The sequence below is a fragment of the Macaca mulatta genome, chromosome 1, assembly GCF_049350105.2.
Source record: "Macaca mulatta isolate MMU2019108-1 chromosome 1, T2T-MMU8v2.0, whole genome shotgun sequence".
Taxonomy (NCBI): domain Eukaryota; kingdom Metazoa; phylum Chordata; class Mammalia; order Primates; family Cercopithecidae; genus Macaca; species Macaca mulatta.
Genome location: NC_133406.1, coordinates 205,761,630 through 205,896,218, shown reverse-complemented (window position 1 = coordinate 205,896,218; position 134,589 = coordinate 205,761,630). Strand labels below are relative to the sequence as shown.

Genomic DNA, 134,589 nt, shown 5'->3' with positions numbered 1-134,589 from the left:
GTATTTTTAGCAGAGACGGGGTTTTACCATGTTGGCCCGGCTGGTCTCAAACTCCGGACCTCGAGTGATCCACCCGCCTTAGCCTTCCAAAGTGCTGGGGTAACAGGTGTGAGCCACCATGCCCAGCTAATTTCTGTATTTTTACTAGCAATGGGGTTTCACCATGTTGGTCAGGCTGGTCTCAAACTTCTGACCTCAGGTGATCCACCCACCTCGGCCTCCCAACATGCTGGGATTACAGGCGTGAGCCACCGCATCCAGACTTACAGAATCCTTATGAGTAAATACTGAGTATTTAATGAGTAAATAAATGTAAAATGCTTAGAACAATGCCTGGCACATAGGAAACACTCAGTAAATGTTAGTCACTCTTGCCTATGGGGACAACAGAACTAAATATTTGAAATGAGAAGTGCTCTCAATATCGGGATATTTACAACTGCTTACTACAAACAGGTGTTAGGGAAAAAACCAGATGAACCCAGCCAGTAGCCTCTTTGAATTGAAGCAAAAAGAGTCTGTCTCTGGTCCCTGTGCTTTAGAGGGCCTTACATCACACACACACACACACACACACCACAATTTATTAAAGGACACATGGATATCTGTCTCTCTAAATCCAGAGCTGTTGAAATTGTATTTAATAATTATATCTTTAAAAGGCTTAAAAATAGCAACAATTGAGAGTATTAAATATAAACTTTGATATAAAACGTTGGCATGATATTCTTAAAAGAATAATGTTATGTTTTGATATTTAGCCAACAAAAGCACATTATTTCCAGGAAAGAAAAATATCTATTTTCTAGGTTCAGTAGAAAATATTTTGAAATTTGATGATAGAATGGACAAACATGTAAAATGGATAAAAAAGTAATGATAAACAATCACTGTCTGAGATGGCAAGTTCAAAATGAAATTAATAATTTAACGGGCAACATATTGAAAGAAGAAATAACAGTCAGCCCTCTGTATCCATGGTTCTGCGTCCAAGGATTGAACCAACCAGGGATTGAAAATATTCAGGAAAGAAATGAATGGTTGTGTCTGCACTGAACAAACACAGACTTTTTTCCTTGTCATTATTACTTAAACAATACAATATAACAATTATTGGCCGGGCGCGGTGGCTCAAGCCTGTAATCCCAGCACTTTGGGAGGCCGAGACCGGTGGATCACGAGGTCAGGAGATCGAGACCATCCTGGCTAACACGGTGAAACCCCGTCTCTACTAAAAAAAATACAAAAAACTAGCCGGGCGAGGTGGCGGGCGCCTGTTGTCCCAGCTACTCGGGAGGCTGAGGCAGGAGAATGCCGTAAACCCGGGAGGCGGAGCTTGCAGTGAGCTGAGATCTGGCCACTGCACTCCAGCCTGGGCGACAGAGCGAGACTCCATCTCAAAAAAAAAAAAACAAAAAAACCAAAAAAACAACAATTATTTATATAACATTTACCTTGCATTAGATATTATAAGTAATCTGGAGATGATTTAAAGTATACAGGAGGATGTGCCTAGGTTATATGCAAATACTATGCCATTTAATATCAGGGACTTTTGTATTTGCAGATTTTGATATCCAAGAAGGTTCTGGAACCAGCCTCCCATGGATACCAAGGAACTACTGCATACATAAAATTTCAAAATGTAACTATTACTCCATTCAACTAGATTGTGCAGGAACCAGAGTCATGTTGAACAACTAACTTTAATATATATAATGTGAACTACCAGAAGAAAATACGGAAGTCAAAAATAATTAGCACATCATTAGTTTTATGCTTGCTATAAGAAGTACAAGATTTTTTAAAATTGGGATGTAATTTATAGTGTAACAAAGTGCACAAATCTTGAGTGTACAGAGCCACTGTTACATATGTAATTTCCATCAGATAAAGATACAGAAATTTTCAGTACCCCATAATGTCTCCCTTATGCACTATACCAGCTAACACCTCTCAAGAAATATTATCACTGTTCTGAACTCTATTATCACACAATATTTTACCTGAACTTTACATAAAAAGAGAACCCAAAGAGTGTAATTTTTCATGTCTTTTTTTGCTCAACTTTATGTCTGTGAGGTTCACCCATGTTACTGCATCCAGTTAATTCTTTGTCATTGCTGTGTAGTATTCCAGATACAACTATATCATAATGTATTCATTCTACTGTTGAGTAACATTTGGTTCACTTCAAATTCGTGGCTATTACTATTAATGCTGCTATGAGTATACTATATACATGTCTTTTAGTGGACATATGCATTCATTTCTCTTGGGTATACACTCAGCCCAGGAGCTGAGTTGCCCAGTCATGCATTATATGTTTGCTTAGCTTTAGTAGATGCTGCCAAGTAGTTTTCTAAAATGTTGATGGAAATTTATACTCACATAAGCAATATATGAGACTCCTAGCTTCTCTGTATCTTCACCAACTCTTAGATTTGTCAGTCTATTCACTTTAGCCATTCTAAAATTAGATGGAGATGAGGTGGTACCTAATGGTAGTTTTAATTTGCCTGTACTTGATAGATAATGACATTGAACACTTTTAGAAATGTTGATTAGCCATTTGGATATCTTCTTTTGCGAAATGCCTATCCAAGTCTTTTGATCTTTTTGAAACTTATGTTGTCAGTCTTTTTAAAAAACTGCTCTGAAAGGTTTCATGATATAGTCCAGTTATGAGTTCTTTTTCCAAAATATGTATTGCAAACATTCTCTCCCAAGTTGCGGTTTGCCTTTATACTATCTTAAGTTTGTGATTTGTTGAGAAGATTTTTATTTTAATGAAGTCAATTACCAGTCTTTCTTTTAGTTTTTCTTATGTCCTGTTTAAGAAATCTTTGCCTGGCCAGGCACGGTGGCTTACGCCTGTAATCCCAGCACTTTGGGAGGCTGAGGCAGGCGTATCACCTGAGGTTGGGAGTTTGAGACCAACCTGACCAACATGGAGAAACCCTATCTCTACTAAAAAATACAAAATTAGCCGGGCATGGTGGTGCATGCCTGTAATCCCAGCTACTAGGGAGGCTGAGGTAGGAGAATCGCTTGAATCCGGGAGGCGGAGGTTGCAGTGAGCCAAGATGGAGCCATTGCCCTCTAGCCTGGGCAACAAGAGCAAAACTCCATCTCAAAAAAAAAAAAAGAAAAAAAAAAAAGAAATCTTTGCCTACCTAAAGGTTGTAAAGATATTCTTCCATGGTTTGTTTTGAAAGCTTTGTCCTTTTACACATACATCTATGCTCCATACCCAATTATATGGATGATGTAAGGTAGGGATATGGTTCATTTTTTTCTCTATCATGTATTTAAAAGATCTTCCTCCTCCCACTAAATTGCGGTGGGACCTTAGTAATAAATCAGAGGACAGTATATGTGGGGGTCTGTTTCTTCCTCTCTATTCTGTTCCATGGGCTATTTGTCTGTTATTGAATCAATTACACACTCTTGTTTTTGGGTTTTTTGTTTGTTTGTTTTTGTTTTTTTGAGATGAAGTCTTGCTCTTGTCAACCAGGCTGGAGTACAGTGGCACGATCTCAGCTCACTGCAACCTCTGCCTCCTGGGTTCAAGCGATTCTCCTGCCTCAGCCTTCCGAGCAGCTGGGATTACAGGCCCACACCACCAAGCCCTGCTAATTTTTGTATTGTTTTAGTAGAGATGGGGTTTCACCACGTTGACCTGATTGGTCTTGAACTCATGACCTTGTGATCCGCCCGCCTCGGCCTCCCAAAGTGCTGGGATTACAGGCATGAGCCACCGCGCCCAGCTTAATTACATACTCTTAAAGCAATACATGTCTTGACTTCCGCTTTGGGCAATGATGGAGTAATAGGGCCCATGCTTACCCTTCTACCCAAATAACTAGGAAACATGACAAAATAGAAGAAACTATTTTTTTCATACATCAGACAAATAGTACAAAACTGTGAACTTGAGAAAAGGAAAATAAGCATAGTAAGCCCTATGAATCCTAAACTTTCTACTTGAGGATACATTCTGGACCATGGTGCAGGATAACAGATCCCAGCAGAGTACGGAAGTCTTGTTTAGTTGAGGAGAACAGAAACTGTCTCTCATGGAGCCTACAGTAGTTGCAAGTAGCAGGGCAGAGTTATAAATAAGAAGAACTCTATAGAAAAGGAGCTTCTGAAATTTGTTTAGGGGTCCTCTTGAGTTTATGTCAAAGTCTAAGCCATGCATGAAAGGGTGAACACCACAAAGCTAGATAAAGAACATGTAGAGAGTTGTAAAGTGGAAATTTATCACAGCTCACACAAGGTTAGGAGACGTTCAAGCTCTGACCAGCCAGAGTGAAGAGTCTTCATTGAACACCCTTGGCATTTAGTAAAGAACAGAAGGGTAATATATTAGTAGTAGAGACAAATTATCTGTTTATCTGGCTGAGTACAGTGGCTCAAGCCTGTAATCCCAGCATTTGGGGAGGCCAAGATGGGTGGATCACTTGAGGCCAGGAGTTTGAGACCAGCCTGGCCAATACAACGAAAGCCCATCTCTACTAAAAATACAAAGCTTAGCTGGGTGTGGTGGTGCATACCTGTAGTCCCAGCTACTCAGAAGGCTGAGGCATGAGAATCACTTGAACCCGGGAGTCGGAGGTTGCAGTAAGCCAAGATGGTGCCACTGTGCTCCAGCCTGTCTGGGCAACAGAGGGAGACTAGGCCTCAAAACAAACAAACAAACAAAAATCTGCAGAGTAGAGACCATTCCGGACCATCTCTCATAAAACTTAAAAACAAGTCTCAATCCTCAATATCAAGAGGATCAATATGATCTTAAAGTAGCTTCACTGCCTCACAGGACAAAGCCCAAAATTCTTTAGAGAAAGACACTAAAATTCTGTAACATACATTTCACAATGCCCAATATCCAATCCAAAAATAACAGATACACCAAGAAACAGCAAAATGTGATCCATAAACAAAAGAAAAAATAGTCAATAAAAACAAACATCAGAAATGTGAAAGATTATGGAATTAGAAAACAAAATAGCTATCATAGATATATTTAATATATTCAGGAATTTGAAGAAAAATATGAATATAGTGAAAAGAGAAATGGAAGATTTAAAAATTACTAAGCCAGGCATGGTGACTCACACGTGTAATCCCAGCACTTTGGGAGGCCAAGGCAGGTGGATCACCTGAGGTCAGGAGTTCAAGACCAGGCTGGCCAACATGGTGAAACCCCGTCTCTACTAAAAATACAAAAATTAGCCAGGTGTGGTGGTGGGCACCTGTAATCCCAGCTACTTGGGAGGATGAGACAGGAGAATACTTGAACCTGGGAAGTGGAGTTTGCAGTGAGCTAGGATTACACCACTGTACTCCAGTCTGGGCAACAGAGTGAGACTCTTTTCAAAAATAAATAAATAAATAAATAAATAAATGGAACTTCTAGGTATGAAAAACACAACATGAAAAAAAAATCACTGGATGGAATTATTAGCAAATTAGAAATTGGAGAAAAAAATATCAGTGACACAATAACAACTATTCAAAATGAAGAACAGAGAGAGGAAAAAAAGGTGGGAAAAATAAACAGAGACTCAATGGAACAATTTCAAGTGGTTGAATATATTTGTAATTGGAGTCACAGAAAAACAGAAGGAGGAAGACAAAATACTATTTTAAGAAACAATCCAAAATTTGTCCAAATATGGTGAAACCTCTAAAGTCATTGATCCACAAAGCCCAAAGAACCCAGAGCAGCATAAACACCAAAAAAAGCACATAAAGGCATATCATACTAAAATTCCTAAAAAGTGGTGATAAAGGGAAAATATTAACAGCAACTAGGACAAAACACAAAATACGAATAAGAGAAACACAAATAAGGATGGAAGCAAATTTCTTTTTTTTTTTTTTTTTTTTTTTTTTTTTTTTTTTGAGACGGAGTCTCGCTCTGTCGCCCAGGCTGGAGTGCAGTGGCCGGATCTCAGCTCACTGCAAGCTCCGCCTCCCGGGTTCACACCATTCTCCTGCCTCAGCCTCCCGAGTAGCTGGGACTACAGGCGCCCACCACCTCGCCCGGCTAGTTTTTTGTATTTTTTTAGTAGAGACGGGGTTTCACCGTGTTAGCCAGGATGGTCTCGATCTCCCGACCTCGTGATCCGCCCGTCTCGGCCTCCCAAAGTGCTGGGATTACAGGCTTGAGCCACCGCGCCCGGCGAAGCAAATTTCTTATCAGAAACACAGCAAGTTCCAGAAGACAAAGAATAACATCTTGAAAGTACTGAACAGAAAACAAAAGCAAAAAAACTTCGTCAACCGAGAACTCTATATGCAGAGAAGATACTCTTCTAAAATGAAGAAAAATGAGCGAATTTATGGTATGTAAATTACACTTAGATAATGCTGTTTTGAAAATCAAGAAAAGCTAAAGTTTGTTTCAGACCAAAATAAACTGAGATAATTCACAGTCACCAGGCTTGCACTTGCAGAGATATTAAAGGAAATTCTTAAGGTAGAAGAAAAACGATCCTAGATGAAAACATGGATCTACACGAAGGAATAAAAAGTGCTGGAAACAGTGCCTATGAAAATATTTTTATTATTTTTTAAAGTCTGTAAACCGTAATTGACGGAGGGGACATGGGGAGTTATTGTTCAGCGGTGTAGAGTTTCAGTCACACACAATAGGGAGGTTCTGGGGATTTGCTGCACAACAAAGTGCATGTAGTTGAGAATATTGTAGTTCACACCTGGAAATTGTTGGGAGGGTGAATTGTATGCTATGTGGTTTTTTCCTGCTATGATAAAAAAAAAAAACATAACTGATGTTTAAAGAAAAGATAGTAATAATTTGTTATTGGAGTTTATAACATATGTAGAAAACAAATGCATGGCAACACTAGTACAAAGGATGGGAGGGAGGGCACAGAAGTATACTCTTGTGAAGTTCTCATATAATAGGTGAAATGTGAAGTAGAATAATATTATTTCAAAGTTAATAGAAATAAGTTACAATCCTAGAACAACCACTAAATAAACAAAACGAAGAATATAGCTAATAAGCCAGTAGTGAGTGCAGATTAACCTCCATCTCCTGGGTTCATGCGACTCTTATGTCTCAGCCTCTTGAGTAGCTGGGACTATAGGCAGGCACCACCACTCCCCGTTATTTATTTATTTTTATTTATTTATTGCATTTTTAGTAGAGATGAGGATTTGCCACATTGCCCAGGGTTGTCTTGAACTCCTGAACTCAGGCAATCTGCCCACCTCAGCCTCCCAAAGTGCCAGGATTACAGGCATGAGCCATATTTATTTATTTATTGGAGCTTTATCATCCAAGCTGAAGTGCAGTGGCACAATCATGGCTCACTGCAGCCTCAGCTTCCCGAGGCTCAAGTGATCCTCCCACCTCAGCCTCCCCTGTAGCTGGGACTATAGGCACATGCCACCACACTTAGCTAATTTTTGTATTTTTTTGTAGAGATGAGTTTTGCCATGTTGCTCAGCCTGGTCTTGAACCCCTGGCCTCAAGTGATCCTCCTACCCTGGTCTCCCAAAGTGCTGGGATTACAGATGTGAGCCACCAAGCCCAGCCAATTGTCCATGCCTGGCACAGTGGCTCATGCCTGTTAATTCCAACATTTTGGGAAGCCCAGGTGGGCAGATCACTTAAGGCTAGAAGTTTGGGACCAGCCTGGCCAACATGGCAAAACCCCGTCTCTGCTAAAAATACAAAAATTAGCCAGATATGGTGGTGGCACCTGTAGTCTCAGCTACTTGCGAGGCCGAGGCACAAGAATCGCTTGAACCTGGGAGGTGGAGGTTGCAGTGAGCCGAGATCGCACACTACACTCCAGAAAGCAAGATCCCGTCTCAAAATAAAAAAAAAAAAAAAAAAAAAGAGAGAGAGACAGGCTAAAAGTAAAAGGATTAAAAAGATACAGCATACAACAAAATAAAGTGAAGTGACTATATTAGTATCTACCAAAGTAGACTTCAGAACAAGGACTGTTACCAGTGATAAAGAGCTACATTTCATAATAGTAAGGAGTCGATTAAACAAGAGGGCATAATAACTCTAAATTCACATTCATCTAATAAAGGAGCTTTCAGCAGCATAAAGCAAAAACTGAGAGAAGAGAAAAACAATAGACATATCTGCAATTATAGTTAGAAATTTCAATACTCCTCTCTCAGTAATTGATACAACAAGGAGACAAAAATTAGTAAATACGTAGAAGACTTGAAAATTATCAACCAATCTGACCTAACTGACATTAATAGAACACTCTACCAACACAGAAGAATAAATATTTTTCTCAAGTGCACAGGGAACGTACAACAAAATAGATCATACGCTGAGCCACAAAATAAATCTCAATAAATTCAAAAGGATTTCAATCATACAGAATGTGTTCTCTGGCCATAACAAAATTACATTAAAAGTAAAAAACAGCCATATATGCAAATAACTCGTGTCTAGGAATTAACAAAGTTCTAAATAATTCATGGTCAAAGAAAATATCACAAGAGAAATTAGAAAATATTTAAAACTGAATAATAATGAAAGCACAATATATCAAAATGTATAAGGGCATGGCTAAAGTAGTGCTTAGCAAAGAATGTATACTTTTTTTTTTTTTTTTTTTTTAAAGACAGTCTTGCTCTGCTGCCCAGGCTGGAGTGCAATGGCGTGATCTCAGCTCACTGCAACCTCCACCTCCTGGATTCAAGCGATTCTCCTGCCTCAGTGCCTGGGATTACAGGTGTCTGCCACCACGCCTGGTTGATTTTTGTATTTTTAGTAGAGACAGGGTTTCATCATGCTGGCCAGGCTGGTATTGAACTCCCGACCTCAGGCGATCCACCTGCCTCGACTTCCCAAAGTGCTGGGATTACAGGTGTGAGCCATCGTGCCTGGCCAAGGTATACTTCTAAATGCTGACATTAGAAAAGAATAAAGGTCAAAAATCAATAAGACTCCACCTTCAGAAAAAAAAGAAGCATATATTAAACTCAAAGAGAGTTTCCTTCTACTTATTAGTAGAAAGAAACAAATAATGAAGATAAGAGCAAAATTTAAAAAGTAGAAAACAAATAATAGAAAAAATCGCTGGGCACGGTGGCACGTGCCTGTAATCCCAGCTACTTAGGAGGCTGAGGCAGGAGAATTGCTTGAACCCAGGAGGTGGAGGTTGCAGTGAGCCAAGGCCAGCCATTCCAGCCTGGGTGACAGAGCGAGACCATGTCTCAAAAAAAAAAAAAAAGGAAAAAGAAAAAAATCAATGAAACTTAAAGCTGTTATTTAAAAGGTCAATAAAATTTATAAACCTTTAATTTAAAAAAGACACGATTTATTGATGTCAGATATGAAAGTGGAAACATCATGATCCTACAGATATTAGAGTGATAACAAGATAATCTTATGGCAATTTTATCTAATAAATTCAATAATTTGGATGTAATTGACAAATTCAATGGAAGAGACAAACAGCTAATACTGACTGGAGAAAAAACAAAAAATTTCAATAGCTCTATATTCTTGAAGAAACTGGGCCAGGCACAGTGCCTCACACCTGTAATCCCAGCACTTTGGGAGGCTGAGGTGGGAGGATCACTTGAGTTTGAGACCAGCCTGGGCAACACAGGGAGACCTTATCACTACAAAAATAAAAATAAAAATAAAAAAACTAGCCAGGTGCAGTGACACATGCCTGTGGTCCCAGCTACTCAGAAGGCTGAGGTGGGAGCATCGCTTGAGCCTCGGGGGTCGAGGCTGCAATGAGCCATGATCACAACACTGCACTCCGGCTTGGGCAACAAAGTGAGATCCCATTTCAAAAAAAAATTGATTTTCTAATTAAAGCCTTCCCATAAAGAAACCTCTCAACCCAGATGAATTCTGGTGAATTCTATCATTGTTCCATCCAGCTGAACCCACAGCTAGACTTTCCCCAAAAGCGATGGCAGGGGAATTCCTTCAAGGGCCTACTCCAGAACTTCTGGATATGGGGATGGTTCAAATTCCAAAGAAAGAGGCACTAAACACCAGGGTGATCAGTCCAAAACATGTATTAGGGCAATTTATAGCCCGATGCAGCGATCATTGCATTGAATAGTGAGTGAAAGAGAGGTTCTGCCTAAGTATGTCTGCAAGGAGGGGATCAGCTTATGGAGTTGATATGAGGGTTTAAGGAATTTGGCTCAGAGTGAGAGCTACTTTTTTCTACATGTTTAGCAATGTGTATTTCAGGCAACAACCTAAACAATTTTATCAGTGTCTGGGAATATTCAAGGCCCAGGTTTGGGTTCAAGCCTGCGTGATAAAACATGCAGCTGGCCAGGGCAGAGAGCAGACAAGGCACTCTGTGTTTCTCCATCTGAACAAGAAAAAAAATGGGGAGAACTGAGAGATCCTAGAAACATCAAAGAAGAAATAATACCTTCTACACAAAACGTTTTCAGAAAATAGTTAAGAACACTTCCCAACTTGTGTATAAGATCAGCATTACCGTGTTACCAAGGTCATACAAAGATCTCTCAAGAACAGAAAATTATTGGTCAATATACCTCAAGAATATAAATACAAAAAGTCCACAACAAATATTAGCAAACTGAATTAAGCATGAAATTTAAACATATGTCTTGATATCTGGAAGTATAAGTATTCCAAATTAGTTCTACTGTCAAGACTGCCTTGGCTATTCTAGGTCCTTTATAGTTCTATATGGATTTTAGAATTGGCTTGTCAATTTCCACAAAAATAACCCTGTTTGGATTGTTACTGAGATTGTATTAAATCTATGGATCAATTTGAGGGGCACTGGCATTTTAAAAACATTGAGACTTCCAGTTCATAAGCATGGTATATCCCTTCATTTATATAAATCTTCTTTAAGAATATCTTAAACATTTTGTAGTTTGCAGTTTATAAGTCAAGAACATCTTTCATTGACTTTGTTCATAGGATTTGTGTGTGTGTTTGTCTGTGTATGAGTGCATACACTATAGCGACTGATATTATTTTATTTTGTTTCCTAACTGTATGCTTCAATGTAGATATACCATTGTTTTTGCACATTGATCTTATATATAGTGACCTTGGTAAATTCATTTTTATTTTCTAATAGTCAATTCTTTGGATTTGTACAGAATTATCTACAAATATTGATAGCTTTATTTCTTCCATTCCCATCTTTTTAATATTTATTTCTTTTTCTTTATTGCACCAAGCAACGAAACTAAACCTTCATAGGCACATAATAGTCAAACAGCTGAAATCCAAAGACAGTAGGAAATCTTAAAATCATACAGAAGAAAATACACATTTCAGTCAAAGGAGCAATAAAATTGATAAATATTTTTCCAAAGAAAGTATGCAAGCTAGAAGACAACATAATGACATCTTTAAAGTGTTGAGGGGGGAAGAAACTGGAAACCTAGAAAAAATTATTCAAAAATAAAGGTAAAAAGATCAAGTGAGATGGTTCATGCCTGTACTCCCAACACTCTGGGAGGCTGAGGCAGGAGGATTCCTTGAGGCCAGGAGTTCAAGATCAATCTGGGAAACATAACGAGACCTCATCTCTATAGAAAATTTAAAAATTAGCCAGGGAGATAACATATACCTATAGTCCCAGCTGTTCAGGAGGTTGAGGCAGGAGGATTGCTCCTGCCCAGGAGTTTGGGTGGGATTGGACAATGATCACACCACCGCACTCCAGCCTGGGTAACAGAGTAAGTGAGACTCTGTCTCTAAATAAATAAATAATTAAGGTGAAATAAAAAAATTTTCAGAGCTAGGCTGGCTGCAGTGGCTCATGCCTGTAATCCCAGCACTTTGGGAGGCCAAGGCGGGCAGATCACAAGGTCAGGAGTTTGAGACAAGCCTGGCCAATATGGTGAAACCCTGTCTCTACCAAAAATACAAAAATTAGCTGGGCATGATGGCATGCACCTGTAGTCCCAGCTACTTGGGAGGCTGAGGCAGAAGAATCGCTTGAACCTGGGAGGCAGAGGTCGTAGTGAGCCAAGATCGCGCCACTGCACTCCAGCCTGGGTGACAGGGCGAGACTCTATCTCAAAAAAAAAAATCAGAGCTGAGACTAGTCTTCATTAATTGATCTGTGATACAATAAAAACTAAGGTAGACAATAATAAATCAATATTGTAATCTCTAGGGTAAATATTGAAGGAATTATAAAAGAATGTATAACAAAAGAGTTAATAGAATTGAGAAAAATTTAAGAATATCTGATTAATTCAAAAGAAGACAAGAAAAATATATAAAAGAACAACAAAAAGGTGAGACGAAGAGAAAAAAAATAGCAAGATGGTAGATTTAAACCAAAGCATATTAGTAATTACACTAAATGTAAATGAACTGAACAATCAAATTAAGAGATAATGTTGGTCTCATTAGATAAAAAACACCAACTATTTGGTTTTTATGAGATTCACTTTACATAAAATGAGGCAGAAAGGTTGAAAATAAACCATGGAAAGGCTCTATATTATAAAGTATATTGCTTCCGGCAAGGGCTTTCATACTGCTTTTTCATAACGTAGCAGAAAATCAGAATGGGAAGCGAACACATGCACAAGAGACCAAACTCTGTGCACTCTGTAACCAGCCACTCTCGGTCAGGCGCGGTGGCTCACGCCTGTAATCCTAGCATTTTGGGAGGCCGAGGCAGGCAGATCACTTGAGGTCAGGAGTTCGAGACCAGCCTGGCCAACATGGTGAAACCCCAGTCTCTACTAAAAATACAAAAATTAGCCAGGCGTGGTGGCCCACACGTAATCCTTGCTACTCGGGAGGCAGAGGCAGGAGAATTGCTTGAACCAGGGAGGCAGAGGTTGCAGTGAGCTGAGATTGCACCACTGCAGTCCAGCCTGAGCGACAGAGACTCCATCTCAAAACAAAAACAACAAACAAGCCACTCTCACGGTAACGGATCCAGTCCTGAAAGAGCTGCTAATGCAGAGTCCCCAGGACCCAAACACCTCATAAAGTTCCCACAACTTCTCAACACTGTTACACTGGGAACTAGGTCTTCAATACATACATTTTGGGAGACAAGTCATATTAAACCATAGCAATGCCTTTCATCAGTTTTGAAAAGTTCTTGGCTTTCATTTATTTAAATATGCCCTCTGCCCCATCTCTCCTCTCTTCTGGCACTACATTTACAAGCATAATGGAATTTTGATTGATCCCACATGTCTTTTATGACCTAAACTTAAAATAATAATAATAATAATAATGCTTGGCTTGGCATGCTGGCTCATGCCTGTAATCCCAGCACTTTGGGAGGCCAAAGCAGGCGGATCACTTGAGGCCAGGGTTGGAGACCAGCCTGAACAACATGGCCAAACTCGTCTATACAAACAATTAGCCAGTATTGGGTATTAGGCTTAATACCTTAATGATGAAATAATCTGTACAACAAACTCCCGTGACATGAGTTTACCTACAGAACAAACCTTCATATGTGCCCCCAAACCTAAAATAAAAGTTAAAAAAATAAATTAGCTGGGCATGGTAGCTCACACCTGTAGTCTCGGCTGCTCAGGAGGCTGAAGTGGGAGGATCACCTGAGCCAGGAGGTCAAAGCTGCAGTGAACTGTGATCGCACCACTGCACTCCAGCTAGGGGACCAGAGTGAGACCCTGTCTCAATAAATAAATCAATACATATAAAATAAACAAACAAACAAATAAATGTATTCTTAATTTGCTTTACATTCTGTTTGGATATTTTCTAATGACCTGTCTTCAAGTTGGCTAATTTTATTACCTACATTGAGTCCTCTCTTAAATCCATTCAAGGAATTCTAAATTTCAGATAGTGTATTTTTTAGTTCTGAATGTCCATTTGGTCCTTTTTTTTTTTTTTTTTTTTTTTTGGAAGAAGGCGAAGCTCAGTCTTATTTTTTGTTTTTTCGGCAAATGGTGATACCTGGGGAGTTTAGACAAAGATGGGCTGTAGGCTTAGTTTGGAAGTCCAACTCTGACCAGTCATCACAATCCTTGCCAAGAAGTAGTGTTAGAAGGGGACCCTTCTAGCAAACAACATTCTCTGTTCCATTTGCAATGGAAATCTGTAAGCATTTATTTTAGCAGGGGGTATAAGCTGCTGTTCCCATTTGCTTAAGTTTGTCCCACCTTGTGATAACATCAGGCTTTTCGGAATGGCCATTCCCCTGAATTAGCCAGAGGAATCTATTTTTTCAGCACAGCCTCTTGTTTTAGTTAAAATTCACAATGCAGAAGATAAATTATAGCACAGAATCTCAAACGTCTCCACTTCTGACATTTGTGCTGCTAATTAGTTTCTGCTCATTGTTACATTCCATCTTCTCTGTTTTACTTTGGAAAAAAATACATAAATGTAAATACATTTTCACATATTCAGAGTTCCATTTCAATATTCAGAAGAAGTATAGTTTCAGTGTCTGTCCTGAGCATGTGACAAGTGTTTAGATGCCACATTTCATATTCAATCACATTGTGTTTTACTTCTACAGTACCATAGAAGCAAATCTGCTCAAACAAAGCCCAATTAAAAACAAAATCTTACTTGGGAGGCTGAGGTGGGAGGATTGCTTGAGCCCAGGAGATCGAGGCTGCAGTGAGCCATGATCACACCCACCACTGCATTCTGGCCTGGGCAACAGAGCGAGACAAAAAAAAAAAAAAAAAATCCAGCATGAAACTGGAGGTTAAAAAAAAAAAAATCAAAACAATGAGCATTTTATCTCCAAACATCAGTTCTATCCCATTTGTAAGAATTATCACTACTACCAATTGACCCCTGATATATCCAAGCACTATATGAAATGCCTTATGGATGCTGCCTCCTCCTTTACACCTGGGAAAAACCAAGCATGTGGAAGAGCAACACTTTGCTAAGAGTCTATAGTTGGAGCATGATGGAGCTGAGATTTTATCCTAGGTGTCTCTAACTCCAGATCCCATGCTTTTTCCCATCTGTATTCCAGGCTTTCATCATGCCTTAATTTCCAAGCAAAATTTGACAATCCAAGCAAAATGATTTTAATTAATTGGAATATTAGACTTTGCATTTTCTTTCAAACCAAAATGACACCTAATTTTTTCTCAGCTGACATTTTTACAAAGACAGTTTTCTCCTATGGTTTCCCCTTGTCTCTGAAAACTGCTGCTGTACTTAGAGTGTTCAAGGGTAATCTACCCCACCTCTAATTTCCTTTAATGCCCCAGGATAAAAGCCCTGACAGCTTACAGGATGTCAGGAGGTCCTGGACCACTCATCCTCCTGAATGGCTGAAGCCAATAAAATATGTGATAGTAGACTTTTCTTACTTTGTTTCCATCAGTGTTGAAATGCTAGTGATTCCTTCTTCCCAGATATCTCTGGTGAAATTTTACCATGTAACATAAATTATTAATGTTTATTGATAGATTTGCTTCTAGCAAGAGGTCGATTAATTTGTTGTACTTTATAGGGTTTGGACTGAGAGAAATTATACAATATTGAATTCTGCTTATTAGCTGTTATTCTATTGTAAAAGAATCCCACATCCTGTCAATGTTATCTTACCTATAGTTCTCAAATCAATAGTTTTATTCCTTTTTATGAATTCCAATTGTTAAAAAATATCCATTGTTCACTCATTTGTTGATATTTTCCTCTATTTTAAAACCACTTTAATTATCATTCTATCATTACATTATTATAATTATTTAATTATAATTTGTGGGTTTTTTTAATAGTTTGGGGTTTTTTTTTGTTTTGTTTTTTGTTTTTTTTTTTGAGACTGTCTCTCTCTATTGCCCAGGCTGGAGTGCCGTGGTGCAACCACAGCTCAAGTGATCTTCCTGAGTGGCTGGGACCACAGGCATGCACCACCACCACATCCAGCTAATTTTTAGACATTTTTCATAGAGACAGGGATCTCACCATATTGCCCAGGCTGGTCTCAAACTCCAGGGTTCAAGTGATTCTCCCACCTTGGCCTCCCAAAGTGCTGGGATTATATGTGTGAGCTACCACGCTCAGCCTATAATTATTTAATTACAGTTACTTAAAGTCCTTGTCTTATTACTTCAACATCTGGATCATTTATGAGTCTGTTTCTATTGTCTCTCTATTCTCTTGATTATCAGCCACATTTTCCTGCATCTTTGGATATCTAGTGACTTTCTATTTAAAAAGAGCTGCAGAGACCTGTATATGAAAGACCTGTAGAGGATCTGTATGGTATTTCCCACCAAGTTCCAGCTTTCCTCTGTTAGGCAAATAGAATGACAGACTGATCACCTCAATCCAATCAGGAGTTAACTGAGGTAGAGCTGGGCTGCAGTTTTAATATGATGCAGTCCATGGCTGGGCGCAGTGGCTCATGCCTGTAATCCCAACACTTTGGGAGGCTGAGGTGGGAGGATCTCTTGAAGCCAGGAGTTCGAGATCAGCCTGGCCAACATGGTGAAGCCCTGTCTCTACAAAAAATACAAAAATTAGCCAGGTGTGGTGGCGCATACCTGCAGTCCCAACTCGGGAGGCTGAGGCAGGAGAATTGCTTGAATTGCTTGAACCCAGGAGACGGAGGTTGCAGTGAGTCAAGATCACACCACTGCATTCCAGCCTGGGCAACAGAATGAGACTCTGTCTCAAAAAAATATAGATAGATAGATAGATAGATAGATAGATAGATAGATAGATAGATAGATGGATGCAGTCCACCTGCATTGCATTCCTGTTTTCATGTGAGGGTTTCCTAGGTTTTTGATTGAAAATCTTGTGGCTCTCTGTCTCCTCAACCCTGTTAGATCTACAGAAGATTCCCTTGGAAGGTTCTGAGCTTAGAACTTTAGCCTTTTTCCCAAGCTCCTCTTCACCCTCACAGCTATAAACTGGCTAATTTTTTGAGGGGGATACCATCATGTTTTTGTATCAGGCCTCATTCCTCTAGTTGGACTTTGTGTTCTAAGCATTTCAAGATTAGGGGGGATTTCACCCTGGCTTTTAGAAGCCCTCAACCTAGCTTTCCAGGCTTCCACACTCAGTCTCAGGACCTGGAAAATGTCATATGGCTATAACCAGCTGTGTTGTTGTTGTTGTTTGAGATGGATTTTTGCTCTTGTCTCCCAGGCTGGAGTACAATGGTGCGATCTGAGCTCACTGCAACCTCCACCTCCCAGGTTCAAGCAATTTTCCTGCTTCAGTCTCCCAAGTAGCTGGGATTACAGGCATGTGTCACTATGTCTGGCTAATTTTTGTATTTTTAGTAGAGATGGGGTTTCACCATGTTGGTTAGGCTAGTCTTGAACTCCTGACTTCAAGTGATCCACCTGCCTCGGCCTCTCAAAGTGCTGGAATTACAGGCATGAGCCACCATGCCAGCAAGCTGTGTTTTTTGAGACCCCAACTTTTCACAACAGCCCCACTTAACTACCAAAGGTCTTGCAATTGTAGAAGCCCTCTGTACGAATTAAGCCCAATACTCAGTTCATACACAGAACAAGCAAATGTTCCCAGGAAGAAAACATCCCATGACCATCAGCTCAACTCAGAAGGGATACTCCCTGTCTGAGTTCCAATTCTAGTCATTGTTGCTTCCACAGCTCTCCAGTATCTTAAAGATAGGATTTTTGTCATTTATTTGGCTTTTTCTCGTTATTGCAAACAAGAGTGCAGTGTTAGGGTGCTACCTCCTATACAAATCAGAATCTCAAAGTACAAGTTTGATTTGAAAGAGGAACTGAAAAACACACACACACACACACACACACACACACACACACACACACACACACACACAAAACCCAGCTTTCAATTGTCAGCAATGATTTAAAGGATTGCCAATGACAAGACTACAGTCATGATGCTAATATGACTAACAAAGAAAGGTATACAAGGCAAAATTTCGGCCAAAATTCTAGAAGTATTCTTTGGCCATGAACAGTTTCAACTGTGCTGATACCAATGACATTTTTGGGTGTAATTCAGATTTCACACAATATTTTCTGGATATACCCAAAGACGGAACATATTGATGAAACACATCAAATCTGACCTCTGAACTACTCTCAGATGCATTATGGCAATCCCAGCTAAACACTGCTAAATAAATTAAATTGAATTTATTTAAGATATGAGGTGTACTGAAAAAGTTAAATGAGACAACCAACATTCTCAGATAACAAATTATGGTCTTTGGTGGAAAAACATTAATTTTAGAGATGTATTATTGTTAGTTGATTTGCACTATTGTTTGCTATTTAAAATGTTGTAAAAGCTTATGTAAACAATTGACTAATGCTGTCATTTGGATGCTTGTCCCCTAAGCCTCCTGTTGAAATTTGATCCCCAGTGTTGGAGGTGGGGCCTAATGGAAGGTGTCTGGATCACGGGGGCAAATCCCTCATGAATGGCTTGGTGCTGTCCTTGCAATTATGAGTTCTCTGTTAGCTCCTGCAACTGCTCATTACAATGAGCCTGGCACCTCCCTGCTTCTCTCTTGCTTCTCCTCTCACCATGGGATATCTGCACAGCCAGCTCCCCTTCACCTGTGGCCATGAGTGGAAGCAGCCTGAGGCTTTCAGCAGATGCCCTATCTTGAACCTTCTAGGCAGCAGAATCACAACCCAGATAAGACTTTTTTCTTTGTAAATCACTCAGTCTCAGATATTCCTTTACAGCAACACAAACAGACTTAGACAACTAAGTTTAACCACTTTACTTTTAAAATTAAAAAATATTTCTGTAGGTATTAGAACATGGTTTTCCTAGTTTGGAAGAAAACTGCATATGAAATATACAACCAAAGTGAAATTTCAATGAAATATAAGACAATTAGGACAATGAAAGGAAAATATGTGCATGACAGTGACTAAGTTCACAGTCAAATAATCTCAAAACTAATTTCTACAGAGACTATTTTTTGACCGTTACAGATTGAGGTATTAATTGATTGAAGAGAAATTTGAACAAGTTTAACAACAAACTGTCATAATATAATAGTGAATTTCTGTTTTTTAAATAGACCATCATTGAAGATTTTGAAAAAAATAAGTTAAGAAATACTGTATGAATATAACTATGGCTTGAAGAAATAGTAAAAAAAAGAAAAACACATTATGAATGATAGTAATTTATATGATGAAATTAAAATATTTTATATTTTCTGTGATAATCATGTACCATACATGACCCAAACGCAATGTTTAAACACAATATGTAAAACTGAATGCAGTCATCTTTGATAATTTGCTTACTTTCAGTCCCGAAACCCACAGCTTCCCACATATTTTTCTATTTTGTCATTACAAAGGTAGATTTGTCAATGCAGAAGGATGAAATGCATTTTATTCAGCAATGTATGAGCTTGATTTATAATTTTTAAATATATAGACATAGACTATGTGGGCCACCATTCATACTCTTGCCACAGATGCTAGGGACCAACATGAGCCCAGCATCCCAACCACAAATACATTTCAGAACTAGGCTGGTGAGCACTAAGAATAAGGCGTGAGGAAGCCTGATTTAATGACAATAATTCCCCGTCAGGGCTAGGTGACTGGCATGTGCCACACCAAAGGCAAGAAAGGGCGGGCCCAAGAGAGGCCTAGGAATGGTTGATCAAGAAAGGAGGCTGCTGTCCCTGAAGCTGGAATATAGTTCAAAGAGGTGGTTTCAAGGTCAGCAAAGGACAGCTGCAGCTCAAGGGAGATCTGCAGGACCCAGAGGGGCAAACACTACCCTCCTCCTACGGCCAGAGAAGAGGGGCACAGATGTCAAGGCAAAGAATCAGATGCAGAAAATGCCTTGAGGCCCCAAGACAGAGATCAAGCTTGAATCTGACAGGCTTCCCTACAGAGGCCCGGGGAGCAGGTGGCACAGGGGCTGGAAGTGAGGGCCCCAGCAGGAGCAGGCAGGGTCACAGAGGAAGCATGGCTGGTGGAAGGGCCCAGGTGGGTGTGTGCACAGCCAAGGACCTGGGCCAATCCTGGCCAAGGTCAAGAACCCGGATGGGCTGAGTTCAGAGACCCGGACTGTAATTGAGCTGAGGGAAAGAGTAGAGTCCAGTAGAGAAAGGGAATGTTGTTCTTTGTGTGCCAGGAGCAGCTTCCCTCGACCATGTCTGCACTTCACAGCCACAGGGTGTGGCCTGGGTGGGTAGGAGCAGAGATAGGATGTTTCTGTAGGAGCAGGGATAGGATGTTTCTGGTCCTGCAGGACTGTGGGGGTCTGGGGCAGACTAATTGGTAGCTACCGAGAACAGCTGCAGATGAGTTTTCCCTGAATCCTTGGAGAAAGTGGGTGTCCAGCATCTATCTAGTCAAGCTCCTTTCTTTTCTTTCCGAGAGGAAGGGAGCTCCCTTCTCCAACCAACCTGAACAACCTGGACTCCATTCTCTTCCTTTCTAGATTGAGGAAGGATCTTAGGTCAAATTCGTGATGGTTTGAAATAAGTATAAAGACCGAGAGTCCAAAAGGACTGCCAGTGCAAGGCAGTCTGTTCTCTCTCATTCCTCGGGTTCTTCACCTTTAGGTCCTCACCCAAGGTTCCTCCTTCCCTGAGTCAACCCAGAGGGAGGAGAGGATCCCCACACACTGTCACTCTAGACAGAGGCTTATTTCCATCGCGTCTGACCTGCCAGAAGCAATAGACTCTCAGGCTTTTCTTTTTCCCCAGGTCAGACACAAAAGACTAAGTTAGACATTTCCCGAAGGAAACTGACTACTAGGGGAAAAGTCACATCAAAAGCATGATAGTACAAGACTGCAGAGATGGATGTGGCCATAGGGAATTATTTTTTTATTTGGGCAGAATCAAATTCCGCCTCAGGAGATTCAGCTGGCTCTAGTGTGGATGCCAAGTTATTTCTCAAAGACCCAACCTTGTATGGCCCCTGGGGCTGAGCGACTCATTCCACCATAGCAAATGAATTCATGATGTGGGCCCAGGCTGCCTCCTGGCCTTGGGCTGAGATGTTGGTCAGTGCTGCATGGCATGAGCCAGCCTAATTCCCAATGAAGGGGAGGGAATTAATTATTAAGGACCTACCAGTTTGCATTTGGGTTTTCATTTAATCCCTTCAACAAGCAAGACAGCTAATATTTGATAAGATCTCATACAGCTGGTATGAGATCTTAGTTTGACCCAGTCAGGTTTCAAATAGCTATGGAGGAGACTGAGAAATCTTCTAGGAAAAAGAAACAAATTGACCATGCTCACAATTAGAATGCAGCTTTATTCAAATACATCTAGAGGAACTAGGGCACCAACAGAAGTCCAGACTCAAGAAGGGGCAGGTGATAATGCCCAGTGCTGGTGAGGGACCATTACACGCTTTTGATCAGTGTATAATTTGGTGCAGTGTTGTTTTTTATTTATTTATTTGTTTGTTTGTTTGTTTTGAGATGGAGTCTTGCTCTGTCACCCGGGCTAGAGTGCAGTGGCGTGATCTCAGTTCACTGCAACCTCCGCCTCCTAGGTTCAAGTGACCCCAGCTTCCCGAGTAGCTAGGATTACAGGTTCCTGCCACCATGCTCAGGTAATTTTTCGTATTTTTAGTAGAGATGGGGTTTTACCATCTTGGCCAGGCTGATCTCGAACTCCTGACCTCATAATCTACCCCGCTCAGCCTCCCAAAAGTGCTGGGATTACAGGCGTGAGCCACTGTGCCCAGCCTGGTGCAGCGTTCTTGAAGGCAATTTGCTGTCATTAAACATTTGCACACAGATACTCTTTGACAGCAGTTTCACTGCCAGGAATTTATTCTACAGATTTACAAGTACGCAAACATTTGTGAACAAGAACATTCACTAAAGTATTGTTTATAACAGTAAAATAATGGAAACAAATGCCCATCAGTAGGGGACTAACTGAGTAAAATACTCTGCATCTATTGAAAAAATGAGATGAATCTATATGTGCTAATACAGAACAATATATAAGATAAAAATGAGAAGAGTAAATTGCAGAAGAACCTTGCAATACTATCCCATTTGTAGGTTTTTAAAGAAAACTGACTACATATGGACTTACAGTGGAATAGAAAATATCTGGAAAGACACACAAATGAATATTGTGTATATTTATAATTGCATATATAATAGTGGCTATCACTAGGTGACTCTTACTTTCTTTTTAATTGTTTTTTGAGACAGGGTCTCCTCCGTCTCCAAGGCTGGAGTGCAGTGGCTCCATCATGGCTCACTGCAGCCTTGACCTCCTGGGCTCAAGCAAGCCTTTCACTTCAGTCTCCGAGTAGCTAGGACCATGCTCGGCTACTTTTTGTATTTTTTGTAGAGACAGGGTTTTGCCATGTTGCCCTGGCTAGTACTTCCTATCTTACATTTTTCTTTACTGCTTTGAATTTACTTTTATGAACCTATATTACTTTTAAAATAGAAAAGAAAAAAGTTAAAGAAGGAATTAGGGACCAAAAAGAGGTAATTCGTCAAGTAAAAAAGGAATTTACCAAATGTATCCTTAGAAGTCAAACTCAGCAACAGGACCTAAAGGCAGGTAAGCCATGGTAGCTGATTGATGGACCCTTCCTGACCAGCTGACATGGCCAGATGAAGAGGGTTTGCTCTCACTCATCAAGCTCGACTTCCTTGAGACCCAAGCGGTCTTGCTGTGGGGCCCCAATAATGTGGCTGAGGAGAGTGGTGCCCTTTCCCATTAGCAGCAGACTGTGGAGTTGTCAAAGAACAGAAGGGTAAGCACTGGTAGCTGGAGCCCCTGGCAGAGACTGGCGCTCATGGAAGAGTCTGGAGGCAGCAGGCATTGGATCTCCAGCAGGCTGGATCTCCAGCTTACTTACCACCAAGTCTTGGTACACTGGAAGTGATGGCAGAACTGCAAGTATCCAGCAACAGCAGAAGGAGGCAGACATCAGAACTGGGCTAGGAATGTACGGTGGGGGTGGGTAAGACAAGCTTGGAGAATCTCAGAAACACTTGAGGAAAAGCTATCAGAGACTGGAATGTCTGAGTGAGTACTTAAGCAATTCAAATTAATGATATTCAAGTTTCACTCACTCATCTGATACACTGAGCTCTTATTATATGCAAGGCACAGTACCAACCACAGGAGATACAGCAGTGAGCAAGGTAAACACGGAATTTATTAAGTTGAACTGGGTGGAAATAACATTTCCAATATTCAACTTTTGGGGACTTACAAAAATGGTAATTTCTTATGGGTCAGCATGAATACATTCTGGCAAGAGAGAAAGAAAATAACAACGCATGACCCAATTAATTGCTTGATTACAATTATGAAAAGAGCTATCAAAGAGCAATCCGATCTGATTCAGTCGTGTGTGTGTGTGTGTGTTGCCAGCCAAGAAAGGCTTTCCTATAAGGAGTTACTTTAGAGGAAGTGAGGGTGAAGAAGAACTAACTTAGTGAAAGAGAGTAACAGAGATCATCCCTGGCCAAGTCAGGTGCAAAGGGCGTGAAGGGTAGGAGACTGGCATTTTCCCGAGCCTGAGAAGGTGGTGACTGCCTGCAGGGAGACGCAGGGGTGGTGGGATAAGGTCTGGAGAGAAGGGGGAGTCGAATCAGACAGGGCCTTGTAGGCCATGATAAGGACTTTGGCTTTTATCCCAAGAGGTTTAAAAAAACACAATGGTATATTATTTGTATCCAAAAGCTGGCAACATCCAGGGAACATTCAGGTTACAAAAAAATGTTCCATGCCCTTGGTACAGATGAGCCCGGAGGTTCACAGCTACAGGGGTAGTATGTGGTTGCGTCAGGATCAGAATCTAGGTCTTTCCAAAGAGCTTTCTCCACCCTGGATGCCACTGGGAGGGTGGCAGGGGGGTGAGACAGGCGGGGAGGCCAGGAGACTCTCTAGGAGGAGGCCAAGGAGGCCCCGTGCGCCGGGCGGCAGCTCAGTGCCCAGCAGCAGTCCTGGCGGAAGCGGCGCACGAAGAAACATCAGATGAGTGGGTCCAGGCAGCTGTTGAGGCTCAGCAGCGCCAGGCTGAGGGTGTGCAGGATTGTCAAGCGTGGAGGCGGCGCGACACCGGTCTCCGTCGCTGTCCCGCCCGGCCACCCTGGGCGCCAGCAGCAGGTGGTAGGGCGCCAGACTGAGGGCGAAGACCAGCAGGAGCCTCAGGACCATGGTCTTGGCCGCGCGCGGGTGCGCGCCGGCGCTAGCAGGGCCCGGGCCCGAGGGCGCCTGGAGCGCCCGCGCCAGGCTCACGTAGGCCGGGAGCACCAGCAGGAAGGCGGCCGCGAAGAAGGCCACCGTGACGGAGGCCAGCCCCGAGCTTGCCCAGCGGTGCTCCTGGCAGGGAGGGGCCAGGCCCGCCAACCAGGCGAAGGCGCAGGCAGTGCGCGCGGGGCGCCGGCGGCGCAGGCCAGGCAGGCAGCCGCCCCGGGCCCGGGGCCGCGTACGGAGCAACAGCGGCACACGCTGATGAGCGCGGCGAAGACCACCGCGTAGGTGGACACGTAGTCGCGGCCCCAGCCGCGCGGCAGGCGGCCTCCGGGCCAGGCCCAGGTAGTAGATGAGCCACGGCTGCAGCGTGAGCGTGAAGAGCTCATCAGCCAGAGCCAGGTTGAACAGGTAGAGAAGCAGGGCCTGGCCCAGGCGCCCGCCGCTGCGGATGAACACTGCCAGGGCAGCCACGTTGGCTGGCAGCCCCAGGCCCAGCGCCAAGGCATAGGCCGCGGGCACCACGATGAAACGAGCAGGGTCATCCCAGAGGCTGCAGCCGCCAACACCCAGGTCCCCAACACTGCTGTTCATCTCTGACCTTGATGTGGCAGAGGAAAGGTTAATGCGGCGGCTAGCCACAAAGGCAACCCCCATTCCACCTTCTCCCACCCCAATCTCCTCTTCTTCAGCCCTTGCGGGGAGGGGGCACTAGAGGCAGAGTCCATGTGAGAGGGAATGAGGACCGAACCTGGCCAGCAGCTGCTGAGAGGGGATGGACTCCGGAGTTTTTGGTGACAAGCTGTGGGAAGCGAGGAAGAGGCAGGAGTCCTAGATAACTTGGAAATTTCCAACCTTGGTGACTGAGAGGGTAGAGGTGCCCCTCACAGACAGAGTATGGTTCATACCTGTTGGGGCACAGACCTGTGCGGTAAACCCACATAGGGCTGAGCCAACAGGGAGTTCTGGAGAAACAGGTTGAAACATAGAGGCCTGTCCAGAAAAAGACCCAACTCCCTCGTCCCTGTGCCACCCAGATGAGAAGCATGGATGGAGGAATGGGCTTGTGGTGCAGTGACCCACAGGATAGGCCTATGCACAGTGACCTCGGACTTGCCTTGGTGAAGGTCCTCACCCAGGGAGGTACCTCAGCACTTGCCTGGAGCACCCTTGGCTGGGCTGAAAAGCTTTTGCCACTCTGAAGCCTTCCATCCTTTTTCCTCCCCCCTCACTTTTTGACCACAAAGTCGTCCTGGGTCAGACTCAGACCTCTGGACAGAAAAGCAAAAAGTGCACAGGCCCAGCAATCAGGCAGATTCTAGATATACACATCAATTTGCCATGTGACCTTGGGCAAATTACTCAGCTTCACTGAGCCTGTCTTTGCTGCAGTAAAATGGAGATTAAAATACCTACCTCACAGGGTTGTTGGGAGGATTATGAGAAAACATAAGTAAAACTGAGCCCTGTGGCTGACACTGGGGAGATACTTCATTACTGTTAGCTCCCTTCCCTTCTAGGCAGCACATAGATAAATGTGTACACTCACACAGGCACACACAGAGTGTCAGAGACATAGACACCCCAGGCACACAAAACAACACAAACACATCTGGGCATATTCCTATCCTCTTCCCAAGGGAGGTAAGTGCACAAATCAATGTCCTGTTACTATTTGTGACACACTTACACACTCCTAGGATGTCCTAAAACTCAGTTCTTCCAAAATCTGGATTTTTGCCTTTGAGCATCTCAGGCTCCAATCCTTTCTGAGACCCCGGGTAACTGTATTTCCTTTCCCCACTTCCTCTGTTCTGTTCTCCATGCCTGTAGCCCTACCCTGACCCATCCCCTGCCATCCTACCAGATTGTTCCTTTCTTACCTCTTGCTATAATGGCTGCTGGAGTTCTCTCCGGGGTCCTGACTTTAAGGATCTGACACAGGGCAGAATCCCCTCCCACCCACACATCTCAGACCCTCCCATCAGCCAGCTAATCCCAAGAAACGACATGAAGAATGGGTCTGACAGCTGGAAGGGCTGGAGCCCACCTGTGGCACCTGTGAGCTGGGTTTCTGGGGCTGCAATCAGGGCCCCAAGGGAAGGGAGTGTCATCGGAGGACAGAGAGCCTTCAGCACAGGGAGGGAGATACAAATGCATTAGGAAGGGCAGGCAGCTGAACATCATCGTGCTGAGATGACCTAGATTTAAGGCTGTAGTTTGGGGGGCACATTTCCTGAGGCCCGGCTTCTCCCTGGGCTGCTAAGGAGGCACCGCTTGGGCTCAAGATCCTCCTGCTGCTGTCAGTCCCAACTGCTGGTACACACCAGCTGCCCAGCCTACTCCTCTAGCACCCTGACTTTCCTGCAGCTGCTGGGCAGTCCTACAGCCAAGCTTGGGGGCCCCAGTAGCTGCTTATCAGCCTACAGATCCAGACTTGGTAAACAGGAGCCCTCAATCTAATGCTAGCTGCGAGAGGTTTTACTCAAAGTCCGTCCTGGCAGGAGACGGGCTGGCAGTGGCATCCTGGAAGGGGTGGAGAAAGTATAAGGCCAGGATCCTTGGGGCTCCAGGCTTTACTTTCTTGGGCTTCAAAATTTCCAAGCAAGATGGGCACAGTGGCTAACGCCTATAACCCCAGCACTTTGGGAGGCCAAGGCGGGCAGATCACCTGAGGTCAGGAGTTCGAGATCAGCCTGGCCAACATGGTGAAACCCCATCTCAAAAAATAATAATAATAATAATATAAAAAAATAAAAAAAATTCCAATCAGAGGGGAAATGCTGGAAAGCAGGACAGATTTCATCACACCAGACAGGTCATCCCATCTACCCTCAGATTGAAGACAGCAGGGGTGCCATGCCTATCCATTTTCAGCTTTGGCAGCTGGTGCAGTGAAAAGTTTGGGTTCTGGAATCAATTAGGCCTTAGTTCTAGTTCCAGGTCTCATATATAGGCACTTAAGCTTTCCAGATGCATTTTCTCAACTGTAAAACAAATCAATATTTAATAATGGCTAGCATTTACTCAACATTTACTATGTGCCGGGCTATGAAATAGTTACTATCATTATTCATAGTCTTCAAATAAGCTAGTAAGTGACAGAAACCATTGTCTACTTCCTCTTCTTCCTTGCTGACCAGTGTGGGTAAATCTTAACTAGTCTAAGTCCATTATGGGAATTCCATTCTCCTGCCAGTGATTAGGAATGGAAATGGGACATAGTTCTGCCTAGTGAAATCTACGGGAAAATCTAGGGTCTTCTAAAGCACCCTTCCTCTCTTTTCACCTTTCAGTATTATAGCAAATGCACTATCTGGAGCTGCTGCAGCTATTTCACAACTCTGAGGGCAACAGCCAATACACTGACAGCAGCAGAGCAGAAAGTTTAAAGAATGTTGATTCTTGATGCCATCATTAGGCAAATTAACCAACATTGAAACTGAAGTGGTTATCTCTGAACCTCTTACATGAGAGAAAAGGTTTCCTTATTGTTTTGACATTACCATTTATTTAGCGTAATCTAGCTATCCTTACTATAGGCAGACTGCACCACCATGCTTTCAGACTCAAGAATAAAAAAAATCCAACTGAGAGCGTCACTTTGCCTGAGGTTCACTAGTCAGAATGGGAATTAGCATTTTGTAGTGAACATGAAATGGAGTAATAGAGACTTCTTTTACACCCTCAAAGCAATCTGTAGGCTGATAGCTAGAATATTTGCATAAGTGAACTGTTTCTCACTATGATCCTTCATGGGAGGTACATCACTTCCCAAAAGCCCACAGCCCTGCCTAGCTAAGATAAAGATGGTGGTGACATAATAGCAGATGCCCTAACGTGTTGTCCACTTTTCCCCCAAGAACTGTCACACATATGCACCCTTCCTACCCCCAAGGACCTCTGGGATTCCTCCCAGGCTTTGGGCCCTGCTGTACCACTCAGCATTTCACGGAGTTGGCTGTCCCTCACCTCCATGTAGGTGTCAAGGAACACTGGACTGGGTGCCACACATCACCACCAGAGCTTGATTTCAGGTCCTGTCAAATGACTCAATGCCAACCTGCTAGCTCTGCAAATCTAATATGTCAGAGAAAAAAAGGAGTGGGAGGGAATTTCTAATGTGGCTCAAAGGGCATAGGCAGAAGCAAGTACTTAAAGTTCTGCCATACAGAACCTGTACATTTTAAATATGCATTAAAAGCCTTAAAAATATGCATGTGTTTTGAACCAGCACCCTTACTTCTAGGGGAAGAAAATAAGTATGCAAAAGAGATTTACTGTGAGGCTTACAATAGCAAAAAATTGAGAAAAACCCAAATGTTCCTCGTGGGGGGTGAAATACATTATAGTACATCCTTACAATGGAATACTATGCAGCCATTAACAGCAATGAGGCAAAAGAGACATGAAACAGTGTTATAGTTTTAAGGTTTTAAAAGGAGATCGAATAAAATAGGATATATGGTTTTATTTTCATTTTTAAAAATATGTATCTGCTTAAAGGCACAGAAAAAAGTTCAGAGGTATACTAACACCAAGGCATTAAAAGTGGTTATTTCGGGCATCAGAATTTTGGTTGATTTAAATTTCTTTTCTGCTTATTTTGTATTTTCGTATGACATGAGGAATGTTAATATGCATAACATGTACTCCTCACAGAAGAGTAGTAAAGCTAAAAAGAGAAAGTAGGGCCAGGTAGGCAAAATGTCTCTTTCAACACTGGCTGACCCTGGATATTATAATGGTAACAAGATGACAGACTCTGTGTTCTACCATATTCCTGCTGTGAGAGCTGCACGGCATAAACAGGCAGAGATGCTCTACTTCCAGGATTCCTTGAATGTACTTAGAGTCTTCTTCCTAGTGGGTCTGACCACCTTCTTAGTCTGGGCTAAGAGCTGGCCGACATTCAGCAGCAGCAGGAACCCCAGGCAGACGATGGCCGGGATACAGGTGCTTAGTGACTCTTTTAGAGCTGCCAAGGTGAAGATAGCCCCTGGAATGGAAAGTGAGGTCCCTGAGGCTCCTTGGGAGAACCCAGGAGATCCAGGAGCTCAGGGCTCTCCAGTTTAGGCTGATCCACTCCAGCCCAAGCCCTCCCATTAAACACCCTCACCACTCCCAACGTGCATTACCAAAACTAACTGCATTCATCTCTAGCCTCCTGGAGAAAGCAGGACCAGGAAATTAGAAGCCTCTTGAACAATAGCAGTGGCAACAGTTGCCCCTCTTGGAGGACAAGAAAGAAACAGAAATGACCCAGCAAAATAGGGCAGTGGCTAGAGTGGATAGATTTTAGGAAAAAAGTCTCCCTGATCCTTCTTTCTTTCCTCTTTTTTTCTTTCTTTTCTCTTTCTTTCTTTTCTTTCTCTCTCTCTTTCTTTCTTTTTTAAGGCAGAGTTTTGCTCTGTCACCCAGGCTGGAGTGCAATAGCATGATCTCCTGCCAGCCTCCTGAGTAGCTGGGCTACTGGGTTCTGGGTACTGGCTTCAAGTGATTCTCCTGCCTCAGCCTCTTGAGTAGCTGGGATTACAGGCGCCCGCCACCACGCCCGGCTAATACTTGTTTAGTAGGGACAGGGGTTTCACCATGTTGGTCAGGCTGGTCTCGAACTCCTGACCTTATGATCCGCCCACCTCGGCCTCCCAAAGTGCTGGAATTACAGGCGTGAGCAACCGTGTCTGGCTCCTTCTCCTTTCTTAATCCTACATCTACTAAGATTAAGATGAAGGGAAGGACTAGCCCAGCGGCTGCTGGTTGGAGGTATGGGAAAGATCTGAAAATGAGAGAAGCTCCAGAGATGGAAGCAAGCCTGGTAGTGGTGGCAGCAACGGTAACAGATGCCAGGGCATACAGAAGAGCCTGAAGATATCTGGCCTTTGAAGCAACAGCTGTCTTTGTACATCAGCAGTTCCTGTGGGCAGAGCTACTGGTGGGGTGGGGGGGACTCCCTCGGGAAATTCTGTGCCTTCCTGTTCAAGGTTCTCCAGCTTCCCTGCTCTCTACACCAATCTGCCAGACACATACATCAAATGGCAGCTGCTCCTCCATCCCCTCATCCCAGAAGTGGGTGTGTGGAGGAAGGAGCAGAGGCACTGAGCTTGCAATACATCTTCACAAGGGAATACCATGCAGCCATTAGAATTGAGGAGGCAGAAGGTACACTTAACATGTGATAATGTTCTAGCATATTAAGTTTAAAAAGTACCTGTGCTAGTTTGAAGACCATGGAAACTGTGGTAGAGCAGGAAGTGCTCTTGATCCCAGAGAAAAAAGAAGGGTGGCAACAGTAAGGGGCAACAGCCAGGTCTTTCCATCATCCTCCCCCAGAAAACCCCATTTTCTCAGGCCAGTTGGCCCCCTTACCCATCATGAGCAGAATCAAGAACAAGTTACTGATCTCTTGCAGCATCGGTGGGCCCGTGGCCAGCAGCAGCCCAGCCAGCAGTTCCAGAAAGCCCACAGCTATTTGGTAGTTCAGGGGATCTGGCTGGTAGCCAAATACCTTCAGCGGGAACACCTCAGCAAACTGCACGAACAGGGCGTTCTAGGGGTGGCAAGGAATGCCTGTCAGCCTCATGCTCACCAAGGCTGAGCTCCCCAGATGCTCCATGGCATATATATGCCTGTGCCCTCAACTCCCCAGAGAAAAGAACTACTACTGTAGGTCAGGTCCAGGCCTGAGGTCAGCCTGGAGGGGAGAGGGCTGCCCTGTGGCGCTGAGCTTTGGAATCAGGAAACAGGCTCCATGTTCCAAGTGGTACAGAGATAGATTTTCTCACTAGACCTCTCGAGAGATTACAACCCAGGCCAAATCCCAGGAGGAGGGGGCTGGGCTTGGCTCCCTAGTGCCAAGGCCCGGGGAATGTCACAGTTTGCTTCTTTGTGCCTGGCCTGGTTTCTCTTAAGGCTGCTGTACAGGGAATATTTGGAGGTGGGGAGGAGTTAGGTGGGCTCAAAGTGACTCTTCTTGTCAAGGCAGGTCCACCCCTGAGCCAAATGGCAACTTCACCCTTACTTTCGGGGTTACTTTTTCCTGTTCCCACTCCTCAGCTCTACCTCCCCTCCTCAGCTCTGCTGGGCAGCAGCTCTAAGCTATCGTCTCTGGGGATGTATCCAGGCCTTGGAGAGAGATGCCAGCAGGGGTCTACAAGTCTAGCTCTTTTGAGGGACTGGGGAGATTGGTGAACAGGAAATGAAAGCTTTCCCGTGAGTCTGGAACTAGACAGAAGGCTGAAAGACGACTTCAGGGCCTCCCTCTCAGGCTTCCAGGAGAGGCTTCCCTTTCTGGGTTCCGAGTCCGGAGTGACTAGTTTGTGTCCTGCTTCCTGACTAGATGTGCAACCTTTAGCAGATATACTCGCCCTTCAGGGCGGGCTTCCTTCCCTGCAAAGCCAGGATTACTACACCCCAACCCCACGAACCTCCCGAAAACTGAAGCAAACGGCGAAAAGGGGGAAGACAGCGCGGAGTGAGCTCATTTTCCCGCTGCATCATCCTCTCCCAGGGTCCGGGGAGTGGGGAGGAGGGTCCTCCTAAGGCTGTAGATTTGCCTGGGGCCACCAATGCTCAGCAGGAAGGGGAGGTTCTGTTCCCTTCCGTCTAGGGAAGATCCAGAGAACTCGAGGAACTCCCCAGGAAGGACGTGCGCCTCAGTCGAAAGCCAGGCGCTTTCCCCCATGTCCAGCTGAGCCTCGGAAGCCCGAAGGCAGCCTGCCGGGCCGGCGGGAGCGGCGGGGCGGAGCACACGCCTCCGCGGGCCCGATCCCCGGCCGCCCGCCCGCGCCGCTCACCATCCGCTCCGAAACTGGAGCCGAGATCTCCTCCGAGAGCTTGGCCAACCCCACGAGCGCGAAGAAGCCGCCCAGCAGTACACGCAGCACCGACAGCAGAAGCTCCATGGCCGCGCTCCCCGCACCGTGGGTTGGCCCCGCCGAAAACCCGCCTCTGCCGCCGGCTCATTTCCTCCCTCCCTGGGGCGGCCGGAAGACTTGCCTGAGTTACCATCCCCCACCCTCCAGGGGGTCGCGAGGCTGCAGCACTGGAGCAGGGCGCCCCCATCCTACAGGTGAGGACCACTGGCTCGTAACTGACTAAACCGACACCTTTGGATTCAGGGAGTGTTTCCCAGCCAGTACGGAGTGCTGGCAGACATGCATGGGTGTCTGGGTGCGGCTCAGCTACCATCAAAAGACCCCGGGGCTTCGTTCCTGCCTGTGCCATAGTATCTGTGGGATCTGAGCTGTCACCCGACCCCAAAGGGTCTCGGTATCTGCATCTGTGTAGGGGGATAACTCAGTTCTCCAGAGTTTGTAACAGGCCTAGCACAGTGCCTGCACATGTAAGAGCTCAGAAAGTTATTTGTAAATTAGTAAATTAATTTATAAAATTATAAGTAATAAATCAAAAACCATTAATTATTAAATAAGTCTCTTTTCTATCTTTGCCTGAGGTGTCTTTTCCCTCTAATTTATCTCAGCTGAGACTGAAATGTGAAAGGTGTTTGAAAATTAAGATACTTGCAGCCATGGATAGAGAGACTTTCACTGAACCAAGCCCTACAGTCCACTCCTAGCCCATTTGCTCTTACCTGGAAATCTGTCTAAAGCTGGGATGGGCAAACCATGGGCCAAATTTGCCCAGCTGTCTGATTTTTTTCCATGCTTCTCCCCTTCCCCCAAGCTAATAATGTTTGTTTACATTTTTATGATAAAAACTTTTTAAGGCCGGGCGCGGTGGCTCAAGCCTGTAATCCCAGCACTTTGGGAGGCCGAGACGGGCGGATCACAAGGTCAGGAGATCGAGACCATCCTGGCTAACACGGTGAAACCCCGTCTCTACTAAAAAAATACAAAAAACTAGCCGGGCAAGGTGGCGGGCGCCTGTAGTCCCAGCTACTCAGGAGGCTGAGGCAGGAGAATGGCGTAAACCCGGGAGGCGGAGCTTGCAGTGAGCTGAGATCCGGCCACTGCACTCCAGCCTGGGTGATAGAGCGAGACTCAGTCTCAAAAAAAAAAAAACTTTTTAAAGAAGCTTGTGTGACATAGGAAAATTATATGAAATTCCTATTTCAGTGCTCACGAATAAGTTTTATTTAAACACAGCCACACTCATCTGCATATTGTCTGTGGCTGCTTTTGCACTGCAACTGCAGAATTGAGTAGCTGTGACAGTATGGCCTGCAAAGCTGAAAATATTTACTATCTGGCTCTTTATTTAAAAAGTTTGCTAAGCTCTGGTATATTAGGCCAGAAAGCCCCCAAGCAGGGGTCTCAAACCCCCCTACTGCTTCCATTTACAGTTACCCAAGCTGCTTAGATCTGTCTTTTTCCAGCTGGGCATAGTGGCTCATACTTGTAATCCCAGCACTTTGGGAGGCTGAGGCAGGTGGATCACTTAAGGTCAGGAGTTCGAGACCAGCCTGACCAACATGGTAAAACCCCATCTCTACTAGAAAAATACAACAGACAGGTGTAATGGCACATGCCTTGTAACCCCAGCTACCCAGAAGGCCAAGGCAGAACTGTTTGAACCCAGAAGGCAGAGGTTCCAGTGAGCCGAGATCACGCCATTGCACTCCAGCCTGGGCAACAAGAGCAAAACTCCATCTCAAAAAAAAGAAAAAAAAAAAAAGATCCATCTTTTCCACCTACTCACAACCTTGCTGGGGTAAGTAGCTGGTTGGCTGGAAGACTGAAATGTTCCACTCGCTTCTAAAGGCCAAGCTGTTTCAACATTCAGGTTGTGCTGTTACATTATAAACTGGGCCTCTCATTACCTTCAGTCTTTGTCACTAATCCAAATTTAATGAAATAACTAAATTTTCTACCCTGGATTATAATTATACACAATTACTTATAAAAATCATAATTATTAAATTCCTCAACAAAAAGGGAAAAATTATTAAAACATTTAATCACTGAAAACACAAATCCACATTAGGAAATTATCTTTTAGGATACTTATACAAAACACGAGATTATTGACTTCGCTATTAAGCAATGTGCATATTGCTACTCTTTTTCCTTCATTAATTTTTCTATCCTTGGAATTAAAGATGTGACTGCAAGTCTTAGGGCAGGGCCAGAAACCAACAGATTTCTTTGTTTTGACTCAGTCAAAGCTGAAAAGGCAGCATCACATAAATAAACAGTTGAAAAGGGTAATAAAAATTTCATTGCCCTTTCATGGAGTTCTGGGTAACTTGTCTTTGCATTTATCCAAAACTGAGTTACAGACACTGATTTAAATACTGATTGTAATCCTAAATCTGAAGATAGCTGTGTTAGCTTTTCTTCTTCGAAGTCGGTGAGATTATTATTTTGGTGATTCATAAAAGGGTTAATTATCCACAAATTTCCTGAACGCAAGTCTTGTTCTGGTGGAAAACAGTCACTGAACACTTGAGAAAGTCCTTCCAGGTGCTCAAAAATAATCCTTGTGATCTCTGTCATATTTAAGCCTGATGAATTTGAGAATTCAGAAAATGAAGGGAACATGTCATAGTCATTCTCTTGTGTGCGCTTCAACCACATTTTTAACTTTCTCTTAAATACATCAATTTTATTACACAAATTGAAGAAAGTAGTCAAAGTTCCTTGGAGACTTAAATTTAATTCATTTATAAGTGAAAATATATCTGATAAGTAGGCCAGCTTTGCAACCCATTCCTCATCATGAAAATACTTGGTCAAATCTGAATGCTTTTGACTTAAAAATATTTCAATCTCATGTCGTAATTCAAATAATCTTTTTAACATTCTCCCTCTTGATATCCAACGTACTTCAGCATGAAGCGGTAAACTCACATGCTCAGATCCCATCTCTTCACACAAAATTGTTAACATACGTGAATTCAATGCATTGCTCTTTATAAAACTTAGAATTTGTGCTGACTGCAAAAGAATTTTATGTAAACATGGAGACAACTTTTCTGCCACTAAACGTTCACGGTGAATAAAACAATGTGTAAATGCCGCTGTATTCATGGCAACTTCTTGAATTTTTGCTTTTAAACCAGAATACCTGCCAGTCATGCTTGCAGCCCCATCGGTACAGAGACCAACACAATGTTTCCAATTCAGAGATTTACTATCAATATATTTATTTATTAGTTCAAATATTTCAAAACCAGTTATTCGAGTAGGCATTTCAATGCAAAATAATAATTCTTCTTTTACATCACGACAATCATAATCAATGAAACGAATATAGCACAAAAGAAGTGTGATATCTGAGATTTCTGATGACTCATCTATCTGCAGGGCAAACCACTTTGACTCTCTGACCTTTTGAATCAGCTGGTCTTCAATGTCTGCAGATAGTTCGTCAATCCTGTGTTGAATTGTAACATTAGAAAGTGGGATAGTTTTCATTTTGTCTCCAGCACTTGAACCCAAAACTTCTGAACACATTTCTACTAAATATGGTTTAATTAATTCTTCAGCAATGGAGAATGGCTTCTTGCTTGCAGCAGTTTGGAAAGCAATTAAATAAGAAGCTTTCACAAGTGACTTTTCAACTAGTAAACACTTTTTTATAGAACTATTTTGACATTCCATTTCTAGAGATTTTTGTTCAAAAAAATCTACTGGTTTGTTTTCTAATTCTGAATGTTTTGTCTTCAAATGATGAGAAAGATTTGCTGGCTTCATGTTTTCACTGGATAAGATCTCTCCACAAATGACACACTGTGGCCTTGGTGAACTTTCTTTTGATCCAGGACAGATAATAAAACCAACTTTTAAATATTCTGTATCGTAAGTCTGGAAAAAACCTAATCTTTTTTTCTTTGAAGGTGGAGAATCAAGTTCTGCATCATTTTTTTCATTAGGCATAGGTAAATCTGAATGAAATATTTGAATCACTGTTATTTTCAAGAACAAATAAGCAATGTTCCTTATGTATCTCCCCACACATTTAAAATTCATATTTTGTTACTATTTCTATTTATCAAAAGAATGCACTGATAAAAGTTTAAGCACAAATCATAATACTTCCAGTGATGCCACTGACAACTGAATTTCTCCTTTGCCCAAAGCTTGATCACTAGCTATAATAAAACTGTAGGATGTGATACATGTACAAGTAATCCCAAGCACCCAATAGGTTATTGAAATGAGGGCGAAGACCACAGTACACATCAAATTAACAATAAACTTTTTGGCTGGGCACGGTGGCTCACACCTATAATCCCAGCACTTTGGGATGCCAAGGTGGGTGGATCACTTGAGCCCTGGTATTAGAGACCAGTCTGGGCAACATGGCAAAACTCCATCTCTAAAAAAAAAAAAAAAAATTGGCTGGGGGCAGTGGCACACGCCTATACTTGGGTAGCTAAAGCAAGAGGATCACCTGAGCCCAGGAGGTTGAGGCCGCAGGGAGCCAGGATCACGCCACTGCACTCTTGAGACTGTGTCTCAAAAAACAAAAAAAAAAGAATAAATTTTTTATTGGTGAGTGACACTGGTATCAAAAAAATTTTTAAAGAAAAAGAAAAAAAAGGCAGGCATGGGGCTCACACCTGTAATCCCAGCACTTTGGGAGGCCAAGGTGGGCATATCACCTGAGGTCAGGAGTTCGAGACCAGCAAGGCCAACATGGTGAAACCCCCTCTCTACTAAAAACACAAAATTAGCCAGGCATGGTGGTACGTGCCTATAATCCCAGCCACTTGAGAGGCTGAGACAGGAGAATTGCTTGAACCCGGGAAGCGGAGGGTGCAGTGTGCTGAGATCACGCCATTGCACTCCAGCCTGGGAGACAAGAGCGAAACTCCATCTCAAAAAAAAGAAAGAAAAGGAAGAAAAAGAGAAAGAAAAATAATGTTTTACTTGAAACAATCCAGAAAAAAAAAAAAAAATTTAAAAAAGGTAACATTTCATTAATCTAGATGAAGAGTATACTAGTGTTGACTGTACTGTATACTCAACCTTTCTGAATTTTGATACTCAGTGTCAGTGAGTTGTAGAGAAACGGATCCTCCTGAACACTGCTGGTTGGAGCATACATTGATGTGACTTTTCAGGAGGGCAATTTAGGCAACAGGTATCAAAAGCTTTAAGAATAGATGATAGGCCAGGCACAGTGGCTCATGCTTGTAATCCCAGCACTTTGGGAGGCTGAGGCAGGCGGATCATGAGGTCAGGAGTTTGAGACCAGCGTGGCCAACACAGTGAAACCCGTCTCTACTAAAAATACAAAAAAAATTAGCTGGGCGTGGTCACGGGTGCCTGTAATCCCATCTACTTGGGAGGCTTGAGGCAGGAGAATGGCTTGAACCCGGGAGGTGGGGGCTACAGTGAGCCGAGATCGCACCACTGCACTACAGCCTGGGCGACAGAGATAGACTCTGTCTCAAAAAAAAAAAAATCGATGATAGTCTTTGAATCAATAATTCCACTGATTAGGATTTATCCTAAGGACATAATTAGGCAAGTGGACAAAGATCCATTAACATAGCTTAACCCAACATTGCTTATAATATATCTAAATTTCCAATTTTACGGAGTTGGTTATATTATATACACTGAATTCTATTTTAAGAATCTCATACCCAGGTAACAAATCTGCACATGTACCCCCTGAATAAAATAAAATAAGATAAAATAAAATAAACATAATAAAATAAAAATTGGAAAAAAAGAATATCGATGTATATTTAAATTTACATTGATGTGGAATAATGTTTCCAATGCAATGTCAAATGAAAAAATAATTTCAATTGTTAGAAAACAATTCAAGATTTACTATTTTAAAAAAGATGGAGTTTCACTCTTGTTGCCCAGGTTGCAGCACAATGGCGCGATCTTGGCTCACAGCAACCTCTGACTCCCAGGTTCAAGCGATTCTCCTGCCTCAGCCTCCTGAGTAGCTGGGATTACAGTCATGTGCCACCACGCCCGGCTAATTTTGTATTTTTAGTAGAGATGGGGTTTCACCATGTTGGTTAGGCTGGTCTCAAACTCCTGACCTCAGGTGATCCGCCCATGTTGGCCTCCCAAAGTGCTGGGACTATATGCATGAGTCACCGCGCCCGACCGACAATTCAATATTTAATCTAGAACTCAAAACGTAAGCACGCACGTGCGCGCACACACACACACATAGATGCCCACAGATCCTTCAGTACTCTCCATGTGTTAATGTTTTTTAATATAAATTCAAGTACAAAGAATATATTGTTTTAATAGGAATATAAATTTCCTGAGGAAGGAAAACAGGATTCTCCTTGACTTCTACCAAAATAAAGGTACCCTACATAAAAACTTACTACTTGTTGACAGACTAAGCTTTTAAATACAGCGTATTCTATGAAGTAAAATTATTATTAAAAACAAAAATCAGGCCGGGGGCAGTGGCTCATGCCTGTAATCCCAGCACTTTGGGAGGTCGAGGCAGGCAGATCACCTGAGGTCAGGAGTTCAAAACCAGCCTGGTCAAAGTGATGAAACCCCGTCTCTACTAAAAATACAAAAATTAGCCAGATGGCTGGGCGCGGTGGCTCAAGCCTGTAATCCCAGCACTTTGGGAGGCCGAGACGGGCAGATCACGAGGTCAGGAGATTGAGAGCATCCTGGCTAACATGGTGAAACCCCGTCTCTACTAAAAAAATACAAAAAACTAGCCGGGCGAGGTAGCGGGCGCCTGTAGTCCCAGCTACTCAGGAGGCTGAGGCAGGAGAATGGCGTGAACCCGGGAGGCGGAGCTTGCAGTGAGCCAAGATTGCGCCACTGCATTCCAGCCTGGGCGACAGAGCAAGACTCCGTCTCAAAAAAAAAAAAAAAAAAAAAAATTAGCCAGGTTGGCGGCAGGCACCTGTAATCCCAGCTGCTCAGGAGGCTGAGGCAGGAGAATCACTTGAACCCAGGAGTTATAGGGAGCCAAGATCGTGCTATTACACTCTAGCCTGGGCGACAAGAGTGAAACTCCATCTCAAAAAAAAAAAAAAAAAAAAAAAAAAATCAATGCTTTAGGCACAGTAGACTATTAAATCAATTGAAAATCTAAGGGTAGTTGGATTAAAAGTAATACTTTACAACTTTTTCAAATATAAGCTCAAACAATTTTCATGGTCACCAATACCTCAGATAAATTAGTTGTACTGTTAGCAACTGACAATTGAATTTGCAGTATTTAAAAAAAAACAGGTTAAATCATTAATGCTTTCAACTAAAACTATATGTTAGTAATTATAATAGCTTGTTATAATAGCTGGTTATTAGTGTTAATAATTATGAAAGCAATAAATTAAGTATTTAAAGTATGTGAGCCAAGAAAAGGAATGTTTTCACATTTAAGAATCTGTCAATTATTTTCTTTCCTTTTTTAAAAAACAGAAACAAACAAGCCAGAAAACAAGCTTTGTACATGGGAACACAAGGATACATACCTGTCTGACATTCTTTGTGCTGTGTATGTGGTTTGCAAGAAGTGGCCTTGGTCTGTGTGACGGGTTTGCATGATATGCCTTTGTTCTTTAAAAGCCTGGAAGGCTGGGAAGATTGGGAAGATGGAAATTTCATGGCATCTGCCTGTGTACTTTCCTAGTTAAAAGCAAATTCAGAAACCGCAGAAAGATTTTTTTTTAGTATCTTATCACTGACTATAATTGCTATCAATTGAAAGTTGATATACATCAGGAGAAATACAATTCCTCTGAAAGAGTGGTTGCAATAAAAAAGTCACCTTGGAAAATACACACAGATTCCTATTTCTCCCAATCAGCATTAGTTTAATTTACTGATTTTAAAAAATATTTATAAACTATAAATATAAAATTTATAAATATATATTTTTAAAATAAGTATGATCAAAACAATGAAAACAATTGTTAATCTTGCTGATTAGGACAATTGGCTACTCAGAAAAATTAGATCCAACCTCAGACCATACACAAAAATACATTCCACATCAATTAAAGATCTCAGAAAAAAAAAAGAAAAAAAAAAACCCAAAACTAAAGTCACTAGAGAACTTTCAAATAACCAGATCACAAAGTATAACCAGATCACAAAGTATTCTTTTCTTTTTTCTTTTTTTTTGAGACAGAGTCTCACTCTGTCACCCAGGCTGGAGTACAGTGGCACAATCTCGGCTCACTGCAACCTTCGCCTCCCAGGTTCAAGCGATTCTTGTGCCTCAGCCTCCTGAGTAGCTGGGACCACAGGTGTGCGCCACCACGCCCAGCTAATTTTTTGTATTTTTAGTAGAGACAGCGTTTCACCATGTTGGCCAGGCTGGTCTTGAACTCCTGACCTCGTGATCCACCCACCTCGGCCTCCCAAAGTGCTAGGATTACAGGCGTGAGCCACCGTGCCCGGCCGGGATCACAAAGTATTCTTAAATAAAACACAAAAGAGTCAATCAAAGTAGAAGGTTGATACATTTGAGTACCTCAAAATTTAAAACTGCTCAGATGATCCAGGATAATCTCCCTATTTTAAGGTTAGCTGATTAGTAACCCTAATGCCATTTGCTACCTTAATTCACCTTTGCCATGTAATGTAATATATTCACAGATTCCGTGGACAAGGACATGGACATCTTTGGAGGGGGCTACTATTCTGCCTATCATAATAAAGCTCTTAAAAAGTAAATTTTTTTAATCAAAAATAAAAACTTCTGTAAACAAAGGTCTTTACAAAACAAAGTTACAGGACAAACAACAGAGAGGAAGAATGTACTTAAAACATGTGTATTCACTCAGTATTTATTTCCTGAATGTTTACTACAAGCCAGGCACTGTTCTAAGCCCTGGAGATACAGCAGAAAACAAGACAAAGTTCTGCTCTTATGAGCCTTACATTCTAGAGGAAGGCACAAACAATAAACAAGTAAAACAAATAATATATAATTCTAGGTAGTGATAAGTGCAATGAAGAAAATAAAGCAGCGTACAGGAATGGAGAGTGATGGCATGGAGGAGGGGCAATTTCAAAGTAAACATCTGAGCAGAGACCTTTTGAATTATTCAAAAGAGTAAGCCATGCAAAGGCCTAAGGTCAGAAGAGTTCAGGCAGGAAGACTATAGGTGCAAAAACCCTGAAGTGGGAGAAAGCTTGGCATGCTTTAGAAACATCAACAAGAACAAGGCTGAAAGACAGTAAGCAGCGGGAGAATGATACATTTGGAGAAGTAGGCAGAAACTAAATTGTATAGGATCTGGAAGGTCTCAGTTAAAAACAAAATTACGATTGTATTTTAAATGTTGATGGGAAGCCATTGGAGGTTATATTTAAATTTACTTTAAACAGAAGTAATACATGAACTCAGTGCAAAATTCAAAAGGTATGGAAGTACTGCGTTGGTGCAAAAATAACTGTCGTTTTTGCAATTAAAGTAATATATACACGAATGACTGCCATCTACCCAGACTCAATCTTGAACACAACCACTGTTCCCAGTTTCTTATACAGTTGTTCCCCCTTATCTGCTGGGAATATGTTCCAAGACCCCCAGTGTTTGCCTGAAACCATGGATCATACCGAACCCTATATACACACACACATATGTATATATGTGTATATATGTATATATGTATACATATATGGATATATACATATATCCATAATATATTCATATATGATATATACATATCCATAATATGTATTATGGATATATGTATATATACATATATATGCATAAGATATATGTATATACTATATATGTATACATATATACATAATATATATGTATATGTATATATATGTATACATATATATACACACAGATATGTATGTGTGTATATATAATTCCAGGTAGTGATAAGTGCTAAGTGTGATATATAGACACACATATATGTATATAGGGTTTAGTATGATCCATGGTTTCAGGCAACCACTTTGTTGCCTGAAATATGTATATAGGGTTGTATATACATATACAATATATGTATATGTATATATGTTGTATATGTACATACACATATACATATATGTATATGCAACATATAGGCAACATATATGTATATATGTTGTATATAGGGTTCTGTATATACACACTATATTTTTATACATATATACCTATGATAGTTTTATTTATAAATTAGGCATAGTAAGAGGTTAACAGTAACTACTAACGAAATAGAAAAATTATAATATACTGTAATAAAAGTTACGTGAATGTACTCTCTCTCAAAATATCTTAATGTGCTGTACTCATCCTTCTTGTGACCTGATAACTGAGATGCCTACTGACTAGTGATGGGTAGTATACACAGTGTGGATATGCTAGACAAAGAGATGATTTACATCCCAGGTAGAATGGCATGATATTTCATCGTGCTACTCAGAATGGCACACAATTTAAAACTTATGAATTATTTCTGGAATTTTCCATTTCATATTTTCAAGCCACAGATAAGCAGTACTACTATATATCCTAGAGATGGTCTATGTAATTAAACAAAGTTGCTTCTGACTACAAAGTGTAGCCTATTATTATCAAGATTCAGAATCTTGCTCGTCACTTAGTAAACTATCTTCGAGGTCCATTTACACAACATTGTATAAATAACAGCTTGCATAGTATTCCATTATTAAATGTACCAAAAGTAATCTGAAGAATCCCTGATGAACATATCTAGGATGTTATAAATCTTTTACTGTTATAAACAATGCTACAATGAGTATGTTTAGACCTAAATTAATTCTACATGTGCTAGTTTATCTACAGAATAAAGTCTTAGAAGTGTTGTTGGTGGGTCCCGAATACATAATGTTAATTCTGATGGTACTGCCACATTGCTCTCCATAGACCTTATATCAAATTATGTGACCATTCTCAACAGATGTGGGCCTTTCCCAGTATCCTAGTCAATAGAGTATTACCAAACATTTTGTTATTTCTCAATACGTGAAAAATTATTTTACTTTAGTGTAGTTAGGTATTTTTCACATGTAAGCATTATTTGTAGTCCCTCTTCTGTGAACTCTCAATTCATATTAATTACCATTTTCCTTTATCTTTTCAAAAAAAATTCTATGCATGTTTAACAGATGTGCCAAAAAAATTCAAAGATTCAAATAATACACAATGAAAAAATAATTTTCCCTTTTAAAATTCTCCCCTAGTGATTCAATTATCCTTAGAGGCAACCACTATTACCCATTTATTAGTTGTCTTCCAGGGATAGTCTACACATATACATAAGTGTGTGTGTGTAGCACAAATGGCACCATGTTACACAATTTTGTGTCTTTTTTCACTTATGATATTTGAGACTCCTCTATGTATGCATATACTGAGCTGCCACATTCTTTTTTAACAACTGTGTAATATTCCATTGTTAGGGATATATACTTTGTTCAGTTTTAACTACAGCCTCAACAAGGCCACTATGTATGCCTGGACAGCAACTCCACATGCCAGGCCATATAAATAGGTGTGAAATTCAAAAAGGGTACATTTCAGACCCTGCCCACGTAGAGCTATTTTTTTCTAATTCACACAATAACTCAAGAGTGAATACACCACGGCCCTGACCACTGGTGAAATAATAGGTTGTTTTCAAGCTTCTGCTACTACAAACAATGCTATGATTAAAATCCTTGTACATGCTCCATTTCATAAATGTACAAAATGTATCTGAAAGATAAATTCCTAAAAATGGAGTTCCTGGGTAAATGGTAGTTAAAATTTTAACAGGTTCTACTAAATTGCCCTCTGCAGCACTTTTATCAATTTACACTTCTACTGGCAATAAGAATACCTTAGCAGCGTTACCCATCATTTTTCTTTGCCAATCTGATTAAACCATAGTTCTAACCAGCATTTCTCTCATTTTGAAGTTAAATATCTTTGCATATGTTACTTTTGCCCACTTTCCTACCTGCATTTAAAATGATTCACAGAAGCTCCTTGGGGATTTTTTGTTTTTGTTTTTGTTTTTTGAGACAGTCTCGCTCTGTCACCCAGACTTAAGTGCAGTGGCGTGATCTCAGCTCACTGCAACCTCTGCATCCCGGGATCAAGCAATTACCACCCGTGCCTTAGCCACCTGAGTGGCTGGGATTACAGGCGTGCGCCAACACACCCAACTAATTTTTGTATTTTTAGTAGAGACAGGGTTTCGCCATGTTGGCCAGGCTGAACTCCTGCCCTGAGGAGATTTGCCCACCTCGGCCTCCCAAAGTGTTGGGATTACAGGCATGAGCCGCCGCACCTGGCCCATAGAAGCTCTTTACTATTTAAAAAAACTAGATTTTTGTAACATGAGTTGTATGTAACCTTTTCATTTTGTCATTTGTCTTTCGATTTTGAAATATGGTTGAATTTCCCCATTGATTCTTTTACGGCTTCTGGGTTTTGTGACATATTTAGAAAGACTTCTACACTGTTAAAATTTTTTCCTATATTTTTCTGACTACATACTTACAATTTCTTAGGTCTTTCTCCATCTGAACTTTATTTTGGTCTAAATTGTGAGGTACAAATCTATATTTTCTTCCATGTGTCTACTCAGTTGTCACAGCATTATTTATTAAATAATCCATATTTTTCCTATTGATCTGAAATGTCACCTCTATCATTACTAAATTCCTATATATTAAATATATGTTTGGGTCAGGTGCTGTGGCTCATGCCTGTAATCCCAGCACTTTGGGAGGCCGAGGTGGGTGAATCACGAGGTCAGGAGTTCAAGACTAGCGTGGCAAAGATGGTGAAACCCTGTCTCTACTAAAAATACAAAAATTAGCCGGGCATGGTGGCGCGCACCTGTAATCCCAGCTACTAGGGAGGCTGAGGCAGAGAACTGCTTGAACCTGGGAGGCAGAGGTTGAAGTGAGCCGAGATCACAGAACTGCACTCCAGTATGGGCAACAGGGCGAGACTCTGTCTCAAAAAAAAAAAAAAAAAAAATGTTTGGGCCTATTTCTGGATTTCTCTTCTACTGAGCTGTCTGTCTGTTCATGCACCAGTACCAACTGTTTTAACTACGCAGCTTTATATCCGTAGTTTTCCTATAATTTCAATATGTGGAAACTAGCTCTTTGCCTTCTTTATTCTTTTCAGAATTTCATTGAAGGTTTTTCAGCAGAGGAATGACATGATCTGATTTGGGTTTTTAAAAGACCATTCTGGTAACAGTGTAGAGAAAAAACTGCAAAGGACAAAAATGGAAGCAGGAAGACAGATAGGTCACTGCAATAATCCAAAAGAATGATGATGCTCAGACTAAAGAGGTGGTAATGGAGGTGGTAAGAAGTAGGGATCACTGAAGAGAAGTCTGGGGGGATAAAAGGGTTCTGTTTTAGATATATTATTTGAGATGGCTGTTAATCATCTAAGTGTAAATGTCAAGTCGGCAGCTGGATACATGAATCTGGAGCTCAAAGGTCAGGGTAAGAGAAATAAATCTAAATAAATCTAGAAGGAATCAACCACCATCTAGGTGGTATTTAAAACCACAGGACTGGGCCAAGAGAAATGGCTCACACCTATATCCTAGCACTTTGGGAGGCTGAGGCGGGAGGATGGCTTGAGTCCAGAAGTTTGAGACCAGCCTGGGCAACATAGCAAGACCTCATCTCTACTAAAAATATACAAAGTTAGCCAGGCATGGTGGCATGCCGCTGTGGTCCCAACTACCAGAAGGCTGAGGTGGGAGGGCCTCTCAATCCCAGAAGGTGGAGGTTGCAGTGAGCTGAGATCATGCCACTGCACTCAAGACCCTGTCTCAATCAATCAATCAATCAATAAAACCACAGGACTGCATGAGTTCACTAAAAGTAATGTAGACTGAGAAAAGGGCCAAGTATGATGTCCTGGAAGTTGAACGAAGAAAGTATTTCAAAAAAGGAGGACAGAGTAACTGTGTTAAATACAGTAAATTGACTACCAGATTTGGCAAAATAAAGACTGATGGCAATATTGACAAGAACAGTTTCAATGCAATGGTGCAGACAAAAGCCTGACTGGAGTGACCTAAGGAGAGATAACAGATAAGGAGGCAGAGGCGGCAAAAACAGGCTACCTTTAGAGGAGTTTTTCCATAAAGAAAGCAGAGAAAAGGGATACTTGCTGGAGGGCCATGGTGTTAAAAAAGGATTATTCTCAGATAAGATGTAGGACTGCGTATTTTTGTGTTGATGAAAATAATTAGTTGAAAAGGGGAAAATCCAGATTATAGAGAGACCACCTAAAAATCATTAAGAAAAAGATAATTCAACACAAAAATGGGGAAAAATTAAAAACAGGAAATTAAAGAAAATTCAAATGACCAAATAACAGAAATATAAGCAAACCTACTGGTAATCAGTGACACACAAAATAAGACAACAATAAGATACCACCAAGCAGATTGGAAAAAAAGTTTAAATCTGACAACATTAAATGATGGTGAGGCTGTAATATATGGGTACAGTCATAACTGTTGGTAGGGATAAAAGTTGGAACAGCCCTAAAAATGAAAATGCTCTTTGACCTAACAATTCCACTCTTCCATTTCTACACATCTACACACACAGAAGGAGATCTATACAAGGATATTCACTGTAGCAGATATTTTTATTTATTTATTTATTTATTTAGAGACAGGGTCTCACTGTGTCACCCAGGCTGGAGTGTAGTGGTGTGATCTCAGCTCACCGCAGCTTTGACCTACCTCCTAGGCTCAAGCAACCCTCCCACCTCAGCCTCCTGAGTAGCTGGGACTACAGGAATGCACCACCATACCCAGCTAATTTTTTGGTATTTTTTATAGAGATGAGGTTTCATCATGTTGCCCAGGCTGGTCTCAAACTCCTGGACTCAAGTGATCCTTGGCCTCCCAAAGAGCTGGGATTACAGGCGTGAGCCACCACACTTGGCCCCAGAGATTTTTTTTTTCTTTTTTTTTTTTTTTTTTGATACAGGGTCTCACTCTGTCACCCAAGCTGGAGTGCAGTGGTGCAATCAAGGCTCACTACAGCCTTGAACTCCTGGATTCAGGTGATTCTCCCATCTCAGCCTCACAAGTAGCTGGGACTAGATGCACTTGCCACCACCTCGCTAATTTTTTGTATTTTCAGTACAGATGGGGTTTTGCCATGTTGTCCAGGCTGGTCTCAAACTCCTGAGCTCAAGAGATCTGTCCACCTTGGCCTCCCAAAATGCTGGGATTACAGACATGAGCCACCGTGCCTAGCTGCAAAGATTTTTATTAGTGAAAACCTGGAAACGATCTAATGTTCATCAATAGGGCAACGGATAAATAAAATGTGGTACCTACAGGCAAAATATTACTATAATCAACAGGAATGTACCAAACCTACTCAGTATCAACATGGACAGATATTTTTAAAAACAATATTAAATATTTTCCATGGATCTGTAAATATGAAAGATTACAAGACCATCTAAAAGAACACACACTAAACTCATAATAGTAGTTGCTTCCAGGGATGTAAAAAGGAGATGAACTGGTAGCAGTGATTAATTTTTTAAAGAAGAGAAAAAGGTAGGGGAAAGAAACTGAGCAAATAAACCAAATCTAACAATGGTTAATTCTGGATGGTGGGAATATCATAGAGCAGGGGTTGGCAAACTATGGCCTGTGCACCACGTCCAGCCCACCATCTGTTTTTGTAAATAAAATTTTACTGGAACATAGCCACGCTCACTCTTTCATGTATTATTTATGGCAGCTTCTGCACTACAATGGCAGAGGTGACAGAGTCTACAGTTGCAACCATAGAACCTACAAAGTCTAAAATATTTACTATCTAGACTTTTAAAGAAAAAGTTTGCTGGCCGGGCGCAGTGGCTCAAGCCTGTAATCCCAGCACTTTGGGAGGCCGAGATGGGCGGATCACGAGGTCAGGAGATCGAGACCATCCTGGCTAACACGGTGAAACCCTGTCTCTACTAAAAATACAAAAAACTAGCTGGGCGAGGTGGCGGTGCCTGTAGTCCCAGCTACTCGGGAGGCTGAGGCAGGAGAATGGCGTAAACCCGGGAGGCGGAGCTTGCAGTGAGCTGAGATCCGGCCACTGCACTCCAGCCCGGGTGACAGAGCCAGACTCCGTCTCAAAAAAAAAAAAAAAAAAAAAAAGTTTGCTGAGTTTTACAGATTTTCCTCTTTGTAGTTTCTGTATTCTTCACCTTTCCCAAAATTTTAAAACCATTTAAGTGACTTGAGGGAGATTCACAACAAAGTTCTCAGAGAAACCAAGAAAAGATTCTAAAACTGTCAGGTTTTTTTTTTTTTTTTTTTTTTTTTCATGTTGTAAGAGCACTACATTATTTATTATTATGCTTTTTATAGACTAAAGTAAAAATATTAATCAAACCTATTCTGTAACATAGTTTAAATGACTGGTGAATTATAGAAATACTCCACATAGGGGCCGGTCACGGTGGCTCATGCCTGTAATCCCAGCACTTTGGGAGGCCAAGGCAGGTGGATCACAAGGTCAGGAGATCAAAACCAATCTGGCTAACACAGTGAAATCCTGTCTCCACTAAAAATACAAAAAATTAGCTGGGCGTAGTGGCGGGCGCCTGCAGTCCCAGCTACTCGAGAGGCTGAGGCAGGAGAATGGCGTGAACCCGGGAGGCAGAGCTTGCAGTGAGCTGAGATCGGGTCACTGCATTCCAGCCTGGGGGACAGAGTGAGACTCCGTCTCAAAAAAAAAAAAAAAACAAATACTCCACATAGGAAAAACATATATAGGGCAGCTACATGAAATATGAGGTATAGGTTCCTAAAAAACTAAATAATTCAAAACTAACATAATTCAAGACTAATTATCTCATATATATAGAGGAAAGAAGCATTCTCAGAGTACATAAATCTATAATTAATATAGAATGTTTTTATGAATACATGTTAATACTAATATATAATAATACATTAATATCTTGATTATACAATTGTGTGGTTAATAATTAATGTACAACACAGTGATTTATTATGTAATTTTAAAATATAATTTAATGCACAATACATAATATTCAAATAAATGCCAAGTTAACTTAATGACAGTTCATTATCTAATGTGGTATGCTGCTTGAAAATAATTAAGGAGAAATTACTATCATCTTCCAATAACACAAATAATGAGAGGGTTACGAGACACTAAATTAGGACAAGCTATCTCTCCACATTTCAGTGAAGGCTGGTCTGATTCCTTGGAAGACTTTTGCTAAAGAATGAATCTAATGTAGCTTGAGAGTTTTTCTTTCTCTTTTTTTTTCACTGAGGATTTCTTGGTATGCAGACACATTTTTCATCTTTAGATTTGCCACCACGAACAGCAATCCACATTTAGCTCACCTTCAAAAATAGTAATTGCTGCTGAAATATGGTCAAAAGCCTATGGCAGTCACTTTACTGTCAGTTGTGCCCAAGGCCCGGCTTGACTGCTAGGACCCTCTTCCAGCTGCTTTTATTTTTCTAATTCTAGCAAGACTTCCTTTATTAATCCATGGGGAATAACCCAAGCAAATATTCAATATCCTCCTTCAGGAACTCTATGCAAATCTACCTTCTGTTCTACTTGCACAGATTCCTTATTAGCAGGTGTTATGTTGTTATGTTGTCTTCCAAGTTAAAGCCTCTTTAAATTATGGTAAGGCTGAAATGTTTTGATAGCTTTGGAGTTAGCAGATACAGCTTGCCGGCTCATTTTTATATTCCTAAAACCTTGGTGAGCTTTAAAATTGGAGAGCCAGCCATGACTTGTAGTAAACCTTTTGTCTCACTGTCACCTCTTTTCAAATCAAAATCAGAATACTCATGCCTTAGCATAGATGATAGATTGCCCTCAGGGGTGCATTATGGCAGCATTGATCTTGCAACTTGTGTTACCAGAACTTTTTCCATTTATTCCATTATCAATGCCTGGTTATAATTTTTGTGAACTAAGAGGCATACCTGCTTTAATACTGCTTTCGGTTTTTTGAGCACTACCACTAATATTCTGCAGGGTACACTCTCCTAAATTAATAGCATGAGATATCACAGCAGTGGTTTGGTCATCTTCATAGATTTTTTTTATCACATCTAACTTTTGTTCTAAAGTTATTAAATTTGGGGCACATTTTTTAGCACTAGTACCACCACTTAATATAATGGCATTTATATTATATGATATGATATGAAAAAGAGTTTTAATTATCTCAAGAGCAAATTTAAGACAGCAGCACAAGCTGGGCGCCATCGGCTCATGCCTGTAATCACAACAGCTTGGAGGCTGAGGCGGGAGGATCACTTGAGGCCAGGAGTTTGAGACTAGCCTGGGCAACATAGCAAGACTGAGACCCTATCTCAACAAAAGAAAAAAACAAAACAAGCTGGGCGTGGTGGCAGACACCTGTGGTTCTAGCTCCTCAGGAGGCTGAGGTAGGGGATTGCTTGAGCCCAGGATTTCAAGGTTGCAGTGAGCTATGATCATGCCACTGCACTCGAGCCTGGGCAACAAAGCAAGACCCTGTCTCAAAAGAAAAAAAAAAAAAAAAAAAAAAAGGCATAACAGTCATCAAAAACATTAACCCAAGAAATGATACAGTATCATGTGATACTAATAAAGAATGATGGGAATTTTGTTTTCCTGCTAAAGTGATGCTGATACAAGGCAACAATGCCATAATTTGCAGTCAGCCTGCCAGACTTGAAAGTATGCATTTCTTGAATATTTCTTTTAATTTTGAGAAGTCTCACAATATTTCAAATTTGAGACATAAAGTGAAAGTCTAAATGTATTTTTACTTTGCACTATTTTCAGTCTCACATAATTCAAAGTTGCATAAAACAGGACTACACTGAACTTTCGAAACTTAAAAGGAAAATACTTGAATATAGTAAAAGAGAAAAATAATGTAGTTTTGTTATTTCCAACCAAATAGAATTAACAAGAATTTAAATAAATTAAAGAACCTGAATATAAATAATAAAATAAATCAAGAATGCATTCTTACTAATGATCTAAGATTAAACTGTAAGATTCAAAACAAAAGCGCACAATATATCACTCCACTTTTTTAAAAACTAAGCTTGCCACTATGAACAGCAATCCACGTTTACATCATCTTCAAAAACAGTAATTGTTGCTGAAATATGGTCAAAAGCCTATGCCAGTCACTTTACTGTTAGTTGTGCCCAAGACTTAGATTAATGACTAGGACCCTCTTCCAGCAAAAAGAAAAGCATTCGGATATATTAGAATGCTATATCCAAAGTGAAAATAAGCCCAAGTGGCATTATCAAGAAAAGTATTAACAATCAAACTCACATCTTGAATGATCTTTGCTGCCTCTTTAGAAACTGCACCTGTTGTAAATTAAAATAAACATTATTATCCTTAGAATATACAGAAGTAAACACTGAAACTGAGAAGTTACTTTCCTCCCATTAAGCTGGGCTAGAGTCTAAACCAGAATTTCTCAGAAACATGGCACAAGGAAACTGCATCAGTATCACCCAGGGTGCTTAATATTGGTAAGGACTCATGGGCCCCAACCCCATCCAACTGTATTAGAATCTCTGGCAGTAAAGGAGTAGGAATATTAAAATAATTTGGGCTCCTAAAAAAATATCACTTCCTGGGGAGTGTCTCTGAACCTTCTATGGCTCAAGAGCCTGCCTGATTAAAAAAAAAAAAAAGAAAAAAAATTAGCCCGGTGTGGTGGCCTGTAATCCCAGCACTTTGGGAGGCCAAGGTGGGAAGCCAGGAGCTCCAGACCAGCCTGGTCAACATGGTGAAACCCCATCTCTACCAAAAATATAAAATTATCTGGGTGTGGTGGCAGGCACTTGTAAACCCAGCTACTCAAGAGGCTGAGACAGAAGAATTGCTTGAACCTGGGAGGCGGAGGTTGCAGTGAGCCCAGATTGCACCATTGCACTCCAGCCTGGGTGACAGAGTGAGACTCCATCTCAAAAAAAAAATTAAAAATTGAAAAAACAAAAATAAAGACACTTCCTTTCCCATCCACACCACCTTGCTTGCTACCCACTCCCCTGAGGCGGGGGTGGGGGGGCCGGCGGGAGGGGGTGCATGTTCCCCTACATCACATAAAGAAAGGTATTACCAGTAAGAACTACTGGCCAATGGCTCACACCTGTAATCCCAGCACTTTGGGAGGCCAAGGCAGGTGGACCACCTGAGGTCAGGAGTTTGAGATCAGCCTAGCCAACGTGGTGAAATCCCGTCTCTACTAAAAATACCAAAATAGCTGGGCATGGTGGCAGGTGCCTGTAATCCCAGCTACTCGGGAGGCTGAGGCAGGAGAACTGCTTGAGCCCAGGAGGCAGTGGTTGCAGTGAGTTGAGATCGCGCTATTGCACTTTAGCCTGAGCAACAAGAGTGAAACTGTCTCAAAAAAAGAGAACTACTTAGGCTAGACAACACTCACTTCTATGGCTTAGCCAAATGTCATTATATCAAGTCATACCTTTTAAAACACTGTTAGTGTTCCCTGTAGATAAGGCAGCAGGTATTTTTGCCAATGACACCACACTGGTTATAACTGGTGTTGTATCTGTCCTTGCAGAAGGGAGCTCCATCACAGCAGTTTTCGCTTTAGAAATATTTACTGATTAAAATAAAAAGTTAAGACCTGGAATAAGCAAAAGGGTCTCTCTCTCATACACACTCATACTCACACACAAAACCCTGTTTAGTAACTAGGTTTTCAAGAAGCAATACAAATATCTGATTCTGTGTAATGTTAGGTTGGGTGACTCTGGTCAGATTAGTGTTCATTAGGACTTAAAGAGAGTCCAATTCTGTAAAATTATAAACCTCAAATGACATTTAACAGGTAGAAATACAGGTGTTGGATACAGTGGCACCAGCCTGTAATCGCAGCTACTTGGGAGGCTGAGACAGGAGGATCACTTAAGACCAGGAGTTCAAGACTAACCTGGGCAACATAGCAAAACCTAGTCTCAACAACAACAACAACAAAAAGGTATTAGCTTCAGGATTCACTGGGCTGTTCTATTAGTAACTATTAAAACTCCTAGACCTAAGCGTGCATCAAAAAAAAACTTAACATGACAATTTTTATAAATAAGTTAATGAAGGAGCTGTCCAACCCCATAACACTGGTTTTCTTAACCCATATTATAAAATGAATATGCTACTACCAACTTGACTGGTTCTGGGGAATGGAAGGCTAACACAAAAGATTAGCACAAGGCATTTATGATTAAGGTAATCATTAATTAGGCTGCAAAGGCAGGCAATGGCCAGACTGCAAGGAGCCAAAGCTCTGTCAATTAGGTAGCACTCCAGGCTTTGATCAGAGAACATACCAAGCGGCTTTTTTTCTTCTGAGAGGCAGAATATCGTTCTATTGCCCAGGCTGGAGTGCCATGGTGTGATCTCGGCTCACTGTAACCTCCGTCTCTCGGGTTCCAGTAATTCTCATGCCTCAGCCTCCTGAGTAGCTGAGATTACAGGCACACACCACCACAGCTGGCTAATTTTTGCATTTTTAGTAGAGATGGGGTTTCACCACGATTACCAGTCTGGTCTCGAACTCCTTGCCTCAAGTAATTTGCCCGTCTCAGCTTTCCACAGTGCTGGGATTACAGGTGCGAGCTACCGTGCCCGGCTACCAAATGTTTTTAATCTAATACTGAGAAAGAAATATTTAGGAGAGCTACTGTATGAATACACCATGGATCTATCTACTCACCTGAATATTCTGACCACATTAGCTGTCCTACTTGCAAAATTATTTTATTCTTAGCCAGGATCAACTTTGCTACCCATGTAGAACCGTTCTATTTTGTATTTTCTGAGATAATTAATGTGTTGTTCTTTTCTTCTTGCCTATAAGCAAGCTCTGAATCAAATTTTACACTAGTCACAGCAACTGTATTAACTATACTCTCCCTTTGTTTGCCCTGATTTTCTATTTTTATTTCTGGTTTATGAACTAAATAGTATATATCCCTAGTTTAAGTTATTTATGGACAGATACATTCAATCAAAAGCAATCAAATACAAGTTTCCGGCCGGGTGTGGTGGCTCACACCTGTAATCCCAGCACTTTGGGAGGCTGAAGCGGGTGGATCACGAGGTCAGGAAAAATTAGCCAGGCTTGGTGGCTGGCGCCTGTAGTCCCAGCTACTCGGGAGGCTGAGGCAGGAGAATGGTGTGAACCCAGGAGGCGGAGCTTGCAGTGAGCCGAGATTGCGCCACTGCACTCCAGCCTGGGCGACAGAGCGAGACTCCGTCTCAAAAAAACAACAACCAAAAAAACAAGTTTCTTATAAAAATTAGTGCAGATACATTATTGGCCTTTTGCTGTGCTTGACTATCAGAGCAAAAAGTATTATAATCACTTTTCCCTCAAGGGGAAATCTTAAAGACTTCTTAAAGAAAAATTTAAGGAAATTCAGGCTATTTGAATCCAATGAAATTTTGTTTTTATTATATTATTTATAACTGTGTGTGCTGATAGTGTCCTAGCACTGACATAAAAATCCCATTAGCTAAGTTTAATTTTACCTTTATTTTGTGGAAGAGAGTCATTCATAATTTGCTGATGACAAAACTCCAAGACACAAAATAGGTTACAGAAATGTTTAATGTTGCCTCGCCACTTTATGGACTCACTTAGTTTACCCTGTCGTTTACAACCATCACACTTGGCCATCTGAGAAAGAAACATTGGACAAGATAGGCTTAAAACTATAAAATAATGAAAAGATAACATTAATCATAAAAAGAGGCACTATGAACACAGGATATATGAGTCAGTTGAGACTACAAAATGTAAGGTTCTTACCTTAAAATACTGATTTTATTTAATTCTTTGTTTTATATAGATGCCCTAAATCAAGATAATATAAAAATTGTGGCCAGGCATGGCAGCTCACATCTGTAATCCCAGTATTTTGGGAGGCTGAAGCAGGCGAATCACAGAGTCAGGAGTTCAAGACCAGCCTGACCAACATGATGAAACCCCATCTCTACTAAAAATACAAAAATTAGCCGGGCGCGGTGGCACACGCCTGTAATCCCAGCTACTCAGAAGGCTGAAGCAGGAGAATTGCTTGAACCCGGGAGGCAGAGGTTGCAGTGAGCCAAGATCGCGTCACTGCACTCCATCCTGGGCGACAGAGTGAGACTCTGTCTCAACAAAACAAAACAAAACAAAAAAATGCTCTTGTTTTCAAAATTACCAATAAGGGAGTCTAAAGATAGGTTCATAACTGGGCGTGGTGGTGCGCACCTTTCCCGGTTACTCGGGAGCCTGAGGCAGGAGAATCGCTTGAACCCACGAGGCGGAGGCTACAGGGAGCCAACATAACCCACTGATCACGCCACTGCACACCACCCTGAGCAACAGAACAAGGTTCTGTCTGGCAGTGGGGTGGGGGGTGGGCAGCGTGGGGTGGGGGAAGAAAAGATACACAATGAAAAAAATAAGTAAAAAAAAAATAAAGATAGGTTCAACTTTAAAAAAATCAAGCAGCAGCTTACAGCAGTTGATATAATATGGGCTTTGGAGTCATAAAGGTTTTGATTCATTCAGCAAATATTTAATTAGACATCCTTTGTCTTAAGCACTGTGATTGGCCCTAATTATAGAATCATGAAAAATAGATTACCCTCCCCCAACAATAAAATTCTATTTTGGGGGTGAGGTAGACAAGCAAACAGTGATTTCACCAGAGTGTTATAGATGCTGTCTTCCTGTCCCCTATCAGCTTCCTCGAGAGCATATTACTTAACTTCCCTGGACCTCTCTCCTTTTTCTTATTTATAAAATGGCAATAATATTCTTAGCTCTTGGGACTATGGTAGGATTAAATGAAATGACACTTACGGAGCACCAGACATGTATTAGTGGTTCAATTAACTGCAGCTACCATTGTTAGCCTTTCAAAAAGTTAATCTTTTTTAAAATGAGGTAGGAATAGTTGCCAGCTATTGTCCTTTGACCTATGAAGTGAGACAAGGTCTGACTTCAAATTCTTCAGAGTAACCTGAATGAGAGAGCCACTTCAGGCAACATTATGTGAAGTTCTAACCTGAAAGAAGTCAAATAAGGGCAATGTGCCTTATAAGAAGGCAAAAATAAAAGGGCCATATCCAATCAACAACAAAGTCTGCAGAAATCCTATACTTTTTATCCCAAAGAGTTCATGTTTATATTCAACTGAATTTTTGTTATAGCCCATAACTTATTTTATCCAGTGCTAAACACCAAATTTTTCTTGACATAATTTGAATATATTTTAAATAGAAAACAATTTGCACTGATTTCAGAAAGCCAAAAAAAGTATATTATCACCTTTACCTGATAAAACAGAACCGTAAATTTGGACATACAATCTTCACAACAAAACTCTTCTAACTTGCCCTCCAATCGGTTTTCTACCAAATTTGGGGATGTCTGTGAACAATAGCTGCACATCTTACAGTAGTTTCCCCATCGTTCTCCAAAGTCACGGGCAGATAGGAATTTGCAAACTGAGGATCAGAGGGATGAAAGGAAGAAAGATCAAATTTACATTAACTGAGGAGGTATAAGAAGTTTCTGTGGTCTTCTAATACTTACACAATTATTTGCCTCTAGATTACAAGACAGTCTCTATATTCACAAACCAAACTTATACCACCTTTTATTTCATTTTATTTTATTTTTTGAGACAGAGTCTCACTCATTTTTCCCAGGCTGAAGGGCAGTGGCATGATCTCAGCTCACTGCAACCTCCGCCTCCCGGGTTCAAGTGATTCTCCTGCCTCAGCCTCCTGAGTAGAGTAGCTGGGATTACAGGCGCCTGCCACTACGCCCAGCTAATTTTTATATTTTTAGTAGAGACAGCATTTCGCCATGTTGGCCAGGCTGTTCTAGAACTCCTGACCTCAGGTGATCTGGCTCACCTCAGCCTCCCAAAATGCTGGGATTATAGGCGTGAGCCACTGCGCCTGGCCCCCACCTTTTAAATATACTCTAAATATTAGGCCATTTATATTCAGAAACATCAGAGATATAGAAGTTTTTTAAGCCAAGAAGCAGCAACTATTTAAGCTCTTCTTTACAAATGAGTGCGAGAACAAAAAGATCTCTGATGTCATAGCTAAACTTATAAAGAGATTTTCTTTATTAATACCACTGATCTAATCATTTTTACAGTTTTTTATTGCAATTATTGCAACATTTAAAAAGACTGACTTTCGTCCATGCACAGTCGCTCATGCCTGTAATTGCAGCACTTTGGGAGGCCGAGGCGGGAGTATCACCTGAGCTCAGGAATTCAAGACCAGTCTGGACAACATGGTGAAACCCCGTCTTTACAAAAAATAAAAAAAATTAGCCAGGCATGGTGGCATGCTCTTGTAGCTTCAGCTACTTGGGAGGCTGAAGTGGGAGGATCCCTTAAACCAGGGAGGCGGAGATAACAGTAAGCCAAGATCATGCCACCACACTCCAGCCTGAGTGACAGGGCAAGACCTTGTCTCAAAAAAATAAATAAATAAAAATAATAAATAAAAAGATTGACTTTAAAGTGAATTAACTATAAACACAATTCAAAAAAACTTTTTTTTTTTGAGACAGTGTTTCACTCTTGTCGCCCAAGCTAGAGTGTAATGGCATGATACCGGCTCACTGCAACCTCTGCCTCCGAGGTTCAAGCAATTCTCCTGCCTCAGGCTGCCAAGCAGCTAGGATTACATGCGTGCGCCACCATGCCCAGCTAATTTTGTATACAGATGGGGTTTTTTAATAGAGATGGGGTTTCACCATGTTGGTCAGGCTGGTCTTGAACTCCCAACCTCAAGTGATCCACCCGCCTCAGCCTCCCGAAGTGCTGGGATTACAGGCGTGAGCCACAGTGCCAGGCCTCCAAAATACTTCTAATTATACCTCATAAGACAAAAAGAATGTGAAAACTAATTGTGGCTTAATTGCCCAAGTCATCATGAATTATAACAACCCATGCTCTGTGGACAAACCAACTTTGTCTTTACCTTCACTACAGAATGGCTTGTCAACCCCTGAGAATCGCACAGTCTCCTTTATAATTTTCTGTAGTTTACAGTAGTCACACATTGCCACAACTTTATTTTTCTTCTTGTATTCATCAGAGCAATTCTTGCCACAAAACAGAAACATTTTACCCTGCAGAAAAACAAGAGTCATTAAGAGCTAACTAAACAGTTGCTTTATCTTTAAGAAGTCATTTTCATGTCAAAGCAAACTGAGTGTTCAAAATTGAAAACACAAAAGTGTTTCCACTGGATAAGTTTATATTCAATCCCTTTCATGATCTCTCTTTACCTTGTAGAAAAGAAGTTCTGGTTTTGTGGCAAACAGATGATTACACTGCTGACACTTGAGTTTAACAACTGTATGGGTTAAAGCAACTTGCTGGGATTGTTCAGCAAGAGGTTGGAGGCTGGCTGCAGCAGAGCCACGGATGGAGCTGGAGGAAACGGCAGAGGTGTTACCTCCTCCTGTTGACACCGCTGACCTGGAGGAGGGCGGGCTTACAACCACTTGGCCCTGAGACAGGGGCATCGCTGAAGAGTTTGTTCCTTTTGGCTTGTTAAATACATTCTGAATGAAAACAAATAAGGTAAAGATTTTATCAAGTGAGAAATAAGATAACTTGGTACTTTTCATGTCCTCACTTTAATAAATCAAGTCCCCCACAAACATTTTTTAAAATTTTCTATGTCACGGAAAGAGTTTAAATGGCATACTTCCACAATAAAAGGACTGAGAAATACAACATTAAAAGGTCAAGGACTAGAATTCAGGCTTTCCTGACAAAGACCTCTAATGTATGCCTCTAATAAATTAGAGCAGGCTTCTCCTTCCCCACAAAACCTCCCCCTACCTGCACTCCCATTATCAACCAGCTTCTGATGGCTATTAAGACACAACAGCCACCAACAGTCTCTTTCTCCCTAATGCCAGGGATACTGCATCAGGCATGTTCCTACCCCGGAGATTACTAAACTCTACTCTGTGTGTGTATTGCAGAGAGGGAGGAGAAAATGGGACAAGTGGATGCTTACAATTCCATGCCAGGAGTCACTAGGTATCTGACACAGGATGAGAGAGGAAGGGGCATGTGAATCCCATCAGGCTACTGTTCTTCACCATACCACCTACCCAAACCATAATCCTAGCTTCCATCTTTGTGAAGGGGAGAGACCCAAGGGAGAAAGTGGGAGGGAATGACAGTTTAGGCAAGTATCCTAAATAAAGAAGAAACTGCTAAGACCCAATATCTGGGTTCAGATATTTTATAGAAATGACCTGGTTGGGACCCTGGATGAAACAAAACAAATTTTTTCTTTTTAATTCAAATTTAAATTTTCATAAGAACAGGCCTTCAGCAGTTAACACTGTGCCACAGATCAATGCCTAAGAGAATCACATGCATGATGTGCTACCTCAGATCATACCTGGAAAGCGACCACACAACTGGAGCTGCAGAAGCTGTATATAGTTCCATTTGACATGGCTAGGTGATACTGAGGGATTGCTGAGGTTTTACAACTATGACACGAAACCTGGACACCTTGATGACAAAAAATAAAAAACAATGATTAAGTTATACCAATGAACAAACAATACAAAAATGTATTGGGAGAATGAAAAAATTAAATAATAATATACCAAAAAAATCAAGGAACTTTACAAAAATCTGAAATCTAACTACAACTAACCTCTATTAAGTCCCACTTAGACAAAAACTAACTTGGAAATTTTAAGTGTTTTTTCTTTCTTCTCACATATGAAACTATAAAATACTGTATATATTGCAACCAAGAAAATCAGTGAAAACCTATTTTCACATACAAGTCAGTTATTTAAAAGTCAATCTTGGGTCTTTATTTAACTAACGAGATAAATTTAGCTTGTAACAAAATCAAAGAAAAGCAGTTACATTTTTCTTCAATAGTTATTAAATATATAAATTTATCAAATTTAAACATTACCTGAAGAAGTAACAGTCTTAACTCTGTAAGCAGATAAGCAATTAATAGAGCAGAAAAGCTCTGTTTTTCCTGAATCATTTGTAGTCTCAATCATTTCAGCTGAGGGCCTCAATGACTTCCCCAGGGCATATGGAGGAATCTGGGCTGAATTCTATTAAAATAAAAGAACATTAGATACCTAGTACAAGCATACATATTTACATATTGTTCAAAAAACTAAAAAGAAAAGCTACCTACAACCACAGCTCTTGGTTGAAATATTTGAGCATGATGATGAAACCACACTATTGGGAGGTGGGAAAGTAAGTTCTTCCAGACAGTAATAAAATAGAAACTGAAGAAATTAGTAACTACTCAGATAGAGATCTTAGCAAACAAAACACATTAATTCAAACATAAGTAATGAATTAGGTAATCATTACATACTTTTTCATCACCAATAATCAGAGAAGACCAGCGAATCCATGAACCAAAGGGCCATTCTCGGTATAGTCTTGTACATCAATCTAGAAGAGTCTACCACCTTTAAGGTTACTTAATTTGTGAGATTCTTCAGCAGGAGATAGAAATGATACTTAATGTATATTATTAGAGATCCTACAGAACGATCTATTTTTCAAGCTGAGTTTCATAATAAAATCTGCTCATAAGTTTATTCATGTTTTAAGAAATAATAAAAATAGCTACCATTTACATAACCAATACTATAACTTACTAAATGCGTATCATGAGCCAGGCCCCAGGCTAAGCAATTGATATATAGTGTGTCACAGAATCCTTTTAACGACAGAGTGAAGTGCTCTCAAAAATTACATTAACAAAAAGTTCAAATTAACTTTAATTAAATTAACAGATGAGCAGAAGAAGTAGGAAATTAAACTCATTTCATCAGGCTCCAAAGTTCAGGCTCCTAACCACTACACTACCCTGTCAGTGACACATTATAAGGTCTCTCAATATGAAAGGAAATCGTAGGAAAATATAAATTTTGAGGTTTCATGACATAATCTTCCTAGTAAAAAGACAGAGCACAATACTAGTAACAAAATTAGAAATGGAACTCATTTTGGGATCATATATAAAATAACATGGATTCTTTTCCTGTGAAAGTAGTAACCAGACTGCCAAAAATGGCAATTCTTAAAAAAAGAGATTATTTTCAGTGATGAATGTCCATATGTCCATTACCAACTGCTCAGAGGAAGTAACAAATCAAACTTGCTAACTGAAAAAAACGTTTAATTATCATTTACAAGATACATCTTTACATCTTTAAGAAAAACTTTTTAAAACCACAAATCAGTAATAATTAAATTGACACAAGGTGATATATTTAGTAACAAGCTTACTGCATTTATTCATTACAATAAATAAAATTACTTGAAGTATTCTCATAAGACAGTGTTGACCAAATAATTACAATTCATTCCCAAACACATTTTAAAATGAAAAAGACAAGCTTTGTTTAGATTCACTGATTTTATCATCTTAACTCTTGCTTATGGCTTATTTATAATATGGTATTCTTGCTATCAATACATCACAAAATATTTCATGCTCAAAGAAAATCATGAAATTACATTTGAGGCCGGGACGTGGTTACTCACGCCTGTAATCCCAGCATTTTGGGAGGCTGAGGTGGGTGGATGGCTTGAGCTCAGGAGTTCAAGACCGGCCTGAGCAACATGGCAAAACCCCATCTTAACTAAAAAAAAAAAAAAAGAAAAGAAAAGAAATCTCATTTGTGAATTCTTAGCTATGAAGGGAGCCTTTAAAAAGGGACTTATTTTACCTATATCAACTTACCATCACAATCATCCCTCGCACCATCAGAATATATCTCATTTTCTAGAAGGGAAATCACATATCAGGATGGACTAATGGAAGGAACTCACTCTCATTTAGTTCATCCCTGTGCAGCCAAATCAGAAGGAGTGGGCCTAACTACATGCAACAAATAGATATTCATACCTGCTTGTATGCCGTGACACTTGTTGAACTAAAAACCTTCTGGGATTGGCAAGGACCAGAGCTACTATAGCAATAGCTCCCACAGTTCTCACAACAGTTCATGGTGAGGTTGTTTGTAGAGTGAAATTTTGAAAAACAGGCATCACTACAAAGACCATGTACCACATTTTGATATTTAACTTCAAATCGAGTCTAGGAAATAAACACACACACACATACACAAAATAAGCAGAGCCAGCTAAAAAAAATCTCTTTGAGCAGAATCCCAATAAAAGTAAAATGTAACTTACATCAGCATTCTTCTGACACATACTGCACTTAGTTGAAATGCTTTTGGTATATATGGTAACAACAGGTTTTTTCTTTAGCTCATAAGACGACAAGCATGATTGGCTGCAGAAATCTTTGCTAGGAGAGGAATTCTCAAAGCGAGTTGTGATCACATCCTTAGGATTTAAAATGTCTCTAAAAATAAATAACAAAGGTAAAAATGAAATGTATTCTTCACAATTGTAACTTCCTCCTCTTTGTGAGCTGAAATAACACTTACTAAGGGCAAGTATTGTATGGTAGAAAAAGGATAAGGTGTCTGCAAAGCTTGGTTTGATGATGAGTTCTGCTATTTATCAGGTGAGTGACAATGAATGATGTAATTACTATCTCAATTTCCTCATGTATAAAATGGGGTTTATAATACCTAATTCATAAATTTGTCAAGAGCGAATTCTATTTAAAATATAACCAGCCAGGGCCGGGCATGGTGGCTCACGCTTGTAATCCCAGCACTTTGGGAGGCCGAGGTGGGCGGATCATGAGGTCAGGAGTTCAAGACCAGCCTGGCCAACACAGTGAAACCCCGTCTCTACTAAAAATACAAAAGTTAGCTGGGTGTGGTAGTGTGTGCCTGTAATCCCAGCTACTCGGGAGGCTGAGGCAGGAGAATCGCCTGAACCCGGGAGGCGGAGGTTGCAGTGAGCCGAGATTGTGCCACTGCACTCCAGCCTGGGCAACAAAGCTAGACATCATCTCAAAAAAAAAAAAAAAAAAAAAAAAAAAAAAATATATATATATATATATATATACACACACACACACACAGCCAGCCAGATGCTGAAAACAAAAATAGGAAGGCTTCCAGCCCCAACCAAGTTTCATCTGCTGTAGCCAATGGGACCAGTCAGTGTCCATCCCACAACTCCAGACCACAAGACACTGGTTCTCTTACTAGCCAGAGGCTGCCCAAAGTAGAACTGAAACGAGACAATAAATGAATTTTTTGTGTGTGTGTGAGACAGAGTCTCACTCTGCTGCCCAGGCTGGAGTGCAGTGGCACGATCTTGGCTCACTACATCCTCCACCTCCTGGGTTCAAGCGATTCTCCTGTCTTAGCCTCCCGCCCGAGTAGCTGGGACACAGGCCCATGCCACCATGCCAGGCTAATTTTTGTATTTTTAGTAGAGACAGGGTTTCGTCATATTGGCCAGGCTGGTCTCAAACTCCTGACCTCGTGATCCGCCTGCCTCGGCCTCCCAAAGTGTTGGGATTACAGGCACAAGCCACCGCGTCCAGCCAAGACAATAAACGAAATGTTTAAAAGTTGAAAGTGCAAGATTTTGAGAAACAAATGAGCTACCAGAATACAAAAAATAAGCATGATATATAATATTTAGCTATAACTGAGAAAATCAAAGAAACATATGACAAAAGGGCTGTTAAGGCTTTGTATCAGAGGACAGATGGAAACAGGAACGAGATAGGAAGAACAAAAATAATTGAGTGGTTCTGTGAGATTCCTAGAGCCAATTTGTAAAAGCTAATTATTGCAATAACCACAAATAGCAATACCCTGGTAAAACAGAGGCTAAGTATTGCCATTCTTCTGACAAGTATAAAAACTAAAGGAAATAGTCACTAATTATATAAACACTAGTGCAGGCCACAAAGTAAATGGCAAAGTATATAATAATGGCTATAATATATACTACAATAAGTGTGTTGAGTAATTACTATGCACCAAGCATTATTCTCTTTACTCAAATTATCCAATTTAAATACCACAAAAATGACAGAGTGCAGTGGCTTACCCACATAATCCTAGCACTTTGGGAGGCCAAGGCAGAAGGATTGCTTGAGCCCGGGGAGTTCAAAGCTCCAATGAGCCATGATCATGCCACTGCACTCCAGCCTGGACAACACAGCAAGACCCAATCTCTACAAAAAATTTTTTTTAATTAGCAGGGCATGCTGGCTCATGCCCATGGTCTCAGTTACTCAGGATGCTGAGCTGGGAGGACTGCTTGAACCCAGGAAGCAGAGGCTGTGGTGAGGTGGGATCACACAACCACACTCCAGCCTGGGTGACAGAGTGAGACCCTGTTTCAAAAAAAAAAAAAAATCCCCAAACTACTATGAAGTTAGGTATTACTGCAACTGCCACTTTACAGATGAGGAAACTGAATCAGAGGTTAAACAGCTTGTCAAAATCATATTGCTAGTAGGCAGTAAAGCTGAAATACAAATCCAGGTAGTCTGACTCTAGTCTATGGAATTAATTATTCCACTATAGTGCCTCCCATCTAGCACCTTTATTATACAGGTGTATTCAATGGTAAACCATGAGAAAATAACAACAATGAAAATTATTTTAATTATTTAAAACTCAACTGTAAAAATACGACAGCAAATCTTGGAAACCAAAAGAATATGCTTATAATATACAGATGAAGTATTAATTTTGAAAAGTGATTTTTCTACTGAAAACAGAGCAATTAAGAGTTTCACTTAATAAGGTGAATCTGCCAGTGGCATAATAAGTAAAAAAATAGTAAGTAAAAATACGTAAATCAAAGAGAGTAATTTTATAATGAAAATCTGTGCACATAAATTATAAATGTACTCTGAACTTTACACACTCAAATGAGTGTTATACCATAACATTTACCTTAGAAAAACCACACCTCTTCCAACAATAACATAGCTCAAACGTTTTTCTAATTTTTTAAGACAAAACTTAAGATAAACCTTTAGACTATTTTTTAACTTTTAATTTTATAAATCTCATGTTTTAACAGTATGACTCAATTTAATTAGCTACTATATTAGCCTGATTAAGGTATCAAGCGCCTTTGAAAATTTGTAACAATCAGGCCGGGCGCGGTGGCTCAAGCCTGTAATCCCAGCACTTTGGGAGGCCGAGACGGGCGGATCACGAGGTCAGGAGATCGAGACCATCCTGGGTAACACAGTGAAACCCCGTCTCTACTAAAAATACAAAAACTTAGCCGGGCGAGGTGGCAGGCGCCTGTAGTCCCAGCTACTCGGGAGGCTGAGGCAGGAGAATGGCGTGAACCCGGGAGGCGGAGCTTGCAGTGAGCTGAGATCCGGCCACTGCACTCCAGCCTGGGTGACAGAGCGAGACGGATCATGAGGTCAGGAGATCGAGACCATCCTGGCTAACACCGTGAAACCCCGTCTCTACTAAAAATACAAAAAACTAGCCGGGCGAGGTGGCGGGCGCCTGTAGTCCCAGCTACTCCGGAGGCTGAGGCAGGAGATTGGCGTAAACCCGGGAGGCGGAGCTTGCAGTGAGCTGAGATCCGGCCAATGCACTCCAGCCCGGGCTACAGAGCAAGACTCCGTCTCAAAAAAAAAAAAAAAAGAAAATTTGTAACAATCAAATGCATGCGGAAAAGATAAGAATCTGTCTCCTAATCTTATGCTAAAAAGTCACTGACGGGGTGACTACTTTTAAGAAAACAATAGGCATTTGGATGTATAAGTTGTGTTATGTTCTTTAAATAAATAAAATTATTTAATTTTATTTTGATATTTGGTATGTTGAAACAATATCTAAAAATAGAAAACTAAGTTTACTTCTTCAGATTAGTTTCATGAGAACGACATAAAAGTGTTAATTAGAAGGGTATTTTGCAACAAACTAATTTAGAGTATATAAATATTTTAAAATTCCTCTCTCCTGGCCAGGTATGATGGCTCATGCCAATAGTCCCAGCACTTTGGGAGGCTGAGGCAGGCTAATTGCTTGAGCCCAGGAGTTTGAGAACATCCTGGGCAACATAGCAAAACCATCTCTACAAAAAATATAAAAATTAGCCGGGCATGGTGGTGTGTGCCTGTGGTCCCAGCTACTTGAAAGGCTGAGGTGGGAGGATCATCTGAGCCCAGGGAGTTCAAGGCTGCAGTGAGCAGTGATCATGCCACTGCACTCCAGCATGGCCAACAAAGAAAAAAAACATCCTCTCTCCTGTTTAGCTGGAAATTTCCATATAGCAGGATCTACTTTTAGATAGTTTAGGTCAAGACACAAAGCAGATAAACATGGCCAAAGACAAAATAGGGGCCTACAAATGATATGTTAAGTATACAAAGTAATATGTATTATATATACATATATTTATTAAATTTAATATATTTATCATGTTAACTATAAACAGTATCACATGATATAATTTTTATTATCAATAACAGGATTCCGTTTATTAAGTACTTGGTGCGCTAGGCCATGTGCTAACACTGTCTCATTAAAATCCTAGGAAGCAACTATTATTTACTGATGAGAAATGGAGGCTTAGAAAGTTAAATATCTAGTCCGAAGTCACAGAGATAAATGATAGAGCCACAGTTTAAAAGCAAGCTCTTACCATTTTTTGCCCATAGTGACTACTAACAACACACTGTATTCCTCAAATTACACTACCACAGTAATAGGTAAAACATGCCAAATCCTTCAAATGTACTAAGGCAGGGAAAGATTTATGTGACTTTGTTGCTGTATTTTCTTCTCTCTGCATCTAAGCATTATTGTAAAGCAACAATGACCCCACAAGGACATTAGAAATAAACACATTTTTCTGACTATGTGGAGTTTTTACTTTTTAAAGAATTAAATAGCTTTCATATACTATTAAAAGAGTGAAATTATTTTATGCTATACTAAATAACTTTCAAGATAACTGTTAAATAAATTTAAATGGTGGGTGTCTACAATTACAGGATAGTCCTGCAATTCCCACATGTCATTTGTTATTTCTTTCCATAGTAAAATCTAAAGTGACAGAAAACTGGTTTAATCATCATTCTAACACCACGTCACTTATTTAATGTTGCAAAACTTTAAAATTGGCTAATTCTTCCATTAGCTAAAAAGTTATTTCTACGGATACATGCTAAAGAGATTTAAAGTATCAACAGCATGTTTGAACTAAACTATATACACACTAAAAAAAGGTACAGTAAAAAGGGATGTTAAGAATTTTATACTTCGAGCAGTTTGTGCAGGTTTTCTTGGGAGGAGGTGGCAGGCAGGCAGGTGAAGAATGTCTGGTGATGCATCGTGTGGAGCAGAAGAGCTGAGTAGATCCTGTCTTATGATATGCAGTTTGGCCCTTATAAAGCATTTTTTTACAACCAGAACAAAAAACCTTAATAGCAACAGCTGGAACTGAAGGAAGCAATACACTTGGGCCAGATGATGTAAAAGAAAGCTGAAAGCCTGGGTTCAACTGCTGGGCTATCAAAACAAAATAAAAAAAAGTTTTAGTATCAATACTAATGCATATACAGTCTCAGTCTCTCTCTCTCCCCCTCTCTCTCTCTCTTTCTTTTTCTGAGACAGGGTCTCACTGTCACCCCGGCTGGAAGGCAGTGGTGCAATCATAGCTCACTGAAGCCTCAAACTCCCAGGATTAACTAATCCTGCCGCCTCAGCCTCTTGAGTAGCTGGGACTACAGGCACACGCCACCACACCCAGCTAATTTTTTTTTAATTTTTAGCAGAGATAAGGTCTCACTATGTTGCCCAGACTGGTCTCAAACTCTTGAGCAAAAGCCATCCACCTGCCTCAGTCTCCCAAGTTGCTGAGATTACAGGTGTTAGCCACCACACCCGGCCCAGTCTCTCTTTTTTAGGACAAATTCCCTATCTTGAAATCCAGTATCAATGAGGCAATAAGTATCAATGAGGCAATAAGCACTCCAAAACTGAGGTTTCAATTTTTTTTTTACCATGACTCAAAGTAGGAAATACATTTAATATTATAACCCAGTTCTCATATACATATGTTTGTAAATGTGGGGATGTGTGTTCACTTCAATCACTGAAACAGAAATTTTATGAAACAATATGTTTCCTTACTATACATATCATATTCTGATATAATCTTATTCCATTTTATTTTTTAAAACGCTGCTGAAAACCAGCTACTCACAGTTTGAAAAACCACAGCTCTAAAGAAAGAGAAAGACATACATGAAAAGATGCTTTCTCTCAATTTTACAAGTCAGAATAAGCAAATACTAATTGTAATTAACTTACACAGTTCCATTTCTTACCAAGAGGTCTCTCATTAACTGAAAACACACCACTAATTTTCAATTCACTTTCTTGAATTTTTGGCTGTTGGGCACTTCCATACTCCTTTAAAAAAGAAAAGAAAAGAAAAAAGAGCAATGAATACAGTGTATGTAAGTAAACTAGAAATTCAAGCAAAAAAAAAAATTATTCTATCCTATTCATCTTTTTTTTTTTTTTTTTTTTTTGAGATGGAGTCTTGCTCTGTCACCCAGGCTGGTGTGCAGTGGCACAATCTTGGCTCACTGCAACCTCTGCCTCCCAGATTCAAGTGATTCTTCTGCCTCAGCTGCCCAAGTAGCTGGGACTACAGGTATGCGCCACCATACCCAGCTATTTTTTGTATTTTTAGTAGAGATAGGGTTTCACCATATTGGCCAGGCTGGTCTCAAACTCCTGAGCTCGTGATCCACACACCTCAGCCTCCCAAAGTTCTGGAACTACAGGCATGAGTCACCACACCCGGCCCTATTAATCTCTTAAACAGTCTAATCATAAATACCTTCACAAACACCTCAAAAGTCAAAATTTACAAGTTATTAGACTAGATTTAATCTTTACGAAGACAATCTTTCAGAATTAGAGAATCTTTTAAAATACTTTTATCTACTTTTCAAATGTAATTTTGATATATGGGAGTAATACATAATTATTCCAAATGCTGAGCACTATCTATTTTTTAGATAGTGTGTTTAAAAGGGAGCAATAAATAATTTTTTTTTTTTTTTTTTGAGATGGAGTCTCTTCTGTCACCCAGGAATGCAATGGCGCGATCTTGGCTTACTGTAACCTCCACCACCTGGGTTCAAGCGACTCTCCTGCCTCAGCCACCCAAGTAGCTGGGACTACAGGCTTGCGCTACCACACCCGGCGAATTTTTGTGTTTTTTCCAATAGAGACGGGGTTTTGCTATGTTAGCCAGGCTGGTCTCAAACTCCTGACCTCAGGTGATCTGCCCACCTTGGCCTGCCAAAGTGCTGGGATTACAGGTGTGAGCCACCGCACCCGGCAAAAAGGAGCAATCAATGAAATTAAATGTGGCTGAGCGTGCTGGCTCACACCTATAGTCCCAGCTACCAGGAAGGCTGAGGCAGGAGAATCACTTTTTTTTTTTTAGATGGAATCTTTCTCTGTTGCCCAGGCTGGAGTGCAGTGGATTGCTTGAACCCGGGAGGAGAGGCTGCAGTAAGCTGAGATTGTGCCACTGCACTCCAGCCTGGGCAACAGAGAGAGCCTCTGCCTCAAAAAAAAAAAAAAAGAAAAATTAAATCTGAATCATTTAGAGTTTGGATTTCAATCATTTTAGACTTACAAGCTGTCTTTTCTGTTAATGACAGAAAAGATACAAGAGTGTCAATGCAATCTGCTCATTATACATAAAATCATCACAGACAGAATCCTATTTATTCTTACTACATTCTTTAAAACGTTTTAAAACAAAATGTAATCATGAAACATTTTAAAAATGTAAATGCCTATTTTGAATGGTTCTTTATTCTGAAATTATAACCATCCTTTTTTTAATGTTAAAATACCCTTACATATTTCAAAACAGAAAGTTTTTTTAAAAAGTCTTACTTTTCTGAATCACTGATGGTAATAAATGGCAGTTGTATTTTTAATCTCCCCACATGTAGCAAAATGAATGAGTAGCTATGTTAGTTCCAAAGTTACTTTAGAAATTTCTTCAGACTATTAAATGCCAAAAACTAGGAACCACTGCATTAATTCAACACTTCCCATGATATGTATTGAGCACCCAAAGAGGTGCTCTCTATAAGATATCCCTTCTTTATAGATGAGGAAAGTGAAGCTAAGAGATGTTCAGCAACTTGCCCAAGGTCACAAAGAGACTACGTGCACAGATGGGAATCAAACTCAGTCTCTCTGTTCTTTTTTTTTTTCTTTCTTCTTCTTCTTCTTCTTCTTTCTGAGATGGAGTCTCGCTCTGTTGCCCAGGCTGGAGTGCAATGGCGCCATCTCAGCTCACTGCAACCTCTGCCTCCCGGGTTCAAGCAATCCTCAGCCTCCCGAGTAGCTGGTATTACAGGCATCCACCACTATGCCCAACTAATTTTTGTATTTTTAGTAGAGACAGAGTTTCACCATGTTGGTCAGGCTGGTCTTGAACTCCTGACCTCAGGTGACCCGCCCACCTCCACCTCCCAAAGTGTTGGGACTACAGGCATGAGCCACCGCACCCAGCCAGTCTCTCTGTTCTAAAACCCAACATAGCACCGTCATACATGTGAAAATATAAAGTAATTACTACAATGAATTCAAACTCTGGCCCAATTGAAATAAAGTTCCCCCGTTGTAGTAATCTCTCCCATCTCCTTTCTCTCACAGCACTAAATCATTTCATTACTTATTTGGATAATTTGAATAATGCCTAACATTCATCCTTCCCCCTACACACACATTAGACTGAAAAGATCACATCCATTATGGACAATATCTGTTTTTTTCAACCCTGTATACCCAACCGCCCAACACAGTCAACATAACAGTAATGACTATGGGTTCTAACAGCAGACAGAAACATATGATCTTGGCTCCTAAACAAGCTATTTAATCTTTCTTAGTTTCAATTTATCTGTAAAATAAAGATAATATTACCTACCCATAGGGCCAATGGGGAGGGAGGGGGCAAATGACTTAATATAAATAAAGTACACAGCATGGCATCTTAGTTAGTCAAAGTCAAAAGTAAGCATGATACGAACACAAAATGCTAGTTCTTTTTTTTCTTCTTTTGAGATGGAGTTTTGCTCTTCTTGCCCAGGCTGGAGTGCAATGGCGTGATCTCGGCTCACCACAACCTCCGCCTCCAGGGTTCAAGTGATTCTCCTCCCTCAGCCTCCCGAGTAGCTGGGATTACAGGCATGCGCCACCACGCCCGGCTAATTTTGTAGTTTTAGTAGAGACAGGGTTTCTCCATGTTGGTCAGGCTGGTCTCGAACTCCTGACCTCAGGTGATCTGCCTGCCTTGGCCTCCCAGAGTGCTGGGAGTACAGGCGTGAGCCACTGCACCCAGCCAAAGTGCTAGTTCTCATACTTATTATTTTAATAACTGTGGCATTTAATAAATACTTGCTAAATGAAGGAATGTAAGTCTATTCAATCCAAAGTGCATGTTCTTAAACATTATACTTAAATAACAATATTTACTGACACTTGCAAAATGAAGAGGATGTTAAAAGTATTATATACCTCTTCAAATTACCAAAACAAGTGTTTAAGATTCAACAAAAAAAATATATATATATATATTTTTTTGAGACGGAGTCTCACTCTGTCACCCAGGCTGGAGTGCAGTGGTGCAGTCTCGGCTCACTACAAGCTCTGCCTCCCAGGTTCACGCCATTCTCCTGCCTCAGCCTCCTGAGTAGCTGGGACTACAGGCGCACGCCACCACACCTGGCTAATTTTTTTGTATTTTTAGTAGAGACGGGGTTTCACCATGTTAGCCAGGATGGTCTTTATCTCCTGACCTCGTGATCCGCCCGCCTTGGCCTCCCAAAGTGCTAGGATTACAGGCGTGAGCCATAATGCCTGGCCAGATTCAATAAAAATTACTTTGCCTTATCAACTCAATTTCTAAAATTTTTCTGATATTTCTGTTATATTTCCCTGACTGGTTTCTTTTACCTCAGAAAGTAACTTTTCTAAACCTTCATAGCTCACAGGTCCAAACTCTACATCTTTCCTGCTCATTGATGTTTCAATTTCACCAGGTAAAAAGAAGTAAGTAAGAACTCCCTCAAAATCCCTCAACCCCCTCCACCTTACCTACAAACCGCTCAGCAAACTGTCCTACTATCTTACAGGAAAAGGAAACCTTCTTTTTAGCTATAGCTGAAATAATGCTATTTTAGAATAAGTGTGTTCCAAGTATTGCATGCAATACTCTTATAATAAAAATTACCATTGTTTATTTGACAGTAAAATTTAACCTGGCATCCTGTATTTTATCTGGAAGCCCTACATCTCCAAGTAGATAACTTTTCAATCTCCAAATCCCAGATTTTTATGTGCAAATGCCTCCTTGTGCAATTTACCACTTGAATATCCCACAAGCCCTTTAAACACAACAGACCCCAAACTGCACTTAGTACTTCCTCCAAAATCCTGTTCTAACCCCTCAGTAAATGGTATCACCATAAACCCCAAAACCTGTAAGTATCCTTGGACTCCTCTTTGACCTTCACACCTCATAAACAATCTCTAAATTTGATCAATCCTACCTAACCATTTTTAAATCTATTCTCTTTTCCCACTTTATTATCAATACTCAACTATTAAACACACCACATTATCTCACCCCTCCATGACTTGGCTATTTTCTCTGCTATATTTTCTCTGTCTGAAACTTTTAGTCAGTTGTTATGATTCAATTGCTACCTGCTCTGTGAAGCCTTACTCTCCCTCTCAAATAGATTTAGGGCTCCTTCCCCTATGCTCCCAATGCACCTCACACAATTTTAAAGCAATTACATAAGACTGTGATTTTGTATTTTTTTTTTTTTTAGATGGAATCTTTCTCTGTTGCCCAGGTTGGAGTGCAGTAGAGCAATCTCTGTTCACTGCAGCCTCCACCTCCTGGGTTCAAGTGATTCTCCTGCCTCAGCCTCCCAAGTAGCTGAGCTCACAGGCACGTACCACCAGGACTGGCTAATTTTTTTGTATTTTTAGTAGAGATGGGGTTTCACCATGTTGGCCAGGCTGGTCTTGAACTCCTGACCTCAAGTGAGCCACCCACCTCGGCCTCCCAAAGTGCTGGGATTACAGGTATGAGCCACCATGCCTGGCCTTGATTTTGAATTTGTACAAAAGGCGGCACAGGCCAGGCGCAGTGGCTCACACCGGTAATCCCAGCACTTTGGGAGGTTGAGGCAGGCAGAGTTCAAGACCAGCCGGCCAACATGGTGAAACCCCGTCTCTATTAAAAATACAAAAATTAGCCAGGTGTGGTGGTGGGCGCCTGTAATCCCAGCTACTTGGCAGGCTGAGGCAGGAGAACTGCATGAGCCCAGGAGGTGGAGGTTACAGTGACCCGAGATCGCACCACTGCACTTCAGCCTGGGCTACAAAGCAAGACTCCATCAAAAAAAAAAAAAAAAAAAAAAAAAAAGGGTGGCACAAAGCAACAGAAAGCATACAAGTTTGAAGACAATTAGGTTTAAATGAGAATGCGTAAGATATGCTTAGCACAGCTTCTCACAAGGCACAGTCACTCAACAAATAAATATTACTTCTCCCATTCCCATAACTTTTCTCTCCATTACACTATCAATTACCTCAAGAGCAGAAGTCCTATCTTTTCATCTCTGTAGTCTTTCTGAAAACAAAGTAACTAATACAGTTTACCATCCTGGTTAAGCGTTTGGGCTCTTGAATCAGACTGCTGGGGTCCAAATCCTGACTCAACCATTTATTAATTATGTGACTTTTAACAGGTTACTATCTAGGACTCAGCTTCCTCACAGGTAAAGTGGGAAGAAAAACAGTACTTAACTCAGGGTTGTGAGCATTAAATGGATTAAGGTATGTAAACTGCTCACAACAATGTTCAAGTATTATGGATTATAGTAGGCAGGAATAAAAACTCACTGAATGAATATGAATGCTCAACATATATGAATATGAGGGCTAAACTGTAACTTTTTTTTTAGATGGAGTCTCCCTTTGTGGTCCAGATTGGAGTGCAATGGCGCAATCTCAGTTCACTGCAACTTCCGCCCCCCAGGTTCAAGTGATTCTCATGCCTCAGCCTCCCAAGTAGCTGGGATTACAGGTGCCCACTACCACGCCCAGCTAGTTGTTGTATTTTTAGTAGAGACAGGGTTTCACCAGGTTGGCCAGGCTGGTCTTGAATTCCTGACCTCAACTGATCCACCCACCTCAGCCCTCTAAAGTGCTAGGGTTATAGGCACAAGTCACCACGCCTGGCCTTCAACTATAATTTTAATATCCAGAACAAACTCTTAGAAAATCAGAAAATAGGCCGGGCGCGGTGGCTCCAGCCTGTAATCCCAGCACTTTGGGAGGCCGAGACGGGCGGATCACGAGGTCAGGAGATCAAGACCATCCTGGCTAACACGGTGAAACCCCGTCTCTACTAAAAAACACAAAAAACTAGCCGGGCGAGGTGGCAGGCGCCTGTAGTCCCAGCTACTCAGGAGGCTGAGGCAGGTGAATGGCGTAAACCCGGGAGGCGGAGCTTGCAGTAAGCTGAGATCTGGCCACTGCACTCCGGCCTGGGCTACAGAGCAAGACTCCGTCTCAAAAAAAAAAAAAAAAAGAAAAAAGAAAATCAGAAAATAAAAAACATTTTTTATTTGTCTCTTATTTTCTAATATTCAAAGGAGATTCATCAATGCAACATGGAAAACAATACACAATTTGTGTATTGTCAATTGTGTCAACTGGCTTGTCAACTGGCTTGTCATAGTCTATACCCTCAATCACAAAAAAATATAGCCTATTCAACTGAAAGCAATACTATAAACCAAAGACAACTGAGCAGTTCCTATCCTCTTAAATTTACAATCTAAGCTGCTAGGGAGATTTCCATTATCACAATTTTTATATTCAGAAAGAACATTTAATTAACTTAAAGCACATTATTTGTAAAGTGTATAGGCTAGGTATAATGAAAGAAATATTGCATCTGGAGTAACAACAAACTGGTTTGTATCCCAGTTTTACCATGAGACACTGGTGAAATCACTTATTCCTTCAGGCTCAGTTTCCTTATATGTGAAACAGAGGCTCTTTTATTCCAATTATTGAACATGTACTTTGTGCCAATCCCTGTGCTAGGAAATGGAGATTCAGGTCAACAAGACCAATTTCTGACTTCAGAGAGACTGCAGTCTAGTGTGTCAATGAAGGATGAGGAGGAGATGGCAAGATTAGTATAATCAGTATGAAGACAAAATTCATTGATCTGTAGATACCATAATAAAAGTGGCTGCACTATACAATTAAAAAAAGAGAGAGAGGCCGGGCGCGGTGGCTCAAGCCTGTAATCCCAGCACTTTGGGAGGCCGAGACGGGCGGATCACAAGGTCAGGAGATCGAGACCATCCTGGCTAACACGGCGAAACCCCGTCTCTACTAAAAACACAAAAAATTAGCCGGGCGAGGTGGCGGCGCCTGTGGTCCCAGCTACTCGGGAGGCTGAGGCAGGAGAATGGCGTGAACCCGGGAGGCGGAGCTTGCAGTGAGCTGAGATCCGGCCACTGCACTCCGGCCTGGGCGACAGAGCAAGACTCCATCTCAAAAAAAAAAAAAAAAAAAAGAGAGAGAGAGAGAACAGCTCATTCTATTGTGAATGACAAACAAACTTTTTTTTTTTTTTTTGAGACGGAGTCTCGCTCTGTCGCCCAGGCTAGAGTGCAGTGGCCGGATCTCAGCTCACTGCAAGCTCCGCCTCCCGGGTTTACGCCATTCTCCTGCCCCAGCCTCGACAAACAAACTTTTTTGAGACAAAATTTTGCCAGCCTACCTAGCTTATTTCTTCTTCCACCGGCACAAGAAATGGCATGTGCAAAGGCAAGGAAATAAAATGCAACCTAGTTTTAGAAGATAGTTTTGAGTGAACTGCAAATAGTTGGCAGGAGCATAGATTAGAAAAGGTGGGAACAATGAATGATGACACTGGAGAGGGAAACAAAGGCCTAAACATGGATGGTTTGGATGTCACACTGAAAGATCTTTGCTTCATCACACAGAAGGAAACAGGGTCTTTAAAGGGAGAAATATCACTCCATCTGTACAGTACAATGGCATCACCATACAGTGTTTTGATGGGATATGTGACTGAAGGAAGGAGAATAGCTAGGAAACTATCATAAAAGTCCAAATGAAAAATAATGAAATAGTTCAGGTGTGATGGCTCATGCCTGTAATCCCAGCACTTTGGGAGGCCAAGGCAGGAGGATTGCTTGAGGTCAGGAGTTCAGGACCAGTCTGGGCAACATAAGGAGACCCCATCTCTACAAAAACTAGTTGGGTGTGGTGGAGCATGTTTGCGGTCAGCTACCTGGGAGGCTGAGGTGGGAGGATCTCACTTACAGTGCAGTGGCCATACTCACGCCACTGCGCTCCAGTATGGGCAACAAAGTGAGACCCTGTCTCAAAAAAAGGAAACACAAAAAAGAGAGAGAGAAATAATGAAATATAGAAGAATATCAAGGATCAGATATAAAAAATATTTAAAAGCTAAAATACACAAAACCTGGCAAAGAAACGGTTAGTTTAGGCAGAGAAAGAGTAAGAATTTACCATCTGGAGGGAAAACAAGTGGCATTGATGCCACCATCCCCCACTCCACATCTTACAGACACTACCTCAGAACTCTTCTTAGCCCAGCACTCTAGGAAGGCATAGAGTTCATGAGTGAAACAAAATCTACCTGACATCCCTGTCTTCTTATGATACTGCCTGTGGCTGGGCACGGTGGCTCACAACTATAATCCCAGCACTTTGGGAAGCCGAGGTGGGCAGAGCACTTGAGGTCTGGAGTTCAAAACCAATCTGGCCAACATGTCGAAACCCAATATCTACCAAAAATATAAAAAGTTAGCCAGGCGTGGTGGCACACACCTGTAATTCCAGCTACGCAGGAGGCTGAGGCAGGAGAATCACTTGAACCTGGGAGGTGGAGGTTGCAGTGAGCCGAGATCGTGCCACTGCACTCCAGCCTGAGTGTGACAGAGCAAGACTCTATCTCGAAAGCAAAAAAAGAAATGATACTGCCTGTGAGATGGTGTGAAAAATAAAATTATTCTTTATTATTTTAAAATATAATTGCTTCGCTTATACAACAAAGTCAGTAACTATAGAGTGTAAAGCAAAAGAACTGTCCCAGAAAAAAAATTCCTTGCCAAAACAACTAACTCATCTCTCCACAAGGATTTTTTTTTTTTTTTTTTTTTTTGAAACAGAGTCTCGCTCTGTCGCCCAGGCTAGAGTGCAGTGGCACAATCTCAGCTCACTGCAAGCTCCACCTCCCAGGTTCACGCCATTCTCCTGCCTCAGCCTCCCAAGTACCTGGGACTACAGGCGCCCGGCACCACACCTGGATAATTTTTTGTATTTTTCATAGAGACAGAGTTTCACCGTGTTAGCCAGGATGGTCTCAATCTCCTGACCTCATGATCCACCCGCCTCGGCTTCCCAAAGTGCTGGGATTACAGGCATGAGCCACCGCGCCTGACCCCCACATTGATTTCTGTGCTCTCCATTCTGGGTCCCTATGGGGTAGCCAGAATGATCTTTCCAAACACAGATCTGTTTCATCTTACTTTTTCACTTAAAACCCTACAATTGGCCAGGTGTGGTGGCTCATGCCTGTAATCCTAGCATTTTGGGAGGCTGAGGTGGGCGGACCACCTGAGGTCAGGAGTTTGAAACCAGCCTGGCCAACATGGTGAAACCTCATCTCCACCTAAAAAAAAAAAATTAGCCAGGCGTGGTGGCAGGCACCTGTAATCCCTGCTACTGGGGAGGCTGAGGCAGGAGAATCATTTGAACCTGGGATGTGGAGGTTGCAGTGAGCCACCAAGAACACAACATTGCAGCAAAACTCCATCTCAAAAAAAAACAAACAAAAAACAAACAAAAAAAAAAACGTATAATGGCTATGAACTGCTCTTAGGATAAAAACCAAAATTTATAACAAGGTCCACTAGGTCCTGCATAATCCAGCCTCAAACTATATATACAGCCGTATCATAGAGAAGCAGAATAGCACAGGTTCTGGAGTCTGACCACCTGGATTTGAATTCAGTCTTTGTCATTTACTACTAACTGTGATCCGTGGTAAACTATTTGGCTTTTTTGAGCTTTGGTCTCCTCATCTGTAAAATGGAGATAATAATATGGTGGTAAAAATGGTGCCTGACACACTCTTAAGCATATATAAGCATTAAGTTAATAATGTCACATATGATTATGATATAATATATACTACATACTGATATACTAACGCCATCTATTTTTATTGTTGTTGTTTCATTATCTTCATCACCATTTTCATACTTTTTCTGTTCCAGGCTCACTGTTCCCACAGGTCTTAAAAAGAACCATGCATCTTCCCCACTCAGGGCTTTCCTATTCACAATTTCCTCTGTCTGTAATACTCTTTTCCATGCCCTTTGCCTAATCAATTCATTCTTCATAATTCAGCTTACACATCCTTTCATTAGAGAGGCCTTTCCTAGCCATTCCCAGGCCTCAGACCACAACCAAAACTAGGTCAGATCCCCACTTTAGGCTTTTCTTTCAGAGTACTTGTCATAGTTTGTAATTATATATATTATTTGACCAATACTTTTGTAATCTCTGCCTCCTCTACTAACATATAAGCTCTACAAGGGAGGGACTAAGCTGACTTTGCTCAGTCCTGGATACCCAGAGACTAGCACAGACCACAAATTCTTAACAGAATAAAGAAAAGTACTACCAGATACAAGAGAATTTTTTTTAATGACAAGTATGGAAAAATGGTAAATATACTACTTTCCTTCCACACAAACAAAACCACGTAGTTATAGCTTTCATTCAAAGAGCAAAAAACCAGTCAGGCATGATGGCTCATGCCTGTAATCCCAGAACTTTGGGAGGCCAAGGCGGGTGGATTGCTTGAGCTCAGGAGTTTGAGATCAGCCTGGGAAACGTGGCCAAACCCCATTTCTACCAAAAATACAAAAAAATAGCTGAGCGTGTTGGTGTGTGCCCTGTGGTCTCAGCTACACAGGAGGCTGAGGTTGGAAGATCACTTGAGCCTGGGAGGTGGAGGCTGCAGTGAGCCAAGGAGATCGCACCACTGCACTATAAATACTCTGAGCGACAGCGAGAGCCTGTCTCAGTTTGGGTTATTTTAAACTTACAAACCAGAAACTGCCTAACTAAAATTTTTCAGTTGACCAGACGGAAAAGAAGGAATTTTTTAAAATGTTTAAATCAAGATGAAATGCTTACTTGAGCATTGTCTGGTTCTTCTTTAATTTTGTCCAGAAGCTCCTGCTGTGGTACCACTGCTTTGCCACATTCACCATCCAAAGGTTCTTTCATTCTAATTTTTTACCTCAAAGAGTTCTTCAGGCTCAAACGAATAGATTTCTTCTTGGTAATGGATAGCTGGACACCTAAAATACATACTCAGGTTTATTATTTTTTTTTTTTCTTCAGGCTTATCTATATGAAAGAAAAGCTTTGTGTTGAGTGCATGAGGCTTCACGGCTCAGCATTTGAAAAACAACTCTTCTGGGGCCACAACTAACTTTTTTCTTTCTTCCTGCTTTCTGTTCCTTCAGTAGCTACATAAGAAAACAGCTTTCCAGCAACAGCTCCCACTTCTCTAGTATCTTTAAAGACACACACTCTGGTCTTTCCTACGTTGAAGTTTATTGAAGGGAATTAGACCAGCAGACCAAGATGTGGGAGGAAGTTACCAAACTCTGAGAAGAATGGACTTAAGAAATAGTTTCTGACCCCATGAGAGTCAGTACTTAGAGGCCCACGTCGCCTTTTATTTCTCAAAGAGGGGCACAACAACCTCCCAGCCCTGACCTGTAACTCAACCTTCACTGGAAGCCTCCCTAAGGGCCCCATTTCTTGGCCTAACGCTAGAGGTGAGCTCAAGATGCCATCCATCGCAGGCGAACAACATGCACGCCCTTACTGAAAGTGAGTCACCTGCCTCTTTCAAGGTCTCCGTGTGAGGGGTGGGGGACATCAAGCCCCTCTGAGACCCGCTTCACAATCGCCTTCCTGTAGAAAAGAAACTCAGTTGGCCATTCAGTAAATTCCCTTCCCCTAAAAGTCAAAGAACTAAACGGGACGAATTAAACCTAAAACAAAAAGCTCTTCAAAGTTGTCTTTATCCGAATAGTCAGGGATGGAAACGCACAACTGGTTGAAAAGACTGTTCCAAAGAAGAGATGAGAACTTTTGCGCACTCGCCACAAACATCTATGGGCGCTCATCCCTCCTCTGAGAACAGCACGCGTTCCGAAATTCTCCTTCCCACCAAGAATTCCCACGCCCATCTTTGAGGACTAACGAGGCAACGTGGTCTCCGACTGAGAGCAGCGGACCAGCCCGTGAGTGTCAACGCGTCCCTAAGGCGAAATCCGCAGCCGCCCCAGCAGCGTAGCCCACCTGGCACCGCCCCCGCCGCAACGCCTCGTCACGTGGCGTGGCCTCCGCCCCGCCGTCCCGCCCACTACCACTGCGGCCGCACCCACCTTCTGTCGCCTCCCTGCTACCGGAAGAGCACCGGACGGGGAATTTGCGAATATGAACCAAGCCCTCTGCGCCTAGACAAGGATTAGTTTCTCTTCTGGAATTCCGCCTGATCCATCACAACGCAGCAGCCGGCCAACCACGCGTGCGCAGGCCTAGTCTCCGCCCTCTTTTCCCGTCAGGCTCCAGACCTGAGCTGAGGAGAACTTCCCAGCATTCCTCTTTCCTCAGTTATGGTTCACTTCTTAAAGAGACCGAGGCTCAATGGTGAAAAGGTGGAGGAAGGGGGAAGGGGTTTGAGGAAGAATTATCAGTGGCGTTAGAAGGCACTATAAGTGCTCTATAGCATTTTTGTTTGTTTGTTTGTTTGTTTTGGAGACAGAGTCTCACTCTGTTGCCCAGGCTGGGGTGCAGGTGCAGTGGCGCAATCTCGGCTCACTACAACCTCCGCCTCCTGGATTCAAGTGATTCTCCTGCCTCAGCCTCCCGAGTAGCTGGGCTTACAGGGACGTGCCACCACATCCAGCTAATCTGTAGCATTCTTTAGTGCCCATTTCCTGAAAGTTGGCCTACTGAGAGAGCATGATATTAAAAAATGCTTGGCTTGCTGAGCACTTCACATGCACCATCCCACTTAATCCTCACCATTTAACCCTAGGAGGTATAATTTTTTAATCTCGAGATAGAAATGAAAAGATTAGTTAACTTGCTCAAAATTGAGATTTGGGTTTTTTTATTCATTGTTTCACAGGTACATCTGTGATTTGTGACTGTTCATTCATTTTAATTGCTGTATAGTATTCTGTTTTGTGAATATGGTACAATTTTAATCGTCTATTGATGGACATTTGAGTTGTTTCCAATTTGTGGCTATTAGGAGTAATGCTTCTGTGAACATTCTTGTCATTGGTGGTGTTAAAAGACAAAATTACAACAAATTTAATTTAAAGATCTCAATTAGCTTCATTTGTGATTCTAGAATCTGGAAACACTTCATTCCAGAAAATAGAACAAGTGTTCCAATGAGCTGAGCAGAAGAGTTAGGTTTTATAGACAGAGAAGGGCTGGAGAAAGCAGAAATAAGAATAGAAAACAGATTGGTCCATTTCAAAGTAACTTTCCAAAAAATAAATAAATAAGTTATTTTCCTTGTAAAGCAGAACCAAGAAACAAAACAATAGAGAAATAACTGATTGGTTAACATCAGGTAACTTCAGTTTACCTTTTTTTGGTAAGGATTAAAGCAGAAGGAATTTCATTGTTATGCTAATTGAAACTGGCACTCAGGGGAAATTAGACTCTTTTTCCTGACTTTTCAGAACTTCAGATAACAAGGTAGTTTCCATTTGATGACATGGAACCTCAGTGTGAGTGACTCCATTTTGATTTTTAGTCTGATTCATTGAGACCTAGTGCAGGAACTTAGCCCAAAACAATGGCCTACAATTTTTATTTAACAGTGATACATATCCACACATTTCTGTTGGGTTTATACCTAAAAGTGAAATTGCTTGTTATGTATATGTAAAATTTAGGTAGATAATCTCAGGCAATTTTAGAAAATGGTGGTTTCAGTTTATACTCCTTCAGCCATGTATGAGAGTTTCAGTTTCCCAACATCCTTGCCAATAATTACTACTGCACATCTTTTTAATTATAATCATTCTGAAGGGGGTATAGTGGTATCTCATTGTGGTTTTAATTTGCATTTTCCCGGATTATTAATGAGGCTGAGCCCATTTTCATGTTTTTTGGGTATCTGGATATCTCCCATAAGTGCCTGTTCAAGTCTCTTGCTCATTTTTGTATTGCATTGACATTTTCTTATGGGCATATATTCTAGGTATCAGTCCTGCTATGATTTGAATATATGTGTCCCTTCAAAATTCATATATTGGAACTTAAACATTAAGGCAATGGTATAAGAAGTGGAGCCTTTGGGAGGGGTTAGGCTATGAGGACTCCATCCTCGTGAATGGGATTCATGCCCTTACAAAAGAGGGTATTCATGCCTTTCACAAAGGTTCATTCCTTTTGCCCTTTTAACCCCTCACTGTATGATAACAATGTTCCTCCCAGCAAGAGGACAACAACAAAGTTTCATCTTGGAATTGGAGAGTAATTCCAAGACAACAAATCTGCCAGTGCCTTGATCTTGGACTTGCCAACCTCCAGAACTGTGAGAAATAAATTTCTACCATTTATAAATTACACAGTCTGTGGCATTTTCTTTTGGCAATCAGGAATACACTAAGATAAGTCTTTTTTGAATATACAATAGCGCCCCTCATCCATGGTTTTGCTTTCTGAAGTCTTGGTTACCTATAATCAACCACGGTCTGAAAATATTAAATGGAAAATTCCAGTAACAAATAATTCTTAAGTTTTAAACAACTTTTATTAAAGTATATTATAATTGTTCTATTGTTAGTTGTTAGTCTCTTTCTGTGCCTAATTTATAAATTGAACTTTATCATAGATATGTATGTATAGGAAAAAGCATTGCATATATAGGGTTCAATACTACTGGAGGTTTCAGGCATCTGTGGAACATCTTGGAACATATCCCCATGGATAAGGGAGGACTACTGCATATATTGCAAATATCTTCTCCCACTCAGTAGCTTGCCTTTTCACTCATTGGTGTCTTTTGATGAACTTAAAAGACCTTTGTGGCCTAGTGCGGTGGCTCATACCTATAATAGCAGCACTTTGTGAGGCTGAGGCAGGTGGAATTCTTGAGGCCAGGAGTTTGAGACCAGCCTGGCCAGCATGGTGAAACCCTGTCTCTACTAAAAATACAAAAATTAGCTGGGCATGGTGGGCACTTGTAATCCCAGCTACTAGGGAGGCTGAGGCAGGAGAATCACTTGAACCCTGGAGGCAGGGCTTGCAGTGAGCCAAGATCGCACAGCTGCACTGCAGCCTGGGTGGCAGAGCAAGACTCTGCCACAGGAAAAAAAAAGAAAATTAGCCGCGTATGGTAGTGTGCACCTATAGTCCCAGCTGCTCAGGAGGCTGAGGCGGGAGAATCACTTGAACCGGGAAGCAAAGGTTGCAGTAAACCAAGGTTGTGCCACTGCACTCCAGCCTGGGCAACAGAGCAAGACTGCATCCAAAAACCAAACAAAAAACCCTTTGTGCTTAGTGCTTATTGTATACTCTTTAAGAAATATTTTCCTACCAAATGAAGAAAATTTCTAGAAATGTTATTAGTCTTTCACATTTAGTTTTATAATCCAGCTGAGGTTGGGTTATGTGTATAGTGTAAGGTAAGTCAGATTTCAACCTTTCCATGTGAATTTTACATGGATTAAGCACTATTTTTTTAAAAAGACTGTCCTTTTCCCCACTGTTCTGCATTGACACCTTTGTCATGTATCAGTTGTCTGTGTGTGTGTGTGTGTGTGTGTGTATATATATATATATATATATATATGGGTTTGTTTCAGGACTATGAAGGCTGTTCCTTTTGTTTCTCCTTGTGGAAATACCATACTGTCTTAATTTCTGTAATAGCTTTATAGTAAATCTTAGTATGTGATAGAAAAAGTCCTCTCTCCTATTATGTCCTTCAAGATTATCTTTACTTTCCTTGGTCCTTTGCATCTTCATGTAAATTTTGGAATCAGCTTGCCAGTTGTGACAAAACTTTCCTTATAAATTTTAGAATCTATGGGGATTTTGTTTACTATTACACTGAAGTGGTATGCCTGTTTTGGAGAATTGGTATTTGTTATTCATTGTGTTGAATTGTGTCACCTAAAAAGATGCGTTGGAGTTCTAACCCTTAAAATGGGACCTTATTTAGTCATATAGGATTGTTGCAGATGTAATTAGTTAAGATGAGGCCATACTGAAGGAAGGTGCGCACTTCATCCATTATGACTGGTGTCCTTAAGAGAGGAGAAGATATGGAGGCATACACACGCAAGGAGAACCCCATGCAATGATGGAAGCAGAGATTGAAGTACTGCAGTTGCAAGCCAAGGAATGCTAAGGATTGTTGATAACACCAAAACCTAAGAGAGGCAAGAAAAGATTCTCCCGTATAGTTTTCTGAGAAAGCATGACCCTACCGATCTTTAATTTTAGACTTCTAGCCCCAAGAATGGTGAGATAATAAATTCTGGGTGTTTTTTGTTGTTGTTGTTGTTGTTGTTGTTTTAAAAAAAAAACCCAGTTTGTGGTACTTTATTAAAGCAGCCGTAGGAGACTAATAACAGCATTATGTGGGGTTGAATCTTTCAATCCATAAAAATGATATATTTCTCCATTTATTTTGGTGTCTGTAATTTCTCTTAATGCTTTACAGTTTTTAAATATAGAAACTGCACACATCTTTGTTAGATTTATTCTAGGCATTTAATATTTCATGTCATTTTTAATGTAAATTTTTATTTTCTAATTGTTTTCAGTGTAAATATAGAAATACAATTATTTTGTATGTTGGTCTTGAAGCTAACACCTTTGCTGAATTATTAATTAAACTAATTAATTCTAATAGTCTAGCCATTTTTCTTACTTTCTGTTTCCAGCTATGTAGAAAATAATGACCATTTTATTTCTTTCCAATTATATAACTTTCATTTCTTTTTCTTGCCTATTGCAGTGGCTAAAACCTCTAGTAATGTATTAAATGGAAATAGTGATATTGGGTATCTATATCTTGTTCCTGTTATGTTGCTTTCAACATAAAATTATTGAATATTATATTTACTTTAAGATGTTTGTAGTTACCCGTGGGAGGTTAAATATGGCCATAAAGTTGTTACAACTTTTCCCATTAAGAGGAGTCTTTAGTGTGCGGATGGCAGATTTAAAAAGAGAGAGAGAGAGAGAGAGAGAGGGAGTCTGTGATAGTTAATTTCATGTGTCAACTGGAATCTGTAGACTCAGTGAAATAGAATGTCCTCCCAATATAGGAAGGCATTATCCAATCCATTGAAGGTCAAAATAGAACAAAAGGTGGAGGAAAGAGGAATTTGCCCTCTCTCTCGCTCGCTCTCTTTTTTTTTTTTCCTGCTTCACTGTCTGAGCTGAAACATCCCCTTTCATCTTCTCCTGCCCTCGTACTAGAATTTATACCATCAGCTCCCCTGCTTCTCAGACCTTTAGACTCAGACTGAATTACACCACTGGCTTCCCTGGGTCTTCAGCTTGCAGACAGCAGATTGTGGGACTTCTTCGCCTCCATATCATGTGAGCCAATTGTTCATAATAATAAATATTCGTATCCTATTTGTTCTGTTTTTCTGGAGAACTCTGACTAATACATAGTCTTTTTCCCTACCTGTTGTTTCTTGACTGGGCTTGTGAATTATTTTGACTGGCAAAATGTTACAGAAGTGATACCATATGAGTTCCTAAGCGTAGGCCTCTATCGTCCTTAGAGCTTCTGCTTATGCTGTCATAGAACACTCCTACCACCATGTCAAAGTTAAATGGGATAACTGCTGACTGATGAGAAATCACATATGGAGAGTGACCCCATGGCCAGCACCAAGGCCCCATACATAAGAGTGAAGCCATCTTCTTTCCTCCAGATTACTAAATGATGACAGTATCTGTTGTTACATAACAAAACACTCCTTTGCAGATAACTGTTAGAGAATTGGTATCTAGAAATGGGATACTGCCATAACTAAAACATAAAACATGTGGCATTGATGTTGGGACCAGAAAGGAGGTAGAGCCTGGAAAGACAGCAAGGAGGCTATGAGTGGAGGTTAGAAGAGCAGTGAGGAAACTTACTAAAGCCTGGAGAGAGAACAACCAGTGTGATGCATTGGCAAAATGTTTGGCAGCACTGTCATCTGTGATAACTTAGAAGCTAGGAGACATACTTAATGACCATCTGGATCTGCCTTAGGAGACTCCCATGCAGAATGTTAAAAGTGTTCGCTGATTTATTTTAACCACATAGGATGTTGTAGTGCAAAAGAGAAATAAGCCAAAGAAGAAACTATTCAATTTTCAAGCAGAAACGAGACAAAATGTAAAGGACTTAGTGAGTAAAGGACTAAGGACTTAGCAAAATAAGAAATGGCTTCAGAGCAAAGATCAAATCTAGGAAATTGCAAGTTAAATGTGGCCTCAAGGTCAAGATCAAATCAAGAGTGCAGCTGTAAGACTTCAGAAGGAATTAGGCAGTGCCTTGTAGACCATCTCACCTAGACAAAAGGGCTTCTGAGAAACATAAGGGCATTGCACTATAGCAATGAGACATATCCAAAGTAGAGAGACTTCTGTCTCAGAAGTATGGATGTGGTTTGGGGGTATGGTGTGAACCCAAGTAATATTCATAAAATGCCCACAAAGTTTTAAAGAGAAGTGTATTGACAAAAGTGAAACTATAGATTATAAGGGGCAAAGACAGTTTGAAATGAAAAGGATCCCAGGGCCCTCAACTTTCTATGGGTGGAAAGAAACTGAAAAAGCTACTGAACTACAAATATGGACCGTTTCTTATGGAAATTGCTTTCTCAGGGTGTGAAGCCAAGATCCCAGAAGGCAAAAGGCAGAATTAAAAACTTCTGAAAATAAAATGGATTATGAAACCATTCCTGCCAGGGGCAGTGGCTCACCAGTAATCCTAGCAGTTTGGGAGGCCGAGGTAGTCAGATCACTTCAGTCCAGGAGTTCGAGACCAGCCTGGGAAACATGGTGAGACCCTGTCTCTACAAAAAAATACAAAAATTAGCTGGGTGTAGTGGTACATGTCTACAGTACTAGCTGCTCAGGAGACTGAGGTGGGAGGATGACCTGAGCCCAGTGGCCAAGATCATGCCACTGCACTGCAGCCTGGGCAACAAAGTCAGACTCAGTCTCAAAAAAAAAAGCCATTCAATAAAACAATCAAAGAACAATTCCTGTCCTCAGAGTAGGAGAACCTGACAATAGGTGCCCAGGTAAATTTCAGAATTATTATGAATCGACAACTATTAATGTGCTTTCTATTCTTCCCCTTTTTGAATAAGACTATTCAGTGGAGTCATTATGTCTTTATATTATCTTTTTTTTTTTTTTTTTTTTTTTTTGAGACGGAGTCTCGCTGTGTCTCCCAGGCTGGAGTGCAGTGGCGTGATCTCGGCTCACTGCAAGCTCCGCCTCCCGGGTTCACGCCATTCTCCCGCCTCAGCCTCCTGAGTAGCTGAGACTACAGGCGCCCGCCACCGCGCCCGGCTAATTTTTTGTATTTTTAGTAGAGACGGGGTTTCACTGTGGTCTCGATCTCCTGACCTTGTGATCTGCCCGCCTCGGCCTCCCAAAGTGCTGGGATTACAGGCGTGAGCCACCGCGCCCGGCCTGTCTTTATATTATCAATGTGTTGGTATGTGGGTGTGGGGAGTGAGGAATAAGGGGAGCAGATAAGTCATCTGTTTAGTTCACAGGTCTCTGGGTTGAAGAAGTTGTACCTGCACACCCAATAAACTATACCACAGGAACAACTTCTTCATGGGCCTTATTTAGATAGTGAAATGCTGGACTTTGATCCAAGGCCATAATGGTTTGAGACTTTTGGTGGAGTGGATGAGTGTGTTTTGATTGGGAAATGATATGGATTGTTATGGCCAGAAGGTGAACTATGAAAGATTATTGCTGGGCTCGGTGTGGTGGCTTACACCTATAATCCCAGCACTTTGGGAGGCCAAGGCGGGAGGATCACTTGAGCTCAGGAGTTTCAGACCAGCCTGGGCAACACAGTGAGATCCCATCTCTACAAAAAATACAAAATGTAACCAGGCGTGGTGGCATGTGCCTGTGGTCTCAGCTACTCAGCAAACAGAGGCAGGAGGGTCCTTTGAGCCCAGGAGGTTGAGGCTGCAGTGAGTCAAGGCTGCAGTAAGCTATGATTGTGCCATTGCACTCCAGCCTGGGTGACAGAGTGAGACACTGTCTCAAAGAAAAAAGAAAGAAAGAAAGATTGTTTCCAAAGATGCTGTCAATAATCCCATGTTCGATGTGCATGATGCTTCTCCCATAAGGATGTGGGATTAACTACAAACCAATATCTCTGATGAATATTGATGCAAAAATCCTCAATTAAATACTAGCAAAAATAATTCAATAATACATTAAAAAGAACATTTGCTATGACCAAGTGGGAATTATCTCTGGGATCCAAGGATGGTTCAGCATGTGCAAATCAATCATTGTGATATATTATATCAACAGAATGAAGGACAAAAACCATATAATCATTTCATTGATGCTGAAAAAACATTTGATAAAATTCAACACCCTTCAAGAGGAAAACCCTTAAAAAGCAGTATAGAAGGAACATACCTGGGCATAATAAAAGCCGTATCCAACAGACCCACAGCTAGTATCATACTGAATGGGGAAAAACTGAAAGTCTTTCCTCTAAGATCTGGAACACGACAAGGATGCCCATTTTCACCACTGTTATTCACCAGAGTAATGGAAGTCCTAGCTAGAGCAGTCAGACAAGAGAGAAAAATAAAGGGTATTCTTGGGCACAGTGGCTCATGCCTGTAATCCCAGCACTTTGGGAGGCCAAGGTGGGTGGATCATCTGAAGTCAGGAGTTTGAGGCCAGCCTGGCCAACATGGTGAAACCCCGTCTCTACTAAAAATACAAAAGTTAGCTGGGCATGGTGGCATACGCCTGTAGTCCCAGCTACTCAGGAGGCTGAGGCAGGAGAAATGCTTGAACCCAGGAGGTGGAGGTTGCATTGAGCCAAGATCATGCCACTGCACTCCAGCCTGGGTGACAGAGTGAGATTCCATCTCAAAAAAATAAAAATAGAAATAAAAGGGTATCCAAATTGGAAAGGAAGAAGTTAAATTATCTTTGCTTGCAGATGATAGGATCTTATATTTGGAAAAACCTAAAGAGTCCTCCAAAAAATTATTAGATGTGATAAATTCCTCTGGGCGTGGTAGCTCACACCTGTAATCCCAGCACTTTGGGAGGCCAAGATGCATGGATCACCTGAGACCAGAAGTTCAAGAGCAGCCTGGCCAACATGGTGAAACTCCATCTTTACTAAAAATACAAAAATTAGCTAGGCATGGTGGCGTGCACCTGTAATCCCAGCTACTTGGGAAGCTGAGGCAGGAGAATCACTTGAACACAGGAGACAGAGGTTGCAGTAAGCTAAGATCGCACCACTGCACTCCAGCCTGGGCAACAAAGCAAGATCGTCTCAAAAAAAAAAAAAAAAAAGTGATAAATTGCCAGGCACGGTGACTCACCTGTAGTCCCAGCACTTTTGGGAAACCAAAGTGGGCAGATTGCTTGAGTGCAGGAGTTCAAGACCAGTCTGGGCAACAGGGTGAAACTCCATCTCTACCAAAAAGACAAAAAATTAGCCAGGTGTGGTGGTGTGCACCTGTGGTCCCAGCTACTTGGGAGGCTGCAGTAGGAGGATTGCCTGGGCCTGGGAGGTGGAGGTTGCAGTGAGCCAGGATCATGCCACTGCACTCCACTCTGGGTGACAGAGTGAGACCCCATCTCAAAAAAAAAAAAAAAAAAAAAAAACCTGATAAATTCAGTAAAGTTGCAGAATACAAAATCAACATACAAAAAGCAGCAGGACTTCTATATGCCAGCAGTGAATAATCTGAAAAAGAAATTTTAAAAAGTAATCCCACTTATAGTAACCACAAATAAAATTAAAAACCTAGGAATTAATCAAAGAAGTGAAAGATCTCTGTAATGAAAACTATGAAACACAGATGAAAGAAATTGAAGAGGACACCAAAAAATGGTAAGATATTCCACATTCATGGATTGGAAGACTCAATATTGTTAAAACGTTCATACTGCCCAAAGCAATCTATAGATTCAATGCAATTTCTATCAAAATATCAACGACATTCTTCACAGAAATAGAAAAAACGACCCTAAAATTTGTATAGAACAGGCCAGGCACAATGGCTCACAGCTGTAATCCCAGCTCTTTGGAAGGCAGAGACAGGTGGATTGCTTGATATCAGGAATTCGAGACCAGCCTGACCAACATGGTGAAACCTCATCTTTACTAAAAACACACAAAAAATTAGCTGGGTATGGTGGTACCTGCCTGTAGTCCCAGCTACTTGTAGGCTGAGGTACAAGAACCACTTGAACACAGGAGGCAGAAGTTGCAGTAAGACAATGCACTCCAAGCCTCAAAAAAAAAAAAAAAAAAAAAAAAAAAATTGTTTTTTTACATAAAACTACAAAAGACCCAGAATAGCCAAAGCTACCTTAAGCAAAAAGAACAAAACTGGAGGAATCACATTACCTGACTTCAAATTATACTACAGAGCTATAGTAACCAAAACAGCATGATATTAGCATAAAAACAAACACATAAATCAATAGAATAGAATAGAGAAACCAGAAACAAATCCATGCACCTACAGTGATCTCATTTTCCACAAAGGGGCCAATAACATACACTGGGGAAGAGACAGTCACTTCAATAAATGGCTTAGGGAATACTGGACATCCAAACCCTGAAGAATGAAACGTGAAACTTGACCCCCTTCTCTCGCCAAAAACAGAAATAAAAACATAATCCCAGCACTTCAAGAGGCCAGGGCAGGAAGATCACTTGAGCCCAGGAGTTCAAGACCAGCATGGGCAACGTGGCAAAACCTCGTCTCTACAAAAATACAAAAATTAGCTGGGTATGGTGGCACTCACCTGTGGTCCCAGCTACTTGGGAGGCTGAGGTGAGAGGATGGCTTGAGCCCAGGAGTCAGAGGTTGCAGTGAGCTGAGGTCTGCCACTGCCCTCCAGCTTGGGCAACAGAACCATACTTTATCTCAAAAACAACAAAAAAGAGGTCAAAAGATTTGAATAAACATTTCTCAAAAGAAGGCATACAAATGACAGTCACATGAAAAGGTGGACATAAAAAGGTGAAAAGATTAACATCACTGATCATCAGAGAAATGCAAATAAAAACTACAATGAGCTATCATCTCACCCCAGTTAAAATGGCTTGTGTCCAAAAGACAGGCAATAACAAATGCTGGCAAAAATGTGGAGAAAAGGGAACCGTCGTACACTATTGGTGGGAATGTAAATTAGTACAACCACTGTGGAGAACAGTTTGGAGGTTCATCAAAAAACTGAAACTAGAGCCACCACATGATCTGGCAATCCCACTGCTGGGTTTATACCCAAAAAGAAAGGAAATCAGTATATTGAAGAGATATCTGCACTCCCATGTTTGTTGCACCACTGCTTACAACAACCAAGATTTGGAAGCAACCTAAGCACCCATCAACAGATAATGGATAAAGAAAATGTGATATTTATACACAATGGAGTACTATTCAGTCGTAAAAAAAAGAATGAGATCCTGTCATTTGCAACAACATGGTTGGAATAGAGGTTATTATGTTAAATAAAATAAGCTAGGCACTGAAAGACAAACATCAGATGTTCTCACTTATTTGTGCTATCTGAAAATCAAAACAATTGAATTCTTGGAGATAGAGAGTAATGGTTACCAGAGGCTGGGAAGGATAGTTGCGTGGGAAGGTAGGGATGGTTAATGGGTACCAAAAAAATAGTTAGAAAGAATGAATAAGATCTAGCATTTGGTAACACAACAGGGTGACTATAGTCAATAATAATTGTACATTTTACAATAACTAAAAGAGTATAACTGGATTGTTTGTAACACAAAGGATAAATGCTTGAGGCAATAGATACTCCATTTTCCATGATATGATTAGGACACATTGCATGCCTGTCTCAAAATCTCTAATGTATCTCATAAGTATATATACTTGCTATGTACCCACAAAAAATAAAAATAAAAATAATTTTTAAAAGAGGTGGGAAGGCCAGGCATAGTGACTCACACCTGTAGTCCTAGCACTTTGGAAGGCTGAGACAGGTGGATTGCCAGAGCCCAGGAGTTCAAGACCAGCCTAGGCAAGATACTTCTCATCTCTACAAAAAGCACAAAAATTAGCCAGGCATGGTAGCACATGCCTGTGGTCCCAGCTACTCAGGAGGCTGGGAGGCTGAGGTGGGAGGATCACTTGAGCCCCAGGAGGTGGAGGTTGCAGTAAACTGAGATCACACTGCTACACTCCATCCTGGGCAACAGAGTGAGACCCTGTCTCAAAAAAAAGAGAAAAAAGTAGAATTAGTTTCCCACCACTTGAATCTGGGCTGGACTGTGACTTACCTTGACCGATCAATTACAAGGGAAGTGACCCTGTGACAGTTACGGGTGTAGGTTTTAAGAGGATTGGCAACTTCTGCCACCACATAAATAGGTCTGGCCAACCTGCTGGAGAGACCACATGGAGAGAGAGAGAAAAAAGCCCCAGAACCTCCCTGCCAATGTCCCAGGCACGTGAGTGAAGCCATTCTGAATGTTCCAGCCAAGTTCCTAGAAGAAGGTAGCCACAAATAACCCCGGTCAGCATGAAGTGGAACAGAACTCCCACTTTGAGCCCAGCCAATCACAGAATCATGAGAAATAACAAATTATCATCTTAAGTCACAAAGTTTTGGGGTACTTTGCTGTAATAGATAACTGACACACTAAAAGTCTGCAGCTTTAAGTCTGATGTTATTAACAATTTCCTCTCAGTATGCGTGTTCAGTTTCAAGAATGTTTTCTTTGTCCTTCTATGAAAAATTCCCAGCTGCAATGTTATGTTCTACTTAGATTTCACTGTAGAGATTACAGATTTATTATTAGTCTTTCATTTTATTTTCTCCTATCTTGAAAACTAGTTAGAGTACTCTTTCAATTACTTTTCTCAGATAAAGTTACAGATGATATACTGCCTGAATCCCTGATTATTAGTTAAAGACTAAATTTCTATAACAAAGAAACCCCAAAATGTAATAGCTCGAGTAAAATTGAAGTTTATCTTTCTCTCATGTTGCATTTCAGAGCATTGTTTTAGGACATTCGCAGTTATGCTGCTACACAATCATTTATGGACATAGTATTCCCCCATCTTGTTTCTTTAGCATTGAAACTGAGTCACAGGCACGTCTTCCTGAGAGTATGAAGAGGGCACACGCTGGTCTTAAGTCACTGGGCTCAGAAATGGCGCATAACACTTCTGATCACATTCTATTAGAGACAGCTTAGTCCACGTAGCCACGTCTAACTACAGTGGGGGCTGGGATATAGAAGGTCATGTTTGAGGCTACAATTATAATCCCACAGGAAAGGAGAAGACTGAATTTTACTGGAAGGCTAGCAATCTCCCTACCATCTTGCACAGCATTTCCAAAATTGTCATCAATTTGCCCAAGAATGACAGCTATGCATAAGATTCTTGGATTTTAGTTTCTATCATAGTACTGTAGAAGAGAAATGCAAAGCTAGTCCAGTTCTCTTTCCTTTATAAGTAAAATGTTCTTTTTAATACCTGGAATCATGTAAGTCTTTTTTCTTTATCCTTGTTTCAGTTACGATTCTCCCCAGTCACTCACCCACTCTGCACTATACTCAAGAACTGGAGAGCTGCCTATCACTTTCCAGCAACTTTTTTTTTTTTTTTGAGATGGAGTCTCACTCTGTCGCCCAGATTGAAGTGCAGTGGTATAATCTTGGCTCACTGCAACCTCCATCTCCTAGGTTCAAGCGATTCTCCTGCCTCAGCCTCCTGAGTAGCTGAGACTACAGGCGCATGCCACCACACTCGGCTAAGTTTTGCATTTTTAGTAGAGACAGGGTTTCACCATATTGATCAGTCTGCTCTTGAACTCCTGACCTCAAATGATCCACCTGCCTTGGCTTCTCAAAGTTCTGGGATTACAGGCGTGAGCCATGGCACTTGGCCTCCAGCAACTTTTTAAAAGCACTTCATAACCCAATATGTTATTTTTTCAGCAAAACTTAGTGATTATTTCTCCTAAATAGAGTAAATAAAAACTAAACATAGCTTCACATCAGTTCTAGTCAGGCTTTGCTGCTAAAAGAGTTCAGGTGTAATCATATTATGCCACCAACTGAATTATGAAAAACTTTCCTTTTTAGAACCTTTCAAATTTCAAGATTGTTAAGTAAGAGATTGTGGACCTGTAAATTTCAGTTTAAACTTTTCCTACTTTCTCATGAAGTTTCTGTTTATGATGGTAAGAATCAAGGAAAAGGTTTTTCTTTTTGTTTTTTGAGATGGAGTTTCACTCTTGTTGCCCAGGCTGGAGTGCAATGGCGCGATCTCAGCTCACCGCAACCTCCGCTTCCCAGGTTCAAGTGATTATCCTGCCTCAACTTCCCAAGTAGCTGGGATTACAGGCATGTGCCACCACGCTTGGCTAATTTTGTATTTTTAGTAGAGCTAATTTTTTAAAAAAATTTTTGTGGAGACAGGGACTCACGATCTTTTCCAGGCTAGTAATGATAAATTTTAAATTGGGAAGATAAATAGTCTTCTGGCAACCAGATGAGGGGGTGGACTTAGGGGAAAATTGGGGGAACAATGGTGCCAACACGAAGTCACATGACCCATAGCAAGACCAGACAGGAATTTGGAAACAGAGGTAAAAGGGCCCAGCTTTGCGTTATGGCAAAACCAACTCCAACACCAAGCTTCTGGGTTCAGGACAGAAAAACAGGTCAATGCAAGGGCTGTACCCAGAGGCATCTGGAGAAGAGTCAGACAGTGAATATGAACTATCCCAGGAATGTCAGCCCACACAGGAAAGTGTTCAGCCAATATGTCAGCATGCCTCCACTCTAGGCTTGTTTCAGCCTTCAGAGATTTGATGCAGAGTCCCTTCCTCAACCCAGAATGAGGACAAATGCATCCATGGAATTACGTGGACTGAAGCCCTGGTTTGGCCTTGACCACATGCTGGTCCCAGACCTGAGAAAAACTCGCTTGCTACACCTTCTCAATAGCTATCACCTGACAGCCTTGGGCTCCCCCTCTCTCCAGCAGAGAGAACAATACCCAATCACTGCCCCCACCTTTCATGCACCAAATTTCATGCATGTCCGTGTGAAGAGACCACCAAACAGGCTTTGTGTGAGCAACAAGGCTGTTTATTTCACCTGGGTGCAGGCAGGCTGAGTCTGAAAAGAGAGTCACCAAAGGGAGATAGGGGTGGGGCCGTTTTATAGGATTTGGGTAGGTGAAGGAAAATTACAGTCAAAGCGGTTGTTCTCTGGCGGGCAGGGGTGGGGGTCACAAGGTGCTCAGTGGGGGAGCTTTTGAGCCAGGATGAGCCAGGAAAAGGAATTTCACAAGGTAATATCATCAGTTAAGGCAGGAACCAACCATCTGGATGTGTACATGCAGGTCACAGGAGATATGATGGCTTAGCTTTGGCTCAGAGGCCTGACATTCCTGTCTTCTTATATTAATAAGAAAAATAAAACAAAATAGTGTTGAAGCGTTGGGGCAGCGAAAATTTTTTTGGAGGTGGTATGGAAAGATAATGGGCGATGTTTCTCAGGGCTGCTTCAAGCAGGATTAGGGGCGACGTGGGAACTTAGAGTGGGAGAGATTAAGCTGAAGGAAGATTTTGTGGTAAGAGGTGATATTGTGGGGCTGTTAGAAGGAGCATTTGTCCTATAGAATGATTGGCGATGGCCTGCATATGGTTTTGTATGAACTGAAAAACTAAACGGAAGACACAAGGTACGAATAAGAGAGAGAGAAAAACAGGTATGAAAGGACTAAGAATTGGGAGGACTCAGGACATCTAATTAGAGAGTGCCTAAGGAGGTTCAGCATAGCCCCGCTAGCAAAGATTAGAGAGTGAGTTGAGCACAGTTTGTGATTTTGAGGGCCTCTAAAAGTATTAAAGCAGCAGCAGCCACTGCAGGCAGACATGAGGGCTCTGCTAAAACAGTAAAGTCAAGTTGTTTGGACAGAAAGGATACAGGGTGCGGTCCGGGCTCTTGTGTAAGAATTCTGAACATACTAACTATGCCTAGGAAGGAAAGGAGTTGTTTTGTAGAAGGGATTGGGGTTTGGGAGATTAGCCGGACACGATCAGCAGGGAGAGCACGTGTGTTTTCATGAGAATTATGCCGAGATAGGTAACAGATGAGGAAGAAATTTGGGCTTGACTGAAGTAATGGGGGCTGTCTGTGAAGCCTTGTGACAGTACAGCCCAAGTAATTTGCTGGGCCTGATGGGTGTCAGGGTCAGTCCAAGTGAAAGTAAAGAGAGGCTGGGATGAAGGGTGAAAAGGAATAGTAAAGAAAGCATATTTGAGATCCAGAACAGAATAATGGGTTGTGGAGGGAGGTATTGAGGATAGGAGAGTATATGGGTTTGGCACCATGGGGTGGATAGGCAAAACAATTTGGTTGATAAGGCACAGATCCTAAACTAACCTGTAAGACTTGTCTGGTTTTTGGAAAGGTAAAATGGGGGAATTGTAAGGAGAGTTTATAGGTTTTAGAAGCCCATGCTGTAACAGGCGAGTGATGACAGGCTTTAATCCGTTTAAAGAGTGCTGTGGGATGGGATATTGGCGTTGATGGGGTAAGGGTGATTAGGTTTTAATGGGATGGTAATGGGCATGTGATCGGTTCCCAGGGAGGGAGTAGAGATGTCTTATACTAGTTTTATAGGATTTGGGTAGGTAAAGGAAAATTACAGTCAAAGGGGTGTTGTTCTCTGGTGGGCAGGAGTGGGGGTCACAAGGTGCTCAGTGGGGGAGCTTTTGAGCCAGGATGAGCCAGGAAAAGGAATTTCACAAGGTGATGTCATCAGTTAAGGCAGGAACAGGCCATTTTCACTTCTTTTGTGGTGGAATGTCATCACTTAAGGCAGGAACCGGCCATCTGGCCATCTGGATGTGTATGTGCAGGTCACAGGGGATATGATGGCTTAGCTTTGGCTCAGAGGCCTGACACCACCCACAAACACTCTGGTTATGCCCTAATTCTGTGGGGTCAGAACTGGTTCAGTGTCTAATCCAGAAACTGCTGCTTCCCAGAGATCACAGAGATATCCTCACTCTCTCGCTCTCCCTCAGCCTTGATCATAGGTCTCCCACCCATGGCCAGAGCTGGCCCAGCTCCTCAGCTCTGCACACACCTGCACACACTGGCCCTGCATCCTCTGACTGGACCCACTCTGGCCTCGATTCTCACCCTCACCTCCAGCTGTTGCTCCACAGGCCTCAGAAGTGAGGTCTCTTTCATTTTTCTTCCTTCACGTCAAGGCTTGACACACTCTGTCTGCTAGGCTTCTCTGCACTTGGCATTTCCTTTCTCTCTGGTTATAGGAGGAGGAAGACGATTTCCCCCATGGGTGTCAGAATTCCTTTGTGGGATTAAATTGTCCTTATGTGACTCAGAAACCACCAGATTGCCTCTGTTATCTGACCTCTAGGAATGGAACTTCTTTTTTATAACTCTGCTGGCCAGAAACGGCCTCAGGAGGCTCTCTCTGGGACTTCCCCTTCTGGTACTCTGGTGCTTTACCTGCCTCTAAATTGAGCATGTCCTGTAAACGGCTCTCACGAAATGGGTTTCTTCTTTGAAAATTAAATTTATAACAGCTTTATTGAGATACGTTTCACATACCATACAATTCACCCATTTAAAGGGTACAATTCAATGGATTTTTGTTTATTTACAGAATTGTGCGACCATTACCACAATTGATATAACATTTTCATTGCTGAAAAAAGAAAAAAAAATGGCCAGGCACGGTGTCTCATGCCTGTAATCCCAGCACTTTGGGAGGCTGAGGCAGGCGGATCACGAGGTCAAGAGATCAAGACCATCCTGGTCAACATGGTGAAACCCTGTCTCTACTAAAAATACAAAAATTAGCTGGGCGTGGTGGTGTGTGCCTGTAGTCCCAGCTACTTGGGAGGCTGAGGCAGGAGAATCACTTGAACCCGGGAGGTGGAGGTTGCAGTGAGCTGAGATCGTGCCACTGCACTCCAGCTGGCAACAGAGCAAGACTCCATCTCAAAAAAAAAAAAAAAAAAAAAAAACCTGCCCATTAGCAGTCACTCTCCATTTCCCACGGACCCCTAGGCAACTACCAATCTACTTTCTGTCTCAATGGAATTGCTTGTTCTGAACATTTTGTATGAGTGGAATCATACAATATGTGGTTTTTTGTGACTAGCTTTTTTCACTTAGTATGATGTTTTCAAGGTTCATCCATGTTGTAGCAAATATTAGTATCCCTTTTTTTTAAGATGGAGTCTTGCTCTGTTGCCCAGGCTGGAGTGCAGTAGTGCAATCTTGGCTCACCGCAACCTCCGCCTCCCAGGTTCAAGCATTTCTCCTGCCTCAACCTCCCGAGCAGCTGAGATTACAGGAGCATGCCACCATGCCCGGCTAATTTTTGTATTTTTAGTAGAGATGCAGTTTTGCCATGGTGGCCAGGCTGGTCTAGAACTCCTGACCTCCAGTGATCCACCCACCTCAGCCTCCCAAAGTGCTGGGATTACAGGCATGAGCCACCATGCCAAGCCTCTTTTTATTGCCAAATAATATGGATGGATTGCCATGTTTTATTTCTCCATTGTATGGATATACATTTTATTTATCCATTCACCAATTGATGGACATTTGGGTTGTGTCTACCTTCTGGCTATTATGAAAACTGCTGCTATGAATAGTCATGTATAAGCTTTTGTGTGGACATGTTTTCATTTCTCTTAGCTATATACCTACAAGTGGCATTGCTGGGTTATATGGTAATTCTATGTTCAACCATTTGAGAAACTGCCATACTGTTTTCCAAAGTAGATGCACCCATTTGACATTCCCTGTAGCAGTGTGTGAGAGTTCCATTTTCTCCTCTCCCTCAAAAACATTTGTTATTATCTCTATTTTTTATTATAGCTATCTTGGCACAAAGAGGTATCTCTCTCTGTGGTTTCGATTTGCATTTCTCTGTAACTAATGATGTTGAGCATCTTTTCATGTGCTCATTGGCCAACTGTGTATGTTCTTTGAGGAAATGTCTATTTAGATTCTTTGCCCATTTTTATTGGTTTATTTGTCCTTATATTATTGAGATGTTTTTTTGTTTTTTTTTTTTTTTTTTTGCTCTGTCACCCAGGCTGGAGTGCAGTAATGCCATCTTGGCTCACTGCAACCTCCACCTCCTGGGTTCAAGCCATTCTCATGCCTCAGCCTCCCAAGTAGCTGGGATTACAGGGACGCGCTACCATGCCTGGCTAACTTTTGTATTTTTTGTGGAGAGGGGTTTCATCATGTTGACCATGACCTCAAGTGATCCTCCTACCTTGGCTTCCCAAAGTGCTGAGATTATAGGCGTGAGCCACCACACCCAGTGGAGATGTAAAAGTTCTTTATATATTCTGTATACAAGTCCAGTATCAGATATAGAATTTGCAAAACTTTTATCCCATTCTTTGAGTTGCCTTTTCACTTTCTTAATGGTGTCCTTTATTAAAGCACAAAAGTTGACTGCACAATCCCCTGACCTCAGCCTCCCAAAGTGCTAGGATTACAAGTGTGAGCCACTGCAACCAGCCTATTCTATTAAATTTCTAACGTCAACTACGGTATTTTTAATTTCCAAGAGCTCTTTCTTACTCCCTTATTCTGTTTTTTTGTTTGTTTATTTCATAGCATTGCTTCTTGTTTTACACATATAAAAATTATCTTAACTCTTTAGGTATATTAACTCATGTTGGTGAGCTTTTTAAGTAATTTGCTTAAATAATTTTCTGTTTCTTGCATTGTCCTTACTCCAGGTTTCTTTTTCCTGCTTCTTATTAATAATTGTAGTCCCTCTTTCACCTTTAAAGTTCCCTCAAATGTCTATGATCACTGCTGCTTTATTCATTTTGTAGTAAAGCACATGGAGAAATGGGCTTCACTGGCTTTTTCATTGAGGGATCGCCAAATGACTCATCTAAAGATCTTTACCCTAGAGTCATTCAGTTTCTCCAGAGAAGAATCCTTCAAGTTCTTGCTTTATGACCACGGATCTGAGAACAACATGAGGGAAGAGGGCTGCAAGCCCTATCACTCGTAGACTTTCACTCTTTTCATTCCCTATTCCCCCCATTTTCATCCCTACTCACTATCTCTACTCTCCATCCTGCCAGATATCCCCAGACATGAAGTCTGTCTGGTTGTTTCTCCAAAATGAAGGAGTCTGGTCTGGGTTGTTGTCTGGCTGTAATGGATGCTGGAGGGATTACTGGGGCATCTAGCTGTTCCACATTTAGAGTTTCTACCAATTCCTATGTTTTCATCCCAATGTCACCACTCACCCTCTAAAATGCCAAATGCCTCTGCAACTTGAGCCTTTCTGGAGTTCTGTGGAATGCATTGACTTCCTTCTAAGGATACCCTACCTCTGCAGGCACATGGTAGTTTTCACCATCTGTAAGTTTTCAGTCTTCAAAAATGTGTTGAACTCTTTCATTCTTTGGTATCTCCTTTCCTATTCTTCTTGCCCTTTTGTAGCTTAAAAAAAAAAATTCCTTTAATGTCATTTGTCAGGTTTCAGGAGGAAGACATTTTGTTTTGTTTTGGTTTGGTTTTTTCTTAGATGGAATCTCGCTCTGTCGTCCAGGCTGAAGTGGCGTAATCTCGGCTCACTGCAGCCTGCATTTTATGAGTTCCAGTGATTCCTTTGCCTCAGCCTCCTGAATAGCTGGGACTACAGACACATGCCACCATGCCTGGCTACTTTTTGTATTTTTAGTAGAGACGGGGTTTCACCATGTTGGCCAGGCTGGTCTCAAACTCCTGACCACAGGTGATCCACCCGCCTTGGCCTCCCAAAGTGCTGGGATCACAGGTGTGAGCCACCTCACCCAGCCAGGAAGACATTTTAAATCAGAATTTAGTTCTCATTAATTCTACTATCAAATACTTATCATTTTTAGTTTACTTTTTTTTTTTTTGCGACAAAGTCTCACTCTGTCACTCAAGCTGGAGTGCAGTGGCGCTATCACAGCTCACTGCATCTTCAACATTCCTGGCTCACATGATCCTCCCACCTCAGCCTCTCAAATATCTGGAACCACAGGCATGTGCCACCATATTCAGCTAATTTTTATTTTTTGTAGGGTCTCACTATGCTACCCAGGCTGGTCTTGAACTCCTGGGCTCAAACAATCCTCCTGCTTCAGTCTCCTAAAGTGCTGGGATTACAGGTGTGAGCCGTCACACCCAGCCTTTTTTACTTTCTGAAGGGAGCCAAGGAATCTGCGTGGAAGACATCATCTCCTGCCATTCTGCCAAACCAGAAAATAGGCCTGTCACTGCTGAGAGCTGGGGATCCCAAAAGGAATGTTGACCCTATGCCTGATGAAACTCAAGATTCTAGGCAATTTGTGAGCCGTGTATACTATTCCTATACACTCCCAGGATGCATCCCATGGAGGGGCAGGAAGGGCTCTGGGGAGGGCTGAAGAGGGCCCAGACCCTCCTAACACCCTGTTTTAGTGGATGATGGGAGGCTTTATTTCCAAGGCTTCTCCATTTCCTCTTGGAAACAAACATTCTGTGGCACTAGCGAGGTGTATCTGCCTTCCTGCCTACTGGTTTTCCTTCTGGCCTAAAAGGTTCTGTCCGTGCCTCTCTTCCTAAGTCCCTCTCCATTTCTAGGATATTGGTCTGGGCCTCAGAGCCCGCTCCCTCCCTCAGCTATATCAGCCTTGCTGGCTTAGGGGTGATTAAGAATTTAATTATTTTGTTTCTTCATTTTAGAAGATTAATCCTATCCATCACAGGCAGGCCACGCCTTCTCCTCTTGTTCCTCTCTCAGGGCTACCTAGCCAATTCCAAGAGGAAGAAACTCCATGGTTCTTTAGGTCTAGAAGCAATGGATGAAGTTTTAGTTAGGGTGAGGGGGTGTGTATCAATGTAGACAAGTGAGTATTTGTTGTTTAGCTCAGAGGAGGCCAAGGTGCAAACTTGCCTTTTTTTTTTTTTTCTTTTTTTTTTTTTTTACAGAGTCTCTGTTGCCCAGGCTGGAGTGCAGTGGCACAATCTTGGCTCACTGCAACCTCCGCCTCCTGGGTTCAAGCAATTCTCCTCCCTCTACCTCCTGAGTAGCTGGGCTTACAGATGTGTGCCACCATGCCTAGCTAATTTTTTGTATTTTTAGTAGAGACAGGGTTTCACCATGTTGGTCAGGCTGGTCTTGATCCACCTACCTCGGCCTTCCAAAGTGCTGAAATTACAGGCATGAGCCACCGTGCACGGCCTAAGGTGCAACTTTCTTCTGTCATCTCACATCTGGGTACATCTGGTATGTGCAAAGATTAGAGAGCAGAACAAGGGTGTAGCGGGTGGGGGGCGGGTACACATCTATCTTTCTGTCCTTTCACAACATTGCAGCCCACAGACTGAGCAATCCCCAAAATCTCTTTAATGGTTCTGGCCAAAGACTGGTGCCACACCTGTTGGGCAATGTTGATTATCTCATCCAAAGTGACATTTCCACTGTATTTAATGTTTTTGTTTCTATCTCTTGGAGCTTCCTTGAGGGCTTAGAGGATCAGTGTTACTGGTGGCAGGTATCCTAGTTATGCCGGCAGCAAATCCGTACAGGTCTGCAACAACTTCAGTCCTTGCCTCCTCAGAAGAAATAATTCAACTGAGGGGCATAAGGCAGAGGGAGAGACCGAAACAAGTTTCAGAGCAGGAGTGAAACTTTCTTTAAAAGCTTTGGAACAGCAAGGAAAGGAAGAAAAGTGTTATAAAGTTTTGGTGCCGCAAAAGAAATAGCACTCGAATATAAAATTTTCTTTTTAATTCTCAGGGAGTCAAGTTACTTCTATATAGAAGGGTGCGTACAAACATGGGGGAAAATCTACTATTATTATTATTTTATTTATTTTTGAGACGGAGTTTCACTCTTGTTGCCCAGGCTGGAGTGCAATGGCATGATCTCGGCTCACTGCAACCTCTGTCTCCTGGGTTCTCCTGCCTCAGCCTCTCGAGTAGCTGGGATTACAGGCATGCGCCACCACAACTGACTAATTTTGTATTTTTAGTAGAGACGGGGTTTCTCCATGTTGGTCAGGCTGGTCTCGAACTCCCAACCTCTGGTGATCTGCCCACCTCGGCTTCCCACAGTGCTGGGATTACAGGTGTGAGCCACCGCACCCAGCTGGAAAAAAACTATTAACAAGAGTAGAGGAGGGATTGATTAACTTGGCCTAGGGGAAAGAGAGGTGGCTTCAGGAGAAATTCCTGGAGGAAGGAAGACCTCTGAACTAAGTCAGAGGGCAAAGGCAGGCAGAGGTAGCTCTCAGTCTGTGCTGTCTCCTCGTCCCTCCTCTCCTGCTGTGTCCTCAGCTCCCAGATATCTTTTCTCCTGCTAAGTCCAGAAATCTACAAAGGAGGGCAGGGGCTTGGACATCTCTGAGGCTGGGGCAAGATCAGGCAGCATTTCAGGCAGAGCTGAGGGAGGGCAGGTGGCACCATGTGAACTCAGCATTCAGCCGACCAGCCGGCCTTTGTGGGACCTCATAGGGCCCAGCCCTATGCCTATGAGAGAGGCCTAGAAGGAGGAGACTTGCCCTGGTGCTTGAAACTACTGTCCTAGCTCACACAGATAGCTTATGGGACAGTGTGCTAATCCAGGAGGCAGTCCCAAGCTCTGGGCCCAGCTGGAACAGAGGGTAGGAAAGGCCAGGGGCCTGGCTGGGCTGAACAGCTCCTGCCCAGTAGACACTTGCCATGGCCTTGAGCCCCTAACTACTGTTCTCTGGCAGTACTTCCAGGCCTAAGTCTGTCAGCACCCCCAAAAGCCAGGGCACACCTTGGACTCTATGGTCACATCAGCCTCATTCAACACTAGTCATGGATTCTTAGACTAGAGAAGGCTCTGGGGCACTAGAAAGGAAGAAAGGAAGCAAGTGAATTCCTCCTGTACAGGCACCACGCTGGGTGCCTCACACAGATTAATAACTCAACCATCACTCACCATAACTCAACTTCAGCATGTTCATAAAGAAGGACACATACTACTAAACTGTTAATAACATTTAAATGTGATGGGGAGAATATTAGGGGACTTTGTTTCAATGTTTAACCCAATCATGTATCATCAGAAATAAAGTATTTCTAGCAGCCAAAACATTATCTGTCAGTCAAGATAGATAGACATAGTAAGATAGATACATAGATAGATAGAAACATAGACATATTATTTCCCTTTTATTTTTATTTATTTATTTATTTGAGATGGAGTCTCACTCTGTCACCCAGGCTGGAGTGCAGTGGCACAACCTTGGCTCACTGCAACCTCCACCTACCAGGTTCAGGTGATCCTCCTGCCTCAGCTTCCCGAGTAGCTGGGACTAAAAGTACGCATCACCACGCCTGGCTAATTTTTTTTTTTTTTTTTTTTTTTTTTTTTTTTGAGACGGAGTCTCGCTCTGTGGCCCAGGCTGGAGTGCAGTGGCCAGATCTCAGCTCACTGCAAGCTCCGCCTCCCAGGTTTACGCCATTCTCCTGCCTCAGCCTCCCGAGTAGCTGGGACTACAGGCACCCACCACCTCGCCCAGCTAGTTTTTTGTGTTTTAGTAGAGATGGGGTTTCACCGTGTTAGCCAGGATGTTCTCGATCTCCTGACCTCGTGATCCACCCGTCTCGGCCTCCCAAAGTGCTGGGATTACAGGCTTGAGCCACTGCGCCCAGCCATTTTTTTGTATTTTTAATAGAGATGGGGTTTCACCATGTTGGCCAGGCTGGCCTCAAACTCTTGACCTCGTGATCTGCCCATCTCGGCCTCCCAAAGTGCTGGGATTACAGGTGTGACCACTGCACCAGGCGTTATATCCCACTTTTTTTATGTAAAGGGTCAATTATTAGCATTCTAGTCCTGACTCCTGTCCACCCTCTCATTCTTACCCAGTTGAGGTAGTGACTTCTCTAAATGGAAACTTTGGAAGGAGAAACTCATTGTGTGTAGTACACCCTCTTCCTCTTTTCTTTCTACTTAGAAGCAAGTTGTCAACAGGGAACACTAGTTATTCTTTGCTCTTTTCTGCCTTAAATCTCACAGGAGCAGAAAACAGTAAGAAGGTTCTACCCTCCAACCTAGCTTTTTCCAGTAATGAAGGTGATGCTACCTTTTATTTGCCATTTCTATTGACTCTTATTTCTCAATTGGTTTAGAAGTGAGTGGGGAAGAGCAGTGTTAATTACTGGGCTCCCTTTGAACTCCCAGTAGTACAGTAGAAAGTACACTGAAGCAGGAGATACCAGGCCAGGTTTGTAATCCTAAATCTGACACTTAACCAGTTGTGTCCTTGGGCGAATCACTTGCCATTTAAGGCCTCAAATTCTTGTCTAATAAATACATCTAAATTTTTGGTTATAGCAACAGAAACCAGGTCTGGTTATTTTAAGCCAAAAAGGGGAAATGTGTAATAAGGATACTGATGGCTTGCAAAGAGATGAGAAACTAAGATAAAAGGTTTAGACAATAGACAGAACCAAGGACCTCCCAAGATCTGTCAGTAAGAACAGCTTGATCCACATCACTGCTAATGCTAAAATAAACCTTATGCCAAACATACTGTCTTTTAATCTGGGTAAGAACAAATGCTAAAATAACCTTCCAAATCACAGAGGTTTTACACAATGGAAGTTTATTTCTGTCTCACACAACAGTCCAGCATGGGTGCTTCTGGTCTAGCGGCTTTCTTGGCAGCTCTCCTCCAGGCAGTGACTCAGGGACCCAGACTCCTGCCATCTTATGGCTCCGTGCTTCTCTGTATGTGGTGTCCTCTCCATTCAGCCAATGGTTAGGAAAAGAGAGGGCAAAGATCAAATGTGGGAGGTTTTAATAGGTCAGGCCTTTTTTTTTTTTTTTTTAAGAGACAGGGCCTCACTTTATCACCCAGGTTGGAATGCAGTGGTGCCATCATAGCTCACTGCAGCCTCAGATTCCTGGGCTCCAGTGTTTCTTCAGTCTCAGCCTCTGGAGTAGCTGGGACTACAGGAACGTGCCACCACATTCAGCTAAGTTTTGTGGTGTTTTCTTTTGTTTTGTTCTGTTTTAAGAGACAGGGTCTTGCTCTGTCACCCAGGCTACAGTGCAGTGGCATGATCCTGGCTCACCACAGGCTCAGACTCCTGGGTTCAAGCAATCCTCCCACTTTAGCCTCCTGAGTATCTGGGACTAAGGAAGGAGACCACTACTACTCCTGCTGCCCTCCTCCCCCTACCTTCCCTAGTTCACAAGACAGGAGGAAAGAGAAAAAGCAAAAAGTTAGAAAGAAACAAAAGTAAGATAAATAGCCAGACAACCTTGGCACCACCACCCGGCCCTAGGAGTTAAAAAAAAAGTAATAGTAATAACATCAACCCCTGACCTAAACTACTTGTGTTATCTGTAAATTCCAGACACTGTATGAAAAAAGCATTGTAAAACTTATTGTTCCGTTAGCTGATGCATGTAGCCCCCAGTCACATTTCCCACACTTGCTCGATTTATCATGACCCTTTCACGTGGACCCCTTAAAGTTGTAAGCCTTTAAAAAAGCCAAGAATTTCTTTTTCGGGGAGCTCAGCTCTTAAGACACGAGTCTGTCGACCCTTCCAGCCAAATAAAAAATCTCTTCCTTATTTAATCCGGTGTCTGAGGAGTTTTGTCTGCGGCTCATCCTACTACAGGACCACCAGCACAAACCAATGGCTAACTTTTAAATATTTTTTTAGAGATGGGGTCTCATCATGTTGCCCAGGCTGGTCTAGAACTCCTGGCCTCAAGCAGCCTCCTGAGTAACCAGGATTACAGGCACAAGCCACTGAACCTAGTTTCTATCTAAATTTTATTGTCTGGAACTCAAGACATAAGGCCACAGCTAACTTTAAAAAAAAAAATGTACTGGGAGGCCGAGACGGGTGGATCACGAGGTCAGGAGTTCGAGACCATCCTGGCTAACACGGTGAAACCCCGTCTCCACTAAAAAATACAAAAAACTAGCCGGGCAAGGTGGCGGGCGCCTGTAGTCCCAGCTACTCAAGAGGCTGAGGCAGGAGAATAGCGTGAACCCGGGAGGCGGGGCTTGCAGTGAGCCGAGATCGCGCCACTGCACTCCAGCCTGGGAGACAGAGCAAGACTCCGACTCAAAACAACAACAACAACAAATGTAGTCCATCTGTATGCCCAAGAAGATAAGGAAATGGGGTTTGCTGAACATTTGACGGTCTCTATCACAATATTACGTGAACAAGGTTCAAAGTTCTGAGAAGGATCACCTGATTGGACAAGTTTAGGTCACATGCTAAGCTACTAGTTGTATCAGGAAAGAAATATAGGAAGGATCTGTCCCTCTTTACTTCCACTGTGAGAGGTGGCAGTAAGAGGGAAGGCAGAAGAATTGCCCTCACTCATAATGGAGAATTTCCCTAAAAGGGAGATCAGGGTGTTTACAGATAGGTGAAGAGATGGACGCCAGATAGCCCGAAATGACAGATATCCAGTACATCTGTAATCTGCATGGATTTAAAAAAAGAAAGTTTCAGCTGGGCGTGTGGCTTACACCTGTAATCCCAGCACTTTGGGAGGCCAAGGCGGGTGGATCACGAAGTCAGGAGTTCGAGACCAGCCTGACCAATATGGTGAAACCCTGTCTCTACTAAAAATATAAAAATCAGCTGGGCATGGTTGTCCTCATCTGTAATCCCAGGTACTCAGGAGGCTGAGGCGGGAGAATTGCTTGAATCTGGGAGGTGGACGTTGCAGTGAGCCAAGATTACACCATTGCACTCCAGGCTGGGCGAGAGAATGAGACTCCATCTCAAAAAACAAAAAAAGAAAGAATAAAAGAAAGTTTCTGGCCAGGTACAGCGGCTCACGTCTATAATCCCAACATTTTGGGAGGCCAAGGCAGGCAGATCACTGAGGCCAGGAGTTCAAGACCAGCCTGGCCAACATGATGAAACCCTGTCTCCACTAAAAATACAAAAATTAGTTGGGTGTGGTGGCACGCAGCTGTAGTCCCAGCTACTTGGGAGGCTGAGTCATGAGAATCACTTGAACCCAGGAGGCAGAGGTTGCAGTGAGCCCAGATGGCATCACTGCACTGCAGCCTGGGCGACAGAGTGAAACTGTGTCTCAACAAAAAAAGAGAAAGTTTCTGAGGGTTTTTTCAACTGTAGTAGTTTATTATTCAGATGCAAGAATTTTTAAAAATATAGGTGTCCAGAGAGTTCTACTGAGGGACAATGGCCCTCCCTGAGTCCTGTGGGCCTCCCACACTTTCAGAAGAGCAAATAATTAAAAGAAAAGGATAATATTTGTCAATGTATGAGAAAGCATTAATGGCCAATAAAACCATATACCATAAGAAAAGTGTGATTCAGTAACTAAACATTAAAATGGAAACAGGACTGCAAGGTCAGAACCTTACAATTTTTTTTCCAGGTTTGTCACTACTAAAAGAGACCCAATAGCAGGTCTAACATTTTTGCCCAACGTTTACTCATGCACACACCGAAAACCTAAATTTGGTCTTTAGTAGTTTTATCAACTTATCCAGCTAAGCTATTTTTTTTTTTTTTTTTTTTTTTTTGGAGAGACAGGGGTCTCACTATGTTGCCCAGGCTGTTCTCAAACTCCTGACCTCAACAGATCTTCCTGCCTTGGATTACAGGGGTGAGCCACTGCACTCAGCCCAGTCTAAATTACCTTGGACAGCAAAACTATGTTTTATAGCCCACCAAGAAAGAATTAGTTGATATCACAGGTTCTGTAATCTCAACTGGTATAATATTGTATTTATTTTTTCTATTAGATTTGATAAGATTTCCAAAAATCCCAGAAAATAACCAAAATAATATTACGGAAACTTTAAGAAGATATCAAAGTAAATATAGGTATAAAAACTGCAAAAATAATGCAGGACTATTTAACCTATGGCATTGACTTAAATATGTGTAGTCATTTTGTAATCTTTGCATTTGTGCATGCTTTACTAATGTTTAAGGCATTTGAAGTATTCAACTGTATCAGACCTAATAATTTTGTAATTGCAGTTTAAATTGTTTAATATAATTAAATTAAATTTATTACATGTTTAATGGTCAAGAAAAAAAGGGTTTCAATGTTTCGTGTATTAGAAATATAACTAGTAAATTGGGCATTAAACAATAAAATAGCTATTAGTATTCCTGTCCATGCACAAAAGTCCTTTGGACATGAAAAAAAAATCCATCAAAAATACTGAGTCACAAGGCACCAAATAGATAATTTGTTTTTACCACTCCTTAGGAAGAAGGGGAAGTGATGAGTCTGGAGACTTACCACTTAAGGGAACTGGAATGAGGGTTACTGTGGCATGTATAATTTCTGAGAAGACAGCCAAACAGGTGATTAGTCTATGGTGTGGTGAATGTTACAGAAGGGATGCTCTGGAAGCACAGAGGGAAGAGGAGTTAACCCAGCCTGGGATGGTTAGGAAAAGAGAGAAATAACCTTTTCTATGTATCTTTTATGGGTTCCTTTTCAAAGAGTCAGCTTGTTCACCTTTCTTGTTCTTTGATCTCGATTTTCCAAGCCTAACTTCCTCGTTCTTTGTGCCTCCTTGTCCCTGTTTACAGTAAACAACTTTCCTGGCAGTCCTAATCTATAACACATCGATTTCCTTGGTTCCCACTGAAACTGTCCTTCCCGTCTTTACTGCACCCTAAAACTGTAACGGACAGCCTCTCCATTCCCACCTAGTTAGCCCTATTCAATTTTAAACAGTAGCCACTCGGGTCAGCTTAGATTGTGCAGTCCAACTCCAGCCAGTGGGGAAAGGACACATGTACAGGAGCTGCTGTGTTAGGAATAAAAACCCCTGCCCCACCCCACTCGGTGTGCCCTTGTGACCATACCCAGCACGAGTGGCACCCTTCTGCAGAAGTAAATTGCTTTGCTGAGAAATCTTTTTGCTGGAGTGCTGATTCTTCTTTGCAGCACCAAGCATTTGTTTCTAACAAGACATAGTACATTATAAAATACTATGTGATTGACGAGATGTTTATAACCAAATATCATGGAAACCTCACATCAGTTCCAATGACAAGTCTTTTTCACAATGAAGAGAAACCAGATTAGCTGTGTCCCCACGGCTGGGATCTAGACATATCCCCGAGGCCTAACTAACTGGTAGGATGGCCAAGAAATCTGTTTGCTGAGGGACTTCCGGGAGAAAACTGATGTGAAGGTATTATGGGAAAAGGAATCTGATCTAGACCGCGAGAGGAGGTTCTTGGATCTCAAACAGGAGGGAATTCAAGATGAGTTGCAGAGTGCAGTGAAAAGAGAGTTTGTTGAAAGTTACTCCATTACAGAGTGAAGTGTTCTCAGAAAGCAAGCAGAGGAACACATCATCTTTAAGTTTTTCTTATATAGGGTCTTGTCTATGTAAAGACTAAAGTAAACTGTGCCTACGTGTGGGTGGGCTGACAGCATGACAAAGTTTATTATTCTATTGATTTAAAAAAAACTATCCTTGACATTTTAGTGTGTGTGAATACATCAAAGCATAACTATAATTATCTTGAAAACATACACTGTGATGAATATAGGGACATCTGGACTTTCTATTGTTGTAGGAGTGTGTCTTTGTAGGTATCTTTAGGCTGTTTCCTCAAATGCAAATATCTTGTGACTACGGGTAGTGACCAGCAAGGAATGTGCCTTGTTAGTCTCAAGATGGAGCTGAACTTAAAATGGCCTTACTCTGACTCTCCTAGCCCCCTGCTTCCCTAACAGGCGGGAAAAAAATAAGCCAGCAAAATAAACCTGGTCAGTAACAGAGACACAGGGACTGAGAACAGAATGAACAGAGTACAGTGTCTGTCACTTGGATCTAATTCAGCCTCAGCTCAAACGGAGTTATATCTAGATCTAGAGAATGGAAGAGAACAGAGGAGTGAAGAGAGGAAGCAAGAAAAAGCAAGAATCAACATTTGAAATGGAAGATTTCCTAAAAATTCTGACAGGTATTAACATTACCTGGGAATCCCTCTAATAGAGTGTGATGCCAAATTTGGAAGAGATCATCTCTTCACTTTTATTTATTTATTTATTTATTTATTTAGAGACTGGGTCTCACTCTGTCCCCCAAGCTGGAGAGTAGTGGCGCAATCACAGTTCACTGCAGTCTTAACCTCCTGGGCTCAGGTGATCCTCCTGTCTCAGCCTCCCAAGTAGCTGGGACCACCACAGGTGCACACCTCCACACCTGCCTGATTCTTAAATTATTTGTAGGCCAAGCACAGTGGCTCACGCCTGTAATCCCAGCACTTTGGGAGGCCAAAGCAAGTGGATCACGAGGTCAGGAGTTCAAGACCAGCCTGGTCAAGATGGTGAAACCCCATCTCTACTAAAAATACAAAAATTAGCAGGGCACAGTGGCAGGTGCCTGTAATCCCAGCTACTCAGGAGGCTGATGTAGGAGAATTGATTGAACCCAGGGGGCAGAGGTTGCAGTGAGCCAAGATCACGCCACTGCACTCCAGCCTGGCGACAGAGCGAGACTCGTCTCAAAAAAAAAAAAAAAAATTATTTGTAGAGACAGGGTCTCTCTATGTGGTTCAGGTTGATCTCCAACGCCTGGACTCAAGCAATTCTCCTGCCTTGGCCTCCCAAAGTGCTGGGATTACAGGTTTGAGCCACCACACCTGGCCTCTTCACTTTATTCCAGATATCCAGAGATCCACATTACTAGGCAAAAAGCCCAAGAAATGCTGATTACAGACAAATTAGGAAACAGGCTTAGAGATAGTAAGCAGCTTCCCCAGGTTCTGTCAGGTTGTAAGTGATAGACATAGAATGTGGACACCAATACTGTATGGATCCAGTTCCTGTTCTTTTTTCATTTAGACACACTCCTCTGTGGTCTCTTGACTGTGTTTATTTCTAGTGATAACTACTTGACCTGCAGCTCTGTCAAGTGGAGAATACTCCTATACCACCTGCTTATTCTCTAAAGTTGAGTCTATGTCCTTTCTGCTCCCCATTGCTGCTCTTAAGCAAAAATTCATGTTCATTTAAAGGTTATTCCATCAGGCTTTATCAGACCCTACTTCTACCTCTCCTTATTACTTGGCTTCTACTCATCTCCTCGTTGCTCTGCAACACACCCACAAAAATGTTGCTGCTTCCTGTTTTCCTCTCCACCCCAAATCCTGCCACAATTTAACTATTCTCACGGATACTTCTAACATCCTGGTCTCTCAGTCAATTTATTTTTTTCTTCTACTATTTTTTTTTCTTTTTCTTTTTTTTTTTTGAGACAGGGTTTTATCATCTTGGCCAGGCTGGTCTTGAACAACTGACTTTAAGTGATCCAACCACCTCAGCCTCCCAAAGTGCTGGGATTACAGGTGTGAGCTACTGCACCAGGATTGACCTTATCTTTTTTAATCAACCTCTCCACTTAGCTTTGTGATACTCTATTCCCCAAGTTTTCCTCATATCCCTTGGCTTATGAAGAAATATCCCATTTCTTCATAATCTCTTTCTGCGTTTCCATATCTATACTAATTTTTTATCTATCAGTGTTCCTCAAGATTTCTCTCTTTGGCCCTCTTTTCACCTCACTGTGCCCATAATAGGGGTACACTTCTGTGGCTATAATCAACCCTATGGAATGACTCACAAAGCTATAACCCCTTCCCAGGCGTTTCTTCTGAATTGTTTCTCCAAATGCCTATTAAATATTTCCCTTCAGTTATTCCACGGCACCTCATCTCAATAGATCTAAAATTGAACCCATTATTTGCCCCAGGGCCCTGCCCCTTCAATTGCTCCTCCTCCTTGTTTCCTATCTCATGGAATAATACTGCCATCCACCAAGTTTTCTGATCATCATAGTAAACCCCCTCAACTCCACATTCATCCACAGTGACTCTTTCTCTCAAATGTCTCTTTAATCTGTATGTATTTTTCCATTCCCACTTCCACCCTCCATGTTCAGGCCATCATCATCTCTGATTTAGATTACAACAGTCTCTGAATTCATCTTCAGAAGTGTTCTCTGTGGCATAGTTTTTCTGCCCTCCCCACCCTAACCCCTAACAGAAACAGCCAGAGCAGTCTTTCTAAAATGCAAATCTGATCAAGTCACTTTCTCGATTAGAGCTCTCTTAGTCTTCCCACTACTCTTCCTACTTCCTAATGTGGCTTATAAGGTTCAGTATGCTGTGGCCTCATCTGCCTCCAGCCTCAATTCTTTTTTTTTTTTTAGTTTTTTAGATGGAGTCTCCCTCTGTCGCCCGGGCTGGAGTACAGTGATGCGATCTCGGTTCATTGCAAGCTCCGCCTCCCAGGTCCATGCCATTCTCCCACCTCAGCCTCCCCAGGAGCTGGGACTACAGGCGCCCGCCACCACACCTGGCTAATTTTTTGTATATTTAGTAGAGACGGGGTTTCATCATGTTAGCCAGGATGGTCTCGATCTCCTGACCTCGTAATCCATCCGCCTCGGCCTCCCAAAGTGTTGGGATTACAGGCATGAACCACTGCACCTGGCCTCTTTTTTTTTTTTTTGAGACAGAGTCTTGCTCTGTTGCCCAGTACAGTGATGCGATCTCGGCTCACTGCAAACTCCACCTCCTGGGTTCAAGTGATTCTTGTGCCTCAGCCTCCCAGGTAGCTGGGATTAGAGCATGTGCCACCACACCTGGCTAATTTCTGTATTTTTTTTAGAGATGGAGTTTCACCAGGTTGGTCAGGAGTGTCTCTAACCCCTGCCCTCAAGTGATCTTCCCATCTCAGCTTCCCAAAGTGCTGGGATTACAGGTACACCCAGCCCAGCCTCAATTCTTGCAACTACTTCCACCTTGCATGATAGGTTACAATATGCCAAATTTAATTCCTCAAACACTTCAAGCTTTTTCCGGTTTCTAAGCCTTTGAATATGCTGCTTCTAGAATATCCTTCTCTTCACTTGGCTAAGTCCTACTCAGCCTTCTTGTGTCACTTTTTATGTCACTTTCTTCTGGAAGCCTTCCTTAACCTCCAAGCTCAGAATAAGTGGTCCTTGAATGGGCTTCCTAGCACACTGTGCTTCTACTCTCATAGTCTCATGTTGGCAATACCTATTTACATGTTCAAATACCCCTCTGGACCAGCTCCATGAGGGTATAAACTATATCTATCTTGGTTCTTCTTCTTTAAAAAATCCCCACCATCTAGTATAGTGATGGGAATTTAAAAATCCCCACTATCTAGCACACAGACAACACTCTACAGATGGATGTTAAATAATAATAATTACTGACATTTTTTTCAGTACTCTTCGCAGGGCAGATATGCTTTCCATATATTATTCCATTTGATCTTCTCAGCAGCCCCATAAAGAAAGTACTATTGGCCAGGTGCGGTGGCTCATGCCTGTAATCCCAGCACTTTGGGAGGCTGAGGCAGGTGGATCGCAAGGTCAGGAGATTGAGACCATACTGGCGAACACAGTGAAATCTAAAATACAAAAAATACAAAAAACTACTAAAAATACAAAAAAATTAGCCGGGCGTGGCAGTGTGCACCTATAGTCCCAGCTACTCGGGAGGCTGAGGCAGGAGGATGGCCTGAACCCAGGAGGCAGAGCTTGCAGTGAGCCGAAATCACGCCACTGCACTCCAGCCTGGGTGACAGAGCAAGACTCTGTCTCCAAAAAAAAAAAAAAAAAAACCGACAGTGTATGTCAGGCAGAAGTGTAGAGCAAGACCTATACAGAAAGTTTCATTTGGCTTTGATAGCCAGCAAATAAAACTCAAAAAACCTTTCAAATGCTGTCCTGAGATGGGATGTTACACATAATTACAGTGCTTTTTAGTTTTTTCTTTAGCATAAAGAGCCTTGAAGAGAGAGAAGGGTTCTTCAAGGAGACAAACAGAATTATGACTCATTCTTACTCTCCCTATTGCAGATTGTTCCACTTATTGGCAATTAGCTGTGTGCTATCTGGTGAATTCTTATATCTCTATTTTGCATCATTCTCCAGCTCTTGTTTTTTTCCCCCAGTAAATGTGTGGGGTGTTTCTTTCCATTATAAAGGTGGTACATTATTATGGTCAGGGATATCTATCTATCTATAACTATGTAAGTATAGATATACAGATTTGTAAGTTAAAATGTAACAGAAAGAGAAATCCACCCTCAGTTTCATTGTCTCAAAGACACTTTAGATTTAATGTATTTCCCTCCCGCCCCCATCTTCTTTCTTTTTTACTTTTTTGAGACGGATCTCGCTCTGTCACCCAGGGTGGAGTGTGGTGGCACAATCTTGGCTCCCTGAAACCTCTGCCTCCAGGGTTCAAGAGATTCTCTTGCCCCAGTCTCCCGAGTAGCTGGGATTACAGGCACGTGCCACCACGCCTTGTTAATTTTTGTATTTTTAGTAGAGACGGAGTTTCACCAAGTTGACCAGGCTGATCTCGAACTCTTGACCTCAAGTGATCCGCCTACCTCAGCCTCCCAAAGTGCTGGGATTACAGACATGAGCCACCATGCCCGGCACCTGCCCCCCATCTTCTTTCATGAGTTGTTTTTTCAAATGTATTTGACACTTTGGGAGGCTGAGACGGGTGGATCACCTGAGGTCAGGAATTTGAGACCAGCCTGGCCAACATGGCGAAATTCCATCTCTACTAAAAATACAAAAACTAGCCGGGCATGGTGCTGCATGCCTGCAATCCCAGCTACTCAGGAGGCTGAGGCAGGAGAATCTCTTGAACCCAGGAGACGGAGGTTGCAGCGAGATGAGATCACGCCACTGCATTCCAGACTGGGTGACAGAGCAACACTCCATCTCAAAAAACAAAAAAATAAAATAAATAAAATATTTGAAATTGTGCTACTTGTGCAATCCTCCATTCCAACACTTCTCGCTCTGTGACAGCCATGTGCTTTGAATGGGACTGACACTACCTCCATCCAAGTCCGTGGGTGGGACCTGATTGGTACAATTCAGTAACAGTGTCTCAACCTCCTTATCACACTTAATTGATTCAGAAGCAGCACAAGACCCCAGACAGGCCAGCTAATCAAACCGTTGTGGAAAGAAATACCCTCGTTCTTCCTGGTTGTGAATGAGGAGGTATATATTCCATGATAACCACCTTGTTACCACAAAGAAGCCAACTTGGGAATAAAGACAATCGAAGAGGGCAGAGCTGAGAGAATTACAGAAAAATGCAGCCCAGCCCAGGTTGAGCCAAGTTTGGAGCTTGTCCTCTTTTCCTATTTTTCAATTAATGGGTCAATGTATTCCCTTTATTATTTAAATCTATTAAAGTTGAATTATATATTACTGGCAACCAAGCATGCTAAACAGATATACCCCCACACACACACACGGGATAATCAAATGAAGAAATTTTAGCACTAGGCTGTTAAAAAGTAGATGAAGACTATTTTTGTGGATATAGAATACAAAGAATAAAACGGTAGTATTAACTTCCATTAATTCTCTACTAGTTGTGAACTCAAAATAGTATACTCTTTTACTTTTTTCTTTTTTCTTTCTTTTTTTTTTTTTAAGACGGAGTCTCATTCTGTCACCCAGGCTGGAGTGCATGGCGTGATCTCTGCTCGCTGCACCCTCCACCTCCCAGGTTCAAGCGATTCTCCTGCCTCAGCCTCCTGAGTAGCTGGGAGTAGCTGGGACTACAAGCGCCCACTACCACACCCAGCGGATTTTTGTATTTTTAGTAGAGCTGGGGTTTTGCCATGTTGCCCAGACTAATCTCAAACTCCTGACCTCAAGTGATCCTCCCACCTAGGCCTCCCATAGTGCTGGGAGTACAGGCATGAGCCACTGCACCTGCGCTCAAAAGAGTGTACTCTTTTTTTTTTTTTTTTTTTTGAGACGGAGTCTCACTGTGTCTCCCAGGCTGGAGTGCAGTGGCATGATCTCGGCTCACTGCAAGCTCCGCCTCCCGGGTTCACGCCATTCTCCCGCCTCAGCCTCCCAAGTAGCTGGGACTACAGGTGCCCGCCACCACGCCCGGCTAGTTTTTTGTATTTTTAGTAGAGACGGGGTTTCACCATGTTAGCCAGGACAGTCTCGATCTCCTGACCTTGTGATCCACCCGCCTCGGCCTCCCAAAGTGCTGGGATTACAGGCTTGAGCCACCGCGCCCGGCCAAGAGTGTACTCTTAATGTCTGTGTATTCTCCTAAGAGTATGAATGTCACTGATGATGCATGAGATCCTGGGAACCCTTCTTGGATTATGGTTTGGCTGCTACTTGGCCTCTCTCTTCAGATACTTATTCAAAAGAGATAAATCAAGGAACCAAGTTGGGTTCCAATGCTTCATTCTAAAGTAAAATAGGCCAGGCGTGGTGGCTAAAGCCTGTAATCCCAGCAATTTGGGAGGCCGAGGTGGGCAGATCACCTGAGGTCCGGAGTTCGAGACCAGCCTGACCAACATGGAGAAACCCCATCTCTACTAAAAATACAAAATTAGCCGGTTGTGGTGGTGCATGCGTGTAATCTCAGCTACTTGGGAGGCTGAGGCAGGAGAATCACTTGAACCCAGGAGGTGAAGGTTGCAGAGAGCCGAGATCGCACCATAGCACTCCAGCCTCGGCAACAAGAGCGAAACTCCATCTCAAATAAATAAATAAAGTAAAATATACATTTTGGGGCAGACTCAGGTATGGAAGAAATAACGTATTTCTTCCTTTTCTCATATTAAAATTAAATTAGAATCTGAGACCTTGTGCTGGTATACTGGCAGAAAATTTAATCTCAGTTGTTATTGGCATTCCTAAGAAGACTACCACTAGGGTTATGTACAGGTCCCACAGTGAGTCTCACCACCAAAGCATCCCAGAGGCTCTGTAGCCATTGGCTCAATAGTCTAGCCTCTAGCCTGGTTACATCAAAGATGGCCATTGCTCCAGCCTACATGTTATTATCAGGATCAGTGGCCTGGGGCATGAGCATCTTCATCAAGAACAGGACTCTGTGTGCTCAGGGTTCAGCCCTCTCCCCACCATGCTGTTAAAGAACATGGCACAGGTACCCTCAAATCACACAACCTATAGAACTTCACCCTCCTCCTACCGTTCTGAAATATTTTCTCCCTTAGTTTTCTCAAAAATACTTGCCTATCTCCTAGGCCAACACACACATGCAAACACACACAGACACACACACACACACACACACACACACTCCCTCCCTCCTTGGATACTTTCATAATGTTTTCAGTCAGCTAAAATTTTTGCAAAATTTAGGACCAGCTCTTGACTTCCAACAGCTTCTGCTTTTGGTCCTACCAAAACCCTTAAGACAAGGATGCAAGGGAGGAATGGTACACAGCAAACAACAAAAAATAATATTTCAAAACTTATGGCCAGGCACAGTGGCTCACACCTGTAACTCCAACACTTTGGCAGACCGAGGCAAGAGGATCACTTGAGGTCAGGAGTTCAAGACCAGCATGGCCAACATGGTTGAAACCCTATCTCTACTAAAAATACAAACATTAGGCTGGGCTTGGTGGCTCACACCTGTAATCCCAGCACTTTGGGAGGCCAAGGTGGGCGGATCACCTAAGGTCAGGAGTTTGAGACCAGCCTGGCCAACATGGTGAAACCCCATCTCTACTAAAAATACAAAAATTAGCTGGGTATGGCACGTGCCTGTAATCCCAGCTACTCAGGAGGCTGAGGTAGGAGAATCGCTTGAACCCGGGAGGAGGAAGTTGCTGTGACCCGAGATCACGCCACTGCATTCTAGCCTGGGAGACAGATCGAGACTCCATCCCTGCCGGCCCCCAGAAAAAAAATACAGAAATCAGCCGAGTGTGGTGGTGCTTGCCTGTAATCCCAGCTTCTCAGGAGGCTGAGGCAGGAGAATCAATCACTTGAACCCAGGAGGCGGAGGTTGTAGTGAGCCAAGATCATGCCACTGCACTCCAGCCTGGGAGACAGAGCAAGACTCCATCTCAAAACAACAACAACAACAAAACCGAAAACATACCCTGCCCCATGAACAAGCAGCTTATATCCAATGGAAGTCCTCACCTGGAACCAGGTTTCTATCTTTTTTATAGCATTTGTTCCCTCTCGCTCCTATCATCAGAGGCAGGGATGTATACTCACTACTCTAGTTCTCCTGTTTCGTGTAAAGGCGTTACACAAAAGTGCTAGGGCTTATCTCTCATTGATATTTTTTACTTGCAAGAACTATTCATTTATTGGAAACAGGAGCCTACATGTCTTATAGGGTCAACTGCTTTATCTTGCTTAGTGAAACAAGCTCTATTAATCTACAAACTAAAGCATACTTGCTATCAGGAATCACTCATGAATATATATACACACACACACACACACACACACACACACATATAGTCATGCGTGGTTTAACGATGGGAATATGTTCTGAGAAATGTGTTGTTAGGTGATTTTGTTATTGCACGAACATCATAGAGGGTACCTACACAAACTTAGATGGTATAGCCTACTACACACCTAGGCTATACAGTATAGACTATTCCTCCTGGGCTACAAACCTATTACAGCATGTTATTGTAATGAATACTATAGACAATTATAACAAAATGGTAAGTTTTTGTGTATCTAAACATATCTAAACATGGAAAAGTTACAGTGAAAAATACAATGTTATAATCCTATGGGACCACGATTGTGTATGTAGTCTGTCCTTGATAAAAACGTCCTTATGCAGCATGTGACTGTTAGGATGACTGGCTGCAAATGACAGAAAACCAAGAGAAAGTAGGTTAAGTACAAGAGAGAATCTATTGGCTCACAGAAGTTACAAGTTCACAGTTGGGCACTGTGGCTCACACCTGTAATCCCAGCACTTTGGGAGGCCTAGGCGGGCAGATCACCTGAAGTCAGGAGTTCAAAACCAGCCTGGCCAACATGGTGAAACCCCATCTCTATTAAAAATACAGAAATTAGGCCTGGCACGGTGGCTCACACCTGTAATCCCAGCACTTTGGAAGGCCGAGGCGGGCAGATCACGAGGTCAGGATATCGAGACCATCCTGGCTAACATGGTGAAACCCTGTCTCTGCTAAAAATACAAAAAAAAAAAAAAAATTAGCAGGACATGGTGGTGGGTGCCTGTAGTCCCAGCTACTTGGGAGGCTGAGGCAGGAGAATGGTATGAACCCGGGAGGCAGATCTTGCAGTGAGCAGAGGTAGCACCACTGCACTCCAGCCTGGGTGACAGAGCGAGACTCCATCTCAAAACAAACAAAAAAAAATACAAAAATTATCTGGGAGTGGTGGTGCACACCTGTAGTCCCAGCTACTTGGGAGGATGAGGAAGGAGACTCACTTGAACCTGGGAGGCAGAAGTTGTAGTGAGCCAAGATCACACCACTGCACTCCAGACTGGTGACAGAGTGAGACTCCATCTCAAAAAAAAAAAAAAGCTAGACTTCACAAACGGCTAGATCAAGGGGATAGAAGGGTGGGTATCAAAAGTGCCATTATATGATCTAGACTAATGAATCCGAATACTCCATCTCCCAGGTATTGTGATTAGGTAAGTGGTAGTCATTATATGGTATCAACACCTTGCGGAAAATTTTTGCCCCTAAACTACTAGGACATACACCTCTTATCCAGTGAAAATATCCTTCAAGAATGGAAGTAAAATAAAGACAGTATCAGAGAATAATGAATATCCATTATTAGAGGATATCAGATTCCTCTAAAGTGGTAAAACATTGATTCCCAAGTGGACTATAAAAAGTTATCAGAGGATAATGGAATTCCTCCAATGAAGGGAACCTGATGAGGAAGAATAACAGAAATGGTAAATAGCTGGGTAAATATAATAGATTATTCTTCTTTTTAGTTTATATATATATGTAAAGTATATATACCTAAACATATATAAAAGTATATATATACACACACATAAATACATATGTAAAAGTATGTGTGTGTATGTGTATGTCTCTATGTGTGTGCATATATATACAAAATTATAACAAATATAACAAAATATAACAAAATTATATAAAATTATAACAAAAATTATACAAAAATTATAACAAAATTATAACAAAAATTATAACACTATCTGATGGGGCTTGCAATTCTACTGTATAAGGTAATTATAACATAAAGTGTGGGGAAGGAGATAAAGGAACTTATACAGTGATAACATTTCTATACTCCCCCTAAAGTGGTAAAATACTGGTTCTTAAGTAGACTATAAAAAGTTAATATGTTTATTGTAATCCCTAAAACAAACACTAAAAAAAGATATACGGATATGTGAAAAACACAATAGATCAGCCAGGCATGATGGTGTACCCATGTACCCCTGTAATCCAAGATACTGAGAAGCTAAAGCAGGAGAATCGCTGGAGCCCAGGAGTTTCAGAGCAGTCTGGACAACACAGTAAGACTCTATCTCGAAAGAAAGAAAAGAAAAGAAAGAAAAGAGAGAAAGAGAGATAGAGGGAGGGAGGGAGGGAGGGAGGGAGGGAGGAAGGAAGGAAGGAAGGAAGGAAGGAAGGAAGGAAGGAAGGAAGGAAGGAAGGAAGGAAGGAAGGAAGGGAGGAAGGAAGGAAAGAAGGAAGGAAGGAAGGGAGCAGGGGAGAGGAGGGGAGGGAAGGAGGGAAAGAAAGAGAAAGAGAGAAAGAGAGAAAGAAAGAGGAAGGAAAGAAGGAAGGAAGGAGAAACACAACAGAAGAATTAAAATGGAATACCTACAAATGTTTTTTTTGTTTGTTTGTTTGTTTTTTGAGGCGGAGTCTGGCTCTGTCGCCCAGGCTGGAGTGCAGTGGCCGGATCTCAGCTCACTGCAAGCTCCGCCTCCCGGGTTTACGCCATTCTCCTGCCTCAGCCTCCGGAGTAGCTCGGACTACAGGCACCTGCCACCTCACCCGGCTAGTTTTTTGTATTTCTTAGTAGAGATGGGGTTTCACAGTGTTAGCCAGGATGGTCTCGATCTCCTGACCTCGTGATCCGCCCGTCTCGGCCTCCCAAAGTGCTGGGATTACAGGCTTGAGCCACCGCGCCCGGCCCAAATGTTTAATTAGAAAAAAAAAAAGGGAGGAAAGGGAGTAGAGCACAAATAAATTAAATGGTACACCTAAATCTGACCATATCAATAATTACCTTAAATTTTACTGATCTACAAATGTCAATTAAGCAAAAGAAATTATCGTAATGGAATTATTTACTTATTTATTTGTTTGATTTTTTTGAGACAAAGTCTCACTCTGTCGTCCAAGCTGGAGTACAATGGCACAATCTCGGCTCACTGCAAACTCCACCTCCCGGGTTCAAGCAATTCTCCTGCCTCAGCCTCCCAAGTAGCTGGGACTATAGGCATGAGCCACCACACCCTGCTAATGTTTGTATTTTTAGAAGAGACAGGATTTCACCATGTTGGCCAGGCTGGTCTCAAACTCCGACCTCAGGTGATCTGCCTGCCTCAGCCTCTCAAAGTGTTGGGATTACAGGCATGAGCCACAGCGCCCAGCCTATCATAATGAAATTTTTTAAATCACCCAACTATATACTGCCTACAAGAAACATGCTTCAAATAAAATGTTACATAAAAGTTCAAAGTAAAAGGATGAAAAAGATATATCAAGCAAACATTAACCAAAATATAACAGGAGTAACTATAGTAATATCAAACAAAGTAGAATTTCAGAGCAAAGAAAATTACCAGAGATAAAAGGGGGCCTTACACAGTAATAAAAGGGTCAATTTACCAAGAATACATAATAATCCTAAACGTATATGCACCTAATAACTAACTGAACTTCAAAATAAACGAAGGTAAAACAGACAGAACCGGCTGGGCATGGTGGTGTCTTATGCCTCTAATCCTGCACTTTGGGAGGCTGAGGCAGGAGGATTGCTTGAGCCCAGGAGTTCAACGCCAGCCTGGGAAACACGGTGAGATCCTGTCTCAAAAAATAATAATAATAATAAAATAACTGAAAGGAGAAACAGACAAATCCACAATTATAGTTGGAAACGTCAACGCTCCTCTCAGAGTAGTTGATAGAAATAGTAGACAGAAAATGAGCAAAGAAATAGAAAAATTGAATAACATCAAACAATTGGATCTAATTTACATTTATAGGACACTCCACCCAACAACAGTAGAACATACATTCTTTCAAGTACACAAGGAACGTTTACCGAAATAGACAATATCCTGGGTTATAAAACAAACCATAACAAATTTAAAATAATTTAGATAATAAACATTTTCCCTGGTCATAAAGAAATTAAATTAGAAATCAATAACAGAAAGATAACAGGAAATCTCCAAACACATGGAAATTAAACAACATATTTATAAAACTTCTTTTTTTTTTTTTTTCTGTTTGAGACGGAGTCTCGCTCTGTCGCCCAGGCTGGAGTGCAGTGGCCAGATCTCCACTCGCTGCAAGCTCCGCCTTCTGGGTTTATGCCATTCTCCTGCCTCAGCCTCCCGAGTAGCTGGGACTACAGGCGCCCGCCACCTCGCCCGGCTAGTTTTTTGTATTTTTAGTAGAGATGGGGTTTCACCGTGTTAACCAGAATGGTCTCAATCTCCTGACCTCATGATCCTCCCACCTCGGCCTCCCAAAGTGCTGGGATTACAGGCGTGAGCCACCACGCCCAGCTCTAAAACTTCTAAACACACTGACCATGGATTAAAGAAGACTCAAGTAAAATTAGAATATTTTAATTGAACAAAAAAATATAATTTATCGAAATTTGTGGGATACAACTAAAGCAGTACAGTTGACCCTTCAACAACATGAGTTTCAACTGCATGGGTCCACTTTTATACGTAAGTTTTCTTCCCCCTGCCACCCTTGAGATAGCTAGACCATTGTCTTCCCTTTCTCCTCCTCCTCAGCCTACTCTGCCTGAAGATGAGGAGGATGAAGACATTTATGACTGGTTCATTCCCAGCTTTCGGCACCAAAAAAAAAAAAAAAAGACTTTTATGACTCATTTACACATAATAAATAATAATCATATTTTCCCTTCCTTTTGATTTTTTTAATACCATATTCTTTTCTCTAGCTTACTTTATTGTAAGAATATAGTACATAATACATATACAAAATATAGTTAATTGAAGGCTTCTGGTCAACAGTAGGCTATTAGTAATTAGGTTTTGGGGGATTCAAAAGTTACACATGGATTTTCAACTGTGCAGGGTGGTTGGCCAAGAGTCAACCACCTGTATTTCCTGTATTTAAAGGGAAATTTATGGCATTAAGTCATTAGAAAAGAAGAATGATCTCAAATAAATAATCTAAGCTTCCATCTTAAGAAATTAGAAAAAGAAAAGGAAAATAAACCCAAAGCAAACAGAAGGAAGGAAATAAAGAGCAGAAATCAATGAAATTAAAATAGGGAAAACTGATAAAACCAAAACTTGGCTCTTTGGAAAGATCATAAGATGGATAAACCTCTAGCAAGACTGAGAAAGAAAAATTAGAGTAGCCACAACTTATTAATATCAGGAATGAAAGAGGGGATATTGCTACAGGGCACACAAACATTAAAAGGACAAAAATACCACAAACGACTCTACCCATAAAAATTCAATAATTTAGGTGAAATGGGCCAAGAGCTCAGAATGCAAAAACTAGCAAAACCCATCCAAGATAAACCAGATAAACTGTTCTATACAAATTAAATACATTGATTTCATAGCTAAAAATTTTCTAAAATATAAATTTCCAGGCCCAGATAATTTCACTGGTAAACCTTACCAAACATTTAATGAAGAAAATAACATTTAAATCTTCAAAGTAGCCTCTAGTAGAAGAAAAAGAAACAGTTCTCATCTCATTCTATGTAGCCAGAATTATCCTGATTCTGAAGCAAGACAAAGACAGATAAGAAACCACAAGCCGGCCAGGCGCAGTGGCTCATGCCTGTAATCCCAGCATTTTGGGAGGCTGAGGTGGTTAGGTTGCCTGAGCTCAGGAGTTTGAGACCAGCCTGGGCAGCATGGTGAAACTCTGTCTCTACTACAAATACAAAAAAAAAAAAAAATAGCCTCGCATGGTGGTGGGCACTTGTAATCCCAGCTAATTGGGAGGCTGAGGCAGAGACTTGCTTGAACCCGGGAGGCAGAGGTTGCAGTGAGCCGAGATCGCACCACTGCACTCCAGCCTGAGCCACAGAGCGAGACTCTGTCTCAAAGAAAAAAAAAAAAAAGAAACTACAAGCCAATATCTGTCATCAATATAGACACAAAAATCCTCAACAAATAATCTTAGTAAATCTTTAAAATATTATTAAATATAATACATAAAAAGAATAACACACCATGACTAAGTCACCATGACTAATTGGGGTTTACTCCAGGAAGTCTGGTTTTATATAATTTTATATAACATAATATAATTTTATATAATTTATATAATTCTATATTATATATATTTATATATAAATGTATGTGTATATGTATATATAAATGTGCATTTTTTTTTTAATTTTTTTTAAAGAGAGAGGATCTCACTCTGTCACCTGGACTGGAGTAAAGTGGTGCAACCATAGCTAGCTCACTGCATCTTTGAACGCCTGAGCTCAAGCCATCCTCCATGTCGGCCTCAGGATTATAGGTGTGAGCCACCTCACCTAGCCTGGTTCAATATTTGAAAATCAATCAGATTGATTGTTATTACTCACATATTAATCATCTAAAGATTGTTACTAATCACATATTAATAATCTAAAGATGAACCACATGATCATATCCATTTCCACAGTTGATGTTCTGCACCGGATACCTTTCTACGTATCTGACAAAATTCAGCGTCCATAATTTTAAAAAAGAAAAATAACTCTCAGAATAGTAGGATAAAGAGGAACTTCCTCAGCCTGATAACAGGGATCTACAAAAACCTATAGTTAACATGATGCCTAGTGGCAAAAAGCTGAATGCTTTTCCCCTAACGTCAATAAACCGGGATTGTCTACTCTCACCACTCCAATTCTACATTGTACTGCAAGTCCTAACCAATATAAAAGGCATACAGATTGGAAAGAAATAAATACAACTTTCTTTCTTTCTTTCTTTCTTTCTTTTTGAGATGGAGTCTCGCTCTGTTGCCCAGGCTGGAGTGCAGGGCACAATCTCAGCTCACTGCAACCTCCGCCTCCCGGGTTCAAGCAATTCTCCTGCCTCAGCCTCCCGAGTAGCTGGGATTACAGGCGCCTGCCACCACGCCTGGCTAATTTTTGTATTTTTAGTAGAGACGGGGTTTCACCATGTTGGCCAGACTGGTCTCAAACTCCTGACCTCATGATCTGCCTGCCTCAGCCTCCCAAAGCGCTGGGATTACAGGTGTGAGCCACCGCGCCCGGCCACTTTTCTTTTCTTTTCTTTTTTCAAATCAAGCAGCCTCCTGAGCCATAATAGGTGCAGAGAGACTCTCATGTGACATGATTTTATATGCACATAATCCCAAGGAATCTATAAAAAACCTCCTACAACTAATAAATGTGCTTAGTAAGGTTGCAAGGTTAACATACAAAAATCAATTGTATTTTTATATACTGGCAACAAACAATTCGAAAATCATTTTTTTTTTTTTTTTTTTTTGAGACGGAGTCTCTCTCTTGTTGCCCAGGCTGGAGTGCAGTGGCCTGATCTCAGCTCACTGCAACCTCCACCTCCTGGGTTCAAGCAATTCTCCTGCCTCAGCCTCCCAAGTAGCTGGGATTACAGGCATACGCCATCACACCCGGCTAATTTTTGCATTTTTAGTAGAGATGGGATTTCACCATGTTGGCCAGGCTGGTCTCGAACTTCTGATCTCAGGTGCTCCCCCGGCCTGGGCGTCCCAAAGTGCTGGGATTACAGGTATTAGCCACTGCGCCTGGCCAAAAATAAAAATTTTTAAATGGCATTTACAATAGCTCAAAATATGAAATAATTAGATACAAATCTAATAAAATATGTTCTGTGTTATATGCTGAAAAGAATAATGAAATAAATTAAAAGAAGATTTAAATAAATGGTGAGCTATAGGTGTTCATGATTGAAAGACTTAATGTACTAAAGACACTGATTCTTCCCAAATTAATCTATAAATTTCACACAATCAAAATCTCAGCAAAGGTAGTAATTGCACCTATTGAACCTGCAGTTCCAACTACTGAGGAAGGTAAAGTAGGAGGATCACTGGAGCCCAGGAGTTCAAGGCCAGCCCAGGCAACACGGCAAGACCCTATCTCAAAAAGAAAATCTCAGCAGAATGTTTTTGTAAATGTAGACAAGCTGATTCTAAAATGTTATGGAAAATCAAGGGAACTAAAATAGTCAAAACAATTTTGAAAAAGATCGAAGTATTTAAATATTTTTATTTACTTATTTAATTGTTTTGAGATAGGGTCTCACTCTGTCACCCAGGCTGGAGTGCAGTGGTGCAGTCTTGGCTCACTGCAACCTCTGCCTCCCGGGTTCAAGCAATTCTCTTGCCTCAGCCTCCTGAGTAGCTGGGATTACAGGCACGCACCACCATGCCTGGCTAATTTTTGTATTTTTAGTAGAGATGGGGTTTTACTATGTTGACCAGGCTGGTCTTGAACTCCTGACCTCAAGTAATCTGTTCACCTTGGCCTCTCAAAATGCTGGGATTACAGGCATGAGCCACCACACTCGGCCTAAATCTTTTTATTTAAATAAAAATAAAACTCAAGGTCTCCTTCTGTTGCCCAGGCTAGAGTGCAGTGGTGTGATCACAGCTCACTGCAACCTCTAACTTCTGTGCTCAAGCAATCCTTCTGCTGCAGCCTCCCAAGTAGCTGGGGCTACAGGCATGCACCACCATGTCTGGCTAATTTTTTTTTTTTTTAATTTTGTAGAGGGGACTTGGGGGGAAGGTTGGGAGTAGGGGTGAGGGATAAAAGACCACAAATAGGGTTGCAGTGTATACTGCTCAGGTGATGGGTTCACCAAAATCTCACAAATCACCACTAAAGAACTTACTCATGGCCAGGTATGGTGGCTCATGCCTGTGGTCCTGGCACTTTGGGAGGCAGAGGTGGGTGGATCACCTGAAGTCAGGCATTCGAGAGCAGCCTGGCCAATATGGTGAAACCCCATTTCTACTAGGGATGCAGAAATTAGCCAGGCGTGGTGATGTGCGCCTGTGGTCCTGGCTTCTTGGGAGGCTAGGGCGGGAGAGTCGCTTGGACCCAGAAGGTGGAAGTTGTGGTGAGCTGAGGTCGCACCATTGCACTCCAGCCTGGGCAAGAAGAGGAAAGCTCTGTCCAAAAAGAAAACCACCTTATTCATGTAACCAAACACCACCTGTATCTATGGAAAAATTTTTTTAAAAAAATTTAAAATTGTAGAGACAGGTTCTCACTATTTTGCTCAGACTGGTCTTGAACTCATGGTCTCAAGTGATCCTCCCTCCTTGGCCTCCCAAAGTGTGGGGATTACAGGCGTGAGCCACAGAACTCAGCCTAAAATTTTTAAGACTTACTGTATAACTACTGTAATCAAGAAATTGTGGCCGGGTACAGTGGCTCATGCCAGTAATCCCAGCACTTTGGTAGGCCAAGGCGGGCAGATCACAAGGTCAGGAGATCGAGACCATCCTGGCTAACATGGTGAAACCCTGTTTCTACTAAAAATACAAAAAATTAGCTGGGCATGGTGGCGGGCGCCTGTAGTCCCAGCTACTTGGGAAGCTGAGGCAGGAGAATGGTGTGAACCCAGAAAGCGAAGCCTGCAGCGAGCCGAGATGGCGCCACTGCACTCCAGCCTGGGCGACAGAGTGAAACTCCGTCTAAAAAAAAGAGAAAGAAATTGTGTTGGCTGTGTGCGGTGGCTCATGCTTGTAATGCCAGGACTTTGAGAGACCAAGATGGGAGGATCATTTAAGGCCAGGAGTTCAAGAGCAGCCTGGCAAACATGGCAAAACTCCGTCTCTACTAAAAATACAAAAATTATCTGGGTGTGGTGTCAGGCGCCTGTAGTCCCAGCTACTCAGGAGGCTGAGACACAAGAATTGCTTGAACCAGGGAGGCAGAGGTCGCAGTGAGCCGAGATCACACCATCGCACTCCAGCCTGGGAGGGGCAGGGAAGTGCAGGGAAGGGAAGGGCGTGGTCCCTAACTAGGGCTCCATCCCTGGGCCTGTGCCTGCGGACCTAGGTGAGGACAAGCATTTCTGTTTTTCTGCCCAAATGTTGCATTTCCCAAGACCATCCTGGCCCACCACGCCTCCATCCTGTGCCTATGAAAACCCCAAGACCCTAGCAGGCAGGTACACAAGTGGTTGGACATCAGAGGATCACATCAGCAGAACACACATGTGGCTGGACGTCGAGAGGAGCACAACAGTTGAAGAGCTTGCCGACAGACACCAGCAGACCATCGACCACGGAACTACTCAGAGTTTGGCTGCCAGGGCGGTTGGAGGAGAGCGCGGGCTGAGGGGAAAAGCACCTTCCCATTCCATCTGCCTTCTGGCTCCCCCATCTGCTGAGAGCTACTTACACTCAATAAAATCTTGCACTCATTCTCCAAGCCTACGTGTCCTCGGATTCTTCTAGTACGCCAAGGCAAGAAACCCCAGGACACAGAAAGCCCTCTGTCCTTGTGATAAGTCAGGAGATCTAATTGAGCAAACACAAGCCCCCTGTGGACGACTAAAGTAAAAGAGGACACAGTAACACATGCCCACTGGGGCCGCAGGAGCGGTAAACACTTACCCTGGACACTACCATAGGGGAGAGCCCCATAACCAACCCATCTGCTTGCTCCCCCTAGGGGTTTGAGCAGCAGGGCACTGAAGAAGCGAGCCACTCTCCCATTGCATGCCTTGTGAGGGGGATAAGGGAATTTTTCCCATTTCAATATATATGTTGTGTGTGTGTGTATATATATGTATGGTACAATTATATGTGATTATATGCATGGTATACACGTAATTGTATATGTATATGTATGATGTACATATAATTGTATATGTATATATGTATGCATACATATATACATATAATTATACCATATATATACATATAATTATGCCCATAGATATGTACAATTACTTCTATGTACATATAAGTATACATACATATGGTATACTTATATGTATGGTATATTACTTATATGTATGTATACATATAAGTACATACATATAAATAATATACCATATGTATAAGTCATTGTATATAATTATATATACATATAATTATACCCCATATATATAACATACATATATATGTTTTATAATGATCAAATAAGGGTATTGAGTGTGCCCACAACCCCATGCATTATCATTTATTTGTGGTGAGAACATTCAAAAGCCTCTCTTCTAGCTATTTTGTAATATACAATACCATACTATTAACCTTTGTTGCAATAGAACACCAGAATTTATTCTGCCTGTCTAATTGTAACTTTGTACCTGTTGACCAACTTATCCCATCTTCCCGCCTTCCTCCCCTCCCCAGTCTCTGGTAACTCTACTCTCTGCTTCTACGATATCAACTTTTTTTTTTTTAATCCCACATAGGAGTGAGATTATGCAGTATTTGTCTTTCTGTGTCTAGCTTATTTCACTGAACATGATGGCCTCCGGGTCCATCCATGTTGTTGCAAATGACAAGATTTCATTCTTTTTTATGGCTGAATAATATTCCATTGTGTACATATACCACATTTTCTTCATTTATTCATTGTGGGACTCCTGGATTGATTCCATATCTTGGCTATTGTAAATAGTGGCTGCAATAAACATGAGAGTGCAGATATCTCCCTGATGTACTGATTTCATTTCTTTTAGCTATGTACCCAGTAGTGGGATTGCTGGATCATGTGGCAGTCCTTTTTTTCTTTCTTTTGTTTTTCTTTTTCTTTTCTTTTCTTTTTTTTTTTTTTTCGAGATGGAGTCTTGCTCTGTCGCCCATGCTGGAGTGCAGTGGCATGATCTTGGCTCACTGCAACCTCTGCCTCCTAGGTTCCAGCGATTCTCCTACCTCAGCCTCCCAAGTAGCTGGGACAACAGGCACACCTGCCTAATTTTAGAGATGGGTTTTTTTAGTAGACACAGAGTTTCACCATGTAGGCCAGGCTGATCTCGAACTCCTGACCTCAGGTGGTCTGCCTGCCTCGGCCTCCCAAAGTGCTGGATTACAGGCATGAGCCACAGCATCTGGCCTGGAAGTTCTATTTTTAATATTTTGAGGAACTGCTATCCATTTTTCTATAGTGGCTGTACTAGTTTACAGTTTCACCATGGTGTGTAAGTGTTCCCTTTTCTCCATATCCTCATTGACACTAATATTAGGCTGTGGGTTTGTGATATATGATGATGTTAGTGGTAGGTTTGTCATATATGGCATTTATTGTGTTGAGTTACATACCTTCTATGCCTAATTTGTTGAGGTTTTTTGTTTTTTTTTTTTTTAATCATGAAGGGATGTTGAACTTTGTCAAATACTTTTTCTGCATGTATTAAAATAATGGGTTTTTGGTTTTTGGGTTTTTTGAGACGGAGTCTCACTCTGTTGCCCAGGTTGGAGTGCAGTGGCACGATCTTGGCTCACTGCAAACTCCACGTCTTAGGTTCAAGCAATTCTCGTGCTTCAGCCTCCCAAGTAGCTGAGATTACAGGTGTACACCACCACACCCAGCAAATTTTTAAATATTTTTAGTAGAGATGGGGTTTCACCATGTTGGCCAGGCTGGTCTCAAACTCCTGACCTCAGATGATCTGCCCACCTCAGCCTCCCAAAGTGCTAGGAATACATGTGTGAGCCACCAAGCCCAACCTTTTTTTTTTTTGTTAATGTGATATATCATATTGATGTGCATATATTGAACCATCCTTGCATCCCTGGGATGAATCCCACTTGTTCATGGTGAACTATATTATTGATGTGCTTTTGAATTTAGTTTGCTAGTATTTTTTTTTTTTTTTTTTTGGAGTGAGGGTCGGGTCTTACTCTGTCACCAAGACTGGAGTGGAATGGTGCAATCATGGCTTACCACAGCTTTGACCTCCCAGGCTCAAGTGATCCTCCCACCTTAGCCTCCTGAGTTGTTGGGACTGCAGGTGCATCTTCTCTAATTTTTTGTAGAGACAAAGTCTTATTATGTTGCCCAGGCTGATCTCTAACTCCTGGCCCCAGCAATCCTCCCACCTCAGCCTCCCAAAGTGGTGGAATTATAGTCATGAGCCACTGCACCCAGCCTTCCAGTTTGCTAGTATCTTCTTGAGAATTTTGCATCTATGTTCATCAGGGATATTGAACTGTAGTTTTGTTGTTGTTGTTGTTGTTTTGTCTTTGTATGGTTTGGAATCAAGGTAAAGGTGGCATCTTAAAATTAGTTTGGAAGTATTCCTTTCTTTTCAATTTTCAGGAATAGTTTGAGAATAATTGACATTAGTTCTTCTTTAAATGTTTGGTAGAATTCAGCAGTGAAGACTGGGTGCAGTGGCTCATGCCTGTAATCCCAGAACTTTGGGAGGCTGAGGCGGGCAGATCATCTGAGGTCAGGAGTTCAAACCAGCCTGACCAACATGGTGATACCCTGTCTCTACTAAAAATATCAAATAAGCCAGGCATGGTGGTGCATGCCTGTAATCCCAGCTGCTTGGGAGGCTGAGGAAGGAGAATTGCTTGAACCCAGGAGGTGGAGGTTGCAGTGAGCCAAGATTATGCCATTGCACTCCAGCCTGGGCAACAAGAGATAAACTCCATCTCAAAAAATAAAACAAAATAAAAAAAGAATTCAGCAGTGAAGCCATTGGGTCCTGCATGTATTTATGTTTTGGAGTCTTTTGATGGCAGACTTTTTATTACAGTTTCAATTTCTTCACTCATTATTGCTCTGTTCAGATTTTCTACTTCTTCATCATATAATCTTGGCAGGTTGTATTTGTTCAGGAATTCAATCTTCTAAAGTTTGTTGGCATATAGTTAGTTGTTCATGATAGTCTCTTATGGTCCTTTGTATTCCTGTGATATCAGTTGCAGTGTCTTCTTTTTCATCTGTCATTTTATTTATTTGAGTCTTTTCTCTTTTTTGCTTGGTTAGTCTAGCTGAAAGTTTGTTAATTTTTTTTTTCAAAAAACCAACTCTTCATTTTATTGATCTTTTGAATTTTTTTTAGTCTCTATGTTTTTATTTCTGCTCTGAGCTTTATTATTTCCTCCCTTCTATCAATTTTAGGTTTCATTTTTTCTTGTTTTTCTAGTTTCTTGAGGTGCATGGTTAGGTAGTTAATTAGAAATATTTCTTCTTGGTCAGGCATGGTGGCTCACACCTGTAATCTCAGCTCTTTGGGAGGCCAAGGAGGGTAGATCTCTTGAAGCCAGGAGTTCAAGACCAGCCTGGTCAATACAGTGAAACCCCATCTCTACTAAAAATACAAAAAAGGCTGGGAGCAGTGGCTCATGCCTATAACCCCAGCACTATGGGAGGCCAAGGCGGGTGGATCACCTGAGGTCAGGAGTTCCAGACCAGCCTGGCCAATATAGTGAAACCCCGTCTCTACTAAAAATAAAAAATTAGCCCGGCATTGTGGCAGGCGCCTATAGTCCCAGCTACTTGGGAGGCTGAGGCAGGAGAATTGCTTGAAGCCAGTACCCAGAACCCCATAGCCCAGCTACTCAGGAGGCTGGCAGGGGATCACGCCATTGCACTCCAGCGTGGGCGACAGGGAGCTAAGGCATGAGAATTGCTGGAGCCTTGGAGGTGAAGGTTGCTGAGATCGCGTCACTGCACTCCAGCCTCGGTAACAGAGCAACAGAGGAAGGAAGGGAGGAAGGGAGGAAGGGAGGAAGGGAGGAAGGGAGGAAGGGAGGAAAGGAGGAAAGGAGGGAGGGAGGGAGGGAGGGAGGCAGGCATAACCCCACATATAAAGGAACAGTTAAAAGTCATCCCCCATCAATGCTCTATTTGCCAGAAAGCTTCACCCCACTGCAACACTAGACCCCCTTCTTTCCCAACCCATCAAGCCAGGGGACACCTCCCAGGACAGGACTGGCAAATTGATTTTACCCATATGCCCCCAGTAAAACAAGGTTTGATTTCTGGCTGGATGCGG

General features: G+C 41.8%; 2 protein-coding genes across 26 annotated transcripts; both read right to left on the bottom strand.

The window, feature by feature from the left end:
• Positions 1-28,605: 28,605 nt before the first annotated feature.
• On the bottom strand, positions 28,606-32,063 carry TMEM35B (transmembrane protein 35B). The gene is made up of 3 exons (XM_001109303.5): positions 31,946-32,063; positions 30,519-30,699; positions 28,606-29,148 (listed from the first exon to the last, which is right to left on the bottom strand). Exons 1-3 carry the CDS (start codon positions 32,051-32,053, stop codon positions 28,973-28,975), a joined length of 465 nt encoding a protein of 154 aa, XP_001109303.1. The 5' UTR covers positions 32,054-32,063; the 3' UTR covers positions 28,606-28,972.
• A 1,984-nt stretch (positions 32,064-34,047) lies between these two features.
• On the bottom strand, positions 34,048-80,797 carry ZMYM6 (zinc finger MYM-type containing 6). Of its 25 annotated transcripts, XM_077992027.1 has the most exons (18): positions 80,473-80,575; positions 80,110-80,180; positions 79,389-79,555; positions 68,378-68,462; positions 67,307-67,556; positions 62,317-62,491; positions 62,027-62,218; positions 61,862-61,903; positions 60,056-60,206; positions 59,519-59,634; positions 58,383-58,661; positions 58,073-58,223; positions 56,397-56,569; positions 54,599-54,746; positions 52,530-52,670; positions 51,368-51,405; positions 39,544-39,697; positions 34,048-35,997 (listed from the first exon to the last, which is right to left on the bottom strand). In XM_077992027.1, exons 3-18 carry the CDS (start codon positions 79,479-79,481, stop codon positions 34,166-34,168), a joined length of 4,020 nt encoding a protein of 1,339 aa, XP_077848153.1. In that variant the 5' UTR covers positions 79,482-79,555; positions 80,110-80,180; positions 80,473-80,575; the 3' UTR covers positions 34,048-34,165. The 25 variants fall into 25 exon arrangements, with proteins under 25 accessions (XP_077848153.1, XP_077848131.1, XP_077848170.1 ...); XM_077992005.1 differs by lacking the exons at positions 80,110-80,180; positions 80,473-80,575 and adding an exon at positions 80,657-80,797; XM_077992044.1 differs by lacking the exons at positions 80,110-80,180; positions 80,473-80,575 and adding an exon at positions 80,657-80,797 and having other exon boundaries at positions 39,544-39,646.
• Between the last annotated feature and the right edge of the window lie 53,792 nt (positions 80,798-134,589).

What these genes read in the sequence shown, in the direction of transcription:
- TMEM35B (XM_001109303.5), bottom strand. Translation starts at nt 32,053, where the DNA reads ATGGAGCTTCTGCTGTCGGTGCTGCGTGTACTGCTGGGCGGCTTCTTC. An exon ending in CTCCAGTTTCGGAGCGGATG is followed by an intron (nt 30,700 to 31,945) that starts GTGAGCGGCGCG and finishes TGCCACCCCTAG; the next exon opens with AACGCCCTGTTCGTGCAGTT. An exon ending in CTTGATTCTGCTCATGATGG is followed by an intron (nt 29,149 to 30,518) that starts GTAAGGGGGCCA and finishes TTTCCATTCCAG; the next exon opens with GGGCTATCTTCACCTTGGCA.
- ZMYM6 (XM_077992005.1), bottom strand. Translation starts at nt 79,481, where the DNA reads ATGAAAGAACCTTTGGATGGTGAATGTGGCAAAGCAGTGGTACCACAG. An exon ending in GTGTCACGGCATACAAGCAG is followed by an intron (nt 61,904 to 62,026) that starts GTATGAATATCT and finishes TTTCCCTTCTAG; the next exon opens with AAAATGAGATATATTCTGAT. An exon ending in CTCTCTTCCACAAAATAAAG is followed by an intron (nt 52,671 to 54,598) that starts GTAAAATTAAAC and finishes TATTTTAATCAG; the next exon opens with TAAATATTTCTAAAGCGAAA.